The following is a 113,303-nucleotide window of genomic DNA, read 5'->3' as shown; positions in this document are numbered from 1 at the left end:
CCAACAAAATGGTTCATATCAATTTCTTGACAAATTTTCATCTATTTGGAGTATCTTTTCTAACTTGGTTTGTTTCTTTATATATTCTTCTTCTAACATTCATATGGACCTGAGGTTGTGACGCCCGATAAAGCAACAATGAAATCACACAGAGATGTCTGCATTCACCAATAGCTTCTTTCGAAATCTCATGAGTGCAAACTTCTGCATTCACCAATTGATCTATTTGCCTCATTTATCATTTAGAATGTTACTTTATTTTTCACGGAACAAGACAAATAAATAAAATGATTCTAACTCGCAAAAATCAATGTAAGGTTCCTTAATGGAAAGAAGAATCACTTATTTTCAAGTTCAGAATTGATAAGATGTTAGATGAGATTTTCAAAGTCTGCATCATTACCAAACTGCACCCAACTAGGAGAACATATTGGGACCTCCAACTGATAAGCATTAAGCCATGCAACTTTCTTTCAAATGATAATAATAGTAAAACTGAGAATAATGAAATAACACTAACACATCAAACAAGGATAACATATCCTACATAATCTACAATTTATACTGTAACTGGTATTTATACTGTATTACTGTGATCGGTTTAATTGGTATTTTCTTTTTATGGTTCATATTTCGGATTGGGTTCATTAGTCATCGTATTTTAATTGGGTTTTTAAAATGAAAGCGTAAGAACTCAACGGGATCTATCAGACCACTTATAATATGTTGTCTCACGCACGACCTCTTGCACGACCTCTCACTCTCAGCGTAAGAGGATATATTGAAATTTTTATGAAATTGAATTAAACTTAAAATCCACTTCATAATATAAACCTTTCCTTAAAAAGAGTGAGAGACACTTCACTAACATAAAGCTTGCCTGAAAGGAAGACAAGAGTCCTACACAAAAGCAAACGTAGTTATGCACTCTTTGGCTCATCTTTTAAATCCTCAATGCACATCCTTTTTAAAGCCATACTTTACACTCAGATAAAGGAATCCAATGTGATTTCTGTTTCAAATATGCTCTCTAAGCCACTGAAGGAAAAACTAGTTAGATATATTTCTCATATGAAAAGCAGAGGTGTAGAACTAGTAATATTTCCCAGTAATCAATACTCTTACATAAAAATCACATTCCAGACAATTTAAAACATGTTCAACTTGATTAAAATGCAGAGTTCTTTGTCATCCTCCTCTTTTTACAAGTTTATTTTTCAACTAGCTTCTATTATAACTGGCAATAGTGTTGCACGTCACATCATATACTATTCTAAAATAGTTGTTGATGTAACATAATTAATTGTCATGTTACCAAGCAGTTTTTTGCTAGATACCATTTTTTAGATTAATGTATAAAGTTTATGAAATCAAAACCAATGAAAAAGAAACAGCATGGACCAAATTTGTACATCAAATAAAGGTATATTCACATAGAAACTAAAGAAGATATCTTGGTCTTCCTTTTTTTACTCCATAGTTGAACATTACTGCTTGAAATTCTGATTCAAAGTTATTTCAAATATTCTTTTTGTCAACCCAAAGGCTTTAAAGGTGAGTCCTTGTTAAAAGAAAATGATTGGTAGAGTTGTGTGCATAGTACTATTTTGTTTTGAGTTAGCAAGTAATAAGAAATGGTGTAGTACCACATATGACCCCACATGCATATATACTTAATTTTGATTGGTGTTGGATTATTCAGAATAAGATGGTCCACTTGGTGAAAGTTAATCAAATGAATGTGATGGATCACTGCATCAGCACTTCTCAGACATCAGTTCAGAAAAGAAAAGAGATTCATATTGATTTAAGAAAACCACGCACCATACAATAAATGGAACTCTCTAACGCCAAAACTAAAGAAAATAGTTTAAAGCACCGAAACAACATGGGTGTAGTTCTTGATGTAAATCTGAGAAAGATCCTAAGGGATGTAGCTAGCTAGCTTCTCTGTAACATGGCCTTTGAAACCACCTTTTCAGAATTCACACTGTCTTTAACATCCCAAAGAAATTAATAAAGAAATCTTGCAGCATCTCCAATAATCAATGTAACTCATTTCTAGTACGTGTCCCTTGGAGCACTGCATTTAAAACATTCCATTCTGCTAGCGAAGTTGTGCTCATTGCATCCTGATCTGCTCAATCACAAAAGTAAAAATGAATCAACTTTGTCATGAAGAAACACAAGGAATTGAAACACTACTTGGTTAGCCATATTTTGCACTGCTGAGCTGAAGGGGCAACCGGTTTTCAAAGTATGCAACTTCTAAAAGCAGTCAAAGAAAGGGGAACCCAATAAAGATATCAGTTGCATGCCTACAACACCAACAGTGCCTTTTGTTTTTGTGGTGTTTGTCATATTCTTCACACTTTAAAGACAGCAGGCAAAGGAAAAGCACAAGATTGTCCCCTAAGCAAGAACCAAAAAATCAAAGGGTGCTGATATATTAACAATCTCAACAGTAAAAACACACACACTTCACATCATAATAAATGTATGTTTTTTTTGTGTTGATGGTGTCAACAAAACTTTTCTCAAAATCAAAAGATGGTGAAACACACAAAATCAATGAATGAATGAGTCACCTGCTGCATATCCAATCACCAGATTTCCATCCAGGTCTTCCACTGCCACCAAAAGCTCTTGAGCGCAAGATGTCACTGTTGTAGCCTCCAGCCAAGTCATCCTTAAAAGCACCACACTTGAAGCAGCTAGAGCGGCTAGCAAAGTTGTGTGCACCACAGTTAGCAGCAGCACAGTACCAGTCACCAGGGCGAACATCTGACCCAGTTAACCCAAATGAAGACCCTCCTCTTCCTCCAAACGCACCAAAATCAATTCTATCTCCATATTTTGAGTCCCCACATCGCTGGCACGAATCTCTCCTCTGAAAGTTCAGGTGCTGGCATGACCTGCAGTTCCAGTCTCCCGGTCTGCTCATATTTACTTCTCTGCAGATCACTGTTGCATTCACCAAACACAATCATCGTTAGAAGACTATATTATGAACCAAGTGTCAAATGTTCAATACATTTTTCTGTTAACAAGCTTGATGCTTCCACATTATATACATGTTTTTGTGTATAGTGCTAGGCACTAGCTAGCTTGCTAGCATCATGCTTATTATAATATTGGGACAAATCTAAAATAAAATAACTCAGTGATGGATTAACTTCTCTGAAACATATGAAAACAAGTTACGAGGCTGACATAATATAGCACTATAGTAGAAGACAGATTGATCACATTATATAATCACGAATGATATATTCACAACCTGCTCCACTACACAACAATCTGTGATTCATGATATGAAAAAAAATGGTATTTTTGTTATTTTATACAAAAAATTTGAAATTTTAGACAAAGAAATGAAGTTGTAGAATGGAAAATTTTAGGTGGGTGAGATTGAAAAAAAATTATGAAGGGGGATAGTGGAATGGAAAATACAAAGACCAACCTGAAGATAATGTGGTGAGTTGGAGTATTAGAGAAGCAGAAGAAGCTGTAGAGGATTTGCTGATGAGAAAATGTGGTATGGGGGATGGTTTATATACTGGCAGAGACCACAGAAAAAAGAGAATAAACGGAGGGCTGTGTTGTAGTACTTTTTAGTGTTGTTTGAGTGACAACCTAGATAAATGGAATCAATGAATTCTAAAGGAGGGAAAAGAGATAAAGGAAATTCGTGCTACAATTCCAAAGAGAGCACACTTTGAATTTTGAACATTTACTTTGGCAGTGGGCTACAATTTCATTTTTGTTTGTTTTTAATGGCATGGTAATGGGTGCAAAGTGTATATAGGGTAATCATTTGTCCTTCAACTCCAAAATGGATAGAGGCAGGGAGAGAGGGTTCATACTTGATACTGCTAGTTTGAACTCAACTAGCTCTTTTTATTCTTTCATTTTTCTTTTCTGCATCCTCTGATTGTTGATTAAAGGCTCACATGCGTTACTGTCAAGCACAAAGGTGCATTCAATTCCAAAGCATTTTTCATGTATAACATGGCTTCTAGCTAGGAGCTTAAATTCATGGACCAATAACCCCATTTTTTAATTTACACAAAAGTTAATAACTTGTTAAGGAACATTGATTGCAATCACATCTTGGTTGTAACAATTTCACAACATACACACCTTATATAATGGAGTTATTTATCAGAACTTGCTATTGTTACTTGGTTTCTGTTTCATGAACAGGATCCTCATGGCTTATTGGTTATGTTCTAGTTGGATTTAAAGAAATTTCTCCCACAATAAGTAAAAGTAAATTGACTCCTAAATTCACACAGCTGAGTTTATAGAAAAATTCTGATGGAGCTACACAAAATTAGCTGAAGTTATCTTGAGCTATTTTAAACTTACAAATGCTGAAAATAACATAAATTATAAAAGGCTATTGGCTAGTACTATTCATGAAGTTTGGCACTATAAATGTTATTTGATGTATTAGGATAGCACAACACTAAATTAGCAAACACTTTCTCATGGTCTATACTATAGCAGCTAGCAAGATAGCTAAGTCAAACAAACTCAAGACCCACAGAAAGAGCATGTAACCTAATAGCACAACAGACAGTGTCCAAAAGATCTCATCAATCAAATAAACCATGAACCCTAGAAAGTCCCTTTGACCACAGCATTTGGTTACATGAATCAAATTAGAATTTGTACAGCCCCACAAACAGAATCCAAGTATACAACAAAAAGAAAAATAAACAGTAGTAAGGAGTGAAATAAAAAGAAAGAAAAGAATGTTGGCAGCTTGTAATTGGACAATGTGGAATCCAAGTCAGCATTTGCCACCATGTAATGAATATTCGTACCATTAAGTCATATACACCGGCCCACTAATTATCCCAATAACATCCACGAGGGGATCCAAGTCTCTTTCATGTCCATTACTCTCTGGGAATCAACAGAATTTTGACAGTCAATATGTTTCCAAAATAGTTTCTGCTTTACAATTGATTTGAATATTCTTTTATTCTCTTGTAAAAGTACAAGGGAAGTTACAAGAAAGTTTAGTGATAAAATTATCAGTATATATATATATCTCATATGGTTAACAAGTTTCTGAGGGAGAAGAAAAAACTGAAACAATATTCTGGTAGTGTTAAGGCCATGGCTAAAATAGATACAAAAGACAAATGAGTGATTTACATGCTGCAAGCATGTAGTTGTAGGTAGGAAGAGTATGAGGAATTAATGTAATGCAAGTGAAGAAGGTGGTGAGTGGAGGCAGGGAAGTGAGTTAGTATAAGTTTGAAAGGTTGGAAAACAGACAAGAAGATTAAACAAATGGAAAAAGAGAAAAGAAAAGGGAGATGGAGAGTTTCAATAAAGATAGGTGAATGCTTATGATGGAATAACAAGTCTTCGAGGTTTCATTTTGACCATCTTTAGCATTCTTTTTCTATTCTTTGGTTGAAGCACTGCTGCGGCTGCTGCTGAACTATTTTATTCTTTCTTTGTTGGTTTCTTTTTAATTTTTCTCTCAGAGAAACCTCAGCTTTATCTGAATGAATGTGTGCATCTATCCCTATAATGTCTCTCTCTCTTGAAGGGTAAGAAGGAATGAGCCAAGATCTGGCCTCCATTCTCTTGGGGAAGGGTAAAGGGAAGTAGAGGCAAACTGTAAAGAAGAATAAAGAGGAAGGGAAGTGGGCTGATTCGATTCTCCTTGGGAATCGCTTCCATGCAAGACCACGACCACATCATTTCTATTCTGCTATCTGTGATTGTGATGCTGATTGTGATTGTGTGCGTACTTTTCCCAAGCAAAGATGTAAATACTTCAATCTTCACTACTCATTATTATTGCTTCATGCTAAGTGCTAAGGACATCCTTACTTTTCTGTTTTTTTTTTTACACAGACACATTGACACAAACAGACACTGATACAACACAAATACGAATACAGATACAAAAATACATACAAGTATCGATGTCCGATACATGTATCCAACACACGTTATTTAAGATAAGTGTCCGACTCTCATTATTCCTCTAATATAATATGTTATAGTTTGTCTGCTTTTTTTTTTCTCTCTCACTTTGTTTACGGCTCTATCACTTTCTTTCCTGTTTTGTTAAAGTGTTCTGTTCATTCAACATTACTTATGATGAAGTTTCCACCAACTTTTTTAATTTTTATTTTCAGCTTACACACAAATTTTGTTCAAAAGATTAAAGAGAAACTCTAGCAGAAGACCTATTTATCACATGGACATGGTTTTGTGTTATGCATAACTTAACAGCTAAGCACACTAAATGTATTGGTAATTAATTGTATGACTTCTATGCAGATGAATGGAAGGAATATTTCATTAAAAAATTTGTTTTTATCGATATCAAGTAACCACTCTTTGTACTTCCCTATTCTAAAAGTGTGCCCTTTAAAAGATCTACATGGATATGAAATGCAAGTACATAGTATTATAGTTCATCAAATTATTGAAAATTTGATTCACCCTTGTCTTTAGTTGAGGTATGCTAGTAGTTTATTCTGCAGAATATTATATTTATTAGTGTTTGTTTGAAATTTATTAAAAATATAAAATCAATATAAATTTTGATTCATCCTTGTCTTTAGTTTAGGTATGCTAGTAGTTTCAAATATTAACATCCATCCATGCATAGCCAAATTTATAAACATTCACAACCACTTAGCAACAGAAAATAGTGTTTCACAGAATCCTTGTGGTCCCTGTTGAACACACAGTAAATTCAGCCTCCCCTTACTCAAATTTTTTGGGATTTTTATGATATAATTTTATTTTTTAATTATTAAAATGGGTTTTTTTTTTTTAAATTACTAAATTGGATAAGTTTTGTTATCTTAACACGACCCAAGAGATAAAATTTCACTAGATTCATAAAAAAATCTCATTTTTTTCTCTTCAAGTTGTACCCAGTACCAAATCTATTATTCTATGAAGTCTCCACATGTAAAAACATTATCTTTAGATGGATTTTGTGAGGTTCCAAATTTGATCCATGTTGTTATATTACTTCACACTTTACCTTTTACTTTCCTAATTCATCTCATACTTGGAAAGAGTTAAAACACCAACTTAGTTGGAGTATTGGGTAAAAATATTTATGTGTACTCATAAAACTTGTATTAAATTCTCTCTTAAAAAAATAAAAAATAATAATAATAATAAAAGTAAGCTAGAAAATAGTTAAATCTAAATGTATATCACAATAATTTTTTAATTTTGAAATATGAAATTTGGAGACTTTCCAGATTGTGCATTTTCCAGATTGTGCATTGTGAAATACAAAGTTTATATTTTGGATTCTATAATATGAAATACAAATTGTATATTATATTTTGAGATTTGTTCATAAATGTATTCAACGTCTTCTCTACCCGGTGCATCTTCCTGCTCATTTTCAAGTTGTTGATCTCTTAATCGAACCAGTTTCTGGAATGTCCTTTGTTAAGTTAAGTAATAAACTTATAATAGTTATTAATCCTACCATAAGTTTAAGGGGGATGTTACATGTTGTATGATTCTAGCATTAAATGGTCCTTGTGTTCTAGTGTTAGACGATCTCTGTATTCTAGTATTAGACAATCCTTATTCTAGTGTTAGACAATTTTGTGTTCTAGTATTAAACAGTCTGTGTTTTAAACATTAGACGACTCCTGTGTTCTAGCACTAGACGATCTATGTATTCTAACATTAGAATATCCATGTTCTATTGTTTTAAATGAGTGTTAGACATTATGTATATACTATGATAGAAGTCTCTCTAGAACTAATAAATATATTTTTATGATACTTTATTTTTTGTATTTATTTTATATTGTCTTCTTCTTCTTATCCTTTCTTCTTATTTTCTCACATAATATTTTATATTATGAATTTTACAATTTAAAATATAAAATTTTTATTTCAAATCATGAAGCTTGAAGGCATGACTCAGTAGGAGGAAACAAATATCTAAAAACATGGAACAATATTTATAGAATCACAACGTTTTTACACACCCACTTAACCATTCTAACTTATAAACAACAATAGCTAAAGAATAAGAAGAAGGGGTAAGGAAGATGAAAATAGTGATTTCACCATTCCCATGGAGGTTCAGGATGAAACCATGGGGGTGGAGGAAGAAATGCCCGAGCTTTAAGCTTTTGATGTAACACCACTCTTTTTAAAGTCAAAATGGGCTAAACCCATCACGTGGTGGGCCAAAATAATATAAGTTTTAATGCATGAAATTAAATTATGGTTTTATTATCTTCTTTTAGTTTTTTTTTTAAATTAGTGAATTTTTATTTTAATATTATACACATATCTTTTGAAAATTGATTTGTTTAAGATCCATCTATTATTATATTATACGCATTAATTGCTTTTATCATATATTTATATAGCATATAGTTACATACAAACAGTGGTGAGTATCTTTGAAGAGTAAAGATAACAGTTATATTATATAGTATTGCATGCAGCCTCAAACCTTTATATTTCATTTACAAAATAAATAATTTCATTACCCTTTTGATCAATAATAAAATTATATTACTAACATTTGCACAACAATGCTTTTAACAAATATTTGGGGTCTTTACACCATTAATAAATGATTTTATAAAACCACTATTACTAAAACATACTTTATATGGTTTTAAAATTGTTATTATGAAAAATTAATTTCTATATACTATTATAAAAAAAAATGCATGATAATATGCTATTCTTCATTATTATATTTTGGGTGATTTAGGAAAAAATGTAGAAAGCAATTTGAGGGACCCAAACAAATTATCTAAAAATAAACAGAACTAAACATGTTAAATGCCTATGATTGAACATGTTTTCACTTCAATAAATGAAAGTCTGTGAAGATGTGTAGCACATTTCAAAACTGTGAGTATTAGCATGTGCCAATACATTAGGCACTTGTGCCATTGCCAATTACATTAAGACAAGTTTTGAGAAGAACAAAAAGTCACTATCAATCTTCCATCATATCACTTGCACCATCCAATTCTTGTTCTGATTCTTCTTCATCTGTGATATCTTGGCCAGTTTCCATGGCATCTTCATCAGATTCTTCTTCACTACTATCCTTGTCCTCAAAAATAACTGGCACTATTTCATCTTCATTGTCCTCCTCATCAATAACCTGTTCCAAAGAAGGCACTAATAAGCACAGGTTGATCACAACTTTTGCTCATTACTTGTAAACAGCTGAAAGAGGCTTACCCCCGAGTAAAGGATGTCTAAGCAACTTGAGAGTTGGATGACAGATTTAAAAGTGGAGACTCTAGACTCAATCAGCTGCACACAAAAAAACAATCAAATAAGAAAAGGGTCATTGGTGCAAACATGATCAACATTTAAAGGTCCTTCTACAAGCATGTCATGTCTTCTACAATCCTTCACAAAGGATTCTGCAGCTCGTGTAGTATTGAAGAGGATAAGTTCATCCTTTGCTTTACAGTTAAATAGAAGACAAAATGGCTTTATTAAGCATAGAAAGAAGAATTTATATTACATGTAAATGATCGTTTAGAAGACACAGGTAGAGAAAGTGACATATTAAGTGCTTATAGAATGGATTTATCATAAGAAACTCACTTGATACAAAGAGTTTAAAGCTTTTAATGAAGATTCCTGGGACAATATTCCGCTTGCATGCTGTAGAAGTAGATACTTCAACCACGGAAGAGCACATGCCAAGATTGCACCTCTGAAACAAAAGGAAAGTAACATTTATTTAGAATTAATCAGGAGTCAGTGCAAAATCTGATAGGTAAAGAGTATATTACTGATACTGGATACTGCCTGTGTTTATGTGGTGTCAATTTTAAAGCAACTTTTGTTATTTATTTTAGTCAATTTTATCAATAGGCTTAGTTGTAATTTTGGTTCCTATATTTTACAAAATCTGCAATTTGGGTCCCACATTTTTTTTCTGCAATCATAATTGCGGGAAAAAAAATATTTAGGAACCAAAATTATACCATCAAGCCTAATTAATATTGATACCAAGTTTTTGACCATTTTCTTGTTTGCTAACTAGAAAACCATAATCTCTTATAGCCCATGTTTTCTCTATCAATATCACTTAAGTGTCATTTTTTTCTTATCTTCCCCTTTCTCCAACCCTTAGTAAAGGAAGATACAGAAATTTTAAATCAAGAAGTGGCCAGTACTTACACAAATAATAACATGCGTACTAAACATACATTTACCAGATTATTGTAGAGTTTACCTAGATTCAATAATGGATATGAGGGAGTATAAAAGTTTGAGGACGTTGGATGGGTTCAACTGAGCAATTGACTTTCTAATAACCTGCAAAAGGAGTTATTGCATCAAGCATAGCAACTAAGAAACTGAGCAAGTGGACAACTTCCATTCAGATATATATAAATAAACTCCAATGGATATAGAAGAGAAAGACAACCTTCTCATCTTGCGTATACAAGCAATCTAGCAAAAGGGTGCGATCGTCAGCATTTAATGCTTGCTTAATCAAAACATCTACAGAGTCTGCACTTGGAGGCTTTACTGAGACAGAAGATTCTTGCTCTTTATCACTCTTGAATTTGTTCTCTTCCACTAAACTTAGACTAGCAAGTTTCTCTCCCATTGTTGGCTCATCCAAATCATTATCAAGGAGAACTCCTTCTGCAGCCTCATGTTGATCTACATCAAATGCTAGTACAAGAAATAACAATCAATTTTTTAAATATAGAATGCGCACTTCTAAGAATTGGTGGTTCTATGGTTCATCATGTCAAAGTGTAAATTTACATAAATCCATACGAGAATGGTTTTAGTAAAACTATTAGACCTGAACACGAATTTAAGGAAATTCAGTCATCTTACATGTCAGCGGGAATTTGTGATAAAAAAATACACTTTTTTAATATTAGGATTGTTCAGATTTCTATAGCCTATACATTCAGAATCTTATCATGCAAATCATAAGTACAACAAAAGAGTAGGTATTTTACAACATTCAGGAAAAAAACAGAATGTATAAAAATGTACTCTCAATTTCAAAGGGTAGACGATGAGATCTAATAAAATGTTACTCATGCAGAGTAACAACTTGAAATATTGCGGTTCTTACCTAAATCCACCTCGTCAGTTGTAACATCAGGATCAGATTGTGCTTGTCTTTTCTTAGCTTTCTTGCTTTCCGTTGGTATTGCTGCTTCCAGTTCCAAGTTACAGGTACATATATAGAAGTTTCAAAAGTTCAGAGGACATACAGGCACAGACTAATAAAGAAAAAAATATCCAATTTAAAAGTTTGTAACATTTTATTCAATTTGGAATTTCGTGAGCTCGTCAACAATCTATGACAAACAACTTCCGGTGGTGCAGGAAAAACATTAAAGATTCAGTAATTCTAGAAACACAAATTTAGAATCACCTAGAATTTAAACAAAATGAAGCAAAAAGGATAGTGTAAGAAAAGCTAAAAACATAATGGGTTTATCAGACCTTTGCCAGAAGGACTGCCATGACGTTGAACAGAATCGTTGGTATCATCTTCTAGGTTTAATACTATAGTCTCCCCTGAATTGCTAATATTTAAGACACTAAACTGAGGATGATCTACAGAGCCATAAGTCACAAGAGCTTTAACCTGTTTGTCTTCTTCAACAGGTTGTAATCTGGATCCAATAATTGAAGTGTGCCCTTTCTTTGAATTTCCACCATTTTCCTTGCCTGTTTCAACTATTTTGGTCTTTGTGGTCAATTTAGTTGGCTGTATCTGATCTTCGGAGGAAGCATTCAAATTCCAAATATAAGCAGAACCTCTACCCATAACTGCTAAAACAATGATATCTTCTTCTTTATTGTAACCACAGTGGCAGTCCAAAACTACTGGAGTATGTCTTATGGGAAGTGCGGGACCTTTATCCACATTTCCTGAATTTAAATCACATTTCCAAACTTGAAGATGTTTACCCTCAAAATCTGATGTAACTAAACTTTTGGCATCATTGGATATAGAAATGTGCTGCACATTTCCCTGTTGAGGAATAAAAGTAAAAACTGAGGATGCTTTTACTTGTAAAGAAAAATATTCATATCCAGAATAAGTAATGAAGATTACCAAATCATTGGGGAACTTCAGAACCTCTTTCCCAGCTTCCCAGCTTATAACCCGGATTTTAGAGCTGACAATAGCTAAATATTTTTCATCTGGAAAATAAGTAAAATTACAAGTGTCAATTGTCATGCAAGAAGAAGAATGATTATAGTGAACCAAGCTCCCAATGGAATAAGTACTCACCATGTGAAAAAGCCAGAGAAGTGATAGACTTTTTTGAGACTTTAAATTCTTTTAAAAGCTGTCCTGTTTCAGTATTAACCTCGTATGCCATCCCATTAAGTCCAACAATGCGAAGAACACATCCATTGTTTGCAAATGAGAGTCCACAGATCTCCCTGTATGATGACAAGAATAATGTATTACAACAGACTAATATAAACTATCATCTTAATCTCATATGAAAGCATAAAAACTAAGATATGGATGTCCACATATGATAATGTCAAGGAAATTATACGGTTTTCAATTTGATATAGAAGTACAGAATCTGCATATTAAATGTAGATTCCTATACACCATAGACCAAAATAAAAAACACAAAAATTTATTTATCCTTTAGCCAATGAACAAAAGCTTTAGTTTTATCCCACTAGATGAGGTCTATTACATAGATTACGCAATTCTCAAAGACATTATTCACCATAATAATTTTCTTCAATGCCATTTTTGGTCTCTCTACCCTTTTACAAAATGGTGCAAAATCATGTGATGTAGTGCCTCCGAAGTCCTTCTTTGTACATGTCCAAACTACTATTTCTCCATATGGTAACATATTCATCAAGATATAGCAGAATGACCAAACAATAAGCCAATGAACTGTGAGTCCAAGTCTCATATACAGAGAACCAAATAAAAAGTGACATTGGTCTAACATTTTTACATTTGATGCCACCAAACAGATTTCTCAGGACAATAAGTCACAATTGGTACAAGGGACACGTGTTTTGTCTACCAAAAAATCTCTACTAAGCTAGCAGCTCAAGTTTGTCAAAGACCACCAAAGTAAAACAGCACTTTTACATCATCAAACAACAATGACTTTTGTAAAATATACCATGTACGGAGATTAGTGTAAAGATAACCAAAAAAACAGACTAGTATGGATAGTTTTACATTGTTCTATAATATAACAACGTTTTTAGGATATGTAAGATAAATTGATAGTTTTTTTTTATTTAAAAAACTAAAATAAAAATTTTGGTCCCCACACCTAAGATCTTTTTTTCGTGTAAGTCCCCTAGATGAAAAAATCTTTATGAATTAATCCCTCTTTAAACATTTTAGATTTGGTCCCTATTCTTTGTAAATAATTTTTCATGCGTGACTGAAAAGAAAAACAAGTCAGATATAAGGACTAAATTTAGAATTAACATGGCAAAAAGGAAAATGAAATGAAAATAATACCCGGGATAGCTGGTAATCAACTTTCTCTCACCAGTGGAAACATCAACAGCAAGAACTCTTCCTTCGATTGTGCCAAGAGCTAATAAGAAAGTTCCCTGTTCTTTTCTAAACTAATTACAAAAGAGTGCAATCCACATCAGGGGGGAAAAGTATGATTCTAGCGTAAAAAAGAACTAGTGATTAAAAGATTTTTCCAAAAGCCCATACTACCTTTTCTCCAGTGAAACTAGTTGCAATACAAGAATAACGAAGATCATTATCTCCATCTGATGGCTTCCACTCTGCTAACAAATGTCCAGTGCTTGTGTTCCAAATCTGAAAATTATTGGATGATTTTTTGTTACAAACCTAACATCCTCACATGAATCAGAGTAAGTACAATCATAGAATTCCATTGTCCAACAAAATCTCATTGGTGACTGCAAAACATCTTGACAACTTAACATTATTCTAGCACACCATCAATTTGAAAATATGTCATCCCTAGGAACATATCTGGGAATAGTTCAGCAAAATTACTAACAAATATGATATTTAAGGGGGGGGGGGGGGGGGGGGGGGGAAGATTAATTTACTTTGGCCGTCCCATTGGCAGACAAAATAGCAGCATAGTCCCCATTCGGAGTGAAAGCAGTGAGAACATGTTTCTTTGATTCGCCCTTCACCATCTCACTCAGCTTCTTCCAAGTAGACAACTATGTAGAGACACGCAAACAGTGAAGAAGCACCTAAATCAGACATAAAGCCAGTCAGAACTATGTAAAGATTACAACTTTGCAGTCATAAAAAATCATTAGACCAACTGGGTCGCTCAAAACGGTGAAACTAATCCAATAAATCACAAAACTTCACAAGTTCCAATTTTGAAAAAAAAAAAACTAATGTTTGCAGACAACATATTAGAAACCAAAGGGGTTTTATCTCTGAGGAAATTAAGAATTAGAAAAGAAGAAGAGAAAGGTAATGGATAAGGATGAGACATAAACCCTAACCTAAGCAAAGTGAACGGAAATAACCGATCAAAGGAGAATACTTGTGATATATGGCGTCTTCAGGCAAGAGGCTGCGGAGTGAATGACAGAGGAAGAAAAAGGGTTTTGGGTTTTGGAATAATTAAGATTTTAAGGGGCAATTTTGACCTTTCAAACTTTATAATTTTCTATTTTTATGTTTTAATTTTTAAACTACACTGTATTCAAAAGACGAGCTGGGTTCACTAGTTTTTTCTTTTAACCGGTGGAAAATTAAATTGCACGATTATTTATTTATTAAGTTTTGTTTTTTTAAATAATAAATTTTAAATATTACTTATATATTAATTTTGAAATTTTATAAGAAAACATAAATATTTGAATTGATTACAGTAAGTACGAATATGTTTATAAATTTAATTAATATGTATGATATGAATTATAAAGAAATAAAAATATAATTTATTAATTTATACTCCTATACCTGAATATAAAGATGATTCTTCTTTATAATCGGTTTTTTTGGTATACATAAATTTTGTTTGATTATTTAATATATCTAATTGTATTAGTATAATAGAATATTTTGTCATTCCATATAAATTATTTAAAAAATAAAATTATTTTTAAATTTTTTAAATTAATATTAAGAGACCGTTTTTATATATAAACTAACTTCTCACTTTTTTCTTAATTCTTTATTTTAAGGCAGCAAGGCAACAACAGAAAGAATGAACATATTCTCAGATTTAGTTTACATATCAAATAAAATAATTTTCATTTTCCATCACTCTGTCCATTACATTTCAAACGACTCTATTATTTGGTAAATCCTTAATGTCAACATCATAACACTCTTCGATTTAAAAACCACTAATGAAAGAAATGAAAAAAAAAATGAAACTTAAAGCGTATGTAGCAGAGACACAGACACGGATAAGATACGATACGTAAAATCTCTAAAATGTAGGACACGGGGACACCAATCTATATATTATATAATTATGAATTATATAAATTGACAATAAAGATTTAAGTGTACAAGTATGTTACAGATTATTTTTTGGAGTAGAAAGATGTTTTTCATAACTGGTTCACAAATATTTGTTTCTTATTCTTATAATCAGAATAACAATTTATACAATAAAGTTTGAATTTTAGAAAATGAATGTATTTTTCCTTTTTAAAATTGTGTTAGAATTATCAGAAATCTAACAAATACCTTTTGAATTGGACACTTCACAGATACGTGTCCTACAAGTATCATTTAAGAGGAATGTCCGAGTTTCATAGCTTGAGAAGACAAAAATGTTGATTAATCAATTCATTTGTTATCTTTTACATATTATTGTTTACTTTTCAATTTCTAGTAATCCAAAATCATGTTGTAGGTTAAATTCCAATTATCATGAAAATTGAAGCGGATATGAAGCACAATTGCGCTGTATTTCCTGTAGTATGTATAATATGAATTATAAAGAAATAAAAATGTAATTTATATATTTACATATGTATATATAAATATAAATAAGAAAATATAAAAAATTACAAAGCAGATTTTGGTTTTTAAACTACACGGTACTCAAGACAAACTCCGTCTCCAGGTTTTTGTTTGTGGGTTTATTCGAATGGCGACATCCTTGTCAAACATGTTCTTCAAGGGACTCGCCAATCGTTCTTTCAGCAGACCCGTGAGATCTTCAGCCCTTACCTCTTATGCATGATTAATCGTTACGTAGTTTATTTTTCGCATCTATTTTGTGGGAATCATAAAAAAGTTTCATTCTTTACTCAGTCTTATCTAATGGGCATCGTTCATTTTCCAGATCTTGGGCTTTTTATTTATTTTTTAATTTTAATCAAATTTTGTCCTTTTACCTTTTCTATTTAACCTGGTCAATAAACTTGCTTAGGTTGGAATTATGATTATGTATGCCTGCTTCATCCTCGGCTTTTGAGTTACCCCAAATTGATTTTGGAGATGGTGCTGTATATATAACACTGCATTATGTATAAAAAGAAATATATTGTTCTAATCAGTGCCAACAATTGTTGATTAGTTATTTAGATTGTCAAATTCCATGTTGTAATCTTCTTTTTGTAACTTACTTCCTTTAATATGGTGACAGTTAAATGGGTTGTTTTATTGCACAAGATACTCAACTTCTGTATCAAATGATTCTGACACGCATGATGACTTCAAGCCAGCTAATAAGCTTGAGGGTTCTGGGGTTTCTTTGGCAAAAGTTATTGAACAGGTAATGGTATATCAATCAATCCTTTTGTCCAAGAATGTTATTTTAATAACGTGAGTGGTCTGTAACTTGAAAATTTTGGTCACCGGTTAATATGTGCAGGATGTGAAGGATAACCCTGTTATGGTTTACATGAAAGGTGTGCCTGAATTTCCACAGTGTGGTTTTAGTTCACTTGCTGTTAGAGTTTTGAATCTCTATGGTAAGTACTAAAACATCCTATGCACACGAAGCTGTATGTTCTATGGTTGTCACTTTATGGAGGAAGTACTCTGTTTCCCTATGTTAAAAAAAAGTGTGCTCCAATATGATAACCAGTTTTATAATGTTGAGTTGTATAGTATGACATGGCAAATACAAAAAGTTATATATGAAGAAAGAGCGTGATACAGAGCATAGGCAAGGACTGGTTTTTGGGAGGTTCTTGGTGTGGATGTGCAGTTTCTATGTTAATATTTGAAAAGCCTTAAATATATGAGACTTTAGCATCAAGAATTCAGATGTAGGTTACGTTTCTAATAAAACAAGATGGAAGATTAATTTCTTGAAGGCAGATGACTTTACAGTAGCCATTCTATTGCTATATTCTTGTGCTCCATAGTCACCTCTCTAATTTAGTTTAATGCTATCATTTAGAATTCAATATTATAATTCACATTTCACATCTATAATACGAAATACCTATGAGAGAAAGCAGTGAGAAACAATACCTCATTGCCCAAAGCAAGGTCCCAAGCCCAATGCCGATGAACTCCTAGTTTCCTCCCCAGTTCACTCATTACTTGTACCGCCTTGATGTGGAATTCGTTATTGAGATCAGCTCCATCTTGCATGAACACCTTGGCTTGATGCTCCTCCTTCATTTCTTCCTGTTAAACTCTTCAAGGCCTCCTTTATTAATCCAGCAGCTGGCCCATAAGATCATATTTGGGCTCTATTTGTATACCTGCTTCTCTGGAATTTAATTAAAATGATCCATATGCTTGTATTATATATGCTATGCTTCAAAGGTCAAAAACGTTTTTCTGTTTGCTGATACTTTCTTTCTTTTCTTTCTTTCTCTATGGTGAAGTTGTAAAAGTAGTTTGTTACCACATGAATTCACATTATTTGATAACAGTTCTGTAAATTACTACTATCATTCTTTTGCTCCTGCAGCTGTTCCTATAAGTGCTAGAAACATTTTGGAGGATGTTGAACTAAAAAATGCTGTAAAAGCCTTTAGGTAACTTCATGCTTGTTGATCTTGTATTATTATTATTACTCTCTGCTTCCTAACATATTGCATATGTGACACTGGGAAAAAAACATCAATCATCTACAATTGTAGTTTGTACATAGTTTACTTAGCATTTTTATTTATGGTAGTTTGTCATTGTGGTGGGATAAAGGTCTTCAAGGGCCTTTGGCAATTGAATTTCATTTTTCGGTATCAATTTTTCAAATTCCATCGGACTAGGATTTACCTCATCAAATTCCCCCCCTTCCAATGCAGACAACTATCCCACGATCAAGTTCACCTAATAGCTGTTGTTACCATCACCAACTCCTATAAATCTCCTTATCATTCTTCATGCAAGTCCTTTCTTTATATTGATTTTTTTCTCCCTAACCCATTCTCAATTTTTTTTTGCTTTGCTTGTTTGGCTAAATTTATTGACTGTTTCCTTTCTTTGTCCTCTCTCTTTATTTTATATTGTGTAGTGGAGATTGTGCTATTCTTTAGCATTAATATTTGATCATTCTATCATTAATACAAAAGGTGATATTATTCCTTGGGAAACCAAAGAATATTTTATCATTATAACTAGTAATAGATCTTCTGAGTATGAAGGTAAGTTGAAGGGTTTTACAATTACTGTTTATGATAAATAAAAAGTTTTCAGTAGAATAACAATGGAAAACCCTTTAATGCCAATGAAATTTAAGGAATGAGTTCCTTGCCTCTGAAATCAACAATCAAGGTGAGTTTGAAAATCAAAATTTGGTATCCTTTTCTTTATGAATCTGGAGCAATTTAATAGTATTACCTAGTGAGTTTTACCGGTTGTCATTTGTCTTTCCTTCCCTTGAATCCTCTAGTCTCTGACCATCTAAACAACAAACATGTTGAATCTCTGGATATCAGTCAGCCTGCAAATGTCTGCATTTAGTGTGATATACTGTAGAAATATCTTTAGATATATTTCATTTTTCGTTTGCATTTAATGTGATAATTGCGAGCTCATATTCGATTGGTTCTTGAGCGTTGTACCACCATATGTATAGGTGGTTATTAACCCAGTTTCCTTTTAAAGTTTAATAATTAATAAATAAGGAAAAAAATTGTATGACATCCTAGTCTTCTCCTTGTTCTTTCCGAGCAGTAACTGGCCAACATTTCCTCAAGTTTTCATCAAGGGAGAGTTTATTGGTGGATCGGATATTGTTCTCAACATGCACCAGGTTTGTTCCCGTTTCAGTGCCTTTTTTTCCTACTTGTGGTTAGTAGTATTTTTTAACGGACTGTACAATAATATTGTATTTTCTTGTAGACTGGTGAATTGAAGGAAAAGCTTAAAGATGTTACTTCCAATAACTAAACACACGCCCAAGGTAGTGAAGTTTTAAGAGATGTAGTAGTTTACAAGAACTTAATGTCAACTGATGTGAACTTTTTTCTAGATTATATTCAAATAAGAAGTTTCGACATTCCTGTTTGTAAGATTTTTTTTTCTTTTTACTCTTTGTTCCTTGCTTTAATTTAAGATCATATGAAGGTAAATAAGAGTCAGGACTGAATTATGTTTTATATGCATCTGGATTTGGAGGCTGCTAAAATAAAATTTGATGTTTGCTTAAACGTTCTCCATTCTCAAACACCTAATGATACATGACGTGCAATGGAAGGTGTTGTGACTATAAAACAAACTCATACTAAGTAGTTTGCAGGATTTCATAGCTCCAAACGTTCATGCAAGCATTTTACACTAATCCCCACCCCACCAAAAAGAAGAAAACACTCAGAAATTGATAAAAAACACAACTAAGTACCCTATATTACAATAATTGAAACAAAATCTTTCCAACAGTACAACTGACCCTGTCTCTAGGTACTATGATAATGTGAAGGGAGATAACTACTTGTAAACACATTCAGATCTTTATTTCTCAGCAGCATAACTAAAGGAACGCAGAAGACTATTCCTCCTATACCAATACCATATTATATATACTGAAAAACCATTTCGTGGTGTAGCCACTCGTTATGTTATGTTATTCATGAGGATCCCCCAAGCCCCAGCCTTGAGTTAAGCCAATTGGAGACCTCATCCATCTCCCTAGGAACAGTATAATGACCAAGCCTGCACTCAAAAAAGTTTAATGATTACATTAATTGATATTTGATTCATTCGGAACTGGGTTATTTCTGCTCAAGAAAGAGGTCTTACCCATCATATGACTTGAATGTAATGTATCGAAACCCTGCTGAACTCAAGGATTGAGCTGATTTCTCTCCGTATTTGTAGAGGACTACATCATCACCTACAAGATGAATTTGAGATGTTGGTTTCAGTCAACAACTATGCTTATTGATGGCAGCAAAAGCAACCAATATATGCAAACTATTGTTACATGAAATCTACTTCGCAGCAAATATTTATCAATACACGCTTTTAGTCCAATGAAACAAGATAGTGGTGAGTTTATAACAAAGAAACATGGTTTCAACATTTAAGTGCATGTTTCTATTCATATTAGCTTATTGAAAATAGTTAAAATATTAATTAGCTTGATTTTAGTTAAATATTGACATGTTTGATTTTAACATTGAGAACTGTTACTTAAGTAGTTATTGCGTTGAATCAAGTTTAGTATGCTAAAATTTACTATAATTTTTTTTCTGCATAGCAGTAACCAAACACAAATCACTTTACTTCAAAATCAGTTGTGCAAAATCAAATTCATTCAAAATCAATGCTGCAAACTGTCACATAAGCACATGCTAAGATGTAGGGATGCGTACTGCTTCCATGGCTCAGAAGAACAGGTAATGAAGCAGCTCTCCTTCTAGCTTCATGTGACACTTCAATTTTGTTCCTTAAGCTCCTACATAAACAGAAGTTTCCAACCATTAGCGTGTGATTCCATTGTCAGCATATATACACATGATTTAATGTCAGTGAAATCATACATTGATCCTGGAAGCCAGCCACTTAGTCCAACAACTGCTCTTAAGTTCACTGGATATGGGATGCCATTTCCATACCTTCCCATGGCAAAACAAGTTGCAGAGTATTGAGCTACTGCAGCACCCATACTGAAGCCTCCAATTCCAACTTTCACTGTGACAGAAAATCCCACGTCTTACTAGAATGAATGAATCTACCAAATATCAATCACAAGTCCCAAATTGGATATGCTTAAAGGAGCAAAAGTAACAAACAGATTACAGATTGATAATTTTCACTACAAGAAATATTGATGTTAGCCTTCCCAAAAAATTCACACAGACTAAAAGGGACACCAAAGTCACTCTAATTATCATTTAGTGTCTTCCTTTTAGTCTTTATGTGAGTTTTTTGGGAGGCTAACATCAATATTTCTTGTAGTGTTTCTTTATTTATTTTTCCTTTAACGTGAATGGTGTTAAAGATGAAGAAAAATCCATTCTCATAAATTGGAAAACACTTGGGAAATGCTTAATGTCTTGTTTACATAAACTTCTTAGTACGCATCTTATACAAAAAGAAAATAAAAAGGCATTTCATGACAAAAATATATTCAAACAGAATCTAATTGTCATTCAGTTTAAAAGTTACCATCAGCTGGCTCTGTTGACAACAAGTTGGCAATGTGTGCTGCTGAGGCATCTAAACCCTCTGAATCATCTGGACCATCTTCTGAAAGTTCTCCCATGTCGAACCCTGATGAGTAATATTCAACTACAAGAGTTAGCTTACAGTAACAAGGTGCTGATTCAATCAGAATGAATAAAAGCAAAAGAGGGGTTTGTTTAATATTACATGCAGTGCAGGAAAAACCACCAAGTATTGTTACAGGGCGGGTAGGAGCAGTTGGGCAAATCCATTTTATCTGCACAATATCACATCATATATTTTGTACAAGAGAATAGATTTATCAGAATATTATAGGGATAAAGTGAGAATATGTGCGTACAAAAGCAGACTAGGAAAGTTCATTTCTTACATTTGGAAGTGGAAGAGATTCCAGCAGCTGATATGAGCTGCAAAAAATCCAAGCTCAAGATTTTTATTATGCGTGTCTCATTAATTAGAATAAGAGAATAATGCAATTAGGCATACACAGATTTGTAAGATAAAAACCCATAGATTAAAATTATCAAACTGAATAGTATTTTCTGTTGAAAGAAAAGTTCTATAATGTGTTAGTTTTTCTAGTCATAAAAATATTCTTATGTCTAAATAAAGTCTTGTCAAGTTACTCATATTAATAGAGAAAACAAATGATCTTGTGGTCCCCAAATTGAGAATCTAGTATATACTCTTCCAAATCAAACTTTAAATATAACTTTTTCCAACAGAATTTATTCCATTTAGAATCTCAACTGAAAGAAACACCACACTGAAAACATACAGCACCTAAAAACACAAGTTTGGATCCCTTAGTTATATTTGAAGAGTATTATCAAAAGTACTGTCCAAACTTACCTCATAGCTCTGAAGGAGCATATCAAAATGGAAAAACAGAAAGTGGGTTTAGGTGAAGAAAAAAATAACAATGAGGAGATAATATAGAGGAAGAAGAGTGGACAAGCTTTGGAAGGATCCACACTAGAAAAAGTACAACACATGCCTTGTAAGGTGAACGAGGAATATAACAATAACAAATGTTAAAGATATGACAATCCATACCTCAAACCATTGTCACCAAGACCATGCAGCCAAACTATAGTGGCTTGGTGTTTTCCTTTTGGCCTCACCACATGTGTCTTCCCAAACTCCAAACTTCTCCGAGCAGTTCTACTACCTGCAAATGGCATATAAAGTTTTGAAGATTGTTGATAGATTTCAAAATACGGCACAAAAGTGAGGATAATCTTCAAATGGATCGAGTAAACTATCATTGATTGTAATCAAACAATAGGAGAAGCTAGAACAAAAGCAGATGCATGAATAATAAAAATAACTTTCCAAATACAAACATTTTTAGAAACAAAGAGCTCAGGGAGCAACATGCAAGGTGTAAGAAAGGATAAGGAAAATCAAGAGGAGCAAAAGAACAAACCAGAGCCCATATGATAATGTGCATAGCTCATCTTTCTGTGACAAACTGTTCTCAACACTCCCAGCTGTTGAAGTGTGTGAAGGGACTATGAAGAGGTTATGCAATGAAGAATACAGAATGGTGATGCCTCTTTATACCCAGACGGGTGAGGTGGAGTTGGAATAAAATGTGTAGGTGTGTCTCCTTGTGTACGTGTAGTGTTCACACCACACCACACCACACCAGCAATAGAGTGTGCTTAGAACCGCCTAAGAAAGCATCAATGAAAAGGAGAGGCATAGACAGACAAAAGCAGAAAACCTTTTATGGGCAAAGAGAATCCAAGCAGTGTAAAGCACATTCATCCATTTCTAAGGCACACAGCAAGGACAGAGGACTCGCACATAGAGAGAATCTATGCTTGTGGCTGTGGCCAGAAAATAAAGATAACAGCAACAGCAGCTGAAGAATATTACTGAAAACAAGAAAGAATAACCGTGCTTGTAAAGATCATATTTGTTTATCAATTCCTGTTTGATTGATTGATGGGTACCCATTAACCTCAAAAACCAAAGTCTTTTTCTTTTCCTTCACTTTTTGTGTCCTCAAATTATCACAGACTAAAACAAATTCTAGAAATAAAAATGAATGAGAATTGCTATTGGAAAGGGAACCGCAGCTTCTAGGTATTTTCCCCTACTTTCTAGCTCTTAACTCATAACATTTAAGCTGAGTAGTAACCTGGATCTCAAATTAGAAGTGACAAGAAAAAGCATGCAAGCCTTTTACTACATTTGCCTCTCTCTTACTTTCTTGCTTGCCACTACTCCTAGTTGCTCAAACCCCACTTCAACAAAACTTTTGTTAGTTTATACTCAGTCATGAACAAGTCCAAAGGCTATAGCTTCTCCTCAGTAGTGCCAAAACAAAAACAAATACATAACCTCTTCAACACACTAAACACGTTAGATGAAAAAATAACACATCCTAGAATCTTCACTTATTTTTTGTTTATGCATACCCATTAAACATTAAGCTAAAAGAAGGAACATTAAGAAACAAGAAGCACAATGGAATAAAAGAAGGCCATTGTTTACAAAATCTCATTTATAAATTATTAGTTGCAGATTGCGGTTTATCTTTTCTGTGGTTTCATATAAAAAGGCTTTAGTTGACTCTAACTTGGATACATACATCATACATTCCACCGGCCACTTCTTTTATTTGGTTTATATATTTTCTTTTCATGTCCCCAAGTGGTGCAGATATTTGCAGCTTTGATTCTCACAGTAATAGCAAATATGTAATTTATTACAAAAAGTGGAACTGGCATATATCCATGCCATCCTCAGCAACATAAATTTGATGTGTGCACTATGCATAAGTCAATGACTACATTCATTGCACACCACTATGTCTCTGTTCACCTATAAAATGCAGTTTTCATGGAAATCTTCAAGTGCAATATGTGCTTCTTCTTTCACCTAACTGGTTATTTGTTTGGTGCTGCTTGTCTTAACCTGTGAATGAACAATTCTAGTTGGATATTCTCAATCTGTGAATTAATTTAATCAGGGTCAGGAAAAAGAACCACCACCAACAATTTTTTTTTTCTTTTGCCTTATGAACTTAACTTTGATAACATGCATACACAAGGATGATAAATACATTTCATACTTTGATATATATGTATAAGACAGTGCTAGAACACTGACAGCAAGATTAACATTAAACTGATCATGATTCTACTTGGATGGACAATAAATGGTTAGAAAAAGGTTAATATATGTGTTTTCCACAAGTCCTCCTTGGAAAAAGTTAAATGTGATTCTACTTACATGGCAGATTCTACTTGAATGGCCAATAAATGGTTCTGCACCTAATGTCTTCCTGGCTCAAAAAAACTAAGTGTTTTCCCTAATATATCAACTCAGAACACCTTTTTTCCTTAGCCTGACAATACAGTAAAAGAATAGCTTCAAATAGAAATAATGATAATTAATAATTGCATTAGTTGAAGCATAAGTGTCTGTTTAGGAAAAAGTTCTGTTGACACTATTTTTGTCTTATACTCTCTATCTGCCAGCATGTTTCGACTAAAGAAATAAACAGAGTTAACTAAAGAGGGTGGATATCATGAAGAACAAATAGATAAAATTAAAAAGTTAACTATGTATATTAGACCAAAAAACACTAATTATCTCATTTTTTTCTCTATTAATTCCTTTTCATTCTAAAAGCAGAGAAAGCATTAAGTAGTAGTAGCTTAAATAGGCAAATCTTTATAGCAAGGGAACATAACAATACTGAGTAAGAAATTGAAAAGCAGAGTAAACTATGAAATTCCAAAAGTAGTGGAAGTGGAGTGTGACCATTTTCATTTATTTTAGAGCTCTGATTTGCAATAAGCTGGAATGCACAGAGGAAAATTTATTCTTTGTATTTCTAATGAGGAAGAAAACGACAGCAACAGAAATTAAAAACTTCCCTCTCCTTGGGAACTAACAAATAACCATTAACAAAATTGTTTATTTTCTTAAACTTGCAGATTACGCCTGTGGTGTATATATTATGATTTAGGGTACGAAGCTGGTGCTAATCTATTGAGTAGACATTTGTGAACCATAATAAGTGTGTTATTAGCTACTAGCTTCACTTTCTGTCACTCAAAACTATAGATTAATTATGAGATGAGGATAAAATAAATTACTCGATCTTTGTTAGGACAAAACGAACATTATATACTTTCATGCAAAAGCCACCCTCACAAAAATGATTCCCATTGATTCCTTATTTTATACACTTTATCTTATTTCTAATCGATCTACCTTACGCTTAAATGGTCAATTTGTGCGTGAGATTATATATTATGAATGGTTTAATCATGACTACCAACTTATACGTGATACTATATATTATTAATAGTTTGATAGTGATCTTATAAGACCAATAAATTATCCTTATAATAGACTCAAAATGACTCTGATATCATATTTAAGTATAACTCAAACTCATAAAACTGACTTATAAAATTAAATTTGAATTCTCATTATCAAATATTTGTTATTTTTAGAATCTCCAACCATCTTAGCTATTAATACAATAAACAAATTGTTCTCGAATTGGGTTGAAACCAAAAGAACTATTCACACACTTCTCAATCAGGCGATCAACTCTTCTTTCCTCTCAAAGCGGGCTCCTCACTCTCCTTTCGCTGCTTTCCCTCTTATCCTCTTGAAGTCCAGACTCGAATGGTACTTACAAAAGGCACTCCGACGTTTAAATAAGTGTTCGATATTCGGTACTCGACACTATTAATATTGTATGATGACGTATCTAATTCTTGGAATATGTGACTATTTATATTATTATTATGTGTCCTTTATTATTTGGGTCAAATTAGAAAGTTGAGTCATACTTAAAAATGCATTACTTAATGTTTGATCGTTGATTAATCTCATTAATCCTACTTATACTTATGCCAAGTCATCTTCTGGACCCTGAAGACCCTACCAATAAACAAATGTAATGTAACATCTCAATCAAATGTTTACACCCCCAAAAAATCTGCACATATTTATGCATTTTTAATAGCAGTAATTTGAAGCAAGGCATGTCTGTGAATAAAAAAATGCAGAGAAAAAAATTGCAAAAAAGAGAGTAGTGATGTGTGCTTTTGCTGTCATTTCTGTGCGATTTTCAACTATCGAATCAATTGATTTGGCAGCGTGGATGCGCATTCTGTATTAAGTAAATTTTACGATACAACGCTTATGAATCTTTACAACTCAAATAAAGTTGACATGATCAATTTTATTACTTTAAAATCTGACTAGACATTTTTTTACTTTTATTTTCAATTAAAAATAATTAATCTTCACTTAATCACATAAAATAATATATATTCTTCTTTTAACTTTTACTGTCTTAAATGCAATATAATAATTTATGTTATAACTCTGAAAATTGTAATAAATTTGTGTTTGTGTGAAAAATTAGAGAGGATATATTATTAATAAGTTTAAAACACACACAAATTAAATTAAGATAGTTTTTTTTTAAGTGATGGTAGTGGAAATTAACATCGATTAAAGATGAGATAAATTTATAGTATATAAGTTTTATAAAATTAATTTTTTTTAATAAAAATAAATATTCTTATGATCACATATAAATAATTATATTGAAAATGTATTATTACTTCAAAAAGTGGTGCTTTTTTAAAAGACTTAGAATGATTTTTATAAAATCAACATTCGTTTTTCTTACTTACACGTGAAAATATCAGCTCATTTGATATCTTTGTGTTTTGGTGTGATATTAAACGTAAATTGTTCATATTTTATATTTTATGTTGGTTGAGAAAATATTATTAGAATCGATAATTGTATTTGAGATATTATTTGCTTTGAAATTTAAAACTCTAATTTTGTTATTAAATGATGTCTCGGATATTAAAAAAAATGTGTACATAAATTATTATTGATCTCGACTTTTAAGCGATGTGATACTATATTCGGCATAACGGAATAAATCTTTCAATCGATGACTAAAAAAACGAGTTTTCAATTCTCATATACAACACCAATGTTCAGATCTCAAATTAGTTGAAATGACGTGACAATTGGAAAAATGTGTATATAAATTGTTCTTCACATCTACTCTAAATAATGTATGATTATATTGGATATACCGAAACACTAATATGGTCAAAATTAAAATACATCAATTTAAAAAAAAAAAAAAAACCTAGTGATCTTATGAGGATTGAAAAATTTATAGTCACAAAAATAAAGCCAAAGGATTACTTATAAAAGTGACGTTAACTTTTATAAATATCATATGCTTATCTTTTTATTCTTCACTTTGTATACAGAATCTATTGACATTAAGTGTTGAACTTTATATTTAATACCTTTATTGTTACTTTAGTTTAATTATTAAATTGTGAGATATTTAGTAAAAAAAAATCATGTATTTTTATGGGAACTAAATATTCATTGATATATAATAAATAATTATGTGTTAAATAAATTAACGTAATAAATTATTAGTTAATTTATAAATTCATAAAAAATATAATTATTAACATCTTTTTGTAGAATGTGAGTAATGGAATTCTCTTTCTCCTCTTCATTATTAAACATTATTATAAAACTCTTTCTTACTAAAAAATCCACACTAATTTTTTTCTGAAAAAAATATTTTACTTTAGAAAATATAAACCTTTTAATTAGATATACTTAAATCATAATAATTTTAAAATTTAATTATAATAATATTATAATTAGATGTATGCAATTTATTTAAATTATTAACCTTTCTAATATTTATTTATATTTTAGTTAATAATCTAAAATTTAATTCTCTAAAATGGTAATTAGTTTTTCATAAATAGTGGTAATAGATATACTTAATTATAGTTAAATAGATTATTCTATAAAACATAATTGATTATACATTTAGTCATGATTAATCATGCATAATACATAAAAAAAATTCAATTCGTGTAGAGAGTACTTACTATTTTTAACCAATCAAAGAATTAAAATTGACGTAATTAACAATTCTTAAATTGGTGTAATAAATCAATTAATTTGCAATTTGAACTTTTAAATTGAAACTTAAATTTGATTTAATTACTGTGGTTGAAAAATAATTATATTGATAATTGCATGCAAATTAACAATATTGATAAATGTAATTATGAAAAACTAAAGATTTAAGATGTAAAGCCTTCTAAAACGTTTGATATGAAATAAATGAAGTTAAATGACAAAAAACTTGTGTTTTATAAGTGTATTTAAGAAATAAATTATTTAAATTTAAAATAATAAACAATGTTTTATATATACTATTTGTAGTTAAGTTTTTTAACAAATTTTGTTTAACAAAGTCTTAAGGATAATTAATTTATATTTACTATAAATCTAAGCAAACAAATTATCATAAAAATTAATACGAAAGTTAAATATAATGAAAAATTGTAATGACAATATATATAGATAGATAGATAATATTTTTATTTACTTTTGATTTAAATTCATCTTAAAAATTAATAATTTTTATTTTTTTATTTGAATTTAAACAAACTTAAATTTAATTGAATATTAATTTGATAAAATGGTTTTTGTTTTTATTTTCTCGCAAAATAAATATTCATAAACTCTATATAAATATAAAATATATTAAAAAATTAATTATTCTTTAAATTCATGTAATTTTATAAAAATGTATTTCTAAAATAAATATAAATAATATTTTTCCAATTTTATAAACTAATTACTTCATAATAATTATCTTCTAAGTTTATAATTTTTCCTTAATTTATAACAAAAAAATGCATTGTGATAAATAATTATAAAATACGACTAATATTTTTTTTCTTTTCTCATCAATCACAATTTTTTTTATATATATATATTTTATTTCCATTAATCTAAATAATCTCACTTTCTACTTATTTTTTCATATTTTTTACTTTGTTCTTTTCTTTTCCATCTCATTCCAAATTCAAACAAACACAATGAATTATTACACTCTCTATATATATATATTATTTAACATTTATTAGTCAATGGAGGAAAATAAATATCAACTAGTACATTAATGAATCTTATCAAATATTTATTTTTTTTTAACTTTTTTAACTCCTAACTTGTAAGTTTTCTATTGGTTTAAAGATTAGTTTTGTGAAAGAAAACAAAGTAAAACACATACTCTCTTTCTCTCAGTATTATATATATAAATAATTATTATATATTGAGTATATTATATGCCCACTATATAAAGTAAAAAGCATATTGAGAAGCTACTTATTTATAAATATTTAGGGAGTTAGGTTGGGTTGGAAATATATTTGATGTGACATAGATCTCTATATCTTCATCTTTTCTCACTCACACTTAGAAGAGTATCACATTACAACAACAATTTTTTTAATGGAATTTATATCTATATATTAATTATTTTTTATGCAACCAATTCAAAAATAATAACCCTCTTTTATAGACTAACTCTCTTTAGTTCCCAAATTTTTTCTCATACTATTTCATTAATAACAACTTTTTTGTTAATTTATAATTTAGTTAGGTGTGAAAAAAATATTAATTTGAATATTGTATATATTTATGATTTTGATAATGGGTGATGTGATAAGTCCAATAAACTAATACTAAAATCAATTTTAAATAACTCTGATATTATATTAGAAAGCGAAGTTTGAAATTTTTTTTAAGAAGTTTCAATATAAAAAATATAATTTTATATTTAATGTTTTTAAAGAAGAAATAAGAGAGTGCTTCAAGAAGAAATCAATGGCAAGAAAACAACTTTCTTTACACACATTAATAGAATTTATTCTACTTTTTATTTTATTTTCTAGGTCTCTCGATATAATATAAAATTTAAGAATTTTATCTATTAGAAAAACATAACTCGAGTTCTTAATTATTTTCTGGGGAGTTCTATGTTTGTTCTTATTGTGTGATTAAGAATAAATTCTTATGGGTTATAGTAGAAGATCGATTTCTTTATTTAACATTCAATTAACCTTTTTCTAATGAAAGAAAAATATAAGAGCAAGTTATTTACATACAATCGTCTAACGAAATTAATTTAATTTAATCTAATCTCTATACAAAATTTTTATGTTTAAATTATAAGGACTTATTGAAATAAAAGAAATTAACTAGAAAAGTCTTGTAAAATTTTTAATATAAATCTTTAGTATAAAAACAAACTTTTATTACTAAAATATTGTTCAATATGGTCGGTTCTAGTGTAGTTTTGAAAATATTGTTTAGTGAAAGTTTATGATAAATTATTTAATAATAATATCTCATATATAGATATCTATAAAGATTTGTTTGATTAAAAAAATATTAAATGTGTTTTATTATAACATAAAATATTAAAAACTGAACTTTAAGTCTAACTCAACCTCATACAACCTGTTTATTGAACTTATATACTATAAAATACTTTAATTTCTAGTCAATGTGTGATCTCTAACACGAAATTGATTTTTATTTTTAATTTAAACTTTAAATTTCCTAAATACTTGTAGTATAGAAACTATTGGAATGAACAATATATCTGTTTTTAATATCCGGGAATAAGGATAAAGATTTATTTATTGAAATATATAAAGAAAAAATGTTTTATAAAATTGTTTTTGCCCAAGTAATAGTTTAACCTTAGGCATAGAGTGTAGTCAAAGCAGGCATTTGAGTTTGATTTTGAAGAGTAGTGATTAAGTAAATGGGCAAGACTTGGGTTCTAAGTTACAGTCATTCCCTGCATACCCTTTTTATAGTTCCTCTTCCAAAATTCTCCCACTTCTTCATGCTTACTTGGAATCCAACTTCTCTCATCAGGTTAGATAAAAAAAATGGTTAGAGAACCTTAATTAATTTTGCTTTCTAGATTAACAGAGTTTTTAATTGTTATGCAACTTGATATCTCAGTTAGGCTGACATCTCAAGTAACAACAATTCATCAGAGATATCGGCTACACTGACACCTCAAGTAATAACAATCATTTTCTATTTTCTAGTAAACAAAACTTTTAATTTGAAGTTAGGGGTAATTTGTAGATTAAGGGATTGATTATTTTCTTCTTTATTTTTAGCCGTTTGGAAAAATATGAAAGAGAGAGTTGTTTGAAAAATTAACTTGACAGTAAATGTGGGTTGGAGACTCCTTATAACTTAAATTTGAAAGGAAAGCGACTAAATGTGTCCTTTGTCATTTATAGGATGAGAAGAAGTGTGATGCTTTGAATCAATTCTATTAAGATGCCAATTACTTGATTTGGACTCCATTACCATTACTTCAATGTGCTTATGTTACCTTTATAAGGGCACTAGTACTCAAACGCCTCTAAGCATTTCGGATAAATCTTTCTAACAATTAAGAATATATACTTGTCATTTCATTAGTTCCACTGCTTACTTTTTCTTCCTCCATTACTTTCTCACTCCTTTCGCAATATTTTTCTTTTCTCCCTTTTTTTTTGTGTAAAAATAGGTGTCGTCGTGTGTTATGTTATGTGCATGCTTTTTTCTCTCTATATTTTTTTGCACAAGATAAACTCTGATACCCTCCAGCACCACCATTTTCCCTTTGTTTTATTGGAAAACGATATTGTTTCAAATATGAACATATGCACATTAGTTATTGTAATATTCAATGACAAACCAATTTGTCGTGTTGTATTTGCAATTTTCATCCACATTAATTGCATACCACGGATTCAGCGTCCATTTCTGATGCTACATATTCTATAGCCATGTGAACGTTCCAAATAGTTAGAATTGGAAAAATCAAACATTTCACATGGCCTTTCAGGCGCAAAAAGATTTTTCAACTATATGATTCCTTTAAGATATGTTTGAGTTTTAAACAACTGATAAATAATAGACAAACAAAATGGGGAAGTATAGTTAAAAAACAAACACCACTACTACAAAGATGTGGTTTACGCCACGCCTTTCAAACAATTTCGAAACACGTTCTTCAAATTCATTCAATTCTGTCTCACCTTTCTCCCAAAAACATAATCTCTTACGTGGTTCCAGAAATTCAAACCAGTTAAGGAATCATCAAGTTCTATCAATTATTTCGGAACGAACAAAACAGATAGCTCAAGCAAATGAGCATACAGCGTTCAAACAATCGCAGAAAGTTACTATCTCAAAAGTTGTCATACCATTAGACAAATCAAAACCAAACATAGCCACAGCATTTTGAAAGGCCGGAGTGTATGCTAAACAATGTCTCTCCATCTTTCCAGAATTTATTCCAGATGGAAAATTGAAGGATCAATCAATGGTGGTGATCATCATCGCCATGTCCATCAGGTGGTCCACCAGGTCCTACTACTTCAAGCTGTTTGGGGAAAAAAGGATAGAATAATTAGCGTCCACGTGTAAACAGTTATTTGGGCAATTCCCATTAATGTTCTAAATAGCTGACAGGATTTGAAAAAGTTTGCTCTCGAAAGTTGGACACAAGACAATAGTTAGGCATACACTAATGTGTTTCCGAACCAGACACCAAATCACATATTACATTAAATCATATTGATAACATTGGCAAAAGATAACATAAGTCAAATTCCTATAGAATTTCAAACTATTTTTGGGGATGTTACAGATAATTCAGGAACTTGCGGAGCATTCAGCAAACAACTTGATTTGTTCAAGATGAGCTACTAGACCCATGGTTGCCAAACTCGAGTGTTAATAATAATAATAGGTGAATTTGCACAAGTTTACGTGTTGAGCCAGGATCAGAAGAACAAACCAACTCGATCACAAACTTGGTCACGGTTGAACTTCAATGAGGAGCTTATATAGGACCATGCAAATATGTTCAAAATAAATAAATAAATAAATAAAATTGCTGCCAATGCCATTAGCGATTAAAATGCCTAAAACTGCCCCCACAAAATTGCACTGTTTTCATTTGGGCTTCATAGATCTTTCTTGGCTATTGTCAATTTTCAGCTAAGATTGGAATTTTGAAGATCTTCAATCTTTACGTTTACTTTGTACTTTTCCCTTCTTGAAATTTCAAGTTTTAAGGTCCATTTGGACAAGCTTCCTCAAAAGAACTTCTATTTGAGAAAAATATGAAGAAAAAAAATTAACTTTACTTCTCCATACGTTCAAATTACCTTATATATAACATAAAAATAAAAAATTAGTGAAATTATGAGAAAGCTTCTACAAATTAGTTTATGCATTAGAAGTTAATTTTACCTAATGAAGAAGTCAATTTTTTTTCTTCTTATCTTTTTCTCCTGGAGGTTCTTAAGGAAAAACATGTCCAAACAGGCTCTTAATTTGATCATTGTCACACTTTGTCCCTTCAGTGTTTTGTTATAAAGATAGAAAGTTAGTATTGTATTGTTTTATGGCATTGCATTTGTTTTGGACACTGATTAGATTATTATTTGGTTTGGACTTTGTATATCATGATTATGATTTCTTAATATTATTTTGGTTACCGGCCCTACATGAGTATAAATAAACTACAAGACTTTTAATAATCTTATCAGGAGCTAACAAAATATTGATTCTAATAAAAGGTTTTGAGCTGAATTTATTTGGGCTTATCTCATCATCATAGTAGTTCAAGTGAAAATTGAAGGTTGTTTGTTTTAAGCATACGAAAATGACTTATAAACCTCCCATCAGCTCTGTATCTATTATTTCAATAAGTTTCTGATAAAGTTGACCAAAATAACGCTCATTACATAAGCTCTCATGTGGTAAGAGCTTATTGAATAAGTCTCTATAATTAAATTGTTTACCCAAATGTACCTTTAAACCATCTAGGTTCTGGATGATAATAAAAAGTCAATGTTTCAAATACATAAATTGTTAAGATTGAAAATCTCTCATTTTCCCACCAGCTAATTTAGAATATCTTTGGGCTAAAATGAGAATTATCTCACAGCAATAAACTAAAAACACCAAAATTGTGCAACAAAATCAGATAATCATATTTAAGACTAGTTAAGGAAATTAGATTGTGGAAATATTTGAGTTGTTAAGGAGTGAAAAACTGCTCCAGATATATTTTATAGGAGAGGCCTCAGCAGGTACAGCCATAGTGCTTGAAAACAACCACTAAGCCATGGTGCTTGGCAATCAATTATCAATGCGCACAAGTGAAGCACCAAAATAGGAATTTTCAATCTAAAAATGATTCATTGATTCTAAACTCACCACAAAAATACTACGCAACAGTATTAGATATTCTAGATATCATTGTAAACTTACAGCAAAATACTGTGCGCACACAGGGCATTCATGTGGCTTGCCTTTCTCCAGCCAAAACCAGACAACATCATGCTCATCCTCTGCAGTCAAAACAAGTTGTTCACCCCCTCGTTAACACCACAACCAGAATTCAAGCATTTCTCATCATAATGGGAAGAAATCTTCATACAAATTAAGAGAAACAAGGGATATTTTGATCCTCACCGCCTTCACCGCCTGGGCATCCAACTATCCTTTTATCATAGTAAGATTTTACAATGGCAGGTGCTTCCTACGAACCAAAAGAAATAAGGAAAGCAGAAATAGATGTAACATTTATAAAATAATTATTAATATTATAGCAATATGGATCTGACCAAACTATTTGTTAAGAAAGAAAGAAACATAAATACTTACACAAACAGATAGCTCATTCAATCAAATGAAAGGGGAAATATTAAGAACCTTATGTAAGACACAACGAGAAGGTAAAGGATATGAAAGGCTCAGACAATCTCAGATGATAATATTTCATCAATTGATGCAAATAAATCAGTATCTGTGTTAACAGCTAAATATTTATCCAAGCTTAGCTCATTGAATTTCACTGACGTCAAAATATTATGCATTACTGCTTCCACACTTCTCTGCTGCTATTTAGTAACCAAAACATATGATTAAACATGAAAAAATATATCGATATTGTTAATATATTAGCATTTTAAAATTACAATTAAGAGTGTTGTGCTTTAGATAGATATTAAATGTTTGAACATCTTGACAAACACCTAAAAATCCATTTTAAAAGATTCAAAACCTCTTCAAGTGCAGAAAGTATCACACTTGGTACACAGAGTGAACAAATGGGTTTGGGATGGGTCAGTTTTCATGAATTTTTTGCATTTTTAAAGGTTTGGGTCGGGTTATTGGGTTGCAAAAGAAAGAAGGTACTTTTACAAGCATTCATCTAAGCACACACAAACTAATGTAACCTGATCCCAAAGGCTCCTCACAATGTCAAGATATGAGAGAAGATCATTGTACGCAGACTCAACCCTGCATATGTAAAGAGGTTGTTACCAGATTGAAACCCATAACAAACCCTCTTACAAAACATTCATTTAAAACACACATAATGAAAAATGGAGGTTGAAGTCTGGTCAATGGCTTTGAAATCCATTGTCTATTACCCAAAACCAAAATTTTACCCAACCTCATCCAATTGCCTGAACTAAATAGATTTTAAGAGGTATTTTTCATTCAGGTTTGTGGGTTGTCCGGACCCCAGCCCACCCCTGGGTTTAAATAACATTTTGATCCCCATAATTTCAACATATTTCTGACTTTGGTTCCCCAATTTTTACTTTTGGATATCAAGATTGAGTCTAAAGACTTTTAAAGTCTAATTACACTATGCTTTGATGGACCAAACATATATTGATTTTGATGATGTGTGAACAAAGCTGATGAGTTGTTGAGTGTGCAGAATATATCAAAACATATATTTTATCTAGAAGAATTGAATAAGATATCTAAAGATCAAGAGGTCTGGATGCACTTGGGACAGCTGCAAAAATAAATTATTTCAACAACTGATTATTGTAAAATCGATTTTAATCATAATAGTTTTAACTTGGGTAAATTTGCTGAAAAATGATTATAGGACAATTAATTTATTTGGATGCAACAAAATAATCAGCTTTTACATGAGAGAAAAAAATATGTATGAAGCTAAAAGGAAAGAAAAAAACTTTCAGAAAAAATCATAAGCCACAAAGTTTTAGATTCATAAAAACAACTTATTTTTTCAGAAAAATGTTTTCACAAATTTCAGCTGTTGTACCAAACATACAGTTGGAATTGCGAACAGATTTTTATCTCCAAAACAGCTTAAATTCCCAAGAATAATCTTTCCCAGACATAGAAGCATATGCAACTAACATCTGACAGAATATTTTTGCTTATGCAATTGAAGAAGTCTGATGAAACTACTTTTCAATGCATAGGTCAGCCTTCTGCATGTCCCAAATTGCTTAGTGATAGGACATTAACCATTTTGGAAAAAGACAAGGAAAACTTTTGACAGCTACAAGCTGTTGCCTTGAACATAAAGAGAAGAGTCGAGCAAAAAGTTTTTACAGAATAAAGGATATTCTGCAAATCATATTGAGAACAGCTTTTGTGTCACAAGAGGACAAAATCAACGACTATGGTATTAATTGCACTTCAAACTATTCTAACTTGTCCAGCAAATACACTTGAAATAGGGAAATTTTACGCCTATCACAGTCTAACTCTAAGCCATCTTTAAGTGCTTGTGTTCTATCTAGAGCAATCCTTTCACCTACCTCGTGAGATACCTGATTACTCTCTGTACTACATAGTATCAAACATTGTGTTGTGTGACTGAGAGAAGTTAGTTATATTGTAAATCCTGATTTCTTCTTTCTATCTTACTTAAGCTTCAGGAGGCTACTCAAAGAATACTTGTTTTACAGCCTGGAGATGACGGGCTGCAAATATATCAAGGACTGATGCCTCAATAAGCAAAATGTATAATAACTAGTTCCTAATAGAAAATAGGAATCAATACATTGAGAATATAAACAGTAGGGACCAAAAGTCATCTGAGAGAAAATATAGGGTATGATACTTTAATAATAAGGAACCAAAACTTAAATGAGAGAGAGTATATGGCGAAACACAGGGAAAAACTATAGGGACTAAAACCTCTTTAAGCATAAGGATTATCATTTACTGACACAATGGTTTATGACATGGAGAACCACAGGCTTTTATATCAACAGCTTATGAAGAAGCTTGCTTCTAGATGTAATCTTGCACTAGAAGAATAAATACTCATGTTTTACACAATCAATACCTTTCACAAAATTGCGGCACTACAAAAACATGGTCATACCAACATGAAAAACATCTTCAATTAAGTAACTTCAAAGACTCAACAGTTACAACAACGCTTGTTCGGGTTATGCAGAGATAGTCACATCTAGTGTGTACATCCCAGAAGTGGGGGTGTTAACAGGAAATACTGCATTAAAAGATTCCCAACCCTCCAAATGAAAACTTGCTGCACAAGCATAAATCCCAAACATAACTTACTGAATCTTATAGTTTCCCTTGGCAAAACCAATGCTACGTGATTCATACAGTTTTCCTCCCAGAAAACAAAATTATACATCAGTTAAAATACAATTTAAATAGAGAAGCAATAAGACTGACCTTTGTGCCGAATGGACCTTCGGGATGGTCTATTTCAAGAATATTCCTTCCCTAATCAAAAGAATAAGATAACAGTTAAAACAGAAAACAGCAACGAGAACCTCCCTTCAAATGCTTGGTTCAACTTAAAATGTGTACAAGAGATAGCACTTTGCTTAATAGCTCTTTCTTCAATACTCTATCCTTAACCATAAGGTTTTGTGCGTTGGTACGAAGAATAAATAAGCTAACAAAACCCCCAAAAACATGGCACTGAAAAGAGTAAGGAAGCACACTATGCATTTGATTGAATCCAGAGAGAGAGAGAGACCTCGAGCTCAGCTTGAAGCTCCTCGCGCTCGTGTCCGGTAGCGATAGGCATTACATCCTCAACCTTCTTTTTGATCGCAGTAACATCCTCTGTGAGAAGAAGAAATACGAGTTAATCGATTAAGCAATTGGCGAAAGAGAAAAGGAAGAGAGAGGAAGATAGAGGACCGGATTGAGTTGAGAAGTAGCGGGAGGAGCGAGAAAGAGCGGGGAATCTGGCGGCGGCGGAAGCAGATCGGGAAGTTAAAGAAGAGGAAGAAGCGGCGGCTAGGGTTTTGAGGTGAGAATAGAGAAACCTCCGCAACATGTTTGATCTCAGGTCGCACCCTTGGAAATGGAGTCGTTGCCGCTGCTGTTGCTGCTGCTGCTGTTTCACTCTAGATCGTCGTTTCTCTTTCACTTCAGCTATCTTTCAATTGCTCCCAACCCATGGAACGCTCAAAATTACACTTTTACTACATTTTTTTATTATTCAATATTTGGACTTATTTCATTTCGATTCTATCATGCTCTTGAACGGGACTCTTAAATGTTCGAACACGTTTTTTTAAATGGTATCTAAGATAGGATATGTATATCAGATACGTTTCTTAAATGGTATGTCAGATAATATATTTTATACACGTATTGAATATCGACACTTTAAAAAAATTGTATGTTAAATGGTATATCAGATACGTTATGATATATCAGACATGTTTTTTAAATGATATATGTCAGATACTTTTCTTAAATGATATGTCAGATAATATATCTGATACATGTATCGAATATCGACACTTGTAAGAAATTTGTATGACATGAATCCATAAAGTTACAAATTCAAAAAATATTTATTTGATTTCTAACATAATTTAAAAAAAAAGAAATACATTAATTTTCTAAAAACTCAAATTTATTGTATAAATTTTTATTATTATGATTATAAAAATAAGAAACAAATTCTTTTTAATCAATCATAAAAAAACATCTTTTTACTAAAAAAAAATTAAAACATACTTATACATGTTTATTGTCAATTTATATAATTCATAATTATATAATATATAGATTTATATATCGGTATTCTATATTTTAGAGATTATACGTATTTTGTGTGGTGTTACTTGGTTTTGATTTTTAATCTTTGAAATTTAGAAAATACTCATTTACGACAAAAAAAAATAACTTCTTATTTAATATATTTATGTTGAAGTGATAATTTACGAATTTAATTCTATGAAGTATTAGAGTAAGTTTTCTTTTACATTATTGCTTGGAAATAGTTTAAATATAACTTTTAAAATAATATTTGAATAGCTTTAACGTAATTTAAAATGAAAAATAATAAATTAAGAATGTTAGCCTAGTAATGGCATTTAAATTAAGCTATGGGACAATTGGGGTGGTTATTGACTTTGCCATGATGCTGCATAGATGTTGATCATGTTAAAACTGCCATTTCAATAAATGAAGAGAAATATGGGAATTTTTTTAGTCCTACGTTAGAGAAAAATGGGTAAGAATTTTATTCTATTTATTTATTAATTTTAAAAAAGTAAAATTATTTCTGTAACAAAATTTTAAAAACAATAATAAATAATTTATAATTTATCTATAACATATGTAATAAGATTTCCTCATTCCGTATACATTCTTATTTTTCTTTTAAAATTACTCTTTAAATATAATTATTTTTAATAAATACATATAAGAATTTATTTTATCTATTCAAATAATATACACTTTTTTTTATTTCTCACTTTTCTTTTTCTGTTTGGTCTTTCCATTTTTATTCATATATAATAAGATTGACAAAATTTTAGAAGAAAATACTTTTCCATTTATAATTATAAATATGAAATATCAAGTGAAAAAGTACAAGTTATTTTAGTTGAAAATGATTTTATTAGCTATTATTACAATTAATAATAGTAAAGTGTTTAGAACGTTATATTTAATATATCTAAATATGTTTTAAGTTCTGATAAAATAGGTATTTTAACTTTTGTCTAACAAAAAAATAATTTTAATTGTCTAAAAAAATTTAAAACTAACGCGATTTTTTTTTGCTGTCAAATATTTTATAAGATATTTTATAATAATAAGGTGACATTTTATATATATATATATATATAATATATATATATATATATTTAAAACTATCAATTTTTTCCTTTTATTAATTATTTAAACATAATAGAGTGACATTAACATTTATTAGAGAAACTTCATAGACATTATTATTATTATTATTATAATAAGAAACTGAAGGACACATTTTTTCATTGTCCTTACGGGTGGCGATGCGAGTTGTCCCGCCCGTACTTGGTCCATAAAATGCGGGTTGGGTTAGCCCGTCCCGCATAGAATTTGTGAGCTGATTTTTCTAGTTTGTTCCGGTAAGACAATTTTTTTTATTATTTTCATGAAACATGCGTAGTAAGATGTTATCAAAAATTTCATAATGTAAAATATGAGGTCACATGAAAATATGGAGGTGTAGGAAAAAAAATTATACATTTTAAAGTTATGCGGGCCAACCCGCCTTGCTCCGCATTTGGTCCGCACGGACTGCGGATTATGCAGACCAACCCACCCCGCCTTTGGCCCGCACGGACTGCGGGTTATGCAGGGCGGGCCTACCACTTTGCCACCCCTAATTGTCTTTTTTATGTAAGTTTCACTAAATAATTACTTTACTGCTTCCAATTTGGGGTTCATCTCTAGAAATACATTACATACATGTCATACAAAATTCTTGATCATGCAAAATAATAACCTTACATGAACAAGTTGAGTTGTTGATTGTTGTTATCTGATATCAGACGAGATGAGATGTGAAGTTTTCTATAATACCTGACTTGAGAACTTTTATAAAAAAAAAACAACTACAAGTTGCAACTCTTTAATTTTTGGCTCAGTCCAACAGTTGTTGCTTAGATCTTTTAGCTTGAGGCTCTTGCCTTTCACTCTCATCTAATTTCCTCCTCAAGTTTTTCAGATCATCTTCACTAACCAAACCATTCAATTTTTTATTCAATGCATATGCCTCCCCCATTTTCCCTCGGCACTCTTTACTAGCTGAATCATGAGAAACAACTGAAACACAACTCATAAAGAATAAGTATAATATTGAACCTCATACAATGGATGTGGTAGAAAAATATGTCAAGTTTTATCACAAAAAAGTGTTCCAAAAGCTTATTCAAGCTGCAGTTTTTGGTGATTAACTTGGAGGCATATTCATAGAATAAGGTTAATTTGTATAAAACAATTGCAGCCAGATATCAGGTTGCTAAAAAACTGCTGACAGATAGATAAATCAAAGAAATACAACTTCCTAGCAATCCTCATTCAGACTAAAGAAATCTTCCAATATATGAATTGTGAAACCACACATCATAACAGACTTTCAACCAGAAATACAAACTAAAGAAGTCCATTTCTGTGGATTCAACACACCAGGATATCTATCTATATATATTGATCCGACTTCAATTCCGAGAAATAATATTGTTAGAGTCAATTACCGTATTCGAGGTATTGTTCGTTTTGAAGATTAGTGTTCCGTTATGATTTTGTTCTTAAAAGAAATTAAAAGAATGACTATATAAAATGCCCTTTGACTTACCCTAAACCTAAACCTTAAAATCCTAAACAATCTCTCAGCAATGTGGATATATATATAGATAGATATTTAAACTCACTGTTAAGGACCAATGAAACTGACAGTAACCTAAATGGTACAACTGACCTGGCATTGGGTAGTCTTTGCCAATTATGCAATTGGCTTTGGTCTGAATACTTTTAGGAGCCGTCCAGGGTTCATAAATGTACTCCCTGGGCATATCTGCTTGCAGATATTCAGTTCTAACATTTTATCAAAACAAAAACTGACTAGATGGTGAAACATGATGGAAGTGAGGGAACTATAACATACCTTTCAAGACTGGGAGAAAATGCCTAATATAGTCGCCATTAGGGTCATACTTTTTACCAAATGTGGTTGGGGAATAAATACGATTGTACTGATAATGATAAACAAAACATGAGATAAAAAAGTCAGAGCATTATTCAGGATTCAACCCCTGAAACAGAAGAAGCCTGATAAAATACAGATGAACAAAAAAGCCAAATCCAGCTCAATACAGTCACTTTCCACAGAAAATTCAGAACTAGGAACAAAGTATATACTTCATACCTGATAAAAGAAAGATGAACAAGAAAGCCACATCCAGTTTCCGTTATTAATTGCCCAATCTGAATCAATCAGAAGCCTCTCAAAGACATCTCGTCCCTTTTCCCAGTGAACAAACTGTCAGCAGCAAAATCAAACATTAGAACCCAATAGAATAACATGAATAATTTGGCAAGTTTAGAGCATCAAAGTACTTGTATTATACCAGATCGCCACGAGTTAGAAAACATGCTACAGAATGCCGGGCCAAATGATGCATCCAACCCCATTTGCGTAGCTACAACATGAAATGACAGATTCAAATGCACTTCCTAAGTAAGAAGGCTGACAAAAGGTCTTGTGGCAGAATAGTTTTGAGGAACACAAAATTTAAAGCAATACTTTTAATATTGCTTCATGTGGAAGAAGATGTCAAAACCCAAAACCAAACCTGGATCATGATAGCATCAATCCAAGGAAATCCTGTCCTAGCCTCCCTCCAAGCCTCCAGCAGTTTATCATCATCCTTCCAAGGAATCTACAAATATTTTATATAACATCTACAATAATTAAGTGATGTCACATTTTACTATGAAGTGGACTGATACCATATTATGAAGTGGACGTAGACGTTAAGTCTAACTCACTTCTTAATACATTTGCTTTAACATAGCAGTATTAATCTGACATCAACCTCATAATAAGAGACCAAGATTCAACACTACTACACTAATATAAGGATATAAGTGTTAGAGAATAATCAAAACAAATACTCTTGAAGCATAAACATAACGAACTAAATTGTCATATCTTTATGTTTAGATGCTGAATACATTAGCAACATCTTCTAATCTGACCTGCTTGCATATCCTATTGCCTTTCATTCTATCAAAATTTGGAGTCCCAAAAGCAGCCGTGTAAAAGAATTCTCGCCACAACAACTGCAAAAGTCAAACAGCTTCAGTTTCTTCAAGGTAGAGCTCTTAAACAATAAAGTACTGTTAAATTCAGGAGATGGAAGGACCTGTCCTGCAAGAGAAACGGGTGGTGATGTATGCTTTGGCATACTTTTATATATATCCTGAATTTGCCTGTAGAAATATCTGGAAGATAGACAACCAAACTGCAAAGGAAGTTAATGAAAAGGCAAAAATGTAGAAATGATCCCAACAGGGTTCATTTGTCCTTTAATCTCTGATACAGTTCAAACGTAACAGGTTTTGACTTACTTTCAGGTAGGGTGATAAAACAGTTGTTGCAGGCTTAAGAAATGCAGATGGATTGCCCTTGGGTTTCTCAAAGTTTGCCACCCACCCCTAATACCATAAAAATATGAAACTAAGGCATGATTCAGTTCAAAAAACCTATATTTATTACTATGTTGCATTCCAATTACATGCAGTTGACCTTTCAGCAAGAAACATCAATCTTATATATGAATACTGATGAATTGGCAACGCAGCATTGAGCTTATAGTTGTTATTTTCGAAATGCTGAAACCTAGAATGCAGAAAGTACCTTGTTTTTCATGCATTCATCCAATCTCCTCAATGCTTCTGACTCACCCCCTTTGAAAGGAGAGAACTCATCCTGAATATAAGTTCTCTCATTAGGTGCTCAGAAGAGGTACAATCTGAAATGTAACACACACTCACGCACCTGTTCAGCATCTCCATATCCAAGATCTGTGATCGTTGGAACTTCAGAAATAACACAACTTCCTAGATGGCCAACCGGAGGAAGTGAAGAGTACATGGTTGTGAGAGGAAAGGGTGGTTCCCCAGCAAGCTTGACAAACGACTGATAACTAAGTGGCGGCTTCCCTCCGTTCTTTTTTGGCATTAGCAAGAACACAAACAAATTGATCACAAGTTAACATAATCACAACAAATAATGAACAACTGGATTTGATGAAGGTTTAAACTCACCTTGTGTATAATATCCGTGGGGTTGAAGAGTGTGTGACTCACAGGAGAGAAAACCTCAATTCCAGCACCAAGTGCAAAATTCTGTAAACACATTCTCACCTATTTAGTACAGACACACACTGTCACTAATACTAATATGTAACACGGACACAAAGATACGTACACTGTCACTAATACTAATATGTAACACGGACACAAAGATACGTATCATTTCTAAAATGTAGGATAGGAAGACACGCATCTATATTATATAATTATAAATTCTATAAATTGAAATAAAGATTTATGTGCAGAAGTATGTTTCAATTTTTTTTTTATCAGAAACATGTTTCTTATGTTTGGTTCAAGATGATTTGTTCCTTATTTTTGTAATCATAATACAAATTTATACAATAAATTTAAACTTTTAGAAAATTAACGTATTTCTACTTTAAAATTGTGTCCGTGTTAGAATTATCATAAATTCAACAAATATTTGTTGAATTAGACACTTTACTGATACTTTGCATACTAGTGTGAGTGTCTGATACGTGTGTCCAGACACGCTATTTAAAAGGCGTATCCGAGCTTCACAGATGCCCACTAAAGCCAATAACCACACACCAACTACACACACCATTAACGGCAAGACTAAGCTTCTCAAACAACAAGAACATCAGTAAACAACATTAGTACCTTAACTTTAACATCCAGAGCCTGATAATACGGGTCAGTGTCGTACTCAAAGCACAGCTTGTTGACATTCCACTGAAGCAACAACCACAAACAAAACAACTAGCTTGAATCTTGCAAACAATCGAAAGAAAGAAAGAAATCGATGGTAGAGATAACAGATACCTCCTTCAAGCATTGAATGACAACTTCAGCTGGGTCACCCTTGAGAATCAAAAGTCGCGAGCCAAGGTTCTTGAGGTTCAGATCAAGGTCCACGAGGCTCTCCAGCAAGAACTTGATGCGGTTCAGACCCGCGCGCGATGACCCGGGTGAGGGAGCATTCGGGTCGGGTTTCATATAATGCGGGTCGATGACAAAGACAGGGTAGAGATGAGAGGCACTTCGGGACGCGAACTCGAGAGCCGGGTTGTCGTGGATCCGAATACCCTTCCGGAACCACACCAGAGAACCCGACCCGGAACCCATCATCGAAGAGCACAATTGCAAAGGTGAAAGGTTTGAACCGAATCCTCTGCTTCGCGCCTTTACTTTGACATCAATTAACGTTTTCAGAGTGAAATACGAAGTTGTTGTTTCTAACGTGCGCCAGGGGTTTACCTGGTGAAACTCACGTGACTCGGGGTTTGGTTTACGCACAAGGTGTAGGTTAGAACTTTTTTGGATAGAGAAAATGTAACGGTACCTAAGATGCCACGTTGTGGCTTTTTACTCCACGTAATTATGGCTTATATTTTTTTTTATTAAAATGCCTTTTATTTATTGTTAATATAAAAAAATTATCCCAAAATATGTAAATGAAAAAAAAATAAAAAAATAAAATATATATATATATATAATGAATACTGTATTTGTTTATATGAAATTAGAGTGACTTTTGTAATTTAACAAGAGAAGGTGCAGAAGATTTTGTATTCTTTTGAAGAATTATTCAATTCTAGATTAAGTTTTAATTAAAATTATAAATTTTAACCAATAATAAAATTTGTTAGAAAAACATGTGTAGTCTTCATTTTGATGAATTTTATGCATGGAAGCAGCATTTGTTACAGAAAGAAGATTAACACGAAGCGTATAAAACTACATTCTCTTTAATGATTTCTTAAAAATTAAAATTTAATTCAATTTTATATAATCCACTTTTTAAAATAAGAATTGTATCCCTTTATATATTTTTTAAGCTAGCTTTTGTAACAAATAATTATATACAAAGTTGTAATGGTTGTATATTTGTTATTGAGCAAAAGATTATTTTATTTTATTTATTAATTAAATTATTTGAGTGAATATTAGAAGAGATATTTTATATTTTAAAACACTCTAATTTACTATTATAAATTGTTTGAGATTCCAAAATCCACTAAAAATAAAAATATCTTTATATAAATTAAATTTATAAGATTGAGTTATGTCTAAATATTTTTCTATAAATCAAATTTGTAAGATTGTGTTATGTTTAAAGGTCAATATTTTGTATAAGAATTATTTAAACACATTATTTGCGGTCTATCGTTATCAAAACTATAAATATATAATCACACTCACGAATTAAAATAATTAAAATATATAACGTAAATTTCACCTTATAAATTAATTTTATAAGATTAGATTATTCTTAAATTTAATTTCTTAATATAAATAATTGCATCAAGAAAGATAATTATGTGAGGGTAAGAAAAAGCTCAGTAGTGTGTGGTGATGGAAAAGGGGAATGAAAGATAAGGAAAGATAACAGAATGAAGCAAAGTGAAACATAAAAGGAAATTGTTTTGAAAACAGGGTAAACCATTAAACAAGATCAAACAGAGTTAAGTAGGATTAATTGAGGCTAATAATTGCAGACCCAAAAGGTGGAGAATGCAGAAGAACACCAAGAGGAAAACAAATCATGCACAAATATTACATAACAGAGCTTCCCAAATGATTAATAGTTGAAAGAGATTGAACCATGAATCGAAAAAGGAAACAGAGTTTCTGTAAACAGAGTTTTCCATAAACAGAGTTTCTGTAAACAGAGTTTCTGTAAACAGAGTTTCTATAAACAGAGTTTCTATTTGTCGTACCCTTTCGAAACATCAGAGGCGAGTCTGGAGGCGATAGCGGAGTGGTACATGATGTCGTGAAACGTCGACGTTTCCACCGTTTTCTTCCGCAGCTGTTTCGCCTTCTCCTCTGTGAAGCACCCAGCGCCGAACTTTGATCCGGCCCGGCCCAATTCCCGCTCCGGATCCGGTTTCCCACTCGCCTTTGGGCCGATGTAGTCCGCCTCCGCGGGCCAACCGAACAGAGGGGCCCACCAATTTGAAGAAACGGGCTTCCTGTTGCTGGGATCGGGCTTTCCGGGCGAGCCCGCAGAGGCCCGGATGATGGTGGGTTGGAAAAACGTGAATGTGGTTGCCATTAGTGGAAGAGAAGAGAAGAACAATGCCTTTGATTTTGCTTTGGTTGTTACAAAGAAAGAGTAGTGCAAGTTGAGGTTTAGAGAAATTATTGGGTGCGGCAAGATTCATGAGGGCGTGCACTGCATCGGCGTCATCCTTCAAGATGATGTATGATTGCGGGAATGAAAGGGTATTTGGTCTGAGTGTAGAATTGGGTTGGTGGAGAGCGTAACAGAGAAGAATAATTGTGGATAAGGAGTACACGTGGCGGGTTTAGAAGAATGTGCTGACTATTGTGTCTCTTTTTTACTTTTTTTTTTGTTGAGATATTAAGTGCACTTTTATGTTAGATATTTAATTTAAATTTCGTTTTCAATTGTTATTTTGGTGCACTTTTTCAAAGATGTGGAGTGCCACTCCGTACTTTATCCATACTTTTCAAATCCATAATTTTGAAGAAGCAAAAATGTGTTTCATCTTTTATTAAACATGTATTTTTAAAGTTGTCAAGATGAATAAAATTTAAATAACACGTATAAATATCTTTTTTAAACTTTGGGAGCATGCTGGTAGTATTTTATTTTGACCAAATTTCTTAAGAAAATAATAAATTGTAATATATAAGTAGTTGTAATTATAGGCTTATTAAACTAGTTTCATAAATTTAAGTTAAATATAAATTTTAATTTTTTAAGAAAGTTCAAGTGATATCTAATATAACACTCTTAATTTTTAGTAGTTGAAGCGACATGGAATAAGATTTGAGTATAGGTTTGTACCTTAAGAATGAGAGATGAAATGATTCTAAAAGCATATGTAAGGATGACAATGGAGTGATACATGTTATAAATTTAATTATCACATTTTATCTTTAAACTAAAAACATATCTACATCTTCTTCATACTTAATTAATACACTTTTTTTTTTGTTTCATATCCATCTTCATCGGATACATGTACTTGTCCCCTTTCTATTTTAAATATTAATTAATTATTTTTGTTAAAAAATTAAAAACACAACAATTAAAACATGATATCATAAAGTATTCCATATCAAAAGAATACTAATTTTTTCCCACTAATGTCAAATATTAAAACAGAAATTATAATTGTACAATTATCAAATAAAATAATAAAGGTTAAATAACTATTCAAAAGGGAAAATGTTTTCCATTGCTATGTAAGAAGAGTTAAAAGTTGAGAAGTCTATTATCCTGTTTTCCAATTTTTTTTCTATACTTCCATTAGTATGAAGTATTATTATTGTTTTTAAAAGAAAGAAAAAAACGCAAACTATATCTTTTATGAAATGTTATGTTGTGGTACAAAATATTTTATAAAATACTCTTGTTGTGGCACAAAATATACTCTCTCTCTCTGCATATACATATACATACATGTTATACATATATATATATATATATATATATATATATATGATTTTGAGTATGTCAAATTTAGAGGCTGTGAGGAAGTCTCAGCCATGGCTTGAAATAGCCTGAAGGGCCTTTTGACGTTGGTTGTAGGTCACAATCTCAGTGGAATGCATGTTGGGTGGGACTGACCTTAGGACTTTGAGGAATCATGGCATTAGGATGGGAGCCATCTAGAAACCCATTCTGCGACACCATCGTATATTGTTTTTCATCCAAATGTGAAGTGATTTTTTTATTCATCTTCTCTCTTCCATCCAAACAGAATCTGGTTAGAATTTCATTTATTATTCGCTGATAAAAAAAAGAATGTGGTTAGAATGGTTGTTCAATCATGTCTAGACAGATACCCATCATGTCAAAGGTTCATGATTCATCCAGACAAAGGCCATCAAGTCGTATTGGATAAGGATTATTTTGAGATGATAAATAGGGACCAACATATCTATTAGAACAGTGAATGGGATGAATATATTATATATTCCAAAATGCTAAAACTGTATTGTTGATTGAGTGTATTTTTGGGGATTGACAATAAGACATAAATCAGCAGTAGGCATATAAATGAGAATCTAGCACTGTGATAGTGTGTCAGTGAAGGGATTTATGGGTTGCAGGTATGAATGGAAGCCATCTGACCTTAGCTAAAAGTATTCTCACCTCATTATAAAATTTAATTGACAACGATTGCGCCTGCAGGCATCGTTTTGGTGCTGTAGTACACCAATGAAAATATAACTTCCTATAATAAATACTCATTTAAAAATGATTACCTTACCAAATCTACACCTACTATTTAGGACTTCTATTTGTGTAATTAAATTGTTGGATTCATCAAAAGATCAAAATTTACTTTTGATCAAATTACAAATAGAAAAAAGGTTTCCAACTAAAACTCATTTTATAAGCACTATGAATACCACTTGGTGGTGTTGTGGTTTTAAGATGTAGAAAGTATGAATAGGCTTCCAGTGAGCAGAAACCAAACCGTGCTAAACTATATTCATTCTCAATCTGGTGATGAATTTACAAATGTATACTGTTTCTCCACCCTCTTTCAAGTGGGAAAATTGACAAGCAGATGAAATGGAACATAATATTGACAGCTTAAAAGAGAGAAAAGTTACTGACATGTTAAAGCCCCTAAAACTAGCACGTCAAAAACACTCCAGAGAAGAGATGATCTTTAGTCTCTTTCTCTTGAAGTAACATCGATTAGAAAGAAATGGGAGGAGGAAAAAAACCAAAAACAATAATAGAAAAAAAGAAGGAAAAGATCGGAGACCCTTACAATAGATAACAATCCTATGTATAATCAGGCTTTAAAAGAAACGAACTTATTGGCTTTGCGAGTCAGATGTAAATAGGAGTCTACTGATGAAGGGTGAGATAGCTGCAAGTAATGCCTTCGGACACTCTTCATGGGGTAAATGGCCACATCCAGATACGGCAACCAATCTCTGCACGTAATAATGGCAACAAAAAGCATTACAAATTTGAATCACGTGCGGTAATAAATGCCGGGGAGATTACAATGGAGAGAGAGTAGGAAACTCATGGAATTGGTTACAAGTATAGTAACAACCCTAGTTTTCTCCCTGCCCATTTTACACTTCTGATTTTCACCCTTGATACATACAGTATTTTTTAAGTTTTGCAGAGAATTTATGACAAGATGGTACACTTACAGAGTTTACAAGTTTTGAGGCCATAGCTTGACAGGACTTCAAGGAGACAAGGGAATCCTCAGAACCTGCAATGACTAACACTGGAATGTCTCCTACAGCTTGTAATAATGATTCTGCGTTTTTTGTTGAAAGGATGGTTTCAGATGACAATTTACCAATCTCGTGAAGTGCCTCATCCCATCCTTCTACAAATAGTGGAGCCTAACCATACAACAAAAGTTACATATAAGACTAGTTAATAAGTTTTTGAATCTAGAAATAATGCTCCTAGAAAAATATAGAGAAACATAGGAAAGAAGGATAACGTGAACAAGTTGCAGACTATATTGTAATATCATGTAAACGATGCTCAATAAAAATTGATTCCAAAACATCCAGGCATGCTCCCTCCGAAAAAACGAACAAGGTATTCAATATAAGCATAAAACTAAATTAATCATTATACGAATTTGTGATAGCTCATTAATCTTTTATTCGGTATTCCTTTCCTATAACTTATTTCAATTCACATATTGAAGCTCAAAATACTGTGCCTTATTTAAATCATGCAAATAAAGTTCAAGGTACAGACATACCTTGTAGAGGGTCAAAACTTCTTCTGTCATTTTGGTAGGATCATACCAAGCACGCCGATTCACCACTTGAGTGATTTCTGTTCTTAGTAGAGGGCGAACCAAATGCTTCTTTCCAAGTGAGGTATGCAGAAGAATTCTTGCAAAGGATGGAACCACTTCCCTGGACAAGCTAACATTTAGCAATACAACCCCTTTCACATCAACCTGAACGCACACAAAACAGATCAAACCTCAAGACAATGAATTGCGAATTAGGTACACCAATTATTGCAAATCGACAACCCAATTAAAACATGCATCGACGAAGAGTCAATATACAATTAGAAAAATATGAAGACGGAGCTACCAAAAAAACACATCATATTGTTGCTGAATTTCCAAACCCACGTAGCGATTTACATTTGCATAAACACTAAGCATTATACTTTGGCCATTCAAGATCACTAAGTCGGGTACTCTCAAAAAACAAAGGAAAAAGAAATACACACATTGAAACAACTCAGTGATGATTTATTTTTTTGTGCAGCCATAAGAGCAAGCAATCCTCCATCATCATGCCCAATTAACACCACTGAAGAAAATCCAATCTCCGAACAGAATGATAAAAGCAGGTCAACCTGAAAAAAAAAACATGAATTAAAAAATGAAAATTAACAATGGTCACATAGAAGTTCTGGTAATGAATATAAATTCCAAGCCGAAAAGGGCAACTAAATTAACAACTATGCAACTTTTGATTAGCTCTTGGCCTTGGAAATAAAAAAATAGACTCCATACAGGATGGGTAGCCTTTTGATACAACCACATATACACAACATGTTTTTCATGTTTAATCTAATCAAGCAAGGAACAAGAAAATAACAAAAATATCCTTTAAGACAATTTGCATAAATGACAAATATTACTCACCTGAGTTTCAAGCTTATAAGGATTAGGCAACTCTTTTTCCTCCCAGTTCTCCCTGCGAGGCCTTGAACTTAATCCCCAACCAGGCCTATCAAATGCAGCAACTGAGCAATTACTCTGCCGAGCTAAACATCCCATCACATGCCTCCAAGAGAAGACTCCTCCACCAAACCCATGAATTAAAACAAGACCTAATTGGCCAACATTCTTTGAATTTTTCTCCAGAGATTGAAAATCTAATTTATTAGTTTCATCTTCACAAATACCATCCAGGTGAAAAACAGGGATATCTTCAGAAATAGTAGAAGTTATAGGACCATCCAATAGAGGAACATGTAGGGATGGACCATGGAATTGATTGCTATAGCTCCTGTACAATTGAGGCTGGATATTTGGAGATGTACTTAGAAAATGTTTATTAGGTTTAGCCAACCCAGCAGCCATTGCTGAAGTAATGCGGCTAGAATTTGACTCAGTACAGGACATTGAAGACAATGAATGTGGAGGTGAACCAGGCAAGCTTAGCTTGTAATGCAGTGTAAGTCCTTGGCATGTAATGAATAAGCTGTCCGAGTTTGCAAGTAATCTGACAAGCAGTTCTTCATCACGAGCAGTCCCAAAAGGTCTTCGCCTTGTTTCATAATCACTTCTGGGGGTTCTCCCAACAGAAGGAGTGGGAGATCGTGGGACCTTTGGATAGCCAGAGAAAACATTTTTGCACGATAGAACCTGTTTGATTAAACAGAGAGAAATTAGAGCAGTTTCAAGCATGTGCATCACCAAAGTGAAATAAAATTAAAAAGTCACAGATATAAGTCCTGTTGATTCCATGATTCTTCTGGACGAGACAAGCCTTTATGTAAATACCACAGGTGATTTTGGTGTCATCCGGTGAAAATGGATTTTAATTCGGATTCAATAAAGGTCAGCATAAAAGAGTGATGTAAGTCATCAAGATGAATCTCCACTTTTGATAAACAAGATAAAAAGCATATACGGAGCTATAACTAAGTTTTCCAATTTTCTTTGAAGAAGGTTTGTAGTATCACAACCGTTTGATTCAAAATAAGTTAAAGCCAAAGAAGTAACACAAGCACTAACCAATGAAATTAAAGAAACAAAAAAATAGAAAGGAATTTTTAGGCTTACAGCTTCAGGGTCAACTCGATGAAACAAGAGCTTTCTGCGTGCTCTGCAGCTGGTTCTATAAGCAACCACAGTATGGCCAAGGGCAAACACAACTGATGAAAGAAACAAGACAGGCATTCCCCATGGCTTCTTCAAATGAAGTCTCTGCTTCCTGAAGGAAACTGAAGCCTCCGCTTCAATATGTGAATTTACAGTGAACAAACAAGCTTTCACCGAAAGGAGAATAATTGACAGAAAAGAGCACAGAGTCACAGTTCCAAGGTAAGGACCATGTGAGAGAGCAGGACCATCACAAACGGAATAAACACCTGCAAAATCATCAGGAAAACACAAACCCAACATGAGAACTACACTACTACTCAGCATGCACAAATTATATAACCCCATCATACAGACACTCAAAACAATATAGTGAAAATTCATCCATTCATAAAGGAGACAAAAAAATGTAACTCCAAAATTTCGAATAAACATAGACTTTATGATTTGAAGTAGAGCAACTGAACATAAATGAACATAAAAGTACAAGTTAATAAAACTAAAAAAATTTGAATTAGAACAATATAAACTATATGATTTAGAACAATTAATGCCTTGAAGAACAAAAGTGTTGCAATGTAATAAATTAATATTAATATCCTATAAGTTAGAATGATGACACGTACAGAGAATGATAAGCGATCTTATAACCGAAACTAGCGGAATGTCCATCAAGGAACTGTTGAAAGCGTAACGGCGAAAATGCTCCTTGAAGCTGAAACACTTGACACAGGTGAAGTTCGAGATCAAAAAGCACGGCACCAACACGTCAACCACCGCCACAACCACAGGCAGCGACGTGACCGCCAACGACGCCACCAATGCCACCACGAAGAAAACCGTCCGAACGCACCGCCAAAGCTTCTCGAAGAAGCATTGCCCTCCCTTCGCCATTTCCGCTGGAGAAACACGCAGCCCGCAACGGCCGAAACGACCTCTCCGCGCGGTTTGTTACGATCTTCGCAACAGATTCGTCTGTCAGTCAGTCAGTCAGTCAGTTAGAAAGAAAACAACATAAAAGATCTAGTTCGTATGGCTCTCTATCTAACACGAACACAACTATGTTATCCGCCGGCGCCGGAGCCATTTCCGGCGGCGGGGAAATCGAGGAGAGGAAGTTCAACGTCGCCGGAAATGTTCCCCGACGGCGACAACGGCGGAGAAGAACGCCATTGACAACAGAGGCTGATGGCTAGGGTTCCGTGCGAACAACGCCCTCTCCGATTTTTTTCCCGAACGGTTTTTGAACGCCCTCTCTTCTCTTCCTACCTATCTTCTTTTTCTCTTCAGTTTTTCTTCTCTCTCTCTCTTCTCTTTTTCTCTGTTCACTCCGTTTATTATTATTATTATTATTATTATTATTATTATTATTATTATTATTATTATTATTATTATTATTATTATTATTATTATTATTATTATTATTATTATTATTATTATTATTATTATTATTATTATTATTATTATTATTATTATTATTATTATTATTATTATTATTATTATTATTATTATTATTATTATTATTATTATTATTATTATTATTATTATTATTATTATTATTATTATTATTATTATTATTATTATTATTATTATTATTATTATTATTATTATTATTATTATTATTATTATTATTATTATTATTATTATTATTATTATTATTATTATTATTATTATTATTATTATTATTATTATTATTATTATTATTATTATTATTATTATTATTTTAATTTATTTATTCATACCTTGCCTTTTCGTTGTTTCTGTAATATTAAATCCAAGAATAATGAATATGGTGAAATTAATAATAGAAATATGCTCACCAAGAGTCACAATTAAATTAATAATAATCGGAACAATTATTTTTCAAGTTAAATACTTATAATTTGTTCAATTTTTTTTAATATTTCTATTAATTTTGTTTTTTTCTTTTTTCTTTTCAATCAAAATATCCTAAAAATGGAAGGTACGTTGCAAAATCCAAGCTTGTTGGTCTTCACGTCTTGCAGATTTTCAAAAAATTGGTAAAATATATAATTCTGGACTGAATAATGCAAAAAACCAAGTGTTGTCTCATTCTTGCAAAAGGAAAATGCATTAAAATATATAATTTAAGATTGAATAAGAATTAGCCTTTCTGGTACTGATTTAATTAATTATTTTTTCCATTTTACACGTTTTTTTTACTTTGAAAGATTCAGATTAATTTTTTCAAGTAATTAAAAAATACTATTTTTTTTTGTATTGCATGAATATAAAAGAATGATGATGAAGGTGGTTTTGATTGATGCATGTGTGGGCAGTGATATGAATAGGGGCGGCGGTTAGGGTGCAGAATTATTTGGTGCGCACAGAGACAGAGTAATGAGTTCTGTTTATGTTTGTGTTGTGGTCGGACCAAAAATTCAAACACTTAGGTCCGGTCACTATCTCCACCGAGGCCCCACGCACCACACCCTGTTTCTTTCTTTGTTAACTGCCACCTGTCATCATCATTTTTTCTATTTATTCTTTTTTTTATCTTAAAACCAAACCTATAATTATATACTTTTTCATTTTTCTAAATTTACTCCTTTCTCCTTTTTGTAGTCTTCATTTAGTGTCGGTTTAATAGCCGACTTATTGTTATTTTTTACAAGAAATGTTGTAGTCTGGTAGAGCACTGAGTAGTATGTAGTGTATAACTTTGAATTTTTTATTAAATGGATATTATTTTATTTAAAATATGTTAAAAAAATATTAGAGTGACTTAAGTTTTATGAAGTTGTGAACGAATGTGTTATGGTTTTTTAAATAGAGATATCAAATCACTCTATGGAGGAAAGTAGAAATAATACTTAAAATAAGACAAACTCTTATGATAAGATGAATTTTTTGAGATACTCAATAATAATTATTAATATTTAATGATTTTACTCATTTGATAATTGAAGTGTAATTAATAATTGAAATTTCTTTTTATTTTATTCAGTTATAAGGGAGTTATGAGATTCAGACATTTCTCTTAAATAGCGTGTTCATATCAGATATTCAGACATGGACACTCGTATGATACGTATCGGTGAAGTGTCTAATTCAAAAAATATTTGTTGAGATTTTTAACAATTCTAAAAACTCAAATTTATTGTATAAATTTTTTATGACTATAAAAATAAGAAACAAATAATTTTGACCAACCATGAAAAATATATTTTTGTTCCAAACAAAACTAAAACATATTTGTGCACATAAATCTTAATTGTCAATTTATATAATTCATAATTATATATTACATAGATTTGTATCCTCGTGTCTTATGTTTTAGAAATTATACATATTTATGTGTCCGTGACATATCAATATCCATGAACTACATAGTAAGAAAGTCTTGAGACCAATTGATCACAAATTTCACTAGAACAATTGAAAACATAGTTGTTTATTAGTATTTCTAACTATATTATTGATGGTAATAGTATCTTGTTTTAGTCATTAAACTGTAAGAAAATCAAATAAACAGTATAACTACTCAGTTTCTCTTCTAATACCATCACAAATTTGAGCATACTCACTTCTCTGCAATCAAATTCACTCCATTTTATTATTTCTTCTCACTTCCTTCTTCTTCCTTCACTTCCTCCATTGGCATTTTACATGCATTCTCTTGAATTTGTTGTCACACATGATTGATGGCAAGTAAGTTTAAAAAAATGATGTGAGAGTAGCAGTAGTTTGAAGCTTGAGAAAGACACAACACATTGACATACATAAGGTGTAGCAAGTACCAAGATATGCATCAGTACAACCTAGTGTAGCAATGGGGACATTGAATAAGGTTTTTTTCCTTCACCAATAATTAATTTTAGGTCCATTAACGGAAATGGAACAAAACGGGGCTGTTGCTTTCCCATTTTGGTTGCCCAAAAAAACGTCACGGGTGATTCTTCTTCTTACACTGCTATCTTCCCCATGTGCTTTCTGATGTATCAACCACACTGCCAACTCCAAAAAATTCACCCCTTTTTCCACAAACACTGTTCCAGACAGAACGGATTCTCTAACTGTTTTAAATGTCCACAGGCTACACAGTAGGCAACTCAAAAGCTGGGATGAGAGTGACATTTATGATTATTTCCACTATATTTAATTCTTAAATAATACATTCCAAACAGTAAATAATTGCTGTCACTTCTGCAGAATGCATTTATATGATTTCAATTCTGATTTTAGACATCAGAATTCACTCTCAAGGCTATCAGAACAAGCACTTAGTTTTTAGTCAAATTTTCAACTTGCTCACTCTAGCTTAAGAAAAATAGCTTGGGAAATGCAAATCAAGATATTATCATGAAAAATGGAAAACAACTCAACATTTAGTTTCTTGCATGGTAAAAAACTAATCCTTAGTCACTCAGTTTTAACTCTAAACATGTTGTACATGTTATATCACGAAAATCGAAAGCTTGAACACAAGACAATTTGACAGTCTTTTAAGTTTAAAGTTTACGGTTTAGAGTTTAGGTTTTATCTCTAAACATATTATATGTTATATCATGAAAATCGGAAGTCTGAATAGCGGGCCACTTAGACAGCCTAACGGCCATTTGGTAAAAATTAATACCCACATCATATCATAGGATAACGAGGTTAAAGATTATAAAGTAGTCATTCTGATAAAAAAATTCACTAGAACAATATAAATAAGAAGGACTCGTGACATTTTGAACTATAAACTTACTATCAATATTAATATTATTTAACTTGAACGTCAGAATATTTTTTTTAGATTTTTTTGTAGGTATCTTTTATCTGAAAACTCCATAAAAGTAGTCTAGAAAAAGGAGATATTGGGTATTGGATGTAAAAACATTACATATTCACATATGATATTTGTCCCCCTTGTCTGTTTCTTTTACCTTGTGTTGATGACACGATGATCTAATGAGTAATGACATACAGTTTTTCGGTTGAAACAAGCAACAACTGAAGAATCTCTTTTCTCCTTTATCATATGCGTTCACACAGTAGTCATAAGTTGGCAGAATCTGGAGTCACCCTTTTTTCTGCTGTGTACCAGAGCCAATAAGTGAGTGGTAATTTTGGCTAATTTACCACAATGGAAACAAAATCCGTGACAAATATAAATCCAACTCGAATGGTTGCTCCAAATTTTCACTGCAAGTTAATTGAATCATGGAGTGGAGTCACTTCAGCTATTATGGAGTAAACTTTATCTCAAGCATGCTAGTTTTGCAGATAAGAAGTGGCCTATTCTGAATGGTGTTTCATTTTTTTATTGTTGTTTTGATTTGTCGCTTATTATGTTTCTTCTTACATTATTGGAGATTAATGATACGTACTTGGATTCTCCTCTGTCATTGATTGTTTTCTATGTAGACCATGTTGGACTTTTTCACTGTCAAGATAAAAATTGAATGGTGTTAGCCAATTGGACACTAAAATCCACCACTCCTCCTAATCACACATGTCTAAAGTGTAATCAGTGGTCACCTTTTGAAAAGTTGATTCCAAATATTGTTTATATGGTCATCAATGCAAATCAGAAAAAAGTTTCAATTTTACTTAAACAATATACGTCATAATTAGTCTCCTGATAAGATACTCAGTATCAGTATTTAACAAGTTTTTTAATCATCCAACAGGTCAAATTTAATGCATCAGCATGCCCACTAAATTCTTTGGGATGCCCTGGTTTTCAAAGCTTAAGCATATTATAAATTAATGCTTGAATTTAAGTATGAAAGATAACATAGCTAGAGTTAATCATTATCAAGTATGGTCTGTGTTTCATCACAGTTTTGTTTTTAAAAGACGTCTTAGGTTGAAGAAGGAAAAAGTCATTGATTTCATCACGATTTTATTGTGAATCATTGTCAAATATTGTCTGTGTTTCATCACAGTTTTATTTTTAAAAGACGTCTTAGGTTGAAGAAGGAAAAAATCATTGGTTTCATCACGATTTTGTTGTTAATCATTATCAAATATTGTCTGTGTTTCATCACAGTTTTGTTTTTAAAAGACGTCTTAGGTTGAAGAAGGAAAAAGTCATTGATTTCGACTCTAAACCAGATTATATTGATGATATCGGAAGAAGTTATGTATAATAATAATCTAATAATACTGTAGGACTTTAATATGTGGTGATTGTTGATCTGTACTCTTCTCTCTTTCAAACGTGGACAACCAAAGTGAGCTGTTTCATATTTATTTGTATACTTTAAAAACTCTGCCATGTATCATAAAGTTGACAAAAGAATAACAACTCATTATTAGTAATGTACCATGGTAACATACCTTATGCACTCCCTTAGTATACACACAACACATTCATGTTTTTCCAAATTTGGAATTTGGGCACCTAATAGAATTGTCCATTGATGCATGGTGGTAAAAACACAAGAGAACACTTTGTCTGCTGCTTGATATAGAAACAATGATAACCTTAAACTTTTGCATGTCATTAACTATAATGTCTGTGGCCTATTTCCTTCTCAAACATGTAGAAGTCTAGAATGCAAGGAAGTTGTACCAGGAGTACTTTGTGTTGTGTGGTCCCTTGATTTGGTTCAGCTTTGCAACCATCAACTGCTATGAAATATCCCCACCAGAGCAGTTCCCCAAGGCACATCCACCTCTTTGGACTGTTGCATTTTGGACTCAGCATAGTGTTCAAATATTCTTCCTAATACACATTCAATAAATAAGGTAATTCCAAAACAAGGTCCAGCTTTTTTCTTGTGCATAGAATACACCAATAATGACTGATACAACTAACTTTCTGGATTGTGTTTGTCACAATACTTAGATTGTTTAAGCTTACAATCACAAGAATGGAGCATAAATCAATGGTGCTTCAAATAAGATAATGATGACTTCCAAAATTAACTATTCCAAAAATTCCATGCTACCCCACTTAGTTCTAAGAGAAAGTTCAAAGCCTAGAGCAACTAGGTTGAAAAATGGGAATTCTAAAATTCTCATTTTTCTTTTAGGAGATGATGTTTGCACAATCTTTACAATTATATAAACTCGAGTTTATATATGAATATATATAATAAATAGTAAATTTATAATTAAATAATACAAAAAATATTAAAATAATAATATTGAGATTGTAATGTGATTTTTAGAAAAGTGTGATTTGTTAATATATTATTGTTTGTTCAATAAACGACCCACTAGGAATAGAGAAAAATCAGAAGAGTTTGTGTAGTTTCAGAAAATCTGGAAATGGATTAGTATAATTTACTCAGTTTAAAATATATTAATTAATTGCCATAATTATTAAATTTAAGTTTATGTAAATATTATGTTAAATAAGTATTTGATTATTTTAAATAATAGCTTATTTTTGTTTTATTATAAATTAAATGAATAAATATTGATAAAAAAAATATGCTCTAATAATCTATTGTGGGGGTGAGAAAGAAAAAAATTATTTATCATTATAATTTAACCATTTCATTAGTGTATGAATCTAATGATGTGATGAACTACTTATGAAGTGAACTCCTTGACCAAGTAGCCCGAATAGATTGGAAGAGGGGCTGCTTCTTCCTGCACCTCCATACCTTTTTGTGCCACCCCATAAATATTTTTTATTCCAAAAATACCCTTTTCAATATTCCGGATTACATAATTTTGAAGTCTTTTTTTAGATTCAGAATTAGCTTCCGGATTATGTAATCCATAAGTCTTTTGTGATTAGCTTCCAGATTACATAATCCGGAAGTCTTTTCTATACATAAGATTAGCTTCCGAATTATGTAATCCGGAAGTTTTTTTTTCAGATGTGTTATTAGCTTCTGGATTACATAATCCGGAAGTATTTTCTAAATATGAAATTGACTTCCGAATTATGTAATCCGGAATTTATCCGGATTACATAATCCATAGGCTTATTATTTCAAATCCAAGGGGGTGAAAAAAAAAAGGATAAAATGATATTTTCATATTTAGTATGGGGTGGCACAAGAAGGTATGGAGGTGTAGGAAGAATGAGTCTGGAAGAGGCCTCGCGAATTCTAAGGCCCAATATGTGCTTTGAACAAAAAAGACTTTTCTATTTTTTTTAGTAACTTTTCAACTCTTTAGTGTTGAAATTCATCATATGTAAATAATAATAAAAATCACAAGTAGGGTAAGTTTGTATTTTTAAAACTTTAATATGATTTTATAACCAACGATCATTCAAGATTTTTTCTCATATCACTTAATTTACATTACAACATATTACTCAACAATCAAGTGTTTATTTTAAATTTCCGCATCAGATCCACCATTCATGTTTCAAATCCACAAACATACAACAACAAATACTTGACTCTATCATATGTTGAAATTAGACTAAGAGATTTGCCTTTTGTTATATCACTAAGTTTTCCTCACCACAAAATCTCAAAGATCAGAAAATTCATCATCATATATAACAAGGTAAATTTTGTATGCTCTACTTGATTATCTCTTTTACAAAAATTCAAAATCAATACACCACTTAAACGTCTCAACATAATATTTTCTCTCTAAAAATAAATGTGTTTACTATACATCATATACAACATATTATATAATTATTGAAAATCAATATTCAATTTACACCTATAAATAAACAAAATCATATATTTTTTTAACTTGATCAAAAATTTTAGGTATAACACTTTTATTTCAAAATTATTTCTCAGAGCCTTATACATATGATGCCATCACAATCCACACACTACAGGTGAGTTTTCCATCACATGTCTTTTTAAATGGAAAATAAATACTAAATTATTTGCGTGGATTTAGTTTTTTTTTTTTTTTACTTTTTATATTAACAAGTTGTTTTTTCTAGTCTCATACTTGACATATTTAATACATTTTAGTTTTTGAGTTTATAAAAGAGACTTAAAAGTAATATAAATATATATATATATATATATATATTAAAATTATATGCCTGAAAACCAAACGATTTTTAAGTATAGTTACTAAAAGGTAACATATGTAATGTTATACGAAACTAAATAAAATCAATTCCTTAAAGGAAAAGAATGAAAAATAATTTTAAAAGTTAAAATATAAAACAATTGATTTTGGATATAAAGGACTAAATATTCATTTAGAACAATTTAAATTAACAATCAAACATGCACAGAAGAGTCAGATGTGATGTTTTATAACTTTCTCATTAGGGCAATTGCTTTATGAACCGATGATTTTAAACCTGCACCCAATTATTTTTTTGAAATTCCAAAATTGTCCCTCATTTGGAAATAGATTTTTTATTCTGAAAATGAAATTTTTGAATAGAATTGAAAAAAAAAAATCTCATTCTAAAAAAAACAATTCCAAAATAAATAAATAAATATTTTAAAAAAACCAAAAAACAAAATATCGAAACATGTTTGAGAAAAGAGATTTCAGAAATTGGAAAAATGTTTTGAAAAGTCAAATCCAAAAGTATTCTGTAATATCAAATCTGATACACAGTTCATAATGGGCCCATTCTCCACCGACTTGGGCTTCGTTGAAGGAATTATTGTGGGCATCTACCACATGGTTATTCTCCATGTACCAGATCAAATCAAATATGCACCAAATTCACATTAAATGTTTTTCTTAATGATTTAATTTTTTTTTAAATATTTATATCCGTAACTCAAATTACAAAATTCTATGCAAATTTATAACTAATATGTCACTTGTAGATTTTGCTATCGGAAAGTTTATCTAGACAACATAAATGATTTTCCAGATGCCAAAATTCATAAACAAACATAAATAAATTTTGAATTTTGATCCTCAACACCATTTACAGCACATCATTTTGGATATAGAAATCCAAAACTCATAATTCACTTTTGAGTATGGTCATCCAAAGCTTAAATGAAACATGAAAATGACCTTTTGGATATCTAAATTCGGAATATATAACAAACACTTCTAAATTTTTGCATCTGGAAGCAAATATGAAACCTTCTGAATATCAGGATCTGGTAACAGCTCAATACCATTATCAGATAAAACGCAAAATATAAATGATTTTTCTTACCTTATAAAAGATTTGCACCACACCTAAGAATAATGGTTTTGCTCTTTCACAATAACAACCCACTTTACCACCACCTTCACTCAAAATGCACGACACAGTAAAAAACATTTCTCAATTTATTTATTTTTAAAACAAAAATGATAAGGACAATGTTGAGTATATATTATAAAGTATTATTCATTGTTTCACCACATAGCACATTTCCTGTGATTTTTATTGCTGATTATAAGTCACGGGTCAATTTATTGTCTAATAGTGAGATGAAATGAAAAGAATAATAAAATAAAAATAACTATTAAATAAAAAAATTATAGAATATATAAAGTTAAAACGAATGATGTTGAATGGAAAAGAATATAATTACAGTGGGCCATTGGAATAGTGGGCCAGTACCACATGTGATTCCTATTTGGACCAAAGCCCAACTTGCTGTCAGTGCAGTATGTTATTTCTTCTCTTTCATCAATGCAAAATATCTTAAATAAAATAAAAAATCATCACTAGAATTAATTTTAGTTAGTTTTTTTAATTAGTTATTTTTTTTTTATGCTTTTAACTTTGTTTCATTTATAGGTTATTTACTAATTTGTAAAATTATGCAAAACATCGTTTCAAGTAATTATGTTCTAGCTTTTATATTTCATTATTTTTTGTACTTTAAATATTTTAAAAAAATTTGTGCAACATTTTTTATTATAAATATTTTTCCTGTCATCGGGTAAAAAATTTATTACTTTTACACTCTTTTACTAATGAAGTATTTCCTCAGTTTCATTTTTAAGACACTGATAATGACATTAATGCTTTTTGTTTTAATTTATTTGTTATTTTTTAAATCGCTAGCCGTTATACTGTTGATTTTGACCATATAATACTTATTTAATTGTTTCAATATTTTTTGTGTAGATCTTGACATTGATAAGTTTATTATTATAATTTTAAAGTATTTCTTATATTACGTCATTTATTTTAACCAGTATACCAATTATATAATTTTTTTACACCATGCTTGGACAAGGTTTAACTATATCTGTTTAAATGTAATTTTTTTAACTTTATCTTGATAATGATTGAAAATATTTTAAGAATAACATGGTACAATATGCAATATAAATATACACGTACGGTTGAAGCTAAATAATAAAATTAAAAAAAAATAATTGTAATTCTTTTAAATTAGTTGTAATTAATTTTAAATATAAACATTAATAACTTATGATACTTTATTATAATTAGATTATTGTAACGCTCTCAAAATAATATAATAAACATGATATATCTAAACCCTAAACAATATAATAATATCTTGATAATAAACAAATTTAAATCAAGTTATTGCCATTTATGTTTTAACAATTCTTATATTCATTACATAAATATAAATAAATCAACTATCATTCTAGTATTTTTTACAATTGAAGTTTTGTATACGAAAGAGTTTTCTTGATGACTCTTATCTTTGTCTTAAATAGATTTTGATAATGCTCACGTGTGAAGGTATATGTAAAAGGTATTTTCAGAAAGTTAGTGTTCGATATAGGTAATTGTAGTTAATAAATACTAATAAATGCACTTCATCAACCTATTTATTGAGATGCGCGAGACATTTGTAGGCATAGATTAGTGTGGATATCATGAATTAACATGACATTAGGTGTCAATCCTTTAGAAATACCATATTTAAATTATTTATACTTTTAATTATAGAGATAAACACGATCATGGTAATTATTGCACTATTCGACCGTATGTTTAAGATATTCTCGACCATGCTAAGACATGTCAATCATATACAATACAATAAATAATTATTATTTATATTAATCAATATAATTTAGTAAAACCTAAGCCCAACTTCATTAACAAATTATCATACAACTTTCACATATACATATATAATGATCATATCATTTATTGTCACATACTAAAATCACAACACTTCAAATAAAGAAACATCAAAATATTAATATTAGAATATTAGCGACAATTGCTCATTCTTTAATCCACAAATTATATACTAAAAAAAATTGTATAACCTAAATATATTATATAAAATTATATATAGATTCGTATTAATAATGTAAAATTGGTTCTTATGTAGATTGAAAACTATTATAATTATTCACTACTTTTATATTAACTACTTTTCTGGTTTCGGTATAAATTTTACGTGGACGAGACTTAAAAACAACCAAAAGTTCAACATTAAACAAAAGTATATCGTATCAATACTAATTCATGAACAATTATATATCACATAATTCATTTTCACAAAAAATGTCTTTCAAAATATCAATTATTTTTAGAAATAAAAATATAAAGTTAGTTTCTTTTATCCCGAGATAACTCTGAAATCTATGAAGAAATTCACGAATTAGAAGGTTGAAAGGTTAAAATAATACACCATCAAATCTTTTCATAGACTTCAAATCCATAATCGATATAAAAACTTATCCAAATTTATAAAAAAAAATCATAAATAAAATGAACAAACCTTAAGCATTCAATTTTTTTTTTAAATAAGTATAATTTAATATATCAATTTAACAGTAAAAAACACTTTTAATTTTTTTATGCATAGTTAGTATTAATGTAAGATTAAATGATTTTATCTACTACAAGAAAATCATTAAATAGTAATCAAATTTAGAGATCAAATATAATTAATCTCTATATTAATTAAATTAATATTAATTTTTTTTTTATATTTAAAATGATTTCTGTAATTAATAGAAATTTATAAAATAATTTTTAAATTTGTATATAAAATAGCTACCTAAGTTTTAGAGATTAATATTTTAGATTATAAATTAGTTTCTAAAAGATTAATAAAGACTAATTTAAAATATAAAATAATAAATAATTAAAATTTTGGTAGTTAATGATTAAATATCGATTTAGAAAATATTTTATAAATTTTTATTAATAATAGAAAGTAGATACTACTAGTTTTTCTAATTAATAAACTGATTTCTAATTTAATTATATAGCAACTAATTATTTTAATTTTTAAATTTAATTTAAATTTAATATTTTTTATAATAATATTTATAATAACTAATTATTTTAATTTTGTTTATTTAATATTTTTTATAATAATATTTATATTTTTAATCTGATAGTCGTCCATGCATTACTAGATATAGATAAATTTGCAATATTTTGGCATTTTATTTGAACTATATTCCGTAAGGATGTTGTGAACGCTAAACGTACAAGTTAATCGTGATTTTGTTACGACGTGATTTTGGATACTCAATAACGCAATTAAAAATAAGCAATTAAAACGTGCACGGAATCCATATTCTTTGACTTTGACCACCCTCTATTTTCAAATATATTATATGTGTAAGTAAAATTGATTTCACAATGGTATTAAATGCCATGTTTATTTTAAAAAATCCATATTAATAAAAGTATTTAAAAATATAAACCATTTTCACTTTACAGTAATATTAAATGCATAAAATAAATAACGAATTTCATGTTAAAGTTTTTAATTAAAAACTAGTAAAGTTGATTGAAATATAACGTTTATTTATTAAAAATATTCATCAAACAAATTTAGTATAAATCAAATTGGCTGCGCTGTAATACCAATTCCAATGTCTATTAAATGCTTAAAATAAATAGTGGGTTTCATACTAATAATTTATAATAGTTAAAACTATATAATATACATTTTAATTAAAAATAATTTAGCTTTTTTAATAAATAATTGCGTTTACGTATCTATACATAAATTTAATTTAATGACATTTCTTATGTAATCGGAAACGAGAAAGATGTACATAAATATCTTTAATTTTAATTGTTGTTTTTATAAAATTTCATTGGGCATACTAAAATAGAACTTCAAAATTAGAGGAACGATTTTCAACTGTTATTTTTATAAAATTACATTGACATATTAAAACAAATCTTCAAAATTAAGGAAATGAGTTTTCGGATTTTTATATACAATAATTTTGTTCTTAAAAATTAAATAAAAAAGTGTATATAAATTATCATTAATCTTAACTATTAATCTTTATAAAACTATATTAAATGTACAAAAACATCATACAACTATATTAGATATACCGAAACATGAATAGCCTATGAAGTTCAGACACTCTTCTTAAATGACGTGTCAGTGTCTGATACGAGTATCAAACACTTGTAGGACACGTATCCATGAAGTATTCAATTCAAAATGTATTTGATAGATTTCTGACAATTCTAGTACGATTTCAACACAATTTTTAGAAGAAAAAATACATTAATTTTAAAAAAAATCAAACTTTATTATATAAATTGTTATTATGATTATAAAAATAACAAACAAATTATTGTGAACCAATCATAAAAAACATATTTCTCTTCCAAAAAATAATATGGAACATACTTGTACATATAAATCTTTATTGTCAATTTATATAATTCATAATTATATAATATATAGATTCGTGTCCCATGTCTTATATTTTAGAGATTTTACGTATTTCTGTATCCGTGTCGTATCAGTATATAAGACACTTAACTAATTAATTTTGAAAAAAATTATTAGGTTTCCCAATTTACAAAAAGAGACTTAACTAATTAATTTTAAGAAAATTTATTAGGTTTCATATCTAATGTCTAAAATTAGTGATGAGGTTTTAGTGGTCATTGTCACATTTTCTTATAGATTAAACAATACCATCCCAAAATTTTAGTGAATAAAAGTAAAATCTCTCTGACAAGAAGCATCATTACTCTCAGTTATTTTTAGTGTAGTTTGTTGCACTTAAAAAGCTAACATAATTTCTTAATCTTAAATCTGGCGCAGTAACATGGCACGTGTTTGTTTATGAAGATTATTTGGTATTCTCCTAGCATCGCGGAAGAACAGGACCAAACCTTAAACTTCATAACGTGTCAACAACAAAACATTGTGAAAAAGAAGACACCAAATTGTAATTGTAGTTGTTGTTGCGTTGTAGTTTTCGAATAAAATGAAAAGCATATGAATAATTTCAGTCATGGGTCCATATTCAAAGAAGGTCCAAACTCCACCGTTCGTTTGGTGAATTGAAGTTCATGTCTGAATAATGAACATTTTTTAGAACAATCTTGGTTTTATGAAAATTTGCATCAACTTGGACATAGTTGCGGTGCAAAGCAGAGAACTTTTTGTTTTGTCACTCATTGTTTTTGATGAACCGTGAATAAGGACAACGGTTCACGTTTGAAGGTTTTGAATCGCACATGTTGCTTTCAAGATCTAGACACATTGTAAAGTGTGGATGTTAAAAATATCTCAAGGGTAATTTGGTCATCCACAAAAGAAGTGAATTTTTTAAAACTTGAATTCCGAAAGATACTATGGCTTGAATAAATCATTGTATTTAAGGTATTGGTATTGTCCGTTTTGAAAGTCGATACTCTATCATGATCTTGTTCTTAAAAAAACGTATCAGTAAGGATAAGAGGAAAACACAAAACTTTGTTAATAGACTCGAAAACGATTCTGATACCATATTATGAAGTGAACTTTAAGCCTAACTTAAACTTATAAAACCAGTTTATAAGGTCAGTTTTGCACCCACTTACATATAATAAAATGTTCTCATCTCTAGTCGATATGGAAACCGTCTTTGTTTAAATACTAGCATATGATGAAAGAGTTTTAATTTATTTCTTTAATAATTATTTTAAGTTTTTTTGAATTAATATTTTAAATAATTAATCAAAAATAAATTTTCATTAAACATTAATCATTAACCAAAGTTTTTATTCATTTTCATTAGATTTTGGCTCTCAACTTTTAAAACAAAAAAGTAGCATTGTTTTGATCATACACAAGGGTTTTATGAAAAACTTCTAAGTGATTTTATTTTACTTTAAATAATAATATTTTTTTAATTTAATAATGATATTTTATAAGAATTAACATTTTATGACAATTTATTTACATTTCATATTTATAATTAAAAAAACTATTTTTCATTCTAAAAACTTATTATTACATAATATTTACTTCTTAATTTTAAAACTTACACTATCTCATGTCATATAAAAAGATTTTGATTCATCTAAAAGAAGGGATTTTGATTGACTAGGAAACCCTAGTGGTTTTGTTACCTAATGTGGTATTTTTGTTTATAATATTTTGTCGTCTTCAACCCTTCAAGTGTTTCGATTGCTAGTGTGAGCTGCTATAAAGGTAAGATTTTTGCTTTTCATTCTTCTCCCTTTTTTGAACACGATATTCTCTCCCATCTGCACCCACCCTCTTCACCCACCAACCCACCTTATCTCTCTCTCTTTCTCTTCTTCATCACCGCCTCCTTTCTCTTCAATTGCCAGATTCATTCATCGTTCTTCGAGACAGAGAAAGAGAGAGAGAGTGAGAGAGACACTCACACATCCATGGCTGCCGTTGTGCAAACCAGGGGCCTTCTCTCTCTCCCCACCAACCCCAAATCCAGGGCTTCTCTTTCCCGTCATTTGAACCCTTCACACGGCCTTAAGAACCGTTTTTTATCACTGAACCCCAAACCCATATACGCCCCTTCTCTCTGCGCCGCCAAATTTGAACCCCTATGTTCCAAGCCCAAAAATTTATTCATCTGCCGGGCCGAGGCCGCCGCCGCCGCAGATGGGGCGGCGCAGCCCGCCTTCGGTGAGGCCGAGGCTGAGAAGCCTAAACTCATGGGCATCGAGATCACCACCCTGAAGAAAATCATCCCTTTGGGTCTGATGTTCTTTTGCATCCTTTTTAATTACACGATTCTCAGAGACACCAAGGATGTCCTTGTTATCACTGCTAAAGGGAGCAGTGCCGAGATTATTCCGTTTCTCAAAACTTGGGTGAACCTTCCCATGGCTATTGGGTTCATGTTGTTGTACACCAAGTTGGCCAATGTTTTGTCAAAGCAAGCTCTTTTCTACTCCGTGATTCTTCCCTTCATTGCTTTTTTTGGGGCTTTCGGGTTTGTGCTGTACCCTCTCAGCAGCTATATTCACCCCGAGGCGTTTGCGGATAAGCTTCTCAACATCCTCGGACCAAGGTTCCTCGGTCCCCTGGCGATCATGAGAATTTGGAGTTTCTGTTTGTTCTATGTCATGGCTGAGTTGTGGGGGAGTGTCGTCGTTTCTGTGCTCTTTTGGGGGTTTGCTAATCAGGTAATTGATTCTGTTTTGTTAACTGACTTTTTTTGATTGATTCTTTGATTATGTGTGATAGTATCGGGTTATGATTTTTTATTCTGCTGTCATAAGCATGCATGGCAGGGCATGACATCTTGATTTTCCTTGGATTTCCTGTTAATGGAATTTAGATATGGTTAATTTATTCGTCGATCATCACGATTAGGTATTCAATTGTTTTACTTTTCATCTGTGTTTATTCTTCAGATTTGTATGTTTGGTTTACTGACTTAGCCTTATAGTACATCTGTTGATTGTTTAGAGATGGATGGAAACATGGTTATGTTTATTCAATTTTAAGAATTAGTCATTTCTTAACATTTTTCCACATGCATTTTCCATCCTTTAGCAATTTGAGTGTTTGGAACTGCAGATACTGGTTGCTGTTGCATTTGGAAGAAATGGTAAATTAGTTTATAACTTCGTATAACTAAAATGTCAATGAATGCAATGATGGAATCAGGTCCTGATTGATTTGACGTTTAAAGTCTCGGATCCACGTTTTGAATTTGAACAATGAAAAACTATTCAAAGTAACTGGATCCATGTTTAACTTGATCAATGTGAAACCAAAATGCACTTAAACACATGACATCTTCTGAAGTCTGTCTCTGTTTCTCTGTTTTTACTGTGTTGAATCTATTGGTTTCTTTAGCTGAATCGAAAGCACTTGTCAGATGACTTGGTTAGTGGATGATTTTTGTTAATGTGTTTTTTACTTGCAATTTAGCATAATTTAGTCATTCATTTGTTCTCTTTTTGGACAATTCATTCAGATTTGAGTGTAGGACTGTGAAGTCCATATGTTTTTTGTAAAACAGCAATGATGGTTGTTGGCTTCTTGCTTCATTTGCGATACCATGCATAAACTCTTACGAAATTATCATGCTATCATGTGACGGCATGGTGGGGTTAAATGTTGAATACTTGAATCTTCAATTTTATTTGACCAACATGATAAAGTGAATATATTATATAAATTATAATAAATTTAAAGCAGATAGATTTACATGGTTTTATGCATTTCTTCTTCTCGACAAATCTAATAGAAATGTTTTTTTTCTCTCTCTGAAGATAACTACTATCGAGGAAGCAAAACGATTCTACCCATTGTTTGGACTGGGGGCCAATGTAGCCCTTATTTTCTCTGGCAGGACTGTGAAATACTTTTCTAACCTGAGGCAGAATTTGGGTCCCGGAGTTGATGGTTGGGCCATTTCTCTGAAAGGAATGATGAGTATAGTTGTGGGTATGGGGTTTGCAATCTGTTTCCTGTACTGGTGGGTGAATAGCTTTGTTTCTCTTCCTACACGTAGCAAGAAGAAGAAGGTAATTTCTTGTTTCTTTTTCACTGTCTGTATTTTTAATAGATGTTTTTATTTGAAAAAATAACTTCTAATATAATATTTAAATGAGGCATCATTTCTGACTTTCTGTCTGATTGCTTTACATCTCTGCCTTTGTTCTTTTGTTTTGAATTTTGATGATACTGATGGACATTCTGGCTTATTGACAGTTCAAGTTTTTTGGTATTTGAAATAAGTTAACTGACTTTTTTACCTTTCTATGAATTTTTACAGGAGAAGCCCAAAATGGGTACAATGGAGAGTTTGAAGTTCTTGGTGTCTTCCAAGTACATCAGGGATCTTGCTACTTTAGTGGTTGCTTATGGAATCAGCATTAATCTTGTTGAGGTTACTTGGAAGTCTAAGCTGAAAGCTCAAGTAACGAACACAAAATCCTTTGATTATTTTTTATTTTATAACTGTCTATTTCAGATTGTACCCTTTTTTGCTTACAAACTTGTATAACCTGCAGTTTCCTAGCCCCAATGCGTACTCTTCTTTTATGGGCGACTTCTCAACTGCAACCGGAATTGCCACATTCACAATGATGCTTGTGAGCCAATTTATATTTGACAAATATGGTTGGGGAGTTGCTGCCACAATCACCCCTGCAGTCCTGCTTTTGACAGGAGTTGGTTTCTTTTCGCTTTTATTGTTCGGTGGCCCGATTGCACCTACTCTTGCAAGCTTTGGAATGACTCCACTTCTAGCAGCTGTATATGTAGGTGCTATGCAGAACATATTCAGCAAGAGTGCCAAGTACAGTTTGTTTGATCCCTGCAAAGAAATGGCCTACATTCCATTGGATGAGGATACCAAGGTTTAATTGCTATACGCTTCTCCATCATATTTATACACTAAATTGATGATATGAAACTTTCTGCCAAGTTCTTCTAAACTGTTATTACAATTATTGTTGCCATATCTACTTCTACTGAATTTTCTTTGCATTCCTCGCTGCAGGTTAAAGGAAAGGCAGCCATTGATGTTGTGTGCAACCCATTGGGGAAGTCTGGAGGTGCCCTTATTCAGCAATTTATGATCTTAAGTTTTGGGTCACTAGCAAATTCAACCCCATACCTCGGAGGAGTGCTTCTGCTGATTGTTTCAGCCTGGCTAGCAGCAGCCAAATCGTTGGATACCCAGTTTACTGCATTGCGGAAAGAGGAAGAACTGGAGAAAGAGATGGAAAGAGCAGCCGCTGTTAAGATACCAGTGGTAGCTGAGAATGACGGTGGAAATGGCTCTCTTGCAACTGGTTCACCCTTGAGTCCATCCTCAGGTGACTCCTCAAGTAGTCCATCTGAAGCCTCATCCCCTCGCAATATTTGAAAAATGTTCTTCCTTCTGTCAAAAATTGTCCCACAGAATTGAGCAACAAGTAGAGCTCTTTTGGGAGCAGTGTTAGGTGAAACTATTTGTTGTAGGTTTATATATAAGCTCATAGAATAAACATGCTAGCTACTTTCTCAGTCACATAAATTTTTTGTCCTCTTAGATCAGATGAATTTCTTTACCTGTTATCATGGTTTACTGTTTAGTGAACCGCATTTCTTTTCCTATGAAAGATAGAAGTTCGTTTCAGTGTTATGTAATATCTATTTCCCTCTTTCTTCTATGCCCTTCATTGGGTTTTTGGTGATTAGGATCAAGGGTGTGGGCTTGGTCTTGGATTTGGGCTTCATGCAGCCCACAAATGATCATTCCAAGGTATAACAAATTGTCTTGGAAAAGGAAAAATAAACCCTACCTGTTCTTCACAAGTATATAATTGTGTTGAGGCTATATAACTATTTAAAACAAGCATGTTCACCTCATGCTATCAAACTCATTCACTTAATATTCTATGCCTCAGCACCCTTCACCACTCTTGTTGACAGTTAAGGTATTCCTATTATAGACACCCTCTATCTAATATATCTATAACGGTAACTTTTTAAATATTTTCTATTTCAGAGAACTTCATAATAATATTTATTGTTATGGAATAATTATAAAATAGAAGGATTTTAAAAAGTTGTTTTTATTGCACCCGGTGATTTTTTCTGAACTTCTGTAAAATGTTGGAAGTGTCTAAAATGTGCATACGTGGATTCTGGTGTGGAATTAGAAACATGTTTTTGAATTACACAATTTGCAATCTTAAACAAGAAGCTTAGTTTTATTAATTTGTTGATTGCCCAATCCAAAAAATATCAGAATCGTTCAACCAGAAATCTTCTTTACAATACCATATGAATTCTTTTTCTGCTGTTTCATGAAGATAGGAAAAAAAACATGAAGGTGTAGAAACAAAGACTTCAATTTAGTATTTCTCAAAAATAGAGTTTGAGTGAGGCAGATGGAACAAAATAATAAATACAACAAGGGGACCGATGCAGTATTGCCTACAGTTTCACGTGTCTGCTTCAAAACTGACAAGAATGATCACAAGCTATGGCCTTACTTTGTGGTGCCATACAACAACTTTGGATTCTTTTTGTTTTTTTTTGTTTTCTTCCTCTTCTATTTCAACTTTAACACTATAATGCCATTTCTACTCTCTTTTATTTATTAATCTCTAACATAGTTAGTTAGTTTATATATTTTCTTTAAAGAGAGATGTGTTTAAAATGTACTTTTCTGTAACGGTTATAATATAAGTTCTTGGTTCTTAATGGGGTAGTAGTTTGACCTTAAAATGAACCCAATTACCCTTTAATACCTTTTGTTGAAAAAGGGTGATGAGTGTGATTGAATCTCTGCACATAATATAATCATGACCTTATGGACAGTGATGCTATGTTATCTTGCTTGCTGCTACAAGATTTTTTTGACAGAAAGTTAAGTTACTATTCTTAGTGCTGAATCATTGATGAATGCCCTACGCAGACATATTTTGAACCCTCATTCAATGCTTTCTTCCGTCCACTTTTCTATCTTTCTGTGCACAACACTGAGGAAGTAAGTGGTATCAGCAATATTCACTCAGCATTTCCATATAAAGCAAGCAAACTGAGTATTGCTGCTTCTTTTTGCCTATCCATATATTGGATTCCTGGTAGATAATGTAATTGGGACAAAGTCCAAACTCCTTAGGTACACATGAGAATGAGAGAGAACAAAGTGGTCCGTTTCAAGTGCCTTTCAACTTAAGGGCGCCATAATTAATTTTGTTCTCTACGCAGAGGAGGATGTGAGCAAAATGCATGCTGTCTGGCATAGAAAGAGAATAAAAAGTTGCCTGAGTGGTCCTATAGTCCTACACCTATCTATTTCAGAAGGCCTTATCCATCAATCTTCTTCATTCCTACCTTCTTCTGCTAAGAAAATCTCATTTCAACAAGGTCAAAAGAATAAAAATCTGATTATTCTTGACATATAATGCAACATGCCCGAGACAGCTACCACACCAACCGATTCCTCCTCTACTAGTCTATTTGAGCTTCTCACCGAAATGAAGAAGCAATCTTGTCCAGAATCACTCACCTTACAAGCAAAATCACCCTCCCAATACTCCTCCGAATGCTGGTTCGACGATGCATGCATCTTGGACATGGATTACTTCGTGAAGACCCTTTCTGGCATCAAGGCCAAAGGTGTTCGTGCAGATCTTATTGGCTCCATCATCACACACTATGCCTCCAAATGGCTCCCTGATCTTTCTGCAGGTACAAATTGTTAGATAGTTCTGTACTATGTCACTATTGGTTTATTCTTCTAACTAACATTTACATATAGCACATTCAAATTTTGCAATTTACAAGAAAAATGCTTAACTCTTGTTTACATGTTACTGCAAGATTAAACAGAGATTAGGACTTAATAATTTCTTTTGTGTAGGTGATATGGTGGAAAAGGGTCTCACCCAATTCGAGGAATCACAGGAAAGCGTGACGGCTTCATGGATGAAGAAGAGGTTCTTCGTGGAAACCTTGGTGGGTGTTCTGCCTCCTGAGAAAGATGCAATTCCATGCAACTTTCTGCTTAGGCTTCTGAGAACAGCCAACATGGTTGGGGTTGAGGGTACCTACAGGCAAGAGCTTGAGAACCGTATTTCGTGGCAGTTGGACCAGGCTTCGTTGAAGGAGTTGGTGATTCCATCTTTCAGCCACACTTGTGGCACTCTCTTGGATGTTGAGCTTGTCATTAGGCTGGTTCAGAGGTTCGTGAGTTTGGACAGTGAGGGAGCTAAGAGCGTTGCTTCTATGATTAAGGTGGCTAAGCTAGTTGATTCCTACCTCGCTGAGGCTGCTGTGGACGCCAATTTGAGCTTGAACGACTTCGTTACCCTTGCTGCTGCTCTTCCTAGCCATTCAAGAGCAACGGATGATGGCTTGTACCGAGCCATTGATACCTATCTTAAAGTATGCCCTCCTCTATATTTTCAAATGAGTGCTGATATATTGAGAACATGTACTAGATTACAACTGAAAAGATAAACAACTATTTTTTTGAAATGAAACAATTGGCCAAATCACAATTATAAACTATGTCGTTGTTAAAGTAACATTATGAATTAGTAAAAAGAACCAAATTAGGAAATTGAACATAAAGCTAATCAGGTGAAAACTGGTGTAACTGTTTGAACAATTTAAGCTTCATTATCATTCTCCATACACCAATACTTCAAAGTTTCTTTCACCCATTTTAGTCATCCAAAATCCAACCAAATTCTACACCCAAAAATACAAAAGAAAAGACTCATAGCAATGTAAGCTGCATCAATTCATTTAAAGAGTTAATCTCTCTCAACATATATACTCTTTTATACACAGTTTTAGGAATTAACAGAGTGATGAAAGGTAATGATGACTTGAGATGTAAATGAGCATTCTAACTTTGGGTGGCAAATACTCTGTGAAATGGCAGGCACACCCAGCAGTGTCAAAGCAAGAAAGGAAGGGTCTTTGCAGGTTAATCGACAGCAGAAAACTGACCCCAGAAGCATCACTCTACGCAGCACAAAACGAACGATTTCCAGTGAGAGCAGTGATTCAGGTGCTGCTTTCCGAGCAGAGCAAACTGACACGCCACGTGGATTGGAGCGGTTCCTTGGTGAGTGGGACAAGAAGCCCCAGTGCGTTGGACTTGCCAACACGGTGTCTCTCCAAGCGCGAGGTGAACGCGCAACAGCACGAGATAAGGAAGCTGAAGGACGACGTGTACAGGTTGCAGAGCCAGTGCAACGCCATGCAGGCACAGATGGAGAGAATGGTGGAGAAGAAGAAGGGGTTCTTCAAGTGGAAGAAGTTTGCTTTTAGCAAAGCTGAACATGATAAAATGGAACAAGTGCTTGAAGGGAATGGAATGCACACGCCTGCGGGTCTGAAAACCAGATTGGTGAATGCAAAAGGTAGCAAGAACAACAATGCTCACAAGTGGAGGAAATCCATGTCGTGAAACCACAGACACTGTACCAAGAACACAACTTAGTTTGTTATATTATATTGTTCAGAAGATTAATTTATTGTTTATGTTGGTTCATTGGTGATTGAAATAATGTAACATCAGCTTTTGTATCTGGAATGATAGCTTGAACTGAAATGTTATGATTGTACAATAATAACTAGAATTTTGAGTTTGTTTAGGTGTTTGTTGTGTTTGTATGTTTACTTGAATAGATTGAACTCTGGGGCAAAATTCTTCCTTGCAGTTTGGACAATGGTTGATAAGATTAATTAAATAAATGGGGGCAGAAAAGAATAAAAATACATAGTAACAATTTCATAATATAATTTGTACTTATTTACTAAAATATATAATATTTAAATATAGAAATAATATCTTTTCGAGCGGGTTATAAAAATAGTTATATCTATAAGCACGAGATACTCTGAAGGTGATAGATAAATAAACATAAGATTAGATTCTCTCTGGAAAACCAAAAGAAAAATTTCACTTAGAGATATGTTAGTGTTTCTACTTCGATTTCCTGTTGAAATATATGTTGGAACTTATATATTATGAAATGCTCTTATATATTTTTCGTCGATGTGATTACACATCTTTCTTATGTCGAGAGTGACAACTAATATATTATGGGTGGTTCGATAACGGTCCGATAGTAGGTGAATTAATAAGTCCAACAAACACTTCTAGGATAGGTTCAAAAATGACTATGATACCATATTAAGAAGTGAACTTTATCAACTTCATAAAACTGCGACTTATGAAATGAGGTTTACATATACTTATATACTGTAAAATGCTCTAATCTCTAGTCGACATGGAATCTCCAACATATCTAGTGTCTTCTCTTATGAGATATTTGTTGGATCTTGGTTTGTTCCGGCTTTTACTTTTTGCACCTTGCCATTATTAAATATATTTCATATATTTTGGGTCTATTTATTCAACTTTGACACAATGTTTTTTTTTTTTTTTTTTTTTTTAACTTTTATCATGCTGAGAATCTCTCCCGCTGTCGGGTCTAGTCAATACAAGTATTAAAAAAATTTAGTGAAAAAAAAAGTAAAAATGGTGAAAGCTTGAATATCTATATTAAATATTCTTATGTATAGCAATTAAAGTAGAAGTTGTAGTTGATAAAGATAGATATTATAAATATACACATAGAAACACATTCCACCACGAAAGAAATAGCTGATGTATTATTGTAGACTCTGTTGGTGACTTGACAAAAAGTAATGAAAATTATTAATTATCCTAAACACCCCATTCCTAAAAAATCTACTTAAAATAATCTTTCACACCAGAATCTAATATTAAGGGTAATATAGTATTGAAAAAGTAAACTTTTACAATCATATAAAAAATTAGAAGTGGATTTAAATGGACCCAAATTTAGCTCATTACACTGTTTTTTTTTTTCTCTTCACCTTTAGGTTTTTTTTTTTCATGTTCTGGGTGAGTCATCTTCAACCAATTGCTCGATGAAACACATTTGTTTGTGCAACAAAATTTGATTCATGGGAAGATCATCGATGTAGCCAAATCATGATCACATCTTACAATTATTATAATCTATCCTTTTCAGTGGAAACCAAACAAGTCTTCTTCATCCCTAATTTCGTGCCACAATATCACACCACCATACCATGTGTTTTTAGTAAAAAATAGAATACATAATAGAAAAAACATATATTCAAATATAATGAATTTTCTAATCAACTTATTTTATACGTACAATTTTCTTCAATACGATTGAAAGAAAAATATGAGTGTAATCAATATTATATTTTATTAATATAGAAATGATGGAAACAGAAATAGATTTTAAAGGGAGAATTGGACTTTATTACGCAAGCAAATTTAGAAAAATAAAGGCACAAGGCATTGAAATTGAAAGGTAGCCAATGAGAAAGAGACGCAGTAAAAAATTAAAAAATCTTAAATTCGAGATTCCATTTTATGCCGCAACGTAACGTAAGCACAATTATATCTCAGTGCTTCTCTCATCATACAAATGCCACTCACTTTCCTTTTTCTACTTTTTTAGGGAATTCTCTTCAACACATAAAAAACATACTTTCCATTCACAACTAAAAACCATCAATAAAGATATACTATTTTTCTAAGTATTAACTTATTTTTATAAATAACAAAATAAAACATCAAATATAAATCATATAACTTCCAAATTAAAATTTCAAAAATAAATTATACTTCATCCAAACACCTATTAAGCACACTAACCCTGCCCATTTTTTATTCTAACCTAGCTGCAATCACATTATAAAAACTATACTATCTTCATTCGACTCGGTTCAATAATATGATAATCATATAATTAGAAACAAATTTTAAGAACAAAATACATCATCATTCAATATTAATAGTATATAGGGTTAAACACTTTACCTGGATCAATTTGAAGTTCGTGAAAAACAAAAGGAAAGAAAGTGAAAGAAGAGCACGAAAATAATTAAATAAAAGAAGGAGATGGAGACCGATTGAGAGAAAAGAAAAACAATTGTTGTATTATTAAAAAAAAATTATAATATAATATTTTATTAGAAAAAATAGGTTGTAAGGTTGAAGGTTTATGAGTGGTATCAAAACAAGTTTTTACTAATTTTGTAGTACAACCCATAGAAACAATCAACACCATTTGCCCTCGAATATGTCATCCTCAATCTCCGACGAACACCGCGAAATGTCAACCACCACCACCCCTCTCCTCCCCCGCAACCGGTGGCTCCCCTCCTCCGTCAAACTGAAAACAACCCTTTTCTCAGAGCTCTCCGGCGCGGTGGGTGACTTAGGAACATACATACCCATCGTGCTGGCTCTGTCTCTGGTCAACAACTTGAATCTCACCACCACACTCGTCTTCACGTCGCTCTACAACATCGCCACCGGCTTGCTCTTCGGCCTCCCCATGCCGGTCCAGCCCATGAAGTCCATCGCCGCCGTCGCCATCTCCGCCTCGCCCCCGCTCACCGTCGCCCAGATATCCGCCGCCGGCCTCTCCGTCGCCGCCGTCCTCCTCCTCCTCGGAGCCACCGGCCTCATGTCCGTCCTCTACCGCTACCTCCCACTGCCCGTCGTCCGCGGCGTCCAACTCTCCCAGGGCCTCTCCTTCGCCTTCTCCGCCGTCAAATACATTCGTTACGACCAAGACCTCGCCAAATCAAAATCCGGCCCCGCGCGCCCCTGGTTCGCCCTCGACGGCGTCGCCGTCGCCCTCGCCGCCGTCCTCTTCCTCGTCCTCACCACCGGCGCCGGCGACGACCCACCACCACCACAACAACAAGAAGAAAATGAAAACAGAGTCAGCGTTCGCCGGAGATTGAAGGTTTTGTCAACTGTACCTGCGGCGTTGATAGTGTTTTTGTTTGGTCTGGTGTTGTGTTTTATCAGCGACCCTTCGATTTTCGGAGATCTTAGGTTTGGGCCCTCGAAGATTTCGGTGGTTAAGATTACCTGGGAAGATTTCAAAGTTGGATTTGTCAGCGCCGCAATTCCCCAGATTCCGTTATCCATTTTGAATTCAGTTATTGCGGTTTGTAAGCTGTCGGGGGATTTGTTTCCCGAACGTGAAGCTTCGGCGATGCATGTTTCGGTGAGTGTGGGAGTTATGAACTTCGTGGGGTGTTGGTTCGGAGCCATGCCTTGTTGCCACGGAGCGGGAGGTTTGGCGGGACAGTACAGGTTCGGAGGTAGGAGTGGTGCTTCGGTGGTTTTCCTTGGGATAGCGAAGCTGGTGCTTGCTTTGGTGTTTGGGAACTCTCTTGGAAGAATCTTGGGTGAGTTTCCGATTGGGATTCTTGGGGTGCTTTTGTTGTTTGCAGGGATTGAGTTAGCTATGGCGACCAGAGACATGAACACTAAACAAGAGTCGTTTGTTATGCTTGTTTGTGCTGCTGTTTCACTCTCTGGTTCCAGTGCTGCTTTGGGTTTTTTTGTTGGCATTGTTCTGTTCTTGCTCCTCAAATTGAGGGAGCTTGAATGTGGAGGTTTTCCCTTTGGGTTTTGCTCATCCAAAAACACCAACTCTTCTCTCCAAGAACTTCATGCTACCTTAATTGCCTAGACAACAATTCTTATGTAATTATTTGCAATTTGTCTATGGTCCAGAAAATGATCACCAATGTTGTGATCATGTGGGAATGTTTGTGTATTGGTATTGTTTTAATGTTTTTGAGTTAGGGTGTACACTATGCAACTATATGTAGTAACAATATATTAGAGTTTGTTTATCCATTTTGAATAAAGGACTTTTGGCAAACTACTTTTGAAAATACTCTGGACTTCACACTTCATAATTAAAAAGTGGATTTACTAGCTTTCAAATTTTAATGTAAAATTATATCTTTTTCAATTTGCCAGATATAATCTGGTACAATGTTGTAAATATATAAGCAAAACTATAAATTCTAAACTTATCAACTTCTTAAATCTCAAAAATATTGTTCATTAGTTATAATTAGTAGTAATATTAAAAAGCGTTTAAATACACTTTATAAGATCGATAATAATATGATAGGTTTAACAAATTTTAGTTAAGATACACTTTAAATAACTTTGATATTATATTAAAAAATGAATTTTAAGTCTGACGGAATCTTGTAAAAGTGAAATTTAAATCAATTTATATTATAAAATTTTCTTATTTTTAATTAATGTGAAATATCTAATAGAATTTTTTATTTATTAAACTATATAATGACTGGTTGAATAGTGGATGAATTTTAAAAGTATTTGAAGTAAAAGATTGATCTTTTACAAGAAAAATTAAAACGATTAGTGAAAGACATTTAATTACTTATTCCATTAACTGTGGTTAGTTGACTATTAGTTGTAACTAATCATCCATGTTACACAATCCTTGATTGTAATTTTTATTAAATCTATTTATTTCAATTTTAAATTCATCTCACATTATTATCTTTTTTTGTTTTTCCCAAAAAAATTGACCTTTCACCAAATGATAGGTGGTTGCTTTTGTATGGGCAAACGTAACGCAAGAGGAACAGAAAAAGTCAAAGGTTTTAGAAGAGATACCAAAGTTGAAAGAGAATAAAGTGGAAGGTCAAAATATTCTATTAATGAAAAATAAAAATAAAAGAAACATAACAAAAATGAACATTAAATACGTATAAAATAATATAATGAATTTTACAATTCTTTAAAATGATTTTTTTTATTGCATAATGATTATTCTGTAATATATATAATTTGGAAAGGTTATTTCAAAATGTATATATTTATATTTACTTAAACCTGTTTTTGATTCTCATATATTTATTAACAAGTAATTTTGATATTTATGAAAACTTAATATTCATTTTTTTACAATTATACAATTTTAATACAATTAATATACCCTACCCTATTTAAGCCAAGAGGCCCTACTGAGTTTGGATATTTATTAAATATACCCTACCCAATTAATACACATACCTCTATTTCCTTTTCTTTCAAAATAACTTTATAATTTTATCTTCAACAATTTCAAATTGAAACCATTCATTAAAAAAATCAAAGAATTCATGTAATAGTTAAACAAAACATTTATTAAATTATAATTTTATATTAAGTTTTATTAAAATTGCAAGTTGTTATCATTATCTCATGAAAAACAGTTTATATTTTTACTGAGGATATAATTCATATATTTTTTGACAGTAATATAATTTATATAGTATTCTATCAACATTTGATTTTACATATAGTACAATAATAATTTTTGGTTTGTTATAGTCTGTAACAAATATTAAATAGTAATTTGTTTTGTTCTTATCTTATTCTTATACTAATTAATTATGTATAAGCAAGCATAATTTAATAAAGAATTAACAGATACAGTGGATTTATTAAATTTAGTTCATACATGGCCTTTCGATTTCTTTAAATATTCTCTAAAAAAATGTGGTTGATAAATGATAAATACCCGCCACCAAACTAAGAAATTGAAAATTAAAAAAAAAATGAATATTGTCTTTCGATTTTTCCAAAATGAAAAAAAAAGGAAAAAAAATAGTTTGGATCTGGAAGAGGAAGACCAAGCAGAGGCAAAAGCTTCTACTTCAATTCAATTGAAGTCTTTGATCTTACGTTAAAGTCCATTGTTGCTTCTTTTTCTATGTTCCTATTTCCTAATCCAAATCAATTCATCTTTTCACTGTCCATTGTTGATCCGTGTCTGATTCAGGTTTGTCCTCTCACTTGTTTTGGACTTGGTGATGAGTTTGTCTTGACTTGTAATGTTTTTGTTTCGTCTCTTTAGATCTTCTCTGACACTCTGATCTGTGCTTGATTTTTTGTGCTGCCTGCATTTTCACGCGTAGTAGTGGTAGTCGTGTCGTGGATGTAATGGAGTTCGATTTTTCGTTGAATCTCGACAAAAAAACCATCTGGGTCATTTAGTTTTCGGGATTTGTCAGGAAAAGTTAGAATCCTTTTGTCACCCGGAATCATGAAGTTTCCATTTTCAGCCATTGTTGTCCTTTGGTGTGTTTGTGACCTGTTGGGGGTACTTGTTCACGCAAATTCACGTTTCCCTGAGGGAATGTATGGTTTTGAGAGGAACTCCCATGTGACCTTCAAGTATGATCGCATGAGTGAAGTTCAGAAACAGTGTGCTTCTGTGTTGTCTGCTTCATCTGAATTGAGATATGAATATAGTGTTAGTGGTATAAAAGGAGAGTTTTCTTTTGTGAATGGGGATTGGAGGCAGGATGGGGGTAAGTTTCCCATAATGCCATTTGATGCTAGCAAATCTCCTGGAACCTTGTCTGAAGACCGTGCTTCGATGAACTTGGTCTCATTTTGGGTATCGGATGTTGATCTTGACCACCGCTTGAAGAAGTCAATTCCTATCAATGGTTTCATGGTGATTGGCATTACTAGAGATGGTAATTTTGTGGACAATGCATTTGATGGGAATCCTGAGTTTCGTTTGTGGCCCAGCCATTCTCAGCTCTCAATCCCCTTTCAAGGGATTTACACTGAATCAAGGAAAAATGGTGGGGAAAGGGTATTGTGTTTGTTAGGGAACACTATGCTTCCAACTCGAGAGGCTGACCCTGCCAACCCGTGGCAATGGATGAAGAATCCGGGTGACATACCGTTGTCAGAAGATGATCAAATTCTGCTTGTTCTTCGGTATCCAATGACATTCACATTAACAAACAGGATGATCAGTGGAGAGCTAAGAAGCTTGAACCGGGAGTCCAATTCTAAATACTTTGATGTTGTTCACATGTCATCACAGTTGGGCAAGTCAGCAAAGTACACATTTGGCTCACAACAGATTGTATCCAAAGCATGCAATCCGTACCCAGTTAAAGATAACCTGACGGATGATGGCATCAGTGTCTACAAAGGGGCAAGGTTTTGTGAAATCCTTGAAGAAATTACTAGAGAAAAACCTTTGTCTGTGGTGCCAAACTGGAGATGTAATGGCACAGATGATTTCTGCAGTAAATTAGGTCCTTTTTTGTCAGATAAGGAAATCAAATCAACTGATGGAGGCTTTCAAGGTGTTAAACTTTATATGCAGGATGTTATCTGTGAGCAAGAAGCTGGTAAGAGTAATACTGGTTCTACTAGGGTATCAACTGTTTTCAGAGCAGTTTCTCCATCAGAGAATGAGTATACTGCAGCAAAAAGATCTGGGCCTAGCACGTCTCTTGCTGCAGAAGGGTTTTGGAAGTCTTCTAGTGGACAGCTTTGCATGGTTGGTTGCCTAGGAGTTGTTGATGCCAAAGGGAGTAACTGTAATACTCGGATCTCTATGTATATTCCTACCACTTTTTCCTTAAAGCAACATAGTATTATTTTGGGAACTATGTCTCCCATTAGTAACAGTAGTGCCTTCTTTCCACTATCGTTTGAGCAACTTGTGCTACCTTCAGAACTCTGGAACTATTTCAAGCTCACTAACCCAAATTACAAGTACTCCAAAACTATTTTGGCTGGTGCTGTCCTAGAAAAAAATGAGCCCTTCAGTTTTACAACTGTCATCAAGAAATCATTGCTAACATTCCCCAAACTTGAGGACAATGAGGCATTCCAAGATAGTCTGTCTCTTCTTGCAGAAGATCTCACTTATCATGTCTCTGGATTTCCTGAACATTTGGCTAATGTCTTGACCCCAAGAGTTGACATTCAACTGGAGATTCTCTCCACTGGTCCCTTGTTTGGACGCTATTGGTATGCTAAAAATGGTTCAACATCTGAACAGGAAACGCCATATCATGCTACGGCTGCTGAATATACAGAAAAACAACTTCTTATAAATGTATCTGCACAACTCAGTCTTGCTGGAAAAGGTTACAGTAACTTCTCTGTGCTTTTTCTGGAGGGTCTTTATGATCCACATGTTGGAAAAATGTATCTAATTGGTTGCAGAGACGTGCGAGCTTCATGGAACGTCTTATATCAGAGTTATGATCTTGAGGCTGGAATGGACTGTTTGATTGAGGTGGTTGTGGCTTATCCTCCTACCACAACTCGGTGGCTAGTCGATCCCAGAGCCACAATATCAATAGAAAGTCAAAGGAGTGATGATGATTCCCTTAGATTCGATCCAATAAAACTCAAAACGTTTCCAATCGTATACAGGAAGCAACGTGAGGATGTTCTCTCACGCAGAGGTGTTGAAGGGATTCTTCGACTCTTGACACTTTCATTTGCAATTGGGTGCATTTTAAGCCAACTGTTTTATATACAGCATAGTGCGGATTCTCTTCCATATATCTCTCTAGTGGTTCTAGGTGTTCAAGCTCTTGGGTATACCATTCCTTTGGTCACAGATGCAGAGGCACTCTTTAAGAAAATGGTTTCTGAATCTTATGATGTGTCATCTAGTGAATTGGAGAGCAGTGAGTGGCTCCATGTCATTGATTACACTGTGAAACTGTTGTTGATTGTATCATTGCTGATAACTCTGCGACTTTTTCAGAAGGTATGGAAGTCTCGCATCAGATTGCAAACACGTTCCCCTCTTGAGCCACATCGAGTCCCCAGTGATAAAAGGGTATTTCTTTGTACCTTCTTCATGCATGTGATAGGGTATGTTATTGTTCTGATAATTCATGGCACAAAGAGCAGCAAGAAGAATCTCACAGGAGAGACATATTTGGTTGATGGAGGAAATTCTCATCCATTGCCGGGATGGGCAACAGAATTGGAGGAATATGTTGGTCTTGTTGAAGACTTTTTCTTGCTTCCTCAAATTATTGGGAATCTATTCTGGCATATCGATTGCAAACCTCTCAGAAAACTATATTTTGTTGGAATCACTGTGGTCAGACTTCTTCCTCATATATATGATTGCATTCGGGCTCCAGTTTCAAATCCTTACTTCTCTGAGGACTCTGAATTTGTCAATCCAAATTTGGATTTTTACTCCAAATTTGGGGATATTGCTATTTCTCTGACTGCTATTATTCTTGCAATTGTGGTGTATACTCAACAAAGATGGAGCTATGAGAAGCTGAGTCAGTTTCTGACATTTGGAAAGTATAAGCTTCTCCCAACTTTCAGATACCAAAGATTGTCTTCTAGAGCTTGTGAATCTGAACTAGTCCCTGGTATCAATGGTGGTTCTGCAAAAGAGAATGAGCAAGTTGATGTAGAGTAATGTAAACTTAAGAATTACTGACTAACAACAGCTGTTGTACTCCCATGTATGAAAAGTAGGTAAGAGTTTTGGGTGGATGTATTATTTTGTATGAGGTTGCTCACGTACTGAATAATCAAGTGAATTTTGTTTTGGTTATACACTCTTCAACTTCTTATGCTTTTTTCTCCGATCTTTGCTCTCAGGAATGGATTTATTTATGGATTATAAGTTGTAAGGCTCGGACATTCTTTTTAAATGGCGTGTCCGTGTCGGACACACGTATCGGACATCGACACTAGTATGTAAGATATGTATTGGTGAAGTGTCCAATTCAAAAAATATTTATTGGATTTTTGACAATTCTAGCACTATTCTAACACAATTTTAAAAAGAATAAATATATTAATTTTCTAAAAACTCAAACTTATTGTATAAATTTGTAGTATGATTATAAAAATAAGAAACAAATTCTTAAATCTTTATTGTCAATTTATATAATTCATATATTTGTGTTTCCGTATCCTACATTTTAGAGATTATACGTATTTTTGTATCCGTGTTTGTCTCAGTGTTTGGACTACATAGATTATGAGTTCTTTCATACACGACATGTTAGGATTGGAAGTTTAATCCAAACAGAAAAATTGTATGAAGTATAATCAAGCATAATATATCATACTCTTTTAGCTTCCTGCATTCTTTGGATATAAACTCTCAACACCCAAAACTACTCCATAGAATTCTATATCTTACAGGATCAAATATGTTTTTGGCATATGAAATATCATGGTTTTTTTAGTTCATATAAAAAGTTACTTATTTTGTAATCTTTATATATAATAAAGACAAAAAAATTGTAATAAGATAGTAAAATCAGACCACTTAGTTAAATAGACTAAAGGATAAAGAAAACTTTGTAGGAACTAGAGTAAAAATCATTAGGTATCAAAACATGTGCAAGCATATCTAATTAGCTTGATGAACTTTTCTGTAATGATGTGAGTTGTGGTACTGCATAATGGTGGCTTGATTTACTGTTATTGTGCCTTATTTTTGAACTGCATCTTCTAAAAATTGAGTTGAGATGCTCGATGGCTTAAAAAAAACTTATTTAAAGTAAAATGAGCTTAAAAAAGGTTTTCAGGAGGGTTATTAGCCACTTTTATACGCCTAATCAAATACTTTCAAATTTTAGCTGAAGTGTTCATGGGAAAATACAAGTTTAACATTCTCTGTAAATAGACTGCAATAAAAGCATTTGTAGAAAAAAATAAAACTTAAAAATTTAAATATGTTTCTGTCTCCAATAAATTTCTAATTTTTCTTTTCATCCTTAATATTTAACTTTTTGTTTTTTATTCAGAATAAATTTTTATTTCTAAGTGTTATCTAAATCACTTTCTTTCACTTTTCAAAGTCATATTTAAACAAATTTAGAAACCAATAACAAAGTAAAAAAAATAAATTAGAGAAGATTTTTTTTATTTTTTTATTGACGACCAAAATCAAACTTAAAAATGTATGAGAGATTAAAAAAATTCAAGCACATTTTTGTGTATTAATAGTATATAGATAATCTTTCATTTCATTCTCTCTTTGTTCAATATTTACAAAATTTACTCATATCATATTTTCTTACTTGCTCCTCACCTCAAGTTTGTTGAGATGACATTATTAAGTCAATCACCGCATGTGAGTGAGGTATTATCTGTTTTAGAGCTCGGAGCTCCGTCACGATCACTACAAGAAAATCATTAAATAGAAATTAATTTTAGTTGATATATTGACAAAATTAGATACAACTAAAAAAATTATTGGTATCTAAATTAGTTTCTATTATTGATAAATAGTTTCTAAATTGGTATCTAATTAATTACTTAAGTTTTAACAACCATTTTAACAACAAAAATAGATATCAATTAGAAGTTATTTATCAATAATAGAAACTAATTTAGATACCAATAATTTTTTTAGTATCTAAAATAATATATAATTTTATCAATATACTAACTAATTATTTTTAGTCTATAAAATTGATTTCTATTTAATGCTTTTCTTGTAGTGAATTTTGTCCTTAAAAAGATGTCTTAAAAGTTAAGAGAGATATGTATTTAAATTATCCTTGACCTCGACTCCTGTGAGACTATTGAGCGTATTGAAACAAGTCTCCAAGTTAAGCTCTAAGGGGAACAAATTCCCCCAGGGCTAAGGAAATAATGGTTCATTTTTTAAACTACTTTTTCCTTGGAGATCGAGAATTCGTTTTTGGAATCTGTTCCATTACGCCCAATAGTCTTACATCACTTAGGAGTCGACGCCAAAGACAATTTAAATACATCTTCATTCCTTAATATTTCAAGACGACTTGTAAGGAAAAGATCATAACGGAGTTCCAAGTTCCAAAACAGATAATACTTTGAATACAGTGATTGACTCTAGTAATCCTATCTCAACGAATTTGAGGTTAAATTTTTTTCGAAAAGAGAGTGCATCAATTAGACTCATATATATGAAATATTATATTATTGATACTAGTAGACCTATTTAAATTAGTCTTAATTTTGATTGATAAGTAATATGAGATTTTGTTTTATTGCACATAAAACATTAAATATAAAACCTAATATTTGGTAACCTACCAAACTCTTCCATGTGAGTTGTGTTTGGTCTAGTATGGTTTTCGGGTGGATTTTGGTGTGAACGTTCAGCTCCCTTTTGTAGAAAAAAAAAACTGTACCGTTAGTGTTTCTCATGCGACAATAGACTAAGTTTAGCCAACATCGTGTAGTTGGTCCACCAGATAAGCTAAACGTTAGATTCGATCCTCCTAACGTTGGACTTATTCGAGAATGCCCTACCTAATTTTCTAGATTGTCGTTGCCCTTCTTAAATTGATCAACATCTTCCACGTAAATCTAATTACTTTTTTTGACATTAGAATGTTAAAGTAAAAATGTTTTGATCAAACACTGTTTTGAAGTAACTATCTATAAACTCTCCCACCCATATCTCTTTTTCTATGATCTTTATACAATTAACTGCATCTTAAATAAAATCAAATGGTAGTTGACGAGTACACGAATCTATATATGTGTTAGGATCGTGCTAGAATGATCAGAAATCCAACAAATATTTTTTGAATTAGATACTTGATTTGAATGTTGGTGTCCGATACATGTATCCAACACAGAACCTGCTGCATTTAAGAAGCGTGTCCGAATCTCAAGTTGTATTTAAAACTGTAATTAATACAGACAATTTCAGAGCAGATAAATTTATGATGAATCTACATATATGAAACTTCACTGTCACAGTGATTGGAAGACACAATCTGCAGGAGAAAGTGAAAAGTATTACCATGGTAAATGAGATGAGATGCATTTAATGAGACTCAACTTTCAACCTTCAACAACATCCATTCATCCAAAGCAAAATTCGGTTGTAGCACTAATACCGGCCATTAACACGTAGAAGAAGAAGTACTATCATTGTCAGTAACCAAAATAGCATGCATGCATTAATGCAACGGCTTGACTCTAGGGGTTTCTCACAGGACATACACCTTCCACCTGCTATGTTTATCAAACTAGTTTTGACTTTTTCCTACTTCAATGTGAGAACACAATTGGGCAAAGAGAATTCTAAGTTGAGAACAAAACTTCTGCATAAGAAAGAATAAACAGTTATCTGTGTATATAACCACACACTTTCCATTTTCGTTGTTAGGAAAACTGAGAACACATCAGAGAAAACTAATGTTCTTTTTTCATATTTACTTTAGCAGTTGCTCTTGCTGCTGTACATTTGAACTAGCTATAAAAAGCACTGTTCTTTAGTGTTCATCTCGCATCATAGAAGTTTGTGAGTGCATGTGTGAAGTTGCAAAGGTTGTGGTGTTGTAGTTTCCTTGAAGAGGGGATGGAGGGGAGTGATATATACAGAGCAAGGAATAGTTTACGTGCGAGCAGTTCTACTGCATGGAGAAGGAGCATAATGGAGGGTTTTTCGAGGTCATCTCAGCATGAAGAGGGAGCTGATGAAGAAGCTCTGAAATGGGCTGCACTTGAGAAACTCCCCACTTACAACCGTTTGAAGAAAGGGCTGTTGACCACTTCACGTGGTGTCGCCAGTGAGATTGACATAACTGAACTTGGATTTCGAGAAAGACAGAAACTTTTGGACAGGTTGATCAATGTTGCTGAAGAGGATAATGAGAAGTTTCTGTTGAAGCTCAAGGAACGGATTGATAGGTAAAGATTTATGCTTGTCTTTTACAATTTTTGGTTTTCTTTTTGAAGTGTTATTATTTATAAGAGAAATGATATATTGACAATTTAACCTTTGTCTAAAATTTCAACTTTTTATATAAAAAGACGAGAATACGTTGTATATTGGAGTTGTCAATGTATCATGATAATCTGTGATATGGTTTCTGTTGTGTTTTTATTTTGTTTCTGAAATGTGCTTTTTCAGAGTTGGGATTGATATTCCAACGATCGAAGTTCGATATGAGCACTTACATGTTGATGCAGAGGCTTATGTGGGAAGCAGAGCTTTGCCTACTTTTGTGAACTTTGTGACTAATATGGTGGAGGTACATTTGGAAGATTCTAGCCTCTGACTTTTGTGTTTCTTTGTTTGAGTTTGCTTCACTCTCTTACAATTTTTCTCTCTCTGCTTGTTTAGAGTGTCTTTACTTCTCTCCATATTCTCTCAGGCAAAAAGAAACATGTTACTATCCTTAAAGACGTGAGTGGAATAATCAAACCTCGCAGGATGGCACTGCTTTTGGGTCCTCCAAGTTCAGGAAAAACCACACTCCTTTTAGCCCTGTCAGGAAAACTTGATCCAAATCTTAAGGTGAAAAACAATTTTTGTGTTGTTTCCACTTTTGTGTATTAGAAGGTGGTAGTTTTTGGTTTAATTTAGATGGCTTTGTTGTGTCCTCTAGGCATCTGGGAGAGTGACTTATAATGGGCATGGAATGGACGAGTTTGTTCCTCAGAGAACAGCTGCATATATTAGCCAGAATGATGTTCATATTGGAGAAATGACAGTGAGGGAAACCTTGGCATTCTCAGCAAGGTGCCAAGGAGTTGGAACACGTTATGGTTAGCCATTTGCCTTTTCTTTTTAATCAAACCATGCCTACTTTCACCCTACCGATTTATTCGTGTTTAATGTGTGGCTTCTCTTCACTATTTGTTATTTGTTATGATCAAGACTTGCTATCTGAGTTGGCCAGAAGAGAAAAAGAAGCAAAGATCAAGCCTGACCCGGATATTGATGTCTACATGAAGGTAAAAAAGATGTTATCGATTAAAGATTAGAACATTTTATAGTATATAAATAGGTGCAAACCTCACCTTATAATCCAGTTTTATGAGGTTGAGTTAAACTTAAAGTCCACTTTCTTAATATGGTATACATTTTCGAGCCTATCCTAGCGATTGTTTGTTGGGCTTATCAGGCCACCTGCTATTGGACCATTCATAATATGTTGTCTCACGCATGAGCTGTCACTCTCGACTAGAGATTAAGACATTTCATACTATATAAGTGAATGCAAACCTCACTTTATAGGTTTTATGAGGTTGAATTATGCTTAAAGTCTACTTCTTCTTAATAGAAGATAAAATGATCAGTTCATGTTGCATTAATTTAAGCTAGCTCTGTAGCCATGGACATAATATCTCTGCATCTGATTGTCTTGTGATATACCAGGCAGCTGCAACCGGAGGCCAGGAGGCAAGTCTGGTAACAGATTATGTTCTGAAGGTAACATGCTTCAAAGAATAGTATAAATATATGCTTATGGTGCCTTCAAATATGACAAATTTTAATCTAAATTAGAAATGAACCGACAAATTGTTTACTTTTGATACTATGTAGATTTTGGGGTTGGATATATGTGCTGATACAATGATGGGGGATGAAATGTTGCGCGGTATATCTGGAGGACAGAGGAAACGGGTTACTACAGGGGAGATGTTGGTTGGACCAGCAAATGCTCTGTTCATGGATGAAATATCCACTGGTTTAGACAGTTCCACAACTTTTCAAATTGTGAAGTCTCTCAGGCAATATGTTCACATTCTTGATGGAACTGCAGTTATCTCTTTACTCCAGCCAGCACCAGAGACTTATGAACTTTTTGATGACATTATTCTTATATCTGATGGTCAAATTGTCTACCAAGGACCCCGTGAACATGTTCTTCAATTTTTTGAATCTGTTGGTTTCCAGTGTCCTGAGAGGAAAGGTGTTGCTGACTTTCTACAAGAAGTAAGTCAAAGTTTTTCTTTTGCATCTCTCGTTTGAAGTTTTTGCTGAAAGCGATGTAAAATCAAAAGTTTACAGTAATAAACAATAACGCACATTATCATAGTAAGAATCTTACAAACTAGAGATAAACACAACACTTACTTTGATTCATGAGATTTTCTATGTGAACTATTTCTTTAATCTCCTTTTCTCAATCTATCTCTTGACAATTCTATTATTGTCACACCCTTTATTGATGACCAACAATGAGACAATCTTATTTGCAGATTCCTATTCTTTTCTAATTTTCATTGGATAAGGTTTTATTAAGTATGATAAGATATATAACTTTTTGCATTAATCTTTTATTTTATTGAATCATATTGAAAACCCAAAGCACAACATCTATTTCATATGAATCACATTATAAAATGAATTTACATAATTTTCTAACAAGCCATGCACATAAATCTGATGTCTTGTCACAGGTAACTTCAAGAAAGGATCAAGAGCAGTATTGGATGCACAGAGATGAACCATACAGGTTTGTAACTGTTACTGAATTTGCTGAGGCATTTCAGTCATTCCATGTTGGGAGGAGAATTGGAGAACAGCTTGCAACTCCATTTGACAAGTCCAAGAACCACCCAGCTGCCTTAACCACTGAAAGGTATGGCGTGAACAAGAAGGAATTGTTGAAGGCTAACATCTCAAGAGAGTATTTGCTCATGAAAAGGAATTCCTTTGTTTACTTTTTCAAGCTGTTCCAGGTGAGTTCTAGTCACTTTTTCTAAAACCATATTTTTCTGTTTACATCAAAAACAACTTTCAATGCACATTTTTTTCTTCTGTTTCACCTTTGAATGGCTACTGATAAATGCTTTTGAATTATAATCGTTCAATGCTGATATATTTGAAATTATAGTGATTTTGCTTACTTTTGATTTTTCTGTCTGTGCTTTGCATAGCTTACGACCTTGGCAATATTGACCATGACAATGTTTCTGCGAACTGAGATGCATCGGGATAACATGGGTGATGGAGGCGTTTATACTGGTGCTCTATTTTTCGCAGTAGTGATTCTTATGTTTAATGGGTTGGCTGAGATTTCAATGACCATTGTAAAGCTTCCTATTTTCTACAAGCAACGAGACCTTCTATTTTATCCTTCATGGGCATATGCCATTCCCTCATGGATCCTCAAGATCCCTATTACATTTTTAGAAGCTGCTGTTTGGGTATTTCTCACCTACTACGTTATAGGATTTGATCCAAATGTTGGGAGGTAAACGTGTTCCCTTCATCTATTTCGATTGAATGAACACCATTTATGCTTTATTTGCTTGTAGTCTTTACTTTTGGTTTGAACTCTCATTCTTTATGTAGGTTTTTAAAGCAGTACCTTGTGCTACTACTGATAAACCAAATGTCTTCTGGTTTGTTCCGAGCTATTGCAGCACTTGGTAGGAACATGATTGTGGCTAACACATTTGGGTCCTTTGCACTTCTCATTCTTTTTGCATTGGGTGGCTTCGTTCTGTCAAAAAGTAAGTTCAATTAATAGTGCCACGAAGTTGTTTCTATCATCTCATAATGGTAGTTGATATGCACAGACACTTAGACACTTATGGACAAGAACACTGAGATATGTATAATCTCTAAAATTGTATTTCTTTGTTTTAAAATTATGTTAAAATTGTATTAGAATTGTCAGAAATTAAACAAATATTTTTTGATTTGGACACTTTAGAAATACGTGTCCTACGAGTGTCGGTGTCTGATACGTGTGTCCAACACGGACACGATATTAAAGAGATGTGTCTGAGCCTCATAGGTTGATACTAATGCTTCTTTGTTTAACTGGAAATGAAATAGATGATATCAAGAAGTGGTGGATTTGGGGTTACTGGATCTCACCTTTAATGTATGGACAGAATGCAATAGTGGTGAATGAATTCCTTGGAAATAGTTGGAACCACGTAATTTCTTTAACCAGCAACTACAGAGATTACTTACTTTATGTTAAAAAAGTATGAGCCTAATATGTTTGTTTTGCAATTACAGTTCACCCCAAATTCAAATAAGACTTTGGGAATTCAAATTTTGGAGTCTCGTGGGTTCTTCACACATGCATATTGGTACTGGATAGGAATTGGGGCATTGATTGGATTTATCTTCCTCTTCAACATTATGTACACCTTGGCTCTCTCTTACCTAAATCGTGAGTAGTTTCACATTTGTTTCTTCAAGATTCTTGTAGCAAAGCAAAGCTTGATCAACACGTATACATTGTTTTTGCAGCATTTGATAAGCCACAGGCAACAATAACTGAATCAGAAGGTGGCATGGCTAATGGGAGAGCTCGAGAAGAAGAATTAACATGCTTAGGTGATATATCTTATTTATATCTACTATTTTGAATTTCAGTGTATGTGCTTAAGTGAACAGTTTTTTCACTGTCATGCAGAAAGTTGTGGAAGTGCTAATTCTGTTGTGAGTTGTAGCCGCAGAAAGAATAGAGGAATGGTTCTTCCTTTTGAACCATATTCCATCACATTTGATCAAATAGTGTACTCTGTTGATATGCCACAAGTAAGTCACTTGAAAGTTATAACTAACATTTGGGTTTCTAATAGTGATTTTAGTTAAATTTACCTAAAACGTGATCCTTGGGATTGGCAGGAAATGAAGGAGCAAGGTGTGAGGGAGGAGAAATTGGTGCTTTTGAAAGGTGTGAGTGGTGCATTTTGTCCTGGTGTTCTCACAGCTTTGATGGGTGTAAGTGGTGCTGGTAAAACTACATTGATGGATGTTTTAGCTGGAAGAAAAACTGGTGGGTATATTGAGGGAAACATAAAAGTTTCTGGTTATCCCAAAAGGCAAGAAACATTTGCTCGTATTTCTGGTTATTGTGAGCAGAATGATATCCACTCTCCTCATGTTACCGTCTATGAGTCCTTGGTATACTCTGCATGGCTTCGTTTGACAGCAGAAGTTGAATCCAAGACTAGAAAGGTTAGCTACAACTCAAGAGTCAAAACACAACTCCTTATGGTTTTTTCCTTTTTCTTAAACTAATATCGTCCAAAGCAATGGACAAAGTTAATGTGTTGTACTCTAATTGTTGGAGATGCTACGTCCACTAGAGATTAGAGTCTTTCACAGTATATAAGTGAATGCAAACCTTACCTCATAAGTCGGTTTTAAGTCGGTTTTATGAGGTTGAATTAGATTTAAAGTACACTTCATAATACTAATAAAAAGAATGTACTAATAAAAAGAATTGGCATTTTGATCTGAAGTGACTAATCAATAGGCAAACAAATAATTGTTGTCACTTACGGATTTGAACGTGGTTTTAGATGTTCGTAGAGGAAGTCATGGAACTTGTGGAGTTGAACCCACTGAGGAACTCACTGGTTGGGTTGCCTGGTGTGAGTGGTCTCTCAACAGAACAACGCAAGAGGCTAACAATAGCAGTTGAATTAGTGGCTAATCCGTCCATAATTTTCATGGATGAGCCTACTTCTGGGTTAGATGCTAGAGCTGCAGCAATTGTTATGAGAACAGTCAGGAACACAGTTGACACAGGAAGAACAGTTGTTTGCACCATCCATCAGCCAAGCATAGACATATTTGAAGCTTTTGATGAGGTGAGAAATGGTATGATAAGATATTTCAAGAAGTGTTTCATAGTTCTTCTCTATTAGGCTTTGTGTTTAACATATGCTACATGTTACTTTAGTTATTCCTAATGAAGCGTGGAGGACAAGAAATATATGTTGGGCCATTGGGACGCCAATCTAGCCAATTGATCAAATATTTTGAGGTTGGTGACTCTTCAATTCAACATTATTTAAAGAAAAATGATACATTGACAACCTTGTTCCAGTATACAATCCTCTTTCTTTGTCTAAAATTTCAATTTTTGTATGAAATAACAAAAATATTCTTTTTTATATCATCAATCAGAGGTTGTATAGTAGAGCAGGTTGTCGATATATCATCCCTCTTATTTAAAGTAGATACCTATACTTTTGCTAGTATTTACTTCTTTTTCATTCTTTTGTATTGGCCAGAGCATTGAAGGGGTTAGTAAAATCAAAGATGGCTACAACCCAGCAACATGGATGTTGGAAGTCACAACTCCAGCACAAGAACTTACTTTAGGTGTTGATTTTCATGAAATATACAGAAATTCTGAGCTCTATAGGTAAGCTAATATGTATAGTAGGAACTTCTATTAACTATACTTACACATACACACATGTATGTGTATGGATTCATATTGGACAAAGGCTTAGACTATTATACACTAATGACTATTCTTCAGGAGAAACAAGCAACTTATAGCAGAACTTGGCAACCCTGGTCATGGATCAAAAGATATTGAGTTTCCTACTCAATACGCTCAGTCACTTTTGGTTCAATGTATAGCTTGCTTATGGAAACAACATTGGTCATATTGGCGAAATCCACCATATACTGCTGTCAGATTTCTTTCAACTACTGTTACAGCTCTGATGTTTGGAACTATGTTTTGGGACCTTGGAGGCAAATAGTAAGTCAAATTTCTGTAACTTGAAAATAGTAAGGCAAATAGTAATACATTTTTCATGTGATACAGATGATTGTTGTTACTTGAGGTTTTAGTCTGAGATGTCATAGTGATGTCTAACATGAAAACTTTTCTAAAAAGATAAATAATCTATCAAATTTAGCTAATTTTGCTTTTGTATTCAAGTTTTGATTCCTTTCATTGGCTTGCAGCTCTAGAAGACAGGACCTATTCAATGCCATGGGTTCAATGTATAATGCTGTTCTCTTTGTTGGTGTCCAAAATTCTTCCTCTGTACAACCTGTAGTAGCCATTGGAAGAACTGTTTTTTACAGAGAAAGAGCTGCGGGAATGTATTCTGCATTTCCTTATGCACTTGCACAAGTAATGAGATCACTTTTTTTCATAAAGGAAGTATAATTTACACACCCATTTTAACACAAATCACTCCTTTTTGTCACAGGTTTTAATAGAGCTACCTTATATTTTTGTGCAAGCTTCAACATATTCTGTCATAGTGTATTCCATGATGGGATTTGAATGGACTTTAGAGAAGTTTTTTTGGTACTTGTTTTTCATGTACTTCACATTGTGCTACTTCACCTTCTATGGCATGATGACTGTGGCAGTCACACCAAATCACCATGTTGCTTCTGTTGTGGCTTCTGCATTTTATGGAATCTGGAACCTGTTTTCAGGATTTGTCATTGCACGACCTGTAAGTATTGCCAAACTTTGAATCTATCTAACATAGACACATGTAATATAGACACTGACACGGACACTCGGACACTGATACGACACACGGATATGGACACGGAAATACATATAATCTCTAAAATGTAGAGCACGGGAACAAGGATCTATATATTATATAATTATGAATTTATGTGTACAAGTATGTTTCAGTTATTTTTTGAACTTTATACTTTACGGATACGTGTTTTACGCGAGTGTCGTACAAGTGTCGGTGTCTAGTGTGTCTGACACGAATACACCATTTAAAAAGGCATGTCCGAGCTTCATAACTTTGAATACACAATATGTATGAAGGAATTCAAGATTTATGATGTCTCACTTTTGTTAACTCTTTTGTAACAGAGCATTCCTGTGTGGTGGAGGTGGTATTACTGGGCATGTCCTGTGGCATGGACCATATATGGGTTGGTTGCCTCACAGTTTGGAGATATAACCAATGTGATGAAATTAGAAAATGTTTCAGTGCAAGAGTTCTTAAGAAGTTATTTTGGTTTCAGACATGACTTCATAGGAGTTTCTGCAATCATGGTTTCTGGTTTTGCAGGGTTGTTTGCTATTATTTTTGCTGTCTCAATCAAGGCCTTCAACTTCCAAAAGCGATAGATTAGGCTCCTTTTTTTTTGTCAACACGAGTGATAGAATTTTTTTGGTAGATTACTGTAATGAATTATATATTGTTTGTTTTTCTATTCATAGTAAATATATTTTAGAAAAGTAAGAGATGTATTTTTAGAGTTTCAAAATATTTTATTTATGGACTAGAGCGTGTATACATGTAGAGAAAAAAAGTAAAAAAAAAAGTATTTAAATTTTTTCATGAGACCCTCCTTCATTCAACTTGATTTTTTTTTTAGGATATTTTTTTTATTAACTACATTTCTTTTTTTTGGTTGCAACATTGAATCTTGACTATGGATATAGATAAGAAATGACATGATAGGTTATTGTTAGGGTTATACTTCATTGAATCTCATTCTTATGTATATAATTACTCAAATTCTTTCCAATTTAATGTTAAAGTCACCTTAGAAATATAATCAAACCTTAATTCCTTAGTAAAATGAGCCTAATCTTCATATTAAGCGATAATTCCTTGAACACTTAATAAGCAAACTTTCTTTCACAACAAGAATTTAAGACAACTATTGAGTCAAGTTCCATTCCTAAATATAATTTTCATTAGGTATTTTGATTCTGTTCAAGATTACAAAAAATATTTGTCAATATCGAATAAATCAAATATCAAGCTACGATGATCAAATCATAAGAATCATTACTAACATTGAATGAAAAGACATATAAATATAAACAATACTAATTACATAAGAGTTTAGTTGGTTACATCTAACGCTAAACCCTAACAAGAACTTGAAAGTTTTTAAAATCGCATTTTTCTTTTAGAAACTTCAATAATTTTTTTTAAAGAAATGCGAAGAAATAAACACACAACTAAAAATAGCTTCATACAATTCATTGAACCATGTTAATGATAAAAAAAAAATAGAAAAATATATGATAACATAACAAACACTTTTGAAGATTATAAATAACTTGGGAAATATTCCAAACTTTCCCAATTACTTCAATAGAGTTCTCCTTATATATTGCTAGTTCCTTTGTTCTTCATATTCTAGTTTTTCTTTTAAATAAAAATATTTATATCTTTCAATTCCAAAACAAAAATTTATCCTTAGTTTCTTTCCAAAAATTAGTGCAAATTAGATTCGGTTAACGAATTCCCTTTAAATAAAATTTCTTGATGTAGACCCAATCATAGCGAAATAGTTTCAATTATCAAAATTTAAAAAGTGTTGGCTTTCTCTTTTTCCTTTCTTCGTTCCTTCCAAGTTTCTTTGCAACTTTTTATCCTCTATCATTAACAAAAATACTTGGGATCAAACCTATTTTTTAATATCAAACCTATTTTTTCTACTTTTATTTACAAACTAACAATTTGAGGAATGGAAAAAGTTTAAAAGTTTAAGAAAAATAAATAATTTGTTATAGAAAATGGAATGATTTAACGAGTTAGGAAATTAATATTTCCAAAGTATTAGTTGTACTTATTTCTCTACAACTTTTTATTAACGGTGAGATTATATATATATATTAGGGGATGACCATTTTTCTTGCTTCATAAACAATGCACAAATATGGTATATGTATTTAATTATACCTCTTACCTTTGTAGTTTGTGAAAAACTATCTTTTCTTTCCTCATTAGCCTTCTAGTGCATTTAATTACTAAAATAATGCTTGATAAATCTATTACACATTTTTTACTTCAAATTTTTAATTTTTAAGATAGTGTGTAATGATGATTTAAAAATTATTTTTTATAACAATTAACACTACAAGAAAATCATGGAATAGAAACTAATTTTTAGAGACCAAAATAATTAGTTACAATAGTAAATATATTAGAGACCATTTTAGAAACTAAATAAAAAATTGGTTTCTAAATTAGTTTCTATTATTGTTAAATAGTTTTTAAATTGGTATCTAATTATCAACCAAGGTTTTAACTACCAATTGTTTAGTTTCTAAAACATTGGTTGCTAATTAGATATCAATTTAGAAACTATTTACGAATAATAGAAACTAATTTAGAAACCAATTTTTTTTAAGTTTCTAGAATGATCTCTAATTTAGTTACTATTGCAACTAATTATTTTAGTCTCTAAAAATTAGTTTCTATTTCTTGATTTCTTGTAGCGTAAAACATACTTTTTATCTTTGCATAGAGAAATCTAGGGTTGTTGGAGCACCATATCCATTTCCAAAACATTAATGAAAGAAAATATCGAATCTATTAAAAACACTATCAAACTCTTACTATGATAAACTATAAATGACTCTCATACCATATTAAGAAATAATAAACCTAATTCAATATTATAAAATAGTTTAAAAAATAAAATTTACATTCATTTATATAGTATAAAATTTCATAATTTCTAAGATTGTAAACTTTTATCTTCTTATTCTCTGCCTCTTCCAGAAATAGATGGATAACAATAACTTTCACTGTTTGCTTTTTTTCCCTCTTACAGATATGTGATGTTGTTTTCCAGGTTCTATATCAGATTTTGTGTTTCTTATTCCTTTTCTGGATAAAAAATTTGATTTTTTTTCCTTATATATGTTTTGTTCAAACAATCATAATCTTCTAGTTTTTCTATAAGATTCTATATTTCTTAATCGAAAAAGTTGAGATTTGACTTGTATACTTCAAAATGTGTTTTTGTCTTCACAATCATATTGTTCGGTTCTTAATACACTATTATACGATTTTTTAAGTAATTATTGTTATAAAATAAGTAATTTTTAATTATAATAATTAGTGATTAAATAATAATATGTTTTTTTTACTATTATTAGTATATTATAATTAAATGTTTTTTAGTAGATGAAAATTATAATTACTGAGTTGTAATTTAGTGAATTCGAAATATTTACTATTTTCTGAACATAGTCGGAATTATATTTTATAAGAAATTACGTTTTACATAACTTATATGTGGTATGTTAAGAAATTCAGTATAGAGATAATTTATGTTTAATGACCATAAAATGAGTATCAGGATAATAGAGATATTATTTGTGAATCCTGCAAGTGTGATATTATAAATATCCTCAAATTGGAAGGTAATTTTTTTCTATTTAAACTAGTTGTTTAAGCTTCTCTTATATATAAAAAATTTCATATTCATAGTTAATCTATAAGATTGTTGGGAAAATTCTCCTAATAAAAAAAATCGTGCATTGTTTAGAAACTAACAATTTTGAATATTTTCTAAAATGAATTGTAGAAATAAAGATACCAATAAAGATACTTTTTCTGTTGTAAATCCAACTATTCATGCAATCTTACTAAAAAAAAATCATGAAATAGAAAACAATTTGTAAGAAACCAAAATAATTAGTTACAATAGTAATTAAATTAGAGACATCTTAGAAACTAAAAAAAAATTTGGTTTCTAAATTAGTTTCTATTATTTTCTATTGTTGTTAAATAGTTTCTAAATAATTGGTAGTTAAAACCTTAGTTGCTAATTAGATACCAATTTAGAAATTATTTAACAATAATAGAAAATAATAGAAACTAATTTAGAAACCAATTTTTTTTAGTTTCTAAAATGGTCTCTATCTTAATTCCTATTGTAACTAATTATTTTGGTTTCTAAAAATGGGTTTCTATTTCATGATTTTCTTGTAGTGTTTATTTAAAAATAAATTAGAAATAAAAATTAACATTTCATTGAATTTGAGCACAATTAAATTTGAAATTTCTTTTAAAGATTTACTTTTACATGAAGTGAAAAGTGATAAATCAGATGAAGATATCAGAGATAAGATAAAAACAATAAGAACAATTGAAAGAGAGGATCAGAGTTTTTCACATAATGTTTGTGGGAAATGTACACAACATTTATTTAATTAATAAGGTCACAATTTTATATGCACCAAACATAAGGGTTCAACCCTTACATAAGCGCTTACGTAATAACTTCAAAAGCTATATATATAATTTATTCATCTTATTTTCATAACTGATATATAATCTAAAATTAATTCAACAATAATGTCCATTGAGATTCATGAATTGTGATGACAGAAAAAATAAACTGAGAAATAGGATTAATGAACTAAAAAATAAAATAAAAAACAGCATGCAAATACAAAGAACCAAGTGAGAAAGCCACCTTTTGTGATGAAGGTGCATGAACACAAGACAATTGTCATGTGATTTTCAGTTCTGATCAGCAGAGTCTATGCCGCAGAATGCTTTGATTCGAGAGTGAGATTGAAGGGCCTTTTTTGTTGCACAGAAACTTAGGTATTCATAATGATCAAATGGCTTGTAACACCTTGGATGTTCTTCATCAACAAGCTCTTCTTGTGTTTCAACCATCTTCCCACCTAGTGAAAACAGTCCCATCGAATACCTTTCTTTCTTTCCACTTATGATCACTCGGTGTTCACAACAGTGTATCCTATCGTTACTCCAAACCTGATAATAGTTCAAGAACAACACCAAGTTTCTGTCAAATTTATATGAATCATTCATTACATTTTCATATTCATGGATGGAAAAAGAAGAAAATTCTTTTCATTTGTTTTTTTTTCGTCGTTTCGCTTGGTTAGTGTGGAGTCTCTGTTATGCGTGGCTAGGGTTGAAGTCGGGTGACTCTGAAAACCCTCACTCTCATTTCTTGTCGTTTAATTAGTGCAATGTTTTTAATTCTGTTAATTTGGTCTTGGAGAATATCTGGATTGTGGTAGTTAGTGAGATCTAGTGTGTTGGAAACAATGTCATTTTTAAAAGTGGAGTGACGAATCATTTAAAGACTTTCTCTTTGACTCAATTGAAGGTTTGGTATTGGATTTCCTCTAAAATTTCATATGCTTGCTTTTCTTATTCAAATTGGTGTCTTGAACTTATGATTTGTCTAAACTCGACTTAGTTTTGATTTTAGTTTGTTGGTGGTTGATTTTGGGGTTTCTTGTTTCAGAGTAATTTGGTCAGTAGTTTGTTGGCCGACTGTTTTTGGTAAGTTGTATAAGGATTGGATCATCCCTAAATTGAACCATATTTATAAATAAATAAAAAGTTGTGAAAAATGTAACAACCTTAAATGCATCGCCTGCGAGGATGAGAAACATGAAGGGTGAAGGATCAATATCAATCCAGTCTCCATTTTTGAATTTGACTTGCAGACCATTTACATTATTCTGATGCAAAATGGTGAAGAAGGATGTGTCAGTGTGAGCATGCAATCCCAAATCATTTTCATCTTTCTGTGGAAGTCTGTACTTGAAGCTCCGAAGCATGTAGTTGGTTGATTCCAGAAGGGAATCACAGTGTCTTTGCTCCACTCCATACCCATCAAACACCATTCTTTTCGTCATATGATCCAATTCTACAAGCAGCTTTGCATACATACTCATACTCTCACTGTTCACACCATGAAAAATTAGAGACAATAGCATCACTAGGAAAAAAATTTATACACTTACTACAAGAAAATCATTAAATAGAAACTAATTTTAAATATCAAAGATAATTAGTTCTTATATTGATTAAATTATATACTATTTTAGAAACTAATCAAATTATTGGTTTCTAAATTAGTTTCTATTATTGATAAATAATTTTTAAATTGATATATAATTAACTACCAATTATTTAGATTTTAAATTTGGTAGCAAAAACATGGATAACTAAATTCATTACAAGAAATATTGATGTTAGTTTCCAAAAAACCTACACAAAAACTAAAAGGGACACTAAACTCACTCTAATTATCATTTAGGGTCTCCCTTTTAGTCTTTATGTGAATTTTTTGGAGAGGTTAACATCAATATTTTTTTTAATTAGATACCAATTTAAAAACTATTTATCAATAATAGAAATTAATTTAGAAACCAATAATTTTGTTAGTTTCTAAAATAGTATCTAATTTTATCAATATACCAACTAATTATTTTTTATCTTTAAAACTGATTTCTATTGAATGATTTTTTTTTTTAATGATCAGACAACATCATTCACAAAGATATAGAAATAATGACTAGAAATGTAAATAAAAAATGAAGCAACATAACTAAATGAATCTGAAACAATACCAGAAATGATCATATCCAGCAGGCCACATTAGTTTGGTGAAGTTCTGAATTCCTTCCATGGTCAATGGATGATTGATCCCTAGGGATTCATAGAGAGGAACATGAGCATGTTGTCCATAGTAACCATGGTAGGGTTTGTCACTGATCTTCTGCATTTTTGTTTCCAATGGAAGATCAAATTGTTCTTCCATGAGAGTGAAAACTGAGTTGTAAAGTTCCATAGGAACTTCATCATACAAGGCATAGAAACAACCATGATCCTCAAGTGCATTTCGGATCACTTCACATGCTGAACCCCACTTTCTTGTACCTGGTTTCAACTCCTTATCAGTGAAGTCTACAACAGGAACCTCACAAACTGCTTCTGAATCCCTCATCTTACAATATTTCTAACCTTAATTTCCCCAACTAACTACAAATACTATATATAGATGTGTCTCTATGCAGTGTTAGGCCTTTGCTTTTTCTGATTTACTTAATAAAATCATCTTAGTTTTTATAAGAAGAAAAGGGTTTTTTATTTTTTACATTAGATAAAAACTCAGGTAACAGTGAGTTAGAGGTTTCCTTTTATATCTAGTTGCATAAAAGAGAGCGAATTTTTTTAATTTTGTTTAAATGATAACGTCAAAGATTTGCTGAATTTAAATTATAAGTGAAATAAGTCAAAAAAATAAATTAATAAAAGTATAAGGCATGTTTTTATAGGAATAAGTGAAAGAATACACTATGAAAATAAATAAATTGTATAATAAATATATTTATTAAATATTAAACTACTCTACTGAATTACTTTTTCACAACCTACGCTACAAGAAAATCATGAAATAAAAACTAATTTTAGAGACAAAAAATAATTAGTTACTATATAGTGACTAAATTAGAGATCATTTTAGAGACTAAAAAAATTTTGGTTTCTAAAGTAGGTTCTATTATTGTTAAATGATTTCTAAATTAGTATCTAATTAGCTACACAAGTTTTTGCTACTAATAATTGGTAAAAATAATTGGTAGTTAAAACCTTCTAGTTAATTAGATAACAATTTATAACCTATTTAATAATAATATAAACAAATTTAGAAATTTTTTTTTAGTTTCTAAAATGGTATGTAATTTAGTCACTATAACTAATTATTTTAGTTTTTTTTTCATGATTTTCTTCTAGTGATAAAATTGTTTATCATTTTTTTATATTACTAAAAACATTTAATTTTAAGAAGCAAAAGCAGAAAAAATTAAGTTCCCCTTTCCCCTATTAAGAGGGAAATTTTTATAGGGTCCTAAAAAACTTTTTTTTTTCAAAAAAATTAATAAAAGAGTAACATTTTTTCATTTTTCATATTCCCCAAATAAAGGGTTAAGATCTCCCATTGACGTATCCATAAATTAATTATAACTCAAGATAAGGGTGAGCAATAATTCTGAAAAGCAAACACTTTTAAAATCCCATCACGTTTTATAATATTAATTTTCAACCAAATTGGATAGTATTAAAAAGAATTTATAAATGGAAAAATGATTTATAGGTGAAATGTATGAATCGTGAATCTCATAAGAAATGAAAAAGGAAGATAGTGATGGAAGCAAAAAAGTCAAATTTGCTTTGCGACATGCAATATAGACAAAACTGAAAACTCGAATATTAATGGGAAATTATAGTTCCCATGGTACAACCTACATCGATTAAAACAAACCACAAGGAAATAGGTATACGAATACGATGATGTTGTTAGAAAACAAGTGCATGGATTTTTTTATGATACCACACAACCAATCACAGGGAGAAAATTAAATATCCAAAGACGTAACATAATGCATTTGAGTTAATTAATTTGTAATTTGTCATTACATTTATATCACAGCTAAGCCTATTGGAAAGTCTTCGAGGCCTAGTGAATAGGGCACCGTGTTAAGTGAATGGCTCAAGAACAATAAACTAAAACTTAGGTTTGAACACCATTGTTCTGTGCATCAAACATTTTTGCATGTTCACCACAATGGATTGGTTTTCATCAAATCAGATTAATCCTTGAATTATAGAAGCACTTGGTTGGTGAATGTCTTTTTCCAAGTAAGGGTTTCTTAGTTCTTGATGTTGGAAATATCTTTTATTTTAAGTTATGTCTCACTTTGATTGCAATGAGTCCTTTAAGCAGATAATATATAATAACAGTATTAGAGATATATATAATATTTTATTCAAAATACATTTTGAGGATATGTTTTCAGTCAAACATATGTATTTTGTAGGTTGCTCATTTTTTTTTTTTCAAAATAGTTATTATTATTTAAATCATGATAAACTTATTTGTTGTTTTGGGTTTTTATCACTAAAAAAAATTATCATGAAATAGAAAACAATTTTTAGAAACCAAAATAATTAGTTCTAATAGTAACTAAATTAGAGACTATTTTAGAAACTAAATAAAAAATTGGTTTCTAAATTAATTTCTATTATTGTTAAATAGTTTCTAAATTAATATCTAATTAGCAACCAAGGTTTTAACTACCAATTATTTAATTTCTAAATTTGGTCACTAAAACCTTGGTTGCTAATTAGATACCAATTTAGAAACTATTTAACAATAATAGAAAAAAAATATTTTCTAAAATGGTCTCTAATTTAGTTACTATTGCAACTAATTATTTTGATTTCTAAAAATTCGTTTTATTTTCTTTATTTTATTGTATTGTAGTGTATATTTAGTTGTTTTGGTTTAATTGAGTGTAATAATGATAGTTGAAATCATAATAATTTTGTTTATATAGGTGAGCAGTTGAGGTAAGTAGGAATTTTGTGATAACTATATAGGATTTATATATATATATATATATATATATATATATATATATTTTGATGATTTTTAGATTTTTTTAGAATTATGCATATACATACTGTTTACATGGAATAGGTTGAAATATTCTTAAAATGTCTCATATTTATTTTAAGTACCAATTATTTAGATTATAAATTTAGTAAAAAAAAATTTGGTAGTTAATTAGATACTAATTTAGAAACTATTTATCAACAATAAAAATTAATTTAGAAACTAATAATTTTTTTAAGTCTCTAATGAATTCATGGTAGCTAATTTTTTTTCTTCACTGTATTTGCTTATGCTACATTGAGTAATATAAATTTACTTAGATAGAGTTTGTGCTATTAGGTCATTTTTTTCTATGAAATATTTTGTTTGTTGAAGCTGAAAGAAAATGCTTAAGTTCCATTGCCAGCATTTGAATGTTTCCTTTATTTTATTTACTTTAGCTACATTAGGGGGAAAAGAACATGACTCCATTGAATTCTATAAGTCAAATCATGCCAAATTCCCAATCAACAACAGTGATTATGCACTCCATGTATTTGCCTCAATAACAAACTCTAATTCTAAATTTTCTTATAACAATTTCAGGGGAGATCCAATTTATTTTTGGGCAAGTTGGCCAAAAATAAACCCACAATTCTTCTTCTTCTTCAGTTCTCTCTTTTTTTAATCCAAGTATGGAACATTAGAACTTAACACCATTAGGTGTTTCAATTGACTTTTTTGGTTCCCTTTCTTTGGACAGAGGATAGATTCAAAGGTGTATAGAGATTTTGTTTATCATTTGTTGAAGTGGAGAGGTTTCATATTAAAATTATGAACAACACACTCATTATTGACTATAAGAAAGAAAAAAATATATATTGTGCATTTGTATCTTTACTAGAATATAAATTTTTGAATTGCAACTACAGATTTATTCACTATTTATGGGCAACAAATTCAAAAGAAGTTATTCTTTATCTTCCACGATTGGATCGTTATTTGAAATATAGAAAGATAAGTTATTCATAATAACAACTTTGTCTTGAAGTTAATTTTTTTATCTTCTTTTTTTATTTGTGATCATAGTAAATTGAAGTGCATGTTATTAATCTTAATTCTATTGTTGCTTTGGACAGTGAGGTCAAAAAAATTGATTTTATAATATCAAGTATAATTACATGAGAGTTTTTGGTTCCAAGCCAAAGAGAAAGATTCAATATAGGTTATGTTGATGATGGATTTTGTTATAAGTTTTATGACTCTCTTTAGAAGAATTTTAAGAAGTTGTGATAGAAAATTGATGAAAGACAATCATTAAAAATTGATAAGGTGGTAAATTATACACTTGAAAGACTGTGATATAACTAATTTTAAATAATTTAATAGCTTATTTAGAATATAGATATTAATGTAAATGAGGTAGATGTTTCTTTTATGATGATAAGGAGGACCAGGTTAAAGATGAAATTTTATTGTTTTACCTCAAGTTCAATTTCTAATAGATATTCTTTTTATGAGATCGTGATCTTAATAGATGAGAAAAATCATATATAATTATGCATAGACGATGAAGAGTGAAGAAAAACAAAAATGGTCGAAAAGAATGTGATTAAAATTTTATATGATGATCACACTTTTGATTGGGTGAATTTGTCTAAGGACAAGATGATGGTCTTGAAAAATAGGTAAATTTATAAGATCAAGTGTGAGAGTAATTCCATGTCTCCTTGATACAAATCTAGATTACTGGTAGATGACTTTTATCAAATAAAGTGTATTGATTTTAATGAGACTTTTTCACTTGTTGTGAAAATGTCACTCATTTCTTAAGCTTAATTGCTACTTTTGATTTCGAGTTAGAGCAAGTAGATGTGAAGACTTCTTTCCTTCATAGTGATTTAGAGGATGAGGTTTCTTATTTAAAGACAAGAAATACTATGTGTGTAGGTTGAGAAAGAATCTATATTTTTAATTTGAATTTGTTTACTTCCAACCACTATGTCTATTAGAACAAAAATTTATAATGTTATTATATGTTGATGTCATGTATATCATTGTAAAAGATATTTCTAATATAAACAAATTGAAAAAAGTCATTGGAAAAGTCATTGTCACATTGTAGGAGAAAAATTATAAGTTAGGATAATCAGTCTTTCTTATGTACCGACACAGTATCAACTCTCACATATATTTTTACGAAGACATTGGACAAGAAACGCTGCGACACACAAGTTGGGTTCATGATCTTCACCTACCAACTTGAGGGAGTATTAAGAAAATAATAATTATCAAACTATACACAATTATTTTATGCAATTATTGTATATTTTTTCTTACCATTTTCTTATATATCATTTTCTTATAGTCATTTCTTATTATATTATTAAATATTCTTCATATAATCATGATACGTGATAAAAAGTTGAAGAAATTTTATTAGTCAAAACTACATTATATTAATTAAGAATATCAAAATGAGTTAATCTATTACGTTTTAGCTCAACTCGTCATTGGCTCATAAAAACTATGTAATCCTCAATTTTTTTATAATGTTATTATATATATATATATATATATATATATATATTTAAAACACACTTAAATCTTGTAGTTTTTCTCTTTCACATGTTTTTCTCATTAAAAATTGACCATGTTGCGTTCCTCTCTTTATTTTTCTCACTGTCCATTTTCATTAATTACCCAACGAAGAAAAAATATACTGATTTTTCTAATATCGTGTATATTGATTGTGTGAGTTTTTCCTTTAGCAGATCATATTTAATGGAAGGAAAGATTGGGATTTCAGAAGGAAAAAAAAAAGTTTTCTGAAATGGAAAGAAATATGAGATAAAGGCTGAAATAAGAGAGATTGAATTAGTTTTCAATTTAAAATTATTATTGAGAAGATTATTAATTTTCTTGTTTAAAGGTAAAGTACAATGATTTTTTTTGTAAATTATTTTGGTCTATGTTCTTAATATGATTATTGAACTAAAATTTTGGAGTACGATTGTACAATGTATTTGGAAGAAAAATCTGTTTAATTTAATTAATTGAGCTTTTATAGCCATGTTAATTTTGAGTTTGAGTTAAGTTATTAACTGTATTAGATTATTAGGTTGTATAAGTCAAACATTAAATTAATCGTTAGGTCATGAATTAGTTGAACTTTTTTAATTAAGTTTTTAGGCTTAAAAACTATGATTAAATATTTGATACTGTACATTTTTTTTTGTAATTATGCTTCTAAAATTAGTTTACAAAATCTTAAATTAGTTTACGTTTGGTTAAAAATTCTTGAGACTTTCTATAAAAAGTCTACTGACTTTAAATCAAATTACAAGATCACAGACTCAGTTATAGTTTTTTTTTTTAGTTTGGAAGCCTAATTTAAAAATGTAATTAATTCAAGGCCCTGCCGATTAATTTTACTAAAATTAAATTATGAATGCTTTAAAAATATATTTATAAAAAATAAAATAAAAGTTTGGAAACTAATAAAAGAGGGAGAAATTCCTGATCATGTATATTATATATCTTTTTTTTTAAAAAAAAATGTGAAATTTTAAACCCTAAGAATTAAAAAAAAAATACCGTCGAGTCTGTTCCAAAAGATAAATTCTAATTGCCTACTTTAGTTTGGTCCAAAAGATTATGAAGAGAATAGAATGATAGAAAAAAGATACAGAAAAAAAAAGATATTTATAACAATTAATAATAGGAGTGATTTTGGTAAAAAAAATTATAATTTTTAAGTTATATTATATTAATATTAATATTTTTTTCATTTTCATAGTAAAAGAAACTATTATATACCTATATATAAAGAGGATTGCTCTTAATTCTTTCTCTATTTTATCCTTATATAAATATTTAATTATATTATTATATTATGGATAGTGTTGTTATTTTTTATTTTTTCTAAAATATTTAATATATGTGGAGGAACAGTTTTAAATTAAAATAGAGGTTGGAGGCGATTTTGAATTGAAAAAATTGTTACTTTTCAAGTAGTTACATGGAAAGATGAATGTCTCTTCAAATTTGAGAAAAAAAATATTAGTGAAAATACAGGAGAAATTAGCGGTTTTGAATTGAAAAAGTAGTTAATTTTCAAAAATAGTTGCATAGAAAGAGGAAATGGACATATATGTTGTGTAAAGAATAAAACACATGATTCATTACTCGCATTGTTAAGCCAATTCACACAAAGTATAATAATTTTACATAATAATGATAATATCATTTTTTATTTATAATATACTATAAATTTATATTGTTAATATAAATGTGCAAATAATAATATTATTTATTCAAATTTTAATATTAAACATGAATATATATAAATGAAAAAAATAAGAAATGCGGATACACGTCTGTGTTCCCACTAGTTACTATAATAATTTTTGTTTTATTTTAATAATTATTACAATAATTAATTTTGTTATTATTTTTATTACTATAAAAATGCTTCAATTATGCATTTGCTTTTTATGAGAAAAAAAAAGCTGAAAGTTGAATGTTAAAATATGTGGTATATGTTGTTAATTTTCATTCATTCTAAATTATTAGAATTTTTTGCCTAACACGAAAACTTTATAAAAAAAAATTATTAGAATTTGATACGAAATTGTCAATAAATATATATATTTTAATTGATGTTAGAACTCTCATATTGATTTGTTGACATTTTGTTGTTATTTTTTATTCTGTTTTTTTAGATAGATAAATTTTTTTTTGGAAGAAAAGAGATAAATAAAGTACAATTTATATAAAGGAATATTTCTGAATTGGTTCATATTTGTATATATTATTAATATATATATAATTAATATCTGAATATAGACTTAATTTTTAATATATAAATAAATGTAAATCTTTTATAATTATTAATTTGGGATTAGAAATAAATATATAATCTCACATATATTAACCAATGTTATGTGTTCAAAGATAGATAAAATAATTTATAATATACAAATAACCAATCTTATGTGTTGAAAGATAGATAAAATAATTTATAATATACAAATAAGTGTAATTACATAATAGATGACTCATTTAAAGAGAAACAGAGGTTTTTAAACAGGGATATAATTGTTAAAGAAACCATGGTAACCTAATTCCATTGTCGTGTTTGTATGTTACTTTTGTCTGAGCTCTTGTGTTGTTGGTTCCACACAGTAGACAGCTAATCGAAGGAAGCATGTCAAACATTGTGCATGAAGATAACATCGTGGTACCACAATTAATCTCTGCTAAACTATTATTCTACCTGAGTGGAGAGATGGGGCCCAGGCACGGTCGGTTGACGTGGTGCAATTGCTGACGTGTAGACCTTCTTCTCCTCTGGTCGACTGTCCTTTCTTGCTGTCTCCTTTGGTCGGTCGTCCCTTCGTGCTATCAACTTCGGTCGGGCGGGGGAGGGTACCTGCGAAGGCACTCCGACGCTCAAGTAAGTATGAGATTCTAAGCGCAGTTTCGTAAGTGAATGAAAACG

General features: G+C 31.6%; 14 protein-coding genes across 20 annotated transcripts; 6 read left to right on the top strand and 8 right to left on the bottom strand.

The window, feature by feature from the left end:
* Positions 1-1,778: 1,778 nt before the first annotated feature.
* On the bottom strand, positions 1,779-3,837 carry LOC137819052 (Ran BP2/NZF zinc finger-like superfamily protein). The gene is made up of 3 exons (XM_068622776.1): positions 3,464-3,837; positions 2,589-2,964; positions 1,779-2,137 (listed from the first exon to the last, which is right to left on the bottom strand). The coding sequence occupies exons 2-3, from the start codon at positions 2,942-2,944 to the stop codon at positions 2,062-2,064; spliced, it is 432 nt and encodes a 143-aa protein (XP_068478877.1). The 5' UTR covers positions 2,945-2,964; positions 3,464-3,837; the 3' UTR covers positions 1,779-2,061.
* A 4,993-nt stretch (positions 3,838-8,830) lies between these two features.
* LOC137818857 (WD repeat protein) lies at positions 8,831-14,615 on the bottom strand. 2 transcript variants are annotated; one of them, XM_068622484.2, is made up of 13 exons: positions 14,506-14,615; positions 14,089-14,241; positions 13,724-13,828; positions 13,514-13,623; positions 12,290-12,444; positions 12,110-12,198; positions 11,491-12,025; positions 11,114-11,194; positions 10,442-10,695; positions 10,247-10,329; positions 9,610-9,721; positions 9,235-9,309; positions 8,831-9,154 (listed from the first exon to the last, which is right to left on the bottom strand). In XM_068622484.2, the coding sequence occupies exons 2-13, from the start codon at positions 14,179-14,181 to the stop codon at positions 8,984-8,986; spliced, it is 1,863 nt and encodes a 620-aa protein (XP_068478585.1). In that variant the 5' UTR covers positions 14,182-14,241; positions 14,506-14,615; the 3' UTR covers positions 8,831-8,983. The 2 variants fall into 2 exon arrangements, with proteins under 2 accessions (XP_068478585.1, XP_068478587.1); XM_068622486.1 differs by having other exon boundaries at positions 13,514-13,618; positions 14,506-14,600.
* Positions 14,616-15,974: 1,359 nt separating this feature from the next.
* On the top strand, positions 15,975-19,430 carry GRX4 (glutaredoxin 4). Its single transcript, XM_068621681.2, has 6 exons — positions 15,975-16,175; positions 16,614-16,742; positions 16,842-16,941; positions 17,898-17,964; positions 19,106-19,184; positions 19,274-19,430. The coding sequence occupies exons 1-6, from the start codon at positions 16,113-16,115 to the stop codon at positions 19,319-19,321; spliced, it is 486 nt and encodes a 161-aa protein (XP_068477782.1). The 5' UTR covers positions 15,975-16,112; the 3' UTR covers positions 19,322-19,430.
* A 204-nt stretch (positions 19,431-19,634) lies between these two features.
* Positions 19,635-24,126, bottom strand: LOC137818331 (uncharacterized). The gene is made up of 9 exons (XM_068621680.2): positions 22,989-24,126; positions 22,616-22,730; positions 21,930-21,966; positions 21,746-21,815; positions 21,542-21,646; positions 20,914-21,064; positions 20,746-20,828; positions 20,171-20,264; positions 19,635-20,083 (listed from the first exon to the last, which is right to left on the bottom strand). Exons 1-9 carry the CDS (start codon positions 23,017-23,019, stop codon positions 19,999-20,001), a joined length of 771 nt encoding a protein of 256 aa, XP_068477781.1. The 5' UTR covers positions 23,020-24,126; the 3' UTR covers positions 19,635-19,998.
* Positions 24,127-32,470: 8,344 nt separating this feature from the next.
* LOC137819623 (putative cytochrome c oxidase subunit 5b-like) lies at positions 32,471-38,852 on the bottom strand. 2 transcript variants are annotated; one of them, XR_016516124.1, is made up of 6 exons: positions 38,456-38,825; positions 38,289-38,377; positions 37,979-38,029; positions 34,964-35,794; positions 34,760-34,839; positions 32,471-32,858 (listed from the first exon to the last, which is right to left on the bottom strand). XR_016516124.1 is itself a non-coding variant. In XM_068623526.1 (6 exons), exons 1-6 carry the CDS (start codon positions 38,592-38,594, stop codon positions 32,796-32,798), a joined length of 489 nt encoding a protein of 162 aa, XP_068479627.1. In that variant the 5' UTR covers positions 38,595-38,852; the 3' UTR covers positions 32,471-32,795. The 2 variants fall into 2 exon arrangements, 1 of the variants encoding a protein (XP_068479627.1); XM_068623526.1 differs by having other exon boundaries at positions 34,964-35,030; positions 38,456-38,852.
* A 2,126-nt stretch (positions 38,853-40,978) lies between these two features.
* Positions 40,979-45,673, bottom strand: UVR3 (DNA photolyase family protein). Of its 2 annotated transcripts, none has more exons than XM_068623151.2 (14): positions 45,212-45,673; positions 45,050-45,121; positions 44,375-44,455; positions 44,106-44,276; positions 43,965-44,036; positions 43,676-43,762; positions 43,471-43,569; positions 43,304-43,387; positions 42,898-42,984; positions 42,673-42,744; positions 42,471-42,584; positions 42,210-42,297; positions 42,024-42,119; positions 40,979-41,368 (listed from the first exon to the last, which is right to left on the bottom strand). In XM_068623151.2, the coding sequence occupies exons 1-14, from the start codon at positions 45,515-45,517 to the stop codon at positions 41,187-41,189; spliced, it is 1,611 nt and encodes a 536-aa protein (XP_068479252.1). In that variant the 5' UTR covers positions 45,518-45,673; the 3' UTR covers positions 40,979-41,186. The 2 variants fall into 2 exon arrangements, with proteins under 2 accessions (XP_068479252.1, XP_068479251.1); XM_068623150.2 differs by having other exon boundaries at positions 44,375-44,473; positions 45,212-45,653.
* A 1,120-nt stretch (positions 45,674-46,793) lies between these two features.
* LOC137819392 (uncharacterized) lies at positions 46,794-47,584 on the bottom strand. The gene has a single exon (XM_068623227.2). The coding sequence runs from the start codon at positions 47,445-47,447 to the stop codon at positions 47,097-47,099; it is 351 nt and encodes a 116-aa protein (XP_068479328.1). The 5' UTR covers positions 47,448-47,584; the 3' UTR covers positions 46,794-47,096.
* A 2,248-nt stretch (positions 47,585-49,832) lies between these two features.
* Positions 49,833-54,549, bottom strand: LOC137818607 (uncharacterized). Its single transcript, XM_068622131.1, has 7 exons — positions 53,844-54,549; positions 53,179-53,486; positions 52,033-52,758; positions 51,612-51,740; positions 51,124-51,327; positions 50,549-50,749; positions 49,833-50,320 (listed from the first exon to the last, which is right to left on the bottom strand). The coding sequence occupies exons 1-7, from the start codon at positions 54,109-54,111 to the stop codon at positions 50,198-50,200; spliced, it is 1,959 nt and encodes a 652-aa protein (XP_068478232.1). The 5' UTR covers positions 54,112-54,549; the 3' UTR covers positions 49,833-50,197.
* Positions 54,550-69,458: 14,909 nt separating this feature from the next.
* On the top strand, positions 69,459-73,350 carry LOC137819162 (plastidic ATP/ADP-transporter). The gene is made up of 5 exons (XM_068622931.2): positions 69,459-70,396; positions 71,495-71,749; positions 72,001-72,144; positions 72,239-72,586; positions 72,730-73,350. Exons 1-5 carry the CDS (start codon positions 69,641-69,643, stop codon positions 73,096-73,098), a joined length of 1,872 nt encoding a protein of 623 aa, XP_068479032.1. The 5' UTR covers positions 69,459-69,640; the 3' UTR covers positions 73,099-73,350.
* A 1,287-nt stretch (positions 73,351-74,637) lies between these two features.
* LOC137819163 (root phototropism protein 3) lies at positions 74,638-77,335 on the top strand. The gene is made up of 3 exons (XM_068622932.2): positions 74,638-75,416; positions 75,589-76,112; positions 76,618-77,335. The coding sequence occupies exons 1-3, from the start codon at positions 75,137-75,139 to the stop codon at positions 77,146-77,148; spliced, it is 1,335 nt and encodes a 444-aa protein (XP_068479033.2). The 5' UTR covers positions 74,638-75,136; the 3' UTR covers positions 77,149-77,335.
* Positions 77,336-79,728: 2,393 nt separating this feature from the next.
* MOT2 (sulfate transmembrane transporter) lies at positions 79,729-81,439 on the top strand. The gene has a single exon (XM_068622273.2). It carries the CDS (start codon positions 79,832-79,834, stop codon positions 81,242-81,244), a length of 1,413 nt encoding a protein of 470 aa, XP_068478374.1. The 5' UTR covers positions 79,729-79,831; the 3' UTR covers positions 81,245-81,439.
* Positions 81,440-83,063: 1,624 nt separating this feature from the next.
* LOC137818468 (PII, uridylyltransferase (DUF2921)) lies at positions 83,064-86,938 on the top strand. Of its 3 annotated transcripts, none has more exons than XM_068621915.1 (2): positions 83,064-83,365; positions 83,502-86,938. In XM_068621915.1, the coding sequence occupies exon 2, from the start codon at positions 83,630-83,632 to the stop codon at positions 86,798-86,800; it is 3,171 nt and encodes a 1,056-aa protein (XP_068478016.1). In that variant the 5' UTR covers positions 83,064-83,365; positions 83,502-83,629; the 3' UTR covers positions 86,801-86,938. The 3 variants fall into 3 exon arrangements, with proteins under 3 accessions (XP_068478016.1, XP_068478018.1, XP_068478017.1); XM_068621917.1 differs by having other exon boundaries at positions 83,126-83,365; positions 83,505-86,938; XM_068621916.1 differs by having other exon boundaries at positions 83,127-83,365; positions 83,441-86,938.
* Positions 86,939-90,192: 3,254 nt separating this feature from the next.
* LOC137818821 (pleiotropic drug resistance protein 1) lies at positions 90,193-99,185 on the top strand. Of its 2 annotated transcripts, none has more exons than XM_068622438.2 (22): positions 90,193-91,032; positions 91,256-91,376; positions 91,469-91,642; positions 91,734-91,893; positions 92,006-92,082; positions 92,507-92,560; positions 92,675-93,067; positions 93,535-93,816; positions 94,015-94,331; positions 94,433-94,593; positions 94,922-95,025; positions 95,111-95,267; positions 95,348-95,434; positions 95,514-95,638; positions 95,729-96,061; positions 96,409-96,699; positions 96,792-96,875; positions 97,126-97,259; positions 97,380-97,607; positions 97,817-97,988; positions 98,068-98,322; positions 98,706-99,185. In XM_068622438.2, the coding sequence occupies exons 1-22, from the start codon at positions 90,701-90,703 to the stop codon at positions 98,964-98,966; spliced, it is 4,302 nt and encodes a 1,433-aa protein (XP_068478539.2). In that variant the 5' UTR covers positions 90,193-90,700; the 3' UTR covers positions 98,967-99,185. The 2 variants fall into 2 exon arrangements, with proteins under 2 accessions (XP_068478539.2, XP_090152111.1); XM_090295985.1 differs by having other exon boundaries at positions 90,264-91,032; positions 91,500-91,642.
* Positions 99,186-102,924: 3,739 nt separating this feature from the next.
* On the bottom strand, positions 102,925-105,420 carry LOC137819674 (putative 2-oxoglutarate-dependent dioxygenase AOP1). Its single transcript, XM_068623593.2, has 3 exons — positions 104,994-105,420; positions 103,998-104,322; positions 102,925-103,377 (listed from the first exon to the last, which is right to left on the bottom strand). The coding sequence occupies exons 1-3, from the start codon at positions 105,368-105,370 to the stop codon at positions 103,117-103,119; spliced, it is 963 nt and encodes a 320-aa protein (XP_068479694.1). The 5' UTR covers positions 105,371-105,420; the 3' UTR covers positions 102,925-103,116.
* Positions 105,421-113,303: the final 7,883 nt, after the last annotated feature.

This window comes from Phaseolus vulgaris, chromosome 10 (assembly GCF_051622355.1).
Source record: "Phaseolus vulgaris cultivar YP4 chromosome 10, ASM5162235v1, whole genome shotgun sequence".
Lineage (NCBI taxonomy): Eukaryota > Viridiplantae > Streptophyta > Magnoliopsida > Fabales > Fabaceae > Phaseolus > Phaseolus vulgaris.
This window is presented reverse-complemented; position numbering and strand designations above follow the sequence as displayed.

Excerpts from the sequence above, each read along its gene's own strand:
- LOC137819052 (XM_068622776.1), bottom strand. The coding sequence starts at position 2,944 with ATGAGCAGACCGGGAGACTGGAACTGCAGGTCATGCCAGCACCTGAAC. Across the intron at positions 2,138-2,588 it reads GGTGATTGGATATGCAGCAG|ATCAGGATGCAATGAGCACA; the intron begins GTGACTCATTCA and ends GTGATTGAGCAG.
- LOC137818857 (XM_068622484.2), bottom strand. The coding sequence starts at position 14,181 with ATGGTGAAGGGCGAATCAAAGAAACATGTTCTCACTGCTTTCACTCCG. Across the intron at positions 10,330-10,441 it reads TGTATACGCAAGATGAGAAG|GTTATTAGAAAGTCAATTGC; the intron begins GTTGTCTTTCTC and ends CTCCTTTTGCAG. Across the intron at positions 9,722-10,246 it reads ATATCCATTATTGAATCTAG|AGGTGCAATCTTGGCATGTG; the intron begins GTAAACTCTACA and ends CTTTTGTTTCAG.
- GRX4 (XM_068621681.2), top strand. The coding sequence starts at position 16,113 with ATGGCGACATCCTTGTCAAACATGTTCTTCAAGGGACTCGCCAATCGT. Across the intron at positions 17,965-19,105 it reads AATGCTGTAAAAGCCTTTAG|TAACTGGCCAACATTTCCTC; the intron begins GTAACTTCATGC and ends CTTTCCGAGCAG. Across the intron at positions 19,185-19,273 it reads TTGTTCTCAACATGCACCAG|ACTGGTGAATTGAAGGAAAA; the intron begins GTTTGTTCCCGT and ends ATTTTCTTGTAG.
- LOC137818331 (XM_068621680.2), bottom strand. The coding sequence starts at position 23,019 with ATGAGCTATGCACATTATCATATGGGCTCTG. Across the intron at positions 20,829-20,913 it reads GGCTGGCTTCCAGGATCAAT|GAGCTTAAGGAACAAAATTG; the intron begins GTATGATTTCAC and ends CTGTTTATGTAG. Across the intron at positions 20,084-20,170 it reads ACATTCAAGTCATATGATGG|GCTTGGTCATTATACTGTTC; the intron begins GTAAGACCTCTT and ends TTTTGAGTGCAG.
- LOC137819623 (XM_068623526.1), bottom strand. The coding sequence starts at position 38,594 with ATGTTGCGGAGGTTTCTCTATTCTCACCTCAAAACCCTAGCCGCCGCT. Across the intron at positions 38,378-38,455 it reads CTACTTCTCAACTCAATCCG|AGGATGTTACTGCGATCAAA; the intron begins GTCCTCTATCTT and ends TTCTTCTCACAG. Across the intron at positions 35,031-37,978 it reads AAGGTCCATTCGGCACAAAG|GAAGCACCTGCCATTGTAAA; the intron begins GTCAGTCTTATT and ends TTTGGTTCGTAG.
- UVR3 (XM_068623150.2), bottom strand. The coding sequence starts at position 45,517 with ATGATGGGTTCCGGGTCGGGTTCTCTGGTGTGGTTCCGGAAGGGTATT. Across the intron at positions 44,474-45,049 it reads CTCTGGATGTTAAAGTTAAG|GTGAGAATGTGTTTACAGAA; the intron begins GTACTAATGTTG and ends TGTACTAAATAG. Across the intron at positions 43,388-43,470 it reads CCGTTTCTCTTGCAGGACAG|TTGTTGTGGCGAGAATTCTT; the intron begins GTCCTTCCATCT and ends TGACTTTTGCAG.
- LOC137819392 (XM_068623227.2), bottom strand. The coding sequence starts at position 47,447 with ATGGCAACCACATTCACGTTTTTCCAACCCACCATCATCCGGGCCTCT.
- LOC137818607 (XM_068622131.1), bottom strand. The coding sequence starts at position 54,111 with ATGGCGAAGGGAGGGCAATGCTTCTTCGAGAAGCTTTGGCGGTGCGTT. Across the intron at positions 51,741-52,032 it reads CTTATAAGCTTGAAACTCAG|GTTGACCTGCTTTTATCATT; the intron begins GTGAGTAATATT and ends TTTTTTTTTCAG. Across the intron at positions 51,328-51,611 it reads CATCACTGAGTTGTTTCAAT|GTTGATGTGAAAGGGGTTGT; the intron begins GTGTGTATTTCT and ends GTGTGCGTTCAG.
- LOC137819162 (XM_068622931.2), top strand. The coding sequence starts at position 69,641 with ATGGCTGCCGTTGTGCAAACCAGGGGCCTTCTCTCTCTCCCCACCAAC. Across the intron at positions 71,750-72,000 it reads CACGTAGCAAGAAGAAGAAG|GAGAAGCCCAAAATGGGTAC; the intron begins GTAATTTCTTGT and ends GAATTTTTACAG. Across the intron at positions 72,587-72,729 it reads CATTGGATGAGGATACCAAG|GTTAAAGGAAAGGCAGCCAT; the intron begins GTTTAATTGCTA and ends TCCTCGCTGCAG.
- LOC137819163 (XM_068622932.2), top strand. The coding sequence starts at position 75,137 with ATGCCCGAGACAGCTACCACACCAACCGATTCCTCCTCTACTAGTCTA. Across the intron at positions 75,417-75,588 it reads GCTCCCTGATCTTTCTGCAG|GTGATATGGTGGAAAAGGGT; the intron begins GTACAAATTGTT and ends TCTTTTGTGTAG. Across the intron at positions 76,113-76,617 it reads CCATTGATACCTATCTTAAA|GCACACCCAGCAGTGTCAAA; the intron begins GTATGCCCTCCT and ends GTGAAATGGCAG.
- MOT2 (XM_068622273.2), top strand. The coding sequence starts at position 79,832 with ATGTCATCCTCAATCTCCGACGAACACCGCGAAATGTCAACCACCACC.
- LOC137818468 (XM_068621915.1), top strand. The coding sequence starts at position 83,630 with ATGAAGTTTCCATTTTCAGCCATTGTTGTCCTTTGGTGTGTTTGTGAC.
- LOC137818821 (XM_068622438.2), top strand. The coding sequence starts at position 90,701 with ATGGAGGGGAGTGATATATACAGAGCAAGGAATAGTTTACGTGCGAGC. Across the intron at positions 91,377-91,468 it reads TTGTGACTAATATGGTGGAG|AGTGTCTTTACTTCTCTCCA; the intron begins GTACATTTGGAA and ends CTGCTTGTTTAG. Across the intron at positions 96,876-97,125 it reads AATTGATCAAATATTTTGAG|AGCATTGAAGGGGTTAGTAA; the intron begins GTTGGTGACTCT and ends TGTATTGGCCAG.
- LOC137819674 (XM_068623593.2), bottom strand. The coding sequence starts at position 105,370 with ATGAGGGATTCAGAAGCAGTTTGTGAGGTTCCTGTTGTAGACTTCACT. Across the intron at positions 104,323-104,993 it reads GCTGGATATGATCATTTCTG|TGAGAGTATGAGTATGTATG; the intron begins GTATTGTTTCAG and ends TGGTGTGAACAG. Across the intron at positions 103,378-103,997 it reads TCGCAGGCGATGCATTTAAG|GTTTGGAGTAACGATAGGAT; the intron begins GTTGTTACATTT and ends AACTATTATCAG.